This window comes from Tetrao urogallus, assembly GCF_951394365.1.
Source record: "Tetrao urogallus genome assembly, chromosome: 7".
NCBI lineage: Eukaryota > Metazoa > Chordata > Aves > Galliformes > Phasianidae > Tetrao > Tetrao urogallus.
The window spans coordinates 28,817,851-28,962,029 of record NC_136820.1 but is presented as its reverse complement, the minus strand read 5'-3'; the positions used below and the strand labels follow the sequence as shown (position 1 = coordinate 28,962,029).

Below are 144,179 nucleotides of genomic sequence, written 5' to 3'. Positions count from 1 at the left end.
AAGTTACAAAGGAGACCGGTTTTCTGTTTGCTAGCAGCAGCTGCAGATGTTCAGTCAGCTGCTTCTAGAGGAGCATGGCTCACAGAGCACTTCAGAGGGGCTTTTTTCTGATCCAGTTTTCCAGTATGTAGTACTTGAACCAGATTGCTTAAAAGCTTTGTGGTTTTTCCATGGATAGAGAGAGCAAGGAATAAGGTAACATGGAAAGCTGCTCCAAGGACCACCAAGGTTCAGAAAAATGAAATGTTTGAAGTAAGTTCTCAATTAACAAAAATATCATGGGTTTTCGGGCCTCAGTCATCATCCTTCACTCTTTTGGCAAACAACAGTTTTTCCACTAATCTAAACTGAACTGCAGTGTAATTTGTAAGTGGCAAAACACATTTATTATGGTTAATCTGAAAATACAGATAAAAGTTGTCAGAGCTTCATTTCATGTGGTTTTCATTTTCCATCCATTTGTAACAAAAATACAATGGCTGGCTAGACGAAGACTAAGAATTCAGTTTAATGTCAAAGCAATAGCAATACAATTAAGTTAGAATGCACACTTTCACAAATAAGCACATGCAGATTTTCAGTTTCTTAAGATCCATTTGGCGCCCAGAGAAATGTTTTTCTATCTTAAGTGACCATCGATGGGAAGCAGTTGTCACTCTGGGGATCAGCACAGTGAAGGCCTCCTGGTTCGGCTCACAAACTGCTATGCAGAACGGTGCAACACTGACTGAAAGTGATTGCTGTCTAAGGAGCATGTAACAGCCAAATGAAAGATGGGTGTCAGTGTCTACTGGGCAGGTGTCCACATCAAAAAAACCACAGCTACCACACATTCACTGGCAATCTTGTCTGTGTTATAACCTGAAAAACAGGCATGGAAATTTAGCTACGTTTTTACATCTCAAAGATAGCCCAACTTTTCAGGCTTGAGGGACATTAACAACATAATATGGAAAAGTCTACTGACTGGTGTAGTCAGTTTATGTACACACAGACATCAGCAGAGCCTAGTGAATACTGCAAGGATTATTTGTGCACAGCCCTTTACGTTCTGAATACCTCTTTATTCTTGCTGCTACTCGGGCACTTTTGAGGGTTTTATCTATTTGTTTTTCTTCTGGATAGGAGGAATGGTGTCAACACGGCTAATCTTCACAAGATAAAACTGCAAAACATGATGTGAACCTCCTCTCACCAAGCAGCGGCAATGAAATTGAACTTTCATGCATAGGCTGATTAAATTTGATCTAACTTCATCCATTTCAGAGTCCTGTTAAGTCTCAGCAAGGCATCTATAATCTGTGCAAGAACATGGCTAACTCCAGAAGGCAGTTCATCCAACCTACCTTGCAACACTGTCCTAGAGAGCTTTTTTCACTCTACTTACTTTATCAAAAATGCTCAGGATAAACTTAGACAAGATGCATAGCTTTGAGGTGTCAAAATGAAGATGTGGTGAGTCCTATCAACCCAGGCATACATCCCAAAAAATCCCTCTGATTAAAAAAACTGATGCAACCCAAAACGAAACCAATACACTGTGGTCAAGGTGACTATTATTGTACTTAGACATGAATTTTCAGAGAGTTACGATGGAAAATTCAGAAATATTTTTTTTTAATATCCCTTGTACTCTGGGGAGTGACAGCAAGTGTATCTTTTGGCAATCCATGACTACATGTACACACAGAAGAATGATTTCTTTATCCAAGTCAATAATTGCACAAGACAATGCCATCCTCTGTGAGGTTTAATACATAGGATATTCAGGTTATAATCATGCAGTGATTCTCTGCATATATCTCTTAGGAGTGTTGATACTTTACCCTAAAAAGAAGGAGGAATCCTATTATTTGAAGAATGCAGAAATACATTTACAGCCATTTCATTCATGGCCCTATGGAGGTCATTAAATAAAGAGGCCTGCACACTGTGAAGGGTGTAGATCTAGATCAGTGGAAAGAAGGGTGTTTTTTGTATTTCTCAGAAGGTGCAACCAATCCAAGTGGCAGGCACGGAACTGGGATTTTTCAGCATGAATTCAATATAAATAATTACGAAACAGAGTTTAATCCAGTTTCTTTTACAGAGCCAGGATATGTTGGTCAAGCCAGCAAAAGTCTCATGGGAAATGCAAAACTGAATATTGAACTCACTTCCTTACTATTAGGCAAGGAAATGAAAAAACATGTTAGATAAAGCAAGCTTGGCTCTTTTTGTGGCCCTGGCAGATGTATTAATGATGCACTGGACAAACATGAATTGTGCTCTCACTGAGCAAGACAGAGATTACCCTGTGGAAAAGAAAAAGGCTTTGGAAGACCCTGACTCCAAACTGCATAATTTAAGTAACAATAAATCAGCATATGTTGGATTTTACTCGATTACGTTTCATGCTTCCCTCTAATACTAATCATAAAAGACATAACCCCCTGACAGTACTGGAATGGTACACATTACTTGAATTACTACCAACTGTAGACATCCTAGATCACCTTTACGTTGCACTAGTTTAGTACTTTCCCAATTTCACTTCAGTAAATCTGAGAGCCCATAAAGCAGGAATAAAATGTAACAGAATACTAGAGAATCACTTAGAGTCTGACATTCACAAGTTTCTTTGTAAGCAGAAGGCAAGCACGATTTGGATCATAAAAATGTCACACTACCAATAAATGTTGTCTTGCTATCTTCAAAACTCTTAGGATAAATGCAGATTCTCCATTTGTGTGATAACAGTGTAATCATCGCAAATAAGAAAAAAGCAGAGCTAATTAAGTTACGTGGGCAGTTACATGTGGAGGGAAAAAGGGAAGAAAGAGAAAGGATAGGAAATATTAGGATTTTGGGAAGAAAATCTGATTGCTTTGAAGTCTGCATTCAGGATGAGGACAGACATGTGTAATTACAGACAGAAAACTGATAGACGTGTGATTATAGACAGATGGTTTTCTCAGCAGGAGTTTCTGACAGCTGGGCTCCAGCACTTCCTATAAGTCTTTATGACCTGATCTTTCTTCAGCACATAAATATTCATGTACTTACATTTTTATGTATGATGTAGGTGTAAAACAAGAAATGGTTCTGCAAGGTGCTGAACAGACTTACTTTTAAAATTAACCATGAAAACTTATGCCAGATGCTAAAATTTAATCAGTCCTGCTGACTTTGTTGAGTTCCCTGAGCCATCCAAGCACCCTTTGACTCCCTGGAGAATAGCAACCAACTCTGGGAGGAAATTCCTTCTATCTCTGTAAGATGTCTCAAGCATGTGGGAACAGTCAAGTCTGATAACTAGTTTGGATGTACTATTTGTTGGGTTAATATTAACTAAAATGAATATTAGACTAAACTGTATGTTGTAGGACAGTCAGGGGAAAAAAAAAAAAAAAAGAAGGAAAATTTATTGCTACAAACTTCTCCAAATAAAAAATATCACTGTGGTTAAGTTCAGAAAAAGATCTAAAAGTCCTTCTGCATTCTTTGATTTGGGTGCGTGTGATGTAATTGTGCACAAAATCTGCATTAGAACAAGACACAGTGAGGCACCAGCCCTTCCTTTCTAGGCAAAGGACATCAATATGAGGGTAAGAGGGAAGTGACAGTTTGCTCTGCTCAGGTTCCTAAACCACAAAATCTGTGGTGACAGATTCAGGGGTGAGCTAAAATAAATAAATAAATAAATAAATCCTGTGAGACTGAAGACCTTATTTCTTTTAAGCTCTCTTTTCACTATTTCAGTCTTCGTAACAATTTTCTCAGTGCAGGCAGGGAGATAAACTTCTTTGTATCATTCTGTAAGAACTGCAAGAGCTGAGCTAGACCGAGATTCCCTAGACTGATGAGAAACTCGTTGTTTCAGCCTATTGCAAGGAGAGCACTGTCACATTTTTCATCTCATTAGCCCCAGTGCCTTGATGGCTGTGAATGAGTCAGCCTGTAGACAAGGATATGGTGGCTTTGGATCTCGTTTGTTACTAGATCAATTCTGTCTGATTTTGAGCTTAAAAAATCTGCTTTTGAACTTCTGCTTTACCAGTTCTAGGTTACTATTCCTGAAAATGCTTGTTCTAAGGTCATTTCATATTTATTAAAGAAACATAAAGCCATCAAATATTTCAAGTCAAATGCCTGCAGCTGAATGTATTTTTGCATCCTTTATGCATTTAGCAATTAGCCCATTGTGCTCAGCTCCCAGTCAAGTACTGCAGTGTTGCATCATGCTGTGGTTTCCATATGGCAAATGTAATAAAAGTGTAAGTTTTGAAGCACTAGCCATTTTTTTTGCACAATTGTGAAAACCTCATGTAGCCAACAAATATTTCCATACCTTCATTTAAAGTGCATCTCAGTCTTCTTTGCACACATTACATGCACAATCCCTTTTTCAGCACTTGTCCTGCAAGCCCTGCTGAGTGCAGTTATTATGCTTTTAGGATGAGACACATTTTCCACACATAACTAAGACAGGGATGTCTTATACCACCAGATCTCTGCAGTCTGCACATGGCCTTTCATTTGAAACAAAGAGGCGTCCAGCCAGACACAACTGCCATTACTTGCACTCATGCAGTTATGAAGAGATATCTTTGTTGCCATGGATTTTGACAATTCAACATTAAAAGGAATTAATTTTAATGATAAGGCTCAGAAAGATTAGAACGACCACAATCTTCCTAACAGCTAGCGGTATACAAATTTCTCTATTCTAGTGGATAGAGTGAAAACAATGTAAAAAAAGTATTGGTGTTACTTAGATATTCCAGCCATCAGAGCCATATTCCGATTGATGAGATACAAAGTCACACGCACTCACATTCCAGGCCTGGAAGGAAACAGTGTGCAAATGAACTGCCCTATCTGAAACTACCAAAGACTGCAGTTTAAAAAATGTTCACAGTAATGTGCAAAGGGCTCAGCTGGGCAAGCCGGTTGGACTAAAAGTTCCATGGGGAGCAGCTCCCATCTTTATATGCAGGTCAGTTTCTGATGATATAACTGTGTTTGTGGTGGCATTCTAGCAAAGCAAGTTAGGAACGCAGTCGGTACTCCTAATTTGATGCAGTGAGGCTCTATGTTTCAGGAGAGCTGCTTTCTCAGAAGAATGATCTTGGACCTCTTTATATTGACACTCTACTTTTGTGAGTTACCTACAAGTAACTTAATAATTTCTTTAGGAAGTGCAACAGAGGGCTATCAGAAAATAAATGCATTGACTTCGTAAACCTCTCCAAAGCGTTGACTTTAGTTTTGAAAGACAAAGTTTTGTTGCTCTCTATGTATTGGTAGCTTTAGTCATTATCAAAATTGCAAGTACAGCACCGTGTCCATTATTGGTAGCTGCTGACTTGTAGGGCTCTACCTTGGGCCTTGTATTCCTCAAAGCTGAGCCTGGCCTGAGCTTGATGGCCTATTTAGGAGGGGATGGGAAACTGTAGTGCAGGAGATCCAACTGACACCTGGCTCATTTTTGAGGAAAAAAAAAGAAAATAATGCAATTTTAGGAGGAAAAAGAATTAGTAGCAAAAAAGCATCAATCAAAGGATAACTTAAGTATTCTTTCTAGGCTGCAGGAAGGTTTTCAGAAGGTATGACTACTTTCCATGAGATCAGTTCCTAGTAACCTGCATGTAAATGCAAAGTAGCACATACAGTAGGCACTGATTGTACAGAATCATTTTCTAACCATTAATAAGCACAAAATGACTGTGAAATTAGTGTAGGATCATTTTATAGTCACCCTGCATACAGTGGACCTGCCTTATTCAATGCTTCTACCTTTTTTTATTTCATGTAACTGTGCAGAGATTGCAAAGAGGTCTGAAAGGAGATTTGGTTTCAGCTTGGAACAATGTAAATCAGCCTAACACAGAGCTAGTGCAGAATGGAATCCGTCCCATAAAGCCGGGTGTTCACTCCTCTGAGAAGCAGCAGATACCTCTTGATACCTATTGCCTTACACTTCCCATTATTTTTACTGCATTACCATGAAGGCCACTTATGGTAAAAGTTAATAATTTTTGATAAAATAATTTATTATCCAGGACCTTCAAGAAACTGCTTCAAGCTCAGCTGAAATTTGTATCTTTAAGTTCTGGAGACTGCTAAAACATCCAGTGCAGACCAACCGATTTGTGGCCAGCCAGTGAAGCAGGAAACAGTTGTTCTGCTTTGTTAAACATTGTTAGCCAGTGTTCATCCTTTATTTTATTATTCAGTTTTTAGATATATCTGCAAGTGTATTGATTCCTGTAGCCAACATTTATGCATATGTAAAATATGGCTGTATAAAATGAGATAACAAGGAAGTAATATTCTTGGCATGTTCCTCTACATGAAGTAAAGAATTCTGTATTATCCCTCTTGCAGATACACACAATATGCCTGTTATATAGAAGCCCAATCCTATGAAAGAAACTCTTGTAAGAAACTAGTCACAATAAGATGCTGTATCCTCTGTAAAATGCAGAAGACAAACTTTTGGCAGACTCATTCAAATGCCCCTTCAGAATCTAAAGAGACATCAGTTAGAGGTTCATTTTTGAACCTCATTTTTGCCTTGAACAATTATATTTATGTCTGTTTTACAGTATAACAGAACAGAGCCTACTAATTTTCAGTTCTTCTTAGTTCAGATGAATAAAGCTAGAGAGGATCATTTCAAAACTGCCAGAATTTTTGCCAGTAGGTTGAATTCTGTATTTATTAATGGCACTGGATATTTCTTAAGCAAATATCTAACTTATCTGTCCAGTACTTGGAATTACTATAAGAAGAACCGTTCTCATTTCAACATGTAAAGAGGCACCAAACTTCAATTTGTTTGCTTGTCTAAGAGCAGCCATTACACCTTTTTGTACAGCTAGCAATTCTCGGGGATCCCACGGAAGATTTCCTGATTTTCCTGGATTTAATTTCTTGTCTTATTTATTTATCTATTGTTGCTGTGCTCTCTTTCAGGATTTTTTCTTTTTTACATGAAAATTCTGTGAAATTAAAGTAAACACACTATAATCTTCTGTACCATAGCAATATTCTTCTGTATATCTTCACATATCAGGTCTTAATATTTTTTTTATTTTTCTTATCTATATTCAACTCAGTCTTTTTATGTCCACATCTCAATTCCAGCAAGTCACGCAGATTTTCTTTTTGACAAAATCTGATAAGAATTCACGTTTGCTGATATAATTCCAGTGTTTGGTCTTCAGTTGTAAGAGCTGTGTAGATTTTCAAGTATTTTATTGAAGGATTTATATTTTTCAGTTTAGCCTTTGTTTTTTTTTCCTACTAACTGACTTCCCTGTCAGAAAAAGCATTGCTATGAATTTAAACAAGACCTTTGAGTATTTGAATCAATACCCCGATGGCTTTATCTTATTCTGAATAAATAATGTATTAGAATGCCCCCTTGAGGAACACTGCCAATGACCATCATATTTTCAGGGAGAGATCTGAATACTCTCCAATTTTAGTTAATTCCAAAGCTGACTGCATTATTAGTCTGTTAGAACAGGAGACAGTATGTTCAGAATGGGAAAAACAAAGGAAATTGGATTCAGATACTCAAGTCCTTATTTTACAAAGAGAAAATGCTTTGTGTTTTATGTGTTTGGAGCAAATAGGAAAAATATCCTGTATTTATCTACAAGATGAAATCAAATATACTCATTGATTGATCAAACACAGCTTTACACCTCCAATTTCAAGTATTTTAATAGCTCCCCCTCTCACAGATGTTACTAAGATTTCATTGGATTTCACCATTAGTGCACAGTTTAAATAAGAAATTTCTCACATATTTTTTCATAGAAATCATAGAATCATAGAATGGCGTGGGTTGCAAAGGACCTTAAAGATCACCTAGTTTCAACCCCCTGCTCTGTGCAGGGCTGCCAACCACCAGACCGGGCTGCCCAGAGCCACATCCAGCCTGGCCTTGAATGCCTCCAGGGCATCCACAGCCTCCTTGGGCAACCTGTTCCAGTGCCTCACCACCCTCTGTATGAAAAACTTCCTCCTGCAGAGGACAACAATGCAAAAACAGACTCATCTCAGCTCAGTATCTCTTGACTGACCAGAACAGTTTTCTCCTTGGGTGCAAAAGAATTTAATCCCATGCATTGTTCATCAACAGGGACATCATTTTCTCTGGAGGAGGAGCATTTATGGGTCACAGAACACTAAAACTGGAAGTTGTTTGCCCTTTACCATACCTGCAGGTATTAGTCTCTTGTTCCTTGTGAAGCAGCAGTATGGCATTTCAAACTGTAGCCTACATCCACAGCACTCACCATCTGCTGGCAAAGATAACAAAATCCTTGCTTGCCTTCTTCTGATAGCTGGCATAACTGATAATGATGAGCAGGGTGATAGTACTACAGATGAGAGACATTGAATAGATTCTGGTCCATGCTGATTTATACCAGCAGAAGACTCGTACCAGCGCTCCTTACCTAGGTGATACCAGGAGACACTTATCTCCTTGCTGAAAACAAAATAATTCAGTTCCTTGAATATTCTGTTGAGATATGATTCAGGATGAAGTAGGTGGATGAGATAACCAGATTCCTAAAATGGATCCACCTCAATGAGCTGTCTTGCTGAAGGATGATTTAAAGCTAACAGAAAGTGAATATGGTTGCTTTATTTTTGTTTGTTTCTTTTAAATGTAAAGCTAAAATAACAATGAATTCCAGAGACTTGATTAGGCTTTATGAGGCCGCACAGCATTCTTTAGGAACTTGGTTGCATTTGCAGACCTGAAACCATCTGAGCAAGTATTGAGCTCATCTCTGCTGTAACTTTAACTTCTGCTCTCATTCTCTGGCATTACAGCAGCCTGATAACAGCTGAGGGGGCTGAGACAAACTGGTGTCACCCATTTAAAGAGCTTGTGAGTAAAACTGGATGAAATAGACCTCAATTTCTCTCTTAAAAGAATTGACTAAGTAAAAATGATTAAATAACACTAAAGCTAAACGCATGAAATATCACCTATGCTCTCACGGATGTAATCAGTTGTGAGCACTGTAGCATTTCCTTTACTCTGTTTTTAGAAGAGAAATAGCAGAAGATTGAATTCTTCTGAGAGTTCTCAACGTATGCTACATTTACTATTTAAATTCTGAAGAGAGTGAGAAGAAGATGGTCAGCATAGCCTTGAAAACATTTGGGGAAAAAATACTTAAAAACAAAGCACCTGTGTTTTCTGGCTGGACAACAGTCTATCAGCCAAAATAGCTCTTCTAACAATACAGGCTGTAGTGAGCTAGCGCCTCATAATTCATTTCATAATTGGGAAAAAATGTAGCATTTTCTGACATCATCTCAGTGCAGTTTTGGACACACTGTACTACAGAGAATCCAACAATAACCATTTAATTTTCTGCTTCACAATTTAAGAAGAATCCAGTGACCAAGACTGTGCACAGTGTCAAAACATTCTCGTTTGGGCTTTCTGGTTCAAAATCCATACACAAATAACTGATAAGCTTTGGAATATAAATTACATTTTAATTATGTCTGCATATTCTTTCTCTTTCCCTGTTAATAAAAACAAATCAAGGGATGACATCCAGCGGCTTCAGAGGCCAGGGTCTGAAAACTAGGTGTCAGACTCTGTGGCAGAGTAGAAAGGTGCTGTCTATCACTCTGTGCCTGGAAATTATTTTTACATGTTATTACAATGTGTTTTTTTCCTCTCTCGAGTCCCTATCTTAATAGTAATTAACTAACATCCTACTACTTGTTTAATAATAATAATAAGCACTTAGAGGGCTCAGAGTTACTTGGTGTCATGTATGAGTAAGATCTATGAACTTCAGCTGGCAGATTTTCCTCTGCAGCTGAGGTCATTGCAGAAGGAACTGTTTTTGAAAAGGAAATAATCCTCCCAGCAGAAGGTGGCTAAGATTCTACGTCAATAATTTTTACAAAGATGGTAGCAAAATTCTGCTTTGACCTGGGCTGACCTGATAGAGATCCTGAAGGAGACCTGAAGGAGAAATCCTGCATTACACCAAATGCATAGATCTTAGAATATAACTTGTTTCTCTTTTTCTACAGGGAAGCAGAGACTATTCTGAGAATGTTCTGGTATTTTTCATCATGCAAAAGCTTTCTGATGAGAATCCTAGCGGTGGCAGTCAGGCTTCCATTCCTGACTTGCTTTTCTTTACCTGATTTGACTGATGAAAGGTTAGTGAAAGTGATGTGGGTAGAGACAGACCTAGGATGGAAACAGCAAAGAAGACAGGGATGGTGTTGGTTCAGTTCCGCTCATGTGCCTGTCCCCAGGGTGAATGTTACTGACAGGGAACACAGCCAAATCCCATTTTTAATTTAAGTAAAACAAAGCAGCTGTCCTATAGTTTATATATATAAAAAAAAAAACAACAAACAATTAAATAACAACCTCTATCTATGATAGGAACACTAAGACTCTGCAAGATCAGTTGTAGAGAATGGTCCAAGAATTATAAATCTAAACAAAAGCTCAGCTGCCTATTGACAAAAGCCTTTCTGTACTTTTTATGGTCCCTCCATCTAGCACCATTTAGAATTGAGTGGGATGGAAATATGGGGACGGGAATGAAAAGGATGGGAAGTGAAATGAATAAAGAAAAGGAGAAAATAAAAGTAGTGAGCAGCAGAAAGAGGTGGAGAAAATAACCGCAAAATTCTGCTAAAAAGATCTTAAAAATTGCATGTCACATCCAATTCTTCAAACATAACCCATGACAGAGCAGCAGTGTAAACTTTCTCATGATCCAGACTTCAGTTTGTTCTCATATTGCATAAAAGAAAACATTCATAAAGGGATTATAAAGACTAACAAGTGTTTAATGACTATTATAAATATGCTATAGAACCAAATGGTATGTGCTACACCTGGCTCTAGGTATAGAAGTACGAGTGTTATATCTAGTTAGAAGCCATACCATAAACCTCAAATCCTTTAGTAGGAGTTCACTTGATTTGCAATTCAGCTTTAATATAATAAAAGTGAGTTAAAAATTGTCAAATATGAAGAGTAATTATCTGTATAACCAACAAATCGCAGTTGAAAATTTACATTGCTGGGAGAGTATTTTAGTTTTTACTGACACTATATGAGGAACGTGACCTAGTTGGTGCTGAATACAAACAGTACTACAGTGAGATCTCCCTGTCCTTTATTTAAATCTTGAAATTATCTGTCTGATTTGGTCATGCTTACAGCTACAACTATGATAATGGTCAGAAGAATCTTCTGCATGGGTGCTGATAAGACTACAGTTGAAGATACTCCCTCAAGCCAAGCTTTTGCTGCTAGCAAGCAGCCTCCTAATGTGCTGCCCACACAGTAGAAGTAAAAATGAGCATGGGAAAGAAATGAGGTACGTGGCTGTGGGAGCAGCCTCTGAAGGAAATGATAAGAGTGAGACTGTGAGACAAGAATGGTGGTAGCATGAGTTGTAACTAGGACAAGCTGAGTAAATATGGGGCTGACAGTTGGGCCTTGTACCAGAAATAATGGGGAAAGAAGGGATGGCTATCAGGGTAAGGAGAGATAGGCTTGTTAGTGAAACAAGAAACACCAGGCTTGTTTGGCAGGAGAGTTTGGGCAAACTGGGTCGCTGGTATGTGTCTATTCTTGGATCACAAACTTCTTTATTCTCTGTAATTGCGCTGAAGTTGGAAGTCAAAAGCACAGCAACAGGGTACATAATATAGCATGGCTTCTATGGTCCTCTTTGACTATGCGTATCAAGTTCAAATTAATATTTAAACCAACAAACAAAAAAACAAACAGAAACACAAAAAAACCTCCATGAAACCCCAATGCAAACCTGCTCAAAAATGGTTCACAGGGGATGCAATGTCACAGAAAGTAAACGTATTCTCAGAAAACTGCATCAGAAATAAAATTCCAAGTGCTGATAAACTGAATAATCTCAAAGCATGCTGTATGTGTGTTGTATTTCTGCTACGATTTCTGTGCTCTAGAAGGTCTTGTTTTAATCTGTGTTAGCTGAATACTTGTACAGGAACAAGTGTAAATGCTCTGCTTTTAAGAAGCTTAAATTCAACTGCTAAGTGTTATGGTGTAGGAATTTAGAGAGCTTTCTCTGTTTCTGTGCACTGTCAAATCAAGCAACAATTCACACTATAGGAGAGGGGTGGCTACCATTGTATTTCTCAGCTTTGGAAATGAACAAACTTTTTTTTTCTCCCCCAAAAGTATAACTGTAATTTTAAAAATCAAGCATGAAAAACTAGCAATATTCCCTGTGGTCAAAATATTGATTTTGTCGCAGGAAATAAAAACTCTCTGGGGGATAAAGCAAAGACAAAGAATGCACACATTTTCAAATACAATCACATGAAAAATAATCAAATTCACTGCTACAAATTTCAGCAATTGGTAACAACTAGTGTAGGGAGCAAGTAAGCCAGCCACAGATGTGTCTCAAAAAGTGAGACATGTCTTCTTCATCTAATCAACTGATCAGTATAACTGTACCATAATATCTAGGGTAATGATTTTTAAAGTCATCATTTATAGAAGCCAAGAGAATTAACCGTAAAATCCACAAAATCCTTATGCTGCTCACTGTATGTGGAAAGAAGACATGCTAGTGGTTATTGCAATTATCTGGAATTGCAGAGGAATAGCTGCCTTTCGACGTTTTTGAACGTCTCAGACAAATCCAGGAGTGTTAACAGAAATTCTTATGGTGTCTAACTTTTGTTCCCAGCAGGCTGGCTAGCATTGCAGACACAGCCAAATTCTCTCCTGGCCTAACTACAATCACAAAATTTGGCCAAAGACAAATGTAATACACTGATTTCAAGAAAAGTTCAGTTCCTGTGTGGTGCTCAAGGCTCTTCCAGAACAAATTGTAATAGAGGATGACTGTAAAACCACGTTTGGTACTGGAAGCTTTGAATTACTATTATTTCTATCACTTCCATGTAAATGACTGATCTTGCATTTTCATGGGGTTATTACAGTTGATTATTTATTTATTAGAGCTATTTATTAAGACAAATAATTGTTTGTTTCTCTAAATACTATGGAAGCAATAAAGTGCCCTGTTTCAAAGACTGCCTCTGCAGATTAAACGAGAAAATACAGAAACTGCATGAATCCTGATGATGTCTGTTCTGAGAATGCTAGTCTAAAACTGAGAGCAGAGAGATTTCTAAACTGTCCCCCATGCTTGCTATGTTCACTCAGTTAGCTTACTGCAGATGTCATTTTTTTCTAGAGGCCTTGCAGAATGAAAGTGCAGAAAGACACATCTGAGGAACAAAGATTATGATTATGCTTTGGAAACACCAGGGAAGAAAACATGGAAAACAGATTTGAGAGAAGCACATAAATAGAAAACAAAGGCTGGCAACTTTGATACGCCATATGGAGTGATGGGGTGACAGAAGAAGAAGTAAAATAGTCCAAACACTGAAGACCTGGTAGGCATGGCCAACAAATTTGTTTGCAGCAGTTATTTCAGGGATTCAGATTGGAAGGATGATAAATATTTATGAGGAAGTTTTTAAATTGCCATGGTGAAAGAACATGGTCAGTCTGTTAAAGGAATTGCTGTTTGCTGTCAGCACTGAACACAAGATACTCTGATCAGTGGTTATTCCACACCAGATGGCATAAATTTTTCTTTGATTGGATAGGGAATCAGTGATCTCCATACAATCATGAGTGCTCCATTCCTTTTCTTGTCCGAATATGATATTTCCCATACATGACTAAGATCTCAGCAACATAAACAATTTCCAATATTTGCAAATGCCCTTCATTTCTTGTTTCTTAAATTCTTGTGTAATCCCCAAATCAAAATCTCTCTCAACCCCAGCCCAAGAAAAGTACAAGCTGTGGCGACCCACCTCTGCAGTTTGTTACTGCATTTTATGTTTGCTGTGCTGAGAATGTCTCATGTGATGATCTGAATGCTTATTCTGTAAAAATAAACTGGAAGTCACAGCTGAGTTGGATGGAGGTTTTTTTTTGTTTGGTGCTGACCGCAAGGAATGCAAGCATAGCTCTGGGCAAATTCCCTGTCTCTGGGTGATTTCTGAGCCATTTGAGATAGTTGTGGGTGAATTAGCCAAGTTGCATGAGAACAACCTAAGTATTCATTTCTCTTTACAGGTACAATAAGACAAAAAAGTGTGAGAATCCAGGCAGGGTGCTTCAGGATGGACAAGAGGGAAGGTAAGGGAAATGCAAGCTTGTGCAGGGGTACAGCTGCTGCTGGGATATGTACTTTATGATTAAGCACTACTCACAGCTGTGTGAAAGTTCCACACACCAATACAGAGACATCTAGCTGAAAAATGTCAAAAGGACAAGAAAATAGTAAAGGAGAAGTGTCTTAAGTGGCCAGCAGAGTGGAAATATTTTATTCAGCTGGGGGTAATGTCTGAGGGAAGTTTGTGTTGTCTTTCCTGGCTGTCTGTTCAGAATAGACGTGACAAAAATGCATGTGAAAATGCCCATTTCTCACATCCAAGGAAGACCAGAAAATATTTCTTTTCATCAGCAAATAAATACTAGATATTCTTTTACTGTATGCTAGTTATTCAAGTCCTGTCAGACTAAGGACATTTTATTTTGTCAGCTGGATTGCAGAACTACAGCCATTGATATGAGCACATGGATAAACATATGTTTAGTCATTTTACTTTCCGAGGAACACAGCCAACCTGATCTTTGGATCTGGCAAAAATGTGAGCTATTAGTTTTTCCCAAAGCTTTTTCTGATCCTTTAAAACCAAACTTTTGTCATTGAAATAACCTGAACAAATTTTACCAAAAGATATTTCCAACTAGTGTTTCTCCTCCTCTTCATAATATTCTTAAAACGACTGCTGATTAAAAATTAAGTGGATTGATTTCCAAAGCAATCCATTTATGTCATGACTATATGGCTTTGTGTCCCTGCCATTGTGTAAGACTTCAATCCTACTTCTAATTGCTTTGGGTATCATTTCTTTAGGCCTGTTTCTTATTTCTCTGCTGTCTGTTGGTTCTTATTTTAGCATATTGTTTACTTTAGCTTTGTATCAGTATTGATTTGGGCTCTGTTAAATGATTTTTGCCCATGTATTCTTGTGTACCCACTCAATGCATGAAGATGTGTCTTCAGAGTCCAGTGGAATTTTTAAGCTTCTGTCTAATACAATAAGATAAAATTTCCATCTGCTGTAATATCATACCTTTTAAGATCGTTTCCAAGGTTTTCTCATATGCTTGTTGTTAAGTTTATTGATCCATAGCTTCCTGGTTTATCTTTTCAAGTTTTGGAAATATGCAGTGATAAAAACTACTTCAGTTCTCAGGAATTTTTGCCTTATTCCAGTGAATTTGTATACATTTCATTTCACAAGTTCACTTATTTCCATGCCAGTGACCTTTCCGTAATTATCCTGCCAATAGCCAAAAGTTCATTTCTTCCTTAATCACTTAATTTAAAATATTAAGATATATACATTGTTTGCCTTAATTTTTTTATTATTTTTTTTTTTTAATCTTTAGTGCTATAATCTTCTGTTTTGCACATTTTCTCCCATAACGTAGAAGTGTCTCAACAGGTATTGACCAACTTCCACAACATGTGTAATTGAGACATCATATTTATACCATCACCATTTACTGCCATTTATCTGGGATTATTTTTCTATGGACTTTATATAACATATTTTTGATCTCATCTCATCAGGTGAAATGCATTCCATCTCATCTCCTGAGTGCATTCTTCTTTTCCTTTTTTACATTGTCCTTACATCTTTTTCTGCAATTAAGTAACTACTTTGAAATTTCTTTTCCTCCCATTTCTCCCTCTTTGCTCTGATGCGACATGGTGGTTCCTATTGCGAGTTACTGAACTAAACGTTTGCATAATCCTCAGCTGTGCTGAATCAGTCCCCAGGTATGGATTTTCTGTACAGTACCAAGTTTCAACAATTTCTTTTTCCTTCTCATACTATGCCAAAAAGGGTCATTATTTTGTACTAAATACAGCCTATAAAATTCCAAGCAAGTTTTTCAAGCCTAAGAGCTTTTCTCTTAGGTATGATTCTTCTTTACAATTACAGGCTTTGCATTTGTCAGTTCATTGATGTGAGTGGATTTAATCGTGACTTCAGTAGCGTAAAGCAACGCTTTCCTCTGTTTCACAGAATATTACAAAGAATTCAACAAACTGCTCACAGTTTGTTACTTTTGTCTCATTTCCAGTTATTAGATATAAATTTTTTCAGCCCCAGTTGGCTCTTGCATAGCACTTTTAAACTTGTCTTCACTTTGCTGGACTTCTCTTAACTAACAAACGCACTGTATTCAAAACAAAACAAAAAAGACCCCTAATATCAGAGGTGAAAAGAACAATTAAAGATATTTATTTGGCCCAACTCAGATAAGTAATGAGGATACAGACTGCCTTCAGACAGACCTGTTAGCTTAATGTTAGCCTTGTGAATTGTACTTCAGAAATAAATGCATAAACTACATATATCTGCTCAATATAACAGAGAGGCTACTTGAGCAAAAAAAAGGAGCATATTTGTTCAAGCCATATGTACCTGAATCATTTGGCAGCTGAGATTCCAATTTTGCTCTTTTACAAAAGCCTACTCAATAAAAAACAACAACAACAATAATAGTAATACAGTTCTTTTTGCCATGACTGGTGCCCACACAAAGAATGACAGATAACAGAAAAGATAGTATTATTCATACTTTAAATGAGAAGCAAAAATACTTGAGGTCACTAGCAGTCAGCATATTTCACACTTCTGCTGGTTTTCGTCTGAGGATCTCGAGACTATTCAACAAGAGAAGCTGGATTAAGCCCCAGAATGCAGCTCAGTACATGGATTTACTGCTGTGCTTCAAATGTGATGGCAACAAGTAATGATGGCTCTGATTGCCTACTTTTTCTACATCAGGAGTCATCTACAACAACTTTATACTAGAGAAAATATCACTTCTGCTTCTGCTGATAGAAACACAACAGCAAATCCTTTCTACAGACGTGCAGCATGTTGGGTGATCTGATTACAGCACTTATTGGTGAAACCAGTAACACTGCCAAAATCACTTTTGGTTGTATCTGTACTAAAGATAAAAATATTACACCATCCTCCCAAACATCTTTTTTTATAGATAAAAGTGTCTAACGTAGACAAGGCCAAGGTGAATTGCGAGCTCAGATCCACTGTTTAGTTCGGTGCGAGGCCAAAGTCTCAGTGCACTTTTTGCCCTTCCTTTTTCTCTTTGAACAAAGGCAAAGCAGTAAGGGCAATCACTCAAGCACTCAATTCACATACCCTCTTGTACAATAAACCAGAGAAAAGAAAGTTCTGAATAGATCACACACAATCTTAATGGCCATTGAGGATTTCCATAGTTATACTGAAAGATTTTTTTGGCCTGAGGCTGGGATCTTTCAGCATCTTGAAAACACCTTTATCCACCATCACAGTATTGGCTCAGGTAGGACTCAGGTAGGACTCCTCCGTCTTCTGCATCCAGGCCTGGGGCGCCCAGCACAGAAATAATTGGACCTATTGGAACGGGTCCCGAGGAGACTATGAGAATAATCAGAGGGCTGGAGCACCTCTCCTAGGAAGAAACGCTGAGGGAGTGGGCTTGTTCAGCTTGAGAAAGAGAAAGCAAGGAGACCTCCTTTTGGCTTTCCAATACTTAAAGGGAGCTTATAAACAGGACAGAGATTGACTTTTTACATGATGACGATTTTAAAGGAATGTGGAAGTGTGCAGTATTTATGATGAATCTCAAATCTTAGGAGAAGTGCTGTGTGCTGCGCTCTTCCCATAATATTATAAGACGGAAACGTTCCTAGGAACTGTCAAAGTTCCAGCAAGAAAAGGGCTGAACATCTCTGAAATAAACTGCAGCTCAAAAGGCCACATCTTGGAGGAACAGAAAGAGAGCTATTTCATTGCCCACATAAACAGTATCTCCCAGACTTTGAAATGGCAGATGAGATATGCTCAGAATAATGTATTTTTCTCTTCTAATCTCACTTCAGTGCAGCATTAACTTGCTCAATGCTGCTTCAAGATGTCCACCCATTCCAAGCAATAATGCAGCAAGTGAAAATTTATACAACCGAATAGAATGAAAGTCGTCACACCACACTGAGTGTAAAAATGTGAGAACTTTGTGTTACGTGTCCATGCACATGCCATGCAACACATGGCTCATGAACTGTAACAATAAGAGTGGTTATGAGGTTTGTGCAGAAGTCTTAAGGCAGAGACACAAGCAAAAAAGCAGATGTGTTGCTAGAGTCATATGCAAGCAGAAATAAGTATACGGTTTTCACTTCACTTTGAGCAAGACTTACTCTGAACTGCTGCAGAGAAGAGATTCCAAGAACTCAAGCATCTACAAACAGAAGTATGAGAAGCTGAATTCATCAGTGGTGGATCTAGCTAGCTACTTCAGCTCACTAGCATGCACTAGTGGAAGTAACTTTGACAGCAGTGTATCTGTGTAGAGCAGTACCATAAATAATGCCATGCATTTACACCAATCTTTTTCAGATGCTTTTTACTTACAAATCTCAGCTACTGCCCTTTAAACCTCTTATCATAGAAAAAAAAAATGGCTTGAGCTGGAAGGAACCTTAAAGCCCACCCAGTTCTATTCCTTTGCTGAGTGCAGGGTTGCCACCCACTAGATCAGGCTGCTCAGGGCCCCATCCAACCCACCACTGAACACCTTCAGGGATGGGGTGGATGCCTCCAGCAATGAGGATACATAGATAGAAAGACGCCATAACTTGTAACTGCATAACCTCTGCAAAAGGAAGACAATTGTGCCAGAAATACAGAGTGAGTGCAAGCTAGAATTGGTAAGATTTCTACACAGTCTATAACTTAGCTGAAAATCAGGGCTATTTATGGCAGTGCTGCTGCTCTCACCTGGGCAAAGGTAAGGTTTTGTTATTATTATTATTACTATTATTATTATTTTTTTATTTTTATTTTTTACTTTTGGTAACTATTTTTGATCCTCCAATTAAAATAAAATGAACAGCAGATAAGTTGAAATAAAAGTGGTGAGAAAAGGAGTAATGAAAGAAAACAAGGAAAGAATAAGAGAAAATGAAGACAAAACAATAAAAGGAGAAAGAGAAAATATCACTTCACAATAATTGAGTCAGAAAATAGAGGGGGGATACTGAGAAAGGGGAATAAAGGAGGAAAGAACAGAATTAAATGTAAGATAGTATTTAATTTAAACTTACATTTAATTTTATCTCCAAAGTCTCTCTTTAAAACCCAAATCTATTTAAATTTCAGCTGTGCTATCACTGTGTACAAGCAAGCCCACAGCCTTTAGATCCCAAATGTAAATCTAGCAACAGAAACTTATGTTAACCCATTCCACACTTACTGGAGCAAAAAGGGCTTATTAATGAAGGCAGTTTAACTAATGAGAGAAGAGTAGAACATAGGATTTTCTTCTACTGAAAATACTCTCTTAGAAGCAAAAATGTAGCATTTGCAATATGAACAATGGTGTCACTTAAAAAGTCAATGGACATTATAAATAAGTTAGCTGCTCATCACTATTCCTTGAGCACAAATCCATTGTATCACAAATTCTCCTAAGGCAACCAAAATCTTGTAGAAATTAGCATACTTGCAAAAATCTTAAAGAAAGCTTACCAATTAAACATCAGATTGAGAAGTATAATGGAGAAAAATGTGTTTTAAAAAAAAATCTGAATCCTGATTTTTTTTCTGAACAACCTGAAGAAGAATTTGTGAACTGAAAACAGAAAGCAGAGGTAAGTAATAGACATTGCAAAGACCTCTTTTTTTCCCCAGATTAAAATTGTCAAAGAAGTGCCTAAGTCTTCATAAGAAAAGATCTGTTTTGTTTTGTCTTTGTATTTTTGCACTGCAATTTTTAAAAATTATAATGGGGAAATAAAGATGTTTGATGCAAACAGTCCAGAATTTAGTAATACTGGGAAAAGGATGCATTCAACTGAGCTAAAACCAAAGTAGTAGTGTGACTGGAGAGTTCCAAGTGTTTCGAATATCAATATTTAGTCTTAGTATTATCTCAGATATTTCTCATCTGGTTTTGACCTTCACTTGTTCACACACAACAAAAACTAGCTGCAGTGTTTTTTGTACATCTGAAAGGCACCAAGAAATGTAGCTGTGGTGGGGACATTTTACAGAGGGCACAAAGAATGCCAGACAGCTGGAGAAATTCCTATGCACCACAATGATTGCAGCTGTGGTCAGGCTGCCTCCTGGAGTTTCCTGTGCCCAAGGTCAGATTTTGCAAGGTGCTTAGGTCAGTTTTTCCTGAAGTCAGCACCTATCACAGATGCACATCTCAGAAAGTTGCATCTTGTCACGTCATACAGTTAACCTGAACAGATATTGCTGAACACATCCACAGCGTGCTTGGAAAAATGGATGGTGATGGTACTTTGGAAATATGACTGAAATGGATTTATTTACATACATCAAAGCAATATCTGGGAGCACGAGGGTGGAAAAGGACTCCCTGCACTGTTCTGTAGTTACAGTGCCAAATGATGGATACTGGTTGAGGAAGCTTAAAATTTGGATGACATTTCTGTGAGTTATTTGTAAACTTAATTTTTAACTGGTAGTTGCACAGTGCAGTGAATTCATTGGCTGTTCAGGTAAGAGCAGATAACCAGGTAGTTGTTCTAGGTCAACCAGACCTAGCAGCGCTGATCCTGAAATAATTACTACAGTGCTGAGATCCCATTAAATGAGCTCCAATTCATAGCTAGAGAAACGTGATTAAAAGGCTTCTTTTTCACAGCTGGCTTGCCCTTGGGCACAGGAGAAGTGGCATGCAGTTATCTGTATTTGTCTGCACAGACATCCTGCAGACATTTCTTTCAAGTTGCAGAAGTTCTTTACTTTCTTTGGAAAGAAGGTTAGGAAAACATTAAAATCCCCAGGGCCAGGAAAAATGTGTAGGCATGAAAAAATTTTAAGTAACTTCATGTTGATTAAAAATTGATTAAGTCAAAGTAAGTAAAGAAAAGAACCTATAAGGAAACAAAAGCTTGAGATTGATTTCATGCTGTCCAGAACCTGCTATTTGAAAATGGGTGTAGTGTCCATGGTGTGCAGCTGGCATTGGTCTGTACATACATTGTGGGACAGTATCCTTACTGTCTGTGTAATGTAATGACTTGATCCTGTTCCTTGCACTATCAAGGGTAAGATTTCCAATAACTTTTGTAGTTTAGGATCCAGATGCTGGAATGGCATGGAGAAAAATATACTGACTGGATGAACCTAGGTTCCCAAAGTGATTCTTCACCACTTCCTGAGGCATATCATTCTCTTAACACTATGCTACAGAACGCATTATCCCCAGTCAGCTTGGATGTATGCTTCATGTTATCCAAAAACCATTAGTTAAAAACATTACTGCAAAAACATACATTTCTTCTATGCATATTATTTTTTGTGCAATCAAACTGCTACATAAAGAAAAGGAACCACTCAAAACATGGTTTTGACACAGAGCTGATCAGCACTCCAGGATTTATTATTCCTCACCTAAAAATGAACTGAAAGGCAAAAATCTTGCAAACATGAACTGATAAGCACTGTGCAAGTAGAATTCTCTTTGACAAACAGTTCATTCTATATGGAGAAAAATGTCTAAGAAATCAGAAGAATAAAGCTACTGAATAAAATATGCATATGACTGATAATGAATGTATGCGTAGTTGGTGTGATGGGGTGGGTGGTGAATTTTACACAGCAACATAGAAAAACAGATAAAACACATCTTGTCTGGTTTCAGTCTGTCACTTCACCTACCACTAATGGTATGCAGGACTTCCATCCACCTCCTTTGCACATTAACTGATGAAACATGCCAAAGGTTGTGATGTTCAACTAGAAATGAGTTACAAGAAACCTAAGATTTAAACTCATTTGAATTTGTCTTAATGTGAAAAGAATGGCCTTATTTCTACAAACATCTATTGTAACGTTGTATCAAATGATCCATACAATCATAGAATCCTTAGAGTTGAAAGGGTCCTTTAAAGATTATTTAGTCCATCATCCCTGCAATGACCAGGGATATCCACAGCTAGATCAGGTTGTTCAGAGCCCCAACCAGCCTGACTGTGAATGTCTCCAGAGACATGTCTCCAGGGACAGAGTGACTGAAGACTGTTTGATAGAGCAAATTCTCAGCAATAAAATAATATTTTTTCAGCATAGTCACCATCATTAGCTATGCACTTTCACCAGTGATGAGCAAGAGCAGTCATACCTCACTTGTTAAAATATTCATGGCTGTCCAGAATGTGGCTTATCTTTCATGTTGCTGTCATGACTGTGAAATGCACCACCCACCACCTCACTGACCTCACATCCACTGTTTGGTCTCTACAAATGTTCAACAAACATCAATGAACATCAAAAGATGCCATTTTTTCCACATGGAGGAACTCAATTTCACACCTTTGCCTCATCTGCACTTCCACATCAGACACCATTCTGTCAGACTGTCCCTCTGCTGCCATCTGTTGCACAGTAAAAAGATGTAAAGGAAAGTTCGTGGGAGGGTTTAACCTCTACTGCCATCAAACTGACATCTGCCTCTGATGTCACAGGCCAACATAATAAAATAGAAGGCATTACTTTTGGAGCAGCCTTCACATAAAAGAGATCCTAAAATACCTTAAAGGTGGCTGTAACATGCCTAAGGGTGCCTTTAGGTGAAATTAATCCCATCTGTGGCATGAGATACTTTAAAAGATTGAGCATACAGGAGAGCGTGAACACAAAGTTGCTCCAGGCTGGGAGGCAGGTCTGAGAATCAAAAGAAGAATCCACATTTGTTTATGTTACCAGAAGACTGAAAAATAACTTGCTTAGAACAATGAAGAAAGAAAACAACAAAGGTAAAATCTGGTGGTAGATAAACAGGGATCAAACTACCATGGGAAAATGGGGAAATCTCTCATCTGAAGAACAACAGGATACCTTCTTATCTGGATAGAAGACAGAGCACAGCAGTGAACGAAAGTAAAGTGACGGTCTGTGATGTACTGTTTAAACTGGATGACCCAGTGATTCCCTGTGACCTTATCCTTGATGAGACAATGAGCTGATCAGTTTAACTATGGGGGAGATAACTTCTTCAGGTAGAAATGCTCCCAGGGGAGAAATGCCTCCCTCCCATGGGAGGCATGCTTACTGGCAAATAAAGTTAGTTAAAACAAATTGCAAAAAGGTATCATTTAACACATGATGTAGTGTTTAATACACCTTAGTTAATATCAGCTGGGTTTTTGTTTGTTTGTTTGTTTTCCTATAAATTTAACAGTTTTTTGCAGGTCTGCTTTCTGGCACAAACTGGGCTTTAGTACAAGCCTTATAAAAGATGAAAGAAAAAAAGATTATGAGCGTTTTATAGAATGCAAGCATAAGGCAAGTAACAACAAAAGGCAGATGACTTCAGCATTGGTTGTCTTGACAAAATAGTTATGGCTAGTGACACCATGACTACAGTTTTGTGTGTTGTTAATGCATGAAATAATGTAGTAGCAAGGCACAGCTTAGCCAAGTGTGTCTAGAGAACTGCATCTGCACCTCCTCAGGATTGTTTTGTTACAAAGGAAGTTATGTGCATGTCCATACAGACTTCCACACTGGGTTGAAGCCTATGCCTGCTTGTTTTCCACCCTTGAAATAGGGCAGTTCAATTGAACTGCTTTACTGTTAAGATGAATCTCCAGAAATCAGCTCTCACTAAGAAAGTGCAGCAAGCCATATTAACAACCACTCTTCTCAATAAAACATTAAGAACATTTAGGTAGAAAAACAACAACAAAAAAAACAGAAAAGATCTGCAGCAGTATGTTTGATTGTATGTACACAGGGTCCTCTGAAATATGAAATAGATCAGGAACTGCATGCCTAAAATATCATCAGCACAGAGTGAGCCACTTACCACCGTCACTGCCTCAAAACTTGAGCAAAGTTCTGGTAACAGGGAACTAAAATTTCAGCAGTGAGAACAACAACTAGAAGAAAACACATCTGAATGTGACATGTATATCAATTTACTTTTAATAGATTGCAGCTCCTAACACATATCTTTTTTAGAACTCACAGATCAGTTTAGGAAATTTTAAAAACACTGATGAGGTGGAATCACAATGGTAACAGTAACTGTTTGACACTTTATTTAGTGCAGCAAAGTATCCTACAAGCACTGGCACACTTGCTTTTTAAATGGGTTTGCAAATGATGAAAAATAAACTAACTGAAGGACAACTGCAGATTTTTTTTTAATTAATCAATCTTGTTCTAAAATACACAGGTGAATGTTAATGAAAGAGCTAGTCAGAAAATAAAATTCTCCATACCAAGTTACATTAACCTACAGCTTTCACATTTTTTTCTCAGCCCGCAGAGTTCAGTCCTCAATGCTTTGCTAGCCTGAGCAAGCTGACCTCTCGCTTCATTCTGGTCCGTGCTAGTTCTCCTGTGCATCTATGCCATTTAGAGTTTTTCTGTATGTGGATGAGCACAGCTGTACTCAGCTTTCCCAGTGCTGAATGGCTGCTAAACAGAGAACTGACCATGGATGACAGAGCTCACTAGCTAGGGTGGTTGCAGGACACTGCGTAAATACCGCAAGCAAGAGAAGCTCTTCTTCAAAGGGCTCGTGTAGCTGAGATGGATAAAAAGTGCAATGTCATACGGAAGATCTTCACCAGGGTGAGGTAAAAGCTGAGGAATAATACTGAAAAACATTTCAGGGTCTCAAGTAGATTTGTTGTAAGGGTTTCAAATGTTGAAGCTGATTAGGCACATATATCTTGTCTATTGTAGGAGCTGGGTTTCTCTTCTGCCAATTGCAAATCCACAGATTTTGATTAATAGCAACCCAGGCAGTCTCTGAGGTGGCAGACAAGGAGATGAGTTCCTCAGCCTTCATACCATTTTCACCTGCTTCCTTGTCACACTACTCTGGGATAGCAGAGCACAACAGCCACACATTGTCAATATTACAGAGACAAGTGCAATGCCAACTGATTTGACTCCTTAAAACATGAGTTCTTCTGTCAGGGAAAGCCTCTCCTGAAAGTTAACATGACCTGCTGTGATGCTGTAAATGGCTGACAAAGAGCTAGGCTCCAAGCTGGTTAGTTAACCTCCTAGGCACAAACACACCCTATTTCTCTAGAGAGAGATACTGATGCTCCCTCTCATGACAGGGCCAGCATCTGTTAGCTCTAGCAATGTGAGTTTTAAAAAACCTGTGCAAACCATCACTAGCTCTCCAGAGTTTCCTGAATTTTCAGGAGAATTCTCTGCGATATCTATCATTTCCAGGCTTGTGTTCATCTGGATACATATCAGGAGTAGCTAAAGTGACTTGAAATTCACGGGGGGAGGAAACTGTACCTTAATAATACAGTGCTAACAGTATTAAAACGAGTAAGCTGCCAACAGTTAATGCAACATTTACAAAAGTCTTTGCTGGTATTATCCAAGTTGTACCCTCATCCAGCTAGTGAAAATGCTGTAACCTCCCATTCAAACCTTCCCCTCCAGCCCTTACTAATTCCTACATTTTTCTCATTCCTCTGCTGCAATGTTAGTGCGCTTACTGAAGTGTGGGTACCTAACTCGAGGTCCAGCTGCTACTGTTTGTGAGCCAATAGGACTGTGCATATTTTTGAAACACTGAGGCTGCTGTTATTGCAGAAAGTAAATGTGTTACCCCGATAATGAACAGCCAGCTGGCTGACCAGTTTTTGCTTATGTACAGTCAACATCTATTGTTCTTCCCTTTACACTGTTCTGAGAAATTCATCACAGATCAGTGTCCTGACAGAAAACTTCTCTCAGCCCAGAACTCACAGGAACCCTTAGATTCTTCTTTCTCATTGGATCTTACAAGAAAACAATAGTAAAGGATGTAATACTGTCTGACCTAAAGAAATTTATTAGAGATACTCTGTATAGGATTTAAATAGATATTTATAAAACAAGACAAACTTCAAAAACAGAAACATTTTATTTTAATCTATATAACTACAGATCAGCACATAAGCCAAAACAAATGTGGTGAGCTGTAGATGAAATACTCCAGCTTTTGTTTAAGCTGTCTTTTAACGTCTTAAAAAGACATTTATGTTGTGGTACGTTTCCTGGACTGAATATCTACGTTATATAAAGGCCACTGAAGTTCTCCCTTCCCCCTTCTGCTTACAGTCTTTAAGTTTACATCAGTCATCATCCACCCAAACATGAAAAGCCATTTCTAAATGTTTTTCACTCAGTGTTTTCTCTATCTGTAGAAGTCAACAAAAGAAAAAAAAAGTATAAAAGAATTCAATGAAATTTTATCAAGCATGAAATGGTGTTTTAACAAAACAGGGGGATTTGCTGAAGTAATGTTTCAGTAAGGAAGGAAATACCATTGACTTTATTACAGCTGCCTAATGTTTTCCACGAACTGCAGAAAATAATTCATTGTATCTTAGTGACCTACAATAACAGCTGACTGCTTGCACTTGATGGAAATGTGATTTGCGTCTACTGAAAATTAACTATTTAACTTCTCCATGTTGTTCTCTTTGGATACACGTTGATTTCCATTGCATTCTGTTTTGAACTATTTCTTGAGATGCAAACTCCAGTAAACACAAACATCAATGGCTATGCAGTGTCCTACCACGAAGGAAGAAAAACATGGGCAAACAGCGTGTCGGCTGCAAGAGACTGCACTTAGATGAGGCCCCTTCTTTCTAAGACATTTTACCTAGAAGATTCAGTAACATGGCAAAGGAACACTTCAGACTGCTGTATGTGGGCACACTCATGCATGTTCAGCAAAAAGTTCCACGGTGAGAGAGATAGAGGAGATGCTGAGCCGGTGCAGATTTGGGGCTGGATTGGATGAAGTGACAATGTCAAGGGAAAAGTAATATCTTGCCTATGTAGTCTGAAGAAAAATGAGTGGAGCTGAGGCAGGGAAAAATGGGAACAAAATCTTTGTCTTTTGAGACTTGTCAGAAAATTTACTCCCACTGTAATCACTGCCTCTGAGAAACAGGAGACGGATGCAAGCTGTTCTGCTGCAAATGCTGTGCTGACAGTCCAACATATCTCATATTCTCTATGCAATACCCTCCCTTCTTTACATAATTTATAGAATATATTTTATCCTTGCTTAATAAGAGCATCTAGATTTTGTACGCACATCTGTGCAGGTACGTGTGTATATACTGTACCGACCCACATCTTGAAAAACTATGTATGTAGGCACATCATATATTCAATATCTGTGAACGTATGCATCTACGTTGCACATCTATACAATCGCTAACAGATAGCAGTGCTGTTCAGTAGGGAAGAAGAATATGACCTGGGATCTCATGCAAATTTTACTTCAATAGAAGGTGACCTGGGATCCTTTATGCTCATTCAGAGTAAAAAAGAATGAACATTTCACCTTCAAATTTGACTGGCAGTGAACGCCTCCTTAATTTGTATGAAAAATAGGTATGCATCTACTATGAGCTTAGCTGTATTCAGAACATGAAGAGGACTCTTTTCTCACACTTGAAAAACAGCTGTACACACTTGAACCACGCTGTCTGTTTTTTTTCTAGTCTTACTTATTCAAATTAACATAACTGTCATGAATTCAGAATGACTTCCACTGAAGTAATGAAACCACACAGAGGTAAAACTAGTGCAAGGAGACTCTGGAGTCTCAATTCTGCAATTCCCCACTGCTATGATTATTTCAAGTGTGTAAATCGAAGGACTAACTTCACACAACTGAAATGAAACAAAACAGTAAGCAGCAAAACGTTAAAAGGGTACTGAAAATGGACAATAGCCTTTTTAAATGGGTTGAAATACTCTGTTGTTAAAATGGCTTTAGAAGTCGACACCTCCACTTTGTGTGATTGTCAGAAACTCACATAGCGAGCAATGAAATTACTCTGCAGCAAAGAAGCAGGCTTCCCACTCACAGAAAGCACGATGGCATGGATGCCTAGATACCACTTGTTGAAACATGAAAATTGGTTGCATTTATGCACATAAAGATGAAATTAGACTCAACAAACGACTGAACTATCAAAGTGAGAAGGAACCTGTAGCTGACAAACCATGACAAGTTCATACAATGAAAAGTTTGACTCTTCTGACATTGGGAGGGCATTCAACAAAGTTCCTTGAGACTGTAATGTGCTTTGTTGGGCTTTTTGTTTATTTTATCCTTGCTTTCTGTCAGAAGAAAACGATTAGCATGGACTGCAAGCGGTCTTAATGCCTCCAAGAGTCAATTATATTAATTTCTATTCTATGAAAAAAAGCTTATATCTGTATAGACCTCCATTTTACCTTTTTAGGCATTTAAAAGAACGAGAAGAAGTTATGTAAATTTTGATAAACAGGTTGAGAACACTGGCGGTATATTTATAGTGAAAATCAAACTCTATAGAAGAACAGTCATTGTTCAGAGTTGTGTCACAACTGGCCATTCAGATGAGTGCATCCCATGGAGAGCTTATATGGTTCTTAAAACATGAGGGTGGGAATCTCTGACAGACAGTCTCTTGCTCAAGTTCATAGGAAGCTTTCATATGATGCAAACCACTTCATTAAAAAAAAGAAAAACACTGCAAAGATTTCTGTCTCAGTGGGCATTCCAATAGCATGCTTCAGACATTCACTGCATAGCTGACATCACTTCCACTGATACTCATTCTCTAATATTAATTTCACTGGATATACTCTTTGGGATATAAGAAGTAAAATATAACTAATAAATGGCTTTTCCTACACCGTCATCTTCTCTATGCCACCTTTGTTTCCCCTTCTCACTAACTAAGCCACCCTTGAAATTTTTAGTCCCTCTCTGCACTGGAATTTTTCTTTGCCCTAGTAAGGATTAGTTAGAAAGCAATAGTAAAATTATATTTGCCATGTTCTTTTTGTCCTCATGTGACCCTAACAGTGAGGTTAAGGAAATGTAATTGGCCCTACGGGGCATCCAAATGTTTACAGTATAGTTCTCAATGCTTTTCTTAGAGTGACATAATGTACTGCAGAATTTCATATTTTAATATTATTCAAAAAAAGCCTTACTGAAAAAGTGCACTGAAAAACCTGCACAAAGATTAGGAATGGTCAAACATTATAACATCAGGAGATAATTAATTCAAATTTTAGTACATGGGAACACATGTACAGAGAAAGTTAATTGTATTTCTCAGTCTTTTTTTTAGTGTGTGCATCTCCTATTTTGAGTCTGCCCTGATTCATAATGAGAGCCAACAATGCCAAACGACAGTGAGTGAAGCTATGAACAAAACAAACCTCTGGATGGGCAACCTCATGCCCACTGACACCTATCTGAGGACACACAAGGGTCCAGCTACACAGCGAGTGCTGGGAGACAGAGGTAGGGATCCACAGATCTACACAGTGCTTCAGCTAAACCTTTGAGTCTCCATGAGTAGTTCAAGTTGGAAGAGCCAGTTCATCTAAAGAGTGACATTTCTTCAACTTGTAGAGAAACCGACACATCCTGTTTACTCATACATAGACACAGAGTTGCTACTGGAGGAATTTGGAGGCAGGGAGGCACTACAGTCCTCATTCTTTTATATATCATTTACATCCGATTGTGATCACAACATGATGTAATTCTGTTCATGAGGGCACCAACACAGAACTGAAGTAAATACTGTCACGGGACATAGCCTTATCACTGCTCAGGACCAAAGGAATAAGGAATCAGTCCCACAACCTTTTGTAGTTGTATGTTTGCAAAGTATTATTTAAATCATATAACATAAATTTCTTTCTCTTTCTTTTCTTCTTTCTTCCTTTTTCTTTTCCCTAAAAGGAGACAAGAGCACCTTCCAATCACACAAGTAGCAATATCTTGCATACTTTTTCATTTGATTGTGTATACACTGTCCAAAAGCGCCTGTAGTAGATGTATTCTCTTTTACTTATCAAGATAATAGTTCTTAAATATGATTCAGAAAACAAGATAGTTAACTTAGTGTGTATTCTTCCAAATTACAGCCATTCTTAAATACAACCTTGCAAGCTGAGAGATTATCTTTGAATTAATTTACCCTTGAGTGCACCAAAGTAAGAGCAAGTGTATGGGAACTGCTAAATCACGGCCTGAACCTCTGATTGACCACCTGAGGCAAGCACTGAGTCAGCCATGGGAGCACAGGTGAAGGCAATTCTCCTGTGCTACCAGAAGGGATGGAGCCTGGCTGCACCTCTCCTAGATCCCATTTAAGTGCTGACGGCCATCGAGGAAGGATCTCTTCCTAGAGGATGAAGGATATTGTGAGCCTTCAACATTGGAAGGCATTTTCCATTTACTATTTTCCTGCTGTGATAATCTTAGCCTCAAACTCTGTACGTCAACTGATTTTGCTCCTCTGTACACTTATTGATTGTACAGCAAGCAAGGGATGTAAAATCAGCCCCTGGAGTGTTCTGGATGCTTAAAATGAATTTAATCAATTGTTGCAATACAATCTCATTTTAGTGTGCTTTTCAGTATCTGATACATCAATATTTTCTTATCATGGCTTCTTAATAGTTTCTAGATATGCCTCTTCAGCAGATTTAGATGTATGTAACTTCAGCTATGTCAATTACTATTACTGTATTGTGGGTGTGTAGCAAAATGCACCTCTAGTGTTTTGTGTGGTAAGTCTTTAGTAAGGTGCCAGCTATTCTGTCCAGTGCAGAAATCTAAAGGGGACTGGTGAAGGGAAACCACGTGGAACACTCTAATGAAAGAGTTAAGATTGGAAACCCTCCAAAATATAAAAGCATTACTACAATACTACTGTATTACAAAAAAGAATTCCGTAAATAGCATGTGGTAATATGCCGAACTAACTGATCATCAATTAAAAAGTGCACTTGTACTTGTTAAATGTACACATACAATGAGGCAGCTTGCTTGCCAGGTGCTTTTGCTTTCTTCTTTTCTAAAAATCTTTGTGAAACAGCAGAGATAAATCCACGCCTTGATCACCACACTAACTGCCGAATGACACAAGCTGTTGCAACTGCAATATTTGGTGCTGAGCTCATATCATATTCTTCAAGCCTTAGCGAAAAGGAATTTGCAGTAGATGCCTGATAGGGAAGCTGGAGTCTCTCAGAAGTTTACCTGTACTGTAGCTTTCATGTCTGACCTCAAGAAATACTTTTCTGTAGTGTCTGTCAGGTTACGAAGGATGTGCTGCCATTTCAACCCCTGTCAGCCCATGGAATGGATACAGGCAAGAAGGACATCTCTTTCACAGGCTAAAAGAGCTCAGTGTATATATCTTGCTAGAAGCTGATGCAAGCAGTTCCTGGAATGGTGAGACAGCTCATCTGTAATTTGCTTTTTCTTTAGTCCCACAGCTGCAACAGCAGTGGGCACTGGAGCCAGATGAGTGTAAAGAGACTTTGCTAAAGGCTGGCCAGGAAGCTAAGCCACAGGCAGAGACACTGGTACATAAAATACATTCCAGTGGTTGGCATCTGGGCCCTGCAGCTGCCAAGCACACCCAGTGTGTGGCCATGGGTGTTGGCTTCAAAACTAGAACATTTTGAGGAGGAGGCCGACAACCAGTAACCAGAGAAGGCAGTGCCAAGTTACCACAGAAATTACATTCAAGTGCCAATTTGCTTGCTATTTCAAAAGGCAAAATTTTATCTCCTAAGTATTGTTTTGAACATACCCCTGTGACAGTTAACAGGAATACGCTGATATTTGCTAGCGAGAGGAGGGTAAAAGCCTTATATAAGTGAAATTATGTTTCTTAGGGCACTGGTTAACAAAACAAAACCATACCCATTATACTTCTTCTTAATTAATGTACATGTTTCCTTAGAGACCACAGCTCTGTTGGGGGACACAAGTCTGATGTATTTCTTTCCAAGAAACAGCATAGGGAGAGTTTTATAAAACAAAGATAGAGGTAAAATGAAAGATATGCAACAAGGCTGAGTAAGTTTCAGCTCCAAAGGCAGGCTTTATATGCTACTAATACATGAGCAGGTCAGAGCATCATGTAAAAAAAGAAAGGCTATATTTAATCTTCAGAACATACCAACAGGGATCACACGGCTTAGAGTATTTTATATCTAAAGAGATGCATGCTACAGAGTCACAAACTGTCTTCAACTGTGTATCCATCCCTTTTTGCTGGTGATCATGTCACAAGAGGTGACTGCACTTCTGTTATGAGTAAGTAGGGTCAATGTATATGCAGAATCTTTGCCTTCCTTCTGGGATAGTTACCTTTGAAAAACAGAAGGACAGAGGTATATGGAAAACACTTGAGTCACGTATGAGAAAAACATCAGCTAATTTATCCACTGGAGCACATGTAAATCAGCCAAAGGGATTATTGGTTTAAACACAGCATTCATTTCCTTTGAACAGTTCTTGAGTGCACTGCTCCTGCACAGCTCTGCAGTCTCTTTTTCCCCGAGTCCCAAAGCAGTACTGGAGTGCAGTGCTTCTCTGAAGTGGAGCTTTCTAAAAACGTTATAGCAAGATCTCATCTCAAAGTCTCTCACAGACCTCCCACCAAATCTTCTCACTTCCTAGCATCTGCAAATTCAGTCAAGAATCTGAACATGAATCAATGGTTTTCTCTGGCTCAGTAATCATTCTCAATAATGATTTTTGTCATTGAAACTTCAGCACCAGTTCTGCTGAAGATTTACGGGCCAGAATGGAATCCAGCATTCTGGCCATTAATTATCTTAGCTTTAGTGCTAAAACAAAAACAAAAACAAAAACAAACAAACAAAAAAAAAACCCAAGCAAACAAAACCAGAAAAACAACACAAGCCACTGAATTAAGCAGATGTAACTTTACAACCTCTTGGGATTTAATTGAGAAAGACAACACAGACACAACCATTTGAAGTACATATATATGTATAGCTCATATATCCTGCTTGCACTGCACATGAACTTGACTAAATAAAAACAAAACAATCAATCTCGTATTGCACCAGAAATTTGCCAACACCTCTCAGAAATCTACTCATAATTTTATTTTGAGATCCTATTTTTAAATGCCTATCTCATTCAAGATTATAAATTAGTGGTGAATTCCTCAGCAGTTGAAATTGAAAGATGTACTAGTCATCTTAGATAACAGAAATGTTTCCTTAACCCAGTAGCAAATGAAAAGCAACTACCTTAAATCTTAGCTTAACTCGGTAAATATTTTTTTGAGTCTGAACATGGTCATTGCATACTAAGCGTTTCATCTTAATTTGTTTGTTATAAACAAGTTCACGTCAGTATAAAAAAGACACCGTTTATCACAGAAAACCTGTGAATTGCAATGGTAATGAGATGTTTTTCCTTTCCTTTCACTTTCCCTTCCCCGATCTCCTCCCTCAACTTGTCTTATTAGCTCACTATACATCTTAAGTTCTTGACATTTCATTTCATTCTCAAGAAAGGTGATTTCTCTTTCTATTGTGCTCAATTTGGTTCCCGTGATACTTACCTTTTCATGACGGCTGCAGGCTGAAGAAATTTAACCATAAATATCAGCTGTATTTTCTTGATCTGATGTAGAAACTACGCTTGCGAGGTTTGTTACAAATAGCTTAAACAGGCCTGACTTTAAAACTTCATTTTGTTTCTGCTTTTAACAACATTCTCACTCCTGCCCTTTCTTGACCTTTTGGGAGAACACATCCATGTATCAACACGTAGCTCCCAAATGATCCCTGTGGCCACTCTGATCATCATTATCCTGAAGATTCCCACAGGCTGATCCCTATGGAAGTTTTACCAAGTATCTCAGCTGCTGGGGTCTCATGTTCCACTGAATCAGTTCTCAGGAGGTGGTAATTCATTCGCGGTATTGATGATGTCTGAGGTATTCTCCTGTAACTCTTTGCATGTTTTGTCTCCTTGCAGGACACACTTCTCATCACATACAAAGTGAATCCACCTTGATTGAATTTATAAAGTCAGCATGTGCTCTTATTCTCATTTCCCTAAGCTAAAAAACTTAAAACACAGGTATTACCACCGAAGGGGGTTGGAAACTATAAAGAGGATAGGTCTTCCTTTTTCCCTTCTTTCTCATTCCTTCTCATTATTACCACTATTAATTCATAACTCTTATTGCATTTCTTGCTGCTGTAGCTTGCTAGCCTTCTCTTCCACCCCTGCTGAAAGCCAGGCCCCACCTGAGGCAGCCATAGCTGCACAGAAGGTAGTGCTACAGCCTAGCTCAGTCTCTGTTCAGACACAGCATCCAAAGTGCAGGCTCTGCAAGAACTGGTAGAGCCCTATAGGAAACAGCAAGTTTTTCATCTGGTGCTTTCAAGCAAAAGCAAAGAACACGCAAATGCGTATGAAGAGGAAGTCAGAAGTTGTCTTGTGACATGTTACACAAACTGAAGGCTTGTAGTTCCAGTAGGCAAAAGGAAACTAAAAAAGCTTTCTGCAGTGCGGAGCCCCCAGAATTCTTGCAGCAAGGCCTTGTCGTGGCCAACGCTCCCCTCACTGTATGATGGCCGTGCTTCCAGATCAACCCCAAGTGACAAACTCCTGGTGCTGCAGGCACCCCTCAGCACGGGCAAGGCCCCTAGCAGAGCCCAGCGCTGCTCCTGCCATGCCTGGGACCCCAGGAGAGGAAGCACAACTCTTTTCACTCTGGATGCACTAACATTTCCCTCGTTCCCTTCCGGACCAGGCTCTGCAGAAAGCACCCCGGCGTGGCTCTGTGCTGGGTACAGCGGTTTGCAGCTGAAGGCCGCTCCCTGCGGCCGCTCCCCAGACCTCTCTCGGCGGCAGCTTCCCGCTGCCCTCACGCGGAGGAGAGCTCTCTGCCTGTGGACCAGCTGCGGCAACACAACGGCCCGGCTCCCCTCGCCCTACCGGCGGGAGCCGCGCTTCCCGTCGCTCTCGGGCGGTCCCACGGGCTGCGCAGAGCCACAGCACCGCCTGCTGCCCAGCGGCAGCCCCGAGCCTGCCATTTCGTGTCCTGTTCCCAAATGTGGTGTCCTGTTCCTGTTTTGTTTTTTGTAAACGAGTCATCGCACACACCCAAAGCCCCCAGCCCGTCTCTCCTCGAGGACCAGCAGTGATTGCACGTGCCGAGATTGCTGGCAGGATGCCGCTCAGCCCTACAGCTCAGGCCTTCTTGCACAGCAGTGCTGTAGGTAAGTTCAGCTTTCATTTATAATAGGATTTGTTCTCCCTTTATTTCTTGTCCCACAGATATTTTAGTTTATTCAACCGTAAGCTTTTAGGTCTCACACATTTTTATGTTATTTTTTTCCTGTAGAAGGCCTTGTGCTAAACAGGCCTTGTGTTGAAATAAAACCTTTGATTGTTCAGTGATGGGACTGTGGCATCAGCAGGAGCTGGCTGAACTGAGAGGACAGAATCATTTGTGCTTCCTCTCCTGCGTTCCCAGCCATGGCAGGAATGAGGATGGGTTCCTCCAGAAATGCATAGTCCACCAAGGCAGCTTGGGTGCAGTGGGGCCTTGGCTCCTCTGACAGCTGGACCACACAATGGAGATTGTTGCTGAGGTAGCATTGCCATGCCTTGTGAAAGTCAAACAGCGTCTTGGGCCTCCCTCCGTCTCTTTACATGCCTTGCCTCGGCTTCTGTACAGCCATGCTGTGTTGGGCTCTTCCCTCCAGGTTTGTAGTCTCAGCACTGATATATTAGACTTGGCCTGTGATAGTCCAGACCTGCAGCTTCTGGAACTGCCGTCTGTGTAGTCATGGATATAAAAATCCATATATAAATGACAGTCTTTTCAGGCTTTGCAACCAAATTCATGCATTTGTATTTCCCTTCACCTCCACCTTTTCTCTCCTACCAGAGTAAAAAAATTCTTAAACTTCTCCAAAGAATCCTGAGCATGCTGGAAAAACCCGGAAGAGTTATCTAGCATGGGCACTACAGCATATTTTTTTCTTAACCTCACTCTTGGAAGCTACTGAGCTCTTAGAGTTTAATTAATACAAAATAAATCTGAGGCAGATATTTGGCATGGGAAAGTTTAGTTTTCAAATGCAGTGATTAACAAAGTTATAAACCATCTTACAAAGTAATGGGAAATAGGAAATACTTGTAAAGAGCAATTCTGTTGATCTTTGCACATGATATATATAATCAAATATAGTTCCACGCTGCACAGTTAAGGATGTTATCAAATACCTGTGTTTATTAATGAGCTACTACTGAATAAAAATATGATTTTATAACAAACAGAATGGTGTATAAAAATAATAAAATCTACTTTCGTACACTCACATATGCATGTAGTGTGCCTAGCATGTAATCCACTATGCCAGAACACAAGGGTTATTAGTAAATGGGCACATTACAGGCAAGACAGTCTCAAACTAGGCAATTTAACTTAATTTATTGCCAACTTAAAAATAACTTTTAATTTCCAATTGGACTGTTGTCAAACCAAAAAGACAGCTAAGCAAACAGAATCATAGAACAGTTTGTGTTGGAAGGGAGCTTAAAGATCATCATTGGGGAAATGCACTTTTTCCCCTTTCTTCAGGCTGAGCTTCAGTCCAGCATCTCTTTGTGCATCCAGCTTTGTCTTCACCAGGTGTCATACTCAGTCCTTCCCAGTACTTCAGTAATGTGAATGGCAGCAAAGAAAGTTGGTATCTGCGTGTGCTGTTTTCTTTTTGCTACTTGTCCTTCTTATCATTTTCCTCATCTTTTCCACTGCTCCTTCTTCCTGATTTGTTACCTATATGTCAGAGTTATGCTTCAGCCCCTCAGAGGTGTCCCAGCCTCAGCCTGCATCGCACATTTCCAGCAATGCATCTCCAACCATGTCTCCAGTGATTTTCCTTTTCATGTGTTACCTCTTCCATGTCTCCTCCATTTAACCTGCCCCTCAGCTACCGCTCTTTTCAAACATTACTTAAACTTGCAATTCTTATGAAACATGACTGAGGTGAAGACCGAAGTCTCCAGTTGCTCTGAAGAAGACAAGGCAAATTATTTGCTGCAAATCTTTATTTGGAAGAGAAAATAGACAATGTTAAATTGTACAGTGACCTCCTAAGAACTAATTAGAACAAATTATGAATTACTATTCAATTTGATCCTATAGCATCCTACTTGAAACAAAAGTATACCATTAGGAACAAAATGCATACATGATAAAACAGAGTGTGTAGTCAGAGGGAAATGGTTACTGCAATAGGAAGTTGCCAAAAGTAATATATTTTGACTAAGGAGCAGTCTACATTATATAGTAAACCTACTTTTCCACATTTGCAACTGAAAGAGTTGCACTACAGCAGAATGGCATGCTGCTTTATTCTTTTTCTTTTTGTCAGTAATTTTTACTAGCCTTCTTCTGAGAAGTGATTTATTTTTGCTTGCCTCCTTGCCTGACACAAGGAGCAAAGAGGACTTGCAGGCTGATAAAATCTATCCTGCAGACCTTTCTCAAGAAGTTAATTGCATCGAACTCCTCCAGCTTTCATGAACTGCATATAGTGAAAAATGCTACATTTTGCACACTGCCTCCTCCCTGCTGAGTAGCAGTAACTTCATGTTTCTGGTGTTTCACATCAGTATACTTTATTGTTTTTGGAACATGGATTGTGTCCAAACAAAGCAGGTAGGTATATACACATGAGGAAGCCAATGCAGTCAATGATAATTCAAAGTATTTAAATAACTTATTTTTTGCAATAAGTGAACTTGGAGGAACTCATGAAATTTATAATGAAAAGAAAGTCCAAAATGTATCTGTTTGTTTTTTAAAAAGCAGTAGTAGATCCACCACAAAAGAATAAAATATATTTGAATTGGCTTCAAACAGGTTTGTTTTTACTATGGAGCAGGAAATAGCTGCATCTTTAACAATCATAGATTTTGTAATGCCCTGAGGATGTAAAAGTGCTTTTGTCATCTCACAGGGCGCACATCTTGATTATTAATAAAGGCTTATAAACAAATGCATGACATTATTCAAATGTGTATAATGAGAAAAGCAAAAAAAACTACCCACAGTGCTTTGAAACTAAACTAGCTATTTATATTCCTCGTGTTGAGATTTCACCAGGTATAAAGGAGCATAAGGAAATGTTACATGATGTATGTTTTATAATATATATTCCTTCCTCTTACATTATACAAAAGTATGAGGATAGTGGTGAAGCATCCTCCCCTAGAAGTAATGGCAAAAAAGCTAACAAAGCAGGGTTGTTAAGAGTCATGGCATTTAAATTCCATCACATTTTCTAAATATTATGGTTTTGTTTTCTAAATATTATATTTTGTAATTTGTTTATTCATATATATAATTCATATGAAAATGCCGCTCTTATTGTTTAAATTATAGGCTTTGTATGTTGTATGCCAGGAGACCAGCAATAGAAAAACCAAGGTAAAAAGACACTCTTCGTATATTTGGGCCATTATTCAGTAGGCATGAAAGAGCAGGCTGTACTGGTATCCTAAAGGTTTCATCGCTGCCATAGTTTACATAGATAACTGTACCCTCAGCTCTCCCATCTAAAGGAAGCAAAAGATCATGAACAGCCTTTTCCTTCCAGATATTTCCTTTCTGCCATAGGGAATTCAGTTTTTGTTCTGGAAGTGAGCTAAAAAGCTGGTCTATCTTTCTTTTGTGAACAAATCTATTCAGACCACTGCCTTTTGCAAGATAGAAATGAGCCAAAGGTTGCTTGGAATGATGCACAGCTCCATAGAGCTTGTGGAAAGATTCACTTAGGCGCATAAGATAGTATTCCATCTTCCTGGAATCTTCATTTAGTTGTTTTCTATTTTCAGGCCAAAACAACAAGGAGGCAAGAAAGAAAGGCTCCACGCAGTATGAATTTGGTTCCACTCTGTCCAGAATACTTAGAAGTTGAATTCTCAGCTCCATAAAATGATGTAACTCAGTGGATTTAGGGTTAATGCAGTTCAGAACAACATTTGCCAAAATAAAATTCTGTTTTTCTTTTAGTGTTGCTTGTGAATTCTCATCACACAAAAATGCATATGCATTTACTATGTTTTCTATTTCTCTGTCATAATTTCTGTCATTTTTGTGAAGGTATGCCAAAAGTCCAGAAAACGAGTCTGCTTTGGAAGCCTCCACCATCTTTCTGAATGATTCTATTTTCTGAGTTAAGGGCCACCTTAAGAACTGCTGATTTCTCAGTTGATCAATGCTCCAATCACAAAATATTTTTGTGTATTTGGTGAAGCATTCTTGAACCTTTTTGTATATGTTTGCTTCAGTAATTTCTTTTTCATTCATCTGTGTTTTGAAAAACACAAAGTAGTCTTCAAAAAAATCAAATGCCCTTTTCAAATGTGATTGCAAATTATTTATAAAGCTGGAGTGACGTTTAAGTGCTGCAAAGATTTCACTCTCTATGTTTAAACCACTAATTTCTGATAGATGCTTTATCATGTTTTCTCTACACTGCAAGACTTCCTTGCTGATAAAAGGAACAAGCATAAGGACATCAATAATATAAAGACCAGTTTCTATCTCTCCCAGATAACCAGAAGTATTGTAACTTGGAAACTTTCTTTTAAGCTTTTGCCGCTGCGAACATTCATTGTGTTCATTTTCAGCTTGCTGCTGAGATAGTCTGAAAGCTTGTGAAGCACTGTGAGCAAGATCTAGCAGATGTTCCAGTTTCTCAGCTGTTAAACTTGCACTCTTTACATTGTGGTCTACCCAGTATCTTAGCTGGCTTTTAAAGATTCGACCTAGCGTATCTGATATGTATGAATTGTGTGGTGCTCGCTGCTTGGCTTCTTTGGCCCAGAATAAAGCTAAGTCAAAATTTTTTTCTTTGATGTAAAAGTATCTTGCTAAGACTTGGCAAATGAGAGCATTTTTCTTAAATCTAGTGGAAGCTTGTCTTAACACACATTCCACATTAACAGACTTCTCTTCTCTTTGAATGGCTTCAATTAAAGGGGAAAACAACGTATCTGACTCATCACCATGTTCTTTGCGCTGTCTAGTAATCAGCAACGTTTGTATGTCACAGATAAGTTTGTCTTTCTTTAATGAAGTCTCATAAAATAAATAAAATAAATCCTCATTCAATAACTGCAATATAATTTCACTTTTAGACAAGTCATAGATTAGCTTAAATTCTGTTAGGCAGGCACATGCTATCAATTTGTGAACAATACGTAGACCTCGGTATCTTGTGTGTTCCTGTATCTGAACATACATTAGAATATTAGAACAAATTCCCATTTTTTCTATCAGTCTGTCTTTGTTGCCAGTCTCTCGAGAATTAATTCCTAAGAATTCTTCACACAGTGATATTGGAAGTGTAGATGTTCCAACATAAGAGTTTAACAGTGTTAGATAGTAAACAAGTTGTGCTGGTTTAGAGGCTATATTCAAGTTATGCAAGGTTTTCTTTACTACTTTTTCTATGTACTTTGGATCAAAGTTTTTCTTCATAATCATAAATGAATAGAAACTGTCAGGATTTTTATGCACCTTTTCAATATCCTTTAGTTTCTGGTCAAAAGCTCTCTGCTCTTTTTCAGAAAGAATCTGTTTCAAAGAAATGCTATTCAAGGGGTTGATTGTGGAACTTTCATCAGGATTCTGAGATCTCATACAGTTTAGAATGATCACTAAAGGATTTACATACAGAATGCATTTTTCTGTTATAGCTTCCTCAATTTCTTTTTGCAGAAGATAGATGTTTTCTTGATCTTCAAAATCATCCACAAGAAGTAACACTGGCAAATAGCCACTGTTGTTGTTTGCTCCATAAGTGACTAAAGTTGTCAGCTGTGTTCCAAAGTTACCAGTTTTGTTTTTCAGAATGGCACATCTGAATTGCTTTCGGAGGTTCCAGAGGATATGCATAGCTAATGTTGTCCCGCCACAGCCAGGATGGTGGTAAAGGTTGACAGTTTCTACAGGTGACTGATTAGCACTGTTTGATAAAGACACAATCAGATTTTGAAGGTCTTCGTAACGATCCCTTGTGATAAAAACTGATGTATAATTTTCAGAAGAAAAATAAAAATTCCACCATGACACTTTACCTCCTCGATAAAAATCTTTTTCCTTCTCTTTCATGAATTTTTTAAATTGTTCTTTATCCTTCTCTATCTCTGTGTCCTTACATTCATTTTCACATAGGATTTCCAATGCTTCTACAAAATCTTCTTCCTTGTTTAGAACAGTGGTAGAACCACCAACAGATGGCAGAAGTCTTTTGGAAGACCTTGTCATTGATTTTGCTCTTGTGATAGTACCATTTACCATCTCCAGGGTTAAATTAGAAACACATTTGTTTGAAAGTTCTTCCTCTTTAATACCTCTAGCAAGAAGAAGATCTTTCCACCGCTGGTATGTACCTGTACCAATGCAAATGCAGACCATGTCTTCTAGTCCCTTTAGTTCTTGGTAAAATGTAATAAATGTCTCAGTAAAGGGATCCAATGGATTTTCCACTCGGGAAAGCAAAAGAAACACTACTAAAAATTTTCCGTTCTGCTTTACATCCTTGTGTGAAAGAAATGAAATCATTTTTCTGACTTCAGCAGCCCTATCTCGTTGCCACAGGGTGGGATCTAATGGTAGTTCTTTATTGCCTTTTAAGTCTGATCCACCATTGCAGAAAATCCAGTTGGTCTCCTGATGCAGTTTCAGCTTTTCAGCTTGTTCAGCAACTGAACCCGCCTTGTTTTCATAATGATATGGGAAGTGAATTTTGGCATTTAGATTTTTTTGATAAGTCTTAAATGCACCATTCATTTCTGATTCAAAATCAAAGTCAAGGACGGCAAACCATTTTATTTCCTGTAAAAAGTCTAAGTGTGACGTTTGACTTGGAAGGCATTTGTTTGTTACCAAAATGTGGTACTCATAATAAGAATCATCTAGCATGTGTCTGTTGCCAGTGAGCAGACTAACTAACTTTAGTCCTTCAAGTGTTGTCTTTTTTTGTTTTAAGTTGTATTCTTCTTCTGCTCTTTTACGGGAGTCTGCTAATGATGTCAAAGTACATGTAAATGTTTTAAATTCTTTTGTACCTTCAATATTTTTAGAACTAGCTCCATCCCGGATGAAGACAGCTTTTTTCCAACGCTTGCTTTTAAAATCATATATGTTAGTAGAGAAGTATTTTGTACCACATATAGAGTTTTGGGGAACCACATCTATTTCAATGACGAACAAATCTGATGGAGTTCCATTTGATAATAACACTTCCACAAATCTAGGCTCTCTAATGCAAGCTTTTGCAGTTCTGATGTATTCCCCAACAAAGTACTTTTCAATATATTTATTAAAATGGTCAATGTAGCCTTCTTTCTTGATAATTTTTATTCCTTCAATTTCCCCTTGTGGATTGTCACGCACTCCAAAATGAATAGTGCCATTTGTGCGAGAGTTCATGCAGGCTGAAGCAAACCTAAAGACTTCGTTGCTGAATTTCATCTTAATATCCTCTTCTAGGGCGTTCTCTGTGTTGGTAAGTAATTTGAATTCATGTGCTGGATCAATGAGATTGAGCGGCCCTGTTTCAGGAACATTAAGAATATTATGCTGCGTATATCGAGTACCATCACTGAAATTATCAAAAGGATGCGGCATACACATGTTTCTGGTTGGGTGCTGACTGCTTGACTGTGATTGCTCTGCTACATTCTCATCAGCTGTCTTTACCTCTCTGTTCTCTGTAGGCTCCATTTCAGAATCTTGCAATATACTGGAGTTCAATGACCCGTACTTCTTGCACTCTTTCTTTGCAATTTTACCATCCTCTTTACCATCAGCACCCTGTTCACTGCCTTCTTGTCCCATAGCCTGGTCTGAACTTTCATTGAGAATGCCATGCTTTTTCAGGAAATGGATGATTTGAACAGCAGGCCCATGAGGTATGTTCATATCCACAAGATCTGCTTTAGTCAACAGTTTCAAAGTAGAACCAGTTACCTCTTGACTATACAAGATTTCTGCATATTTCTGGTCAATATTAACATCTTCAATTAAGAATTGTTTGACTTCTTCTTTTGTCCACTTTTCAATATGTTGATATAAATGTAACATCTCTTTTTTCTCAGTGTTTGCATTTTCCATTCTTTAAGGAAAAAAAATCACAGTGTTACTAATACTGATTTATAATAGTCTATTTACTGAACAACTCATATTTCCTTGCTGCTGTCCACCATTAGTTCCTTCGTTCGTGTAATATGCCACATGGAATATAACAGTTCAATTAGAGGACATCAGGGGAACGTGAAGTCAGATCACATACAGGGCATTAATGGCTTCTAAGAGACATACTACTTTTTCTTATGGAATAATTTTATTTGAATCCTCTTTTCAAACTACTTCCATAGCTGACACTACATAAAAAATCGTGACTGATGTCTATTTGTCATCATCGGACACCAATTTGCAGTCATTCAGTTCATCCAATATAAAACACACAACTGGCTATCATAAAGCTTGCAATTTGATGGAGAAGCAAAATCAAATGCACAGAGGACTCTTTTCATTCTTAGATGTGGTTAGGTACTTGATTTGTCTAAATAACACTGCAAAGAGACAGTAAGGTAGAAATAAACTGCTGTGATTATTCAACTCTTGCTATTGCAAATGAAAAGAAGATCTTTTCCATGTTACCTTTTCAGTATGTTATGCATTCAAATACGGTTTCTCAAACAAAAACAAGGAGGTGAGCAGCATTTGTAGATGTGGGTGACAAGTAGGAGAGCATCTTACAATTCTCTTGGACTTAGTAAAAGTGGACTTTTTGCATAAACTTTGTGGAAGGGAAAGGAGGGAAAGGGAAGGGAAGGGAAGGGAAGGGAAGGGAAGGGAAGGGAAGGGAAGGGAAGGGAAGGGAAGGGAAGGGAAGGGAAGGGAAGGGAAGGGAAGGGAAGGGAAGGGAAGGGAAGGGAAGGGAAGGGAAGGGAAGGGAAGGGAAGGGAAGGGAAAGGAACATTTTTACTGAAAAGTGACCGATTTTACTTTATACTTTCCGTTATAATTTTTTTTTTTCTGAAATATTTAGTTTTTTATGGAATTACAGTCAGGTACAGTCATGGCACTGGTGGTAATATTCCACTCCATGTACTTTTCTTGTTGGTAGTGGATTGTTCTTAAGAAAAATAACTTCCTAAATACTTTTCTAGTAAAGAAATTTTATTTTCTACCATCCTAGCAAAATTTGTTCTTCAATCTATTATATGATTTCCTAAATTGTATACTTTAATAAGAAGTTTTATGTTACGGTTTATTACAGCTTGTGCTGGAATATTGTTGTTTTCATAGCTTTGGTCTCCTGATTTAACTAATGAACTGTCAGGGCAGAAGGAAAAGTGGGGAGCAGGCTGGGGAAACCTGCAGTTGTCTTTGCTCTTAAGGGACTCTTCCCTTTGTTCTCAGGAAAAGAAGGAAAACTAGTTTCTAGTTCTTCAAAATGACATTGAATTTAGGAGTGCAGATGAAGATGAACTCAGTTTCTATGTCAAAATGAAACTTGCTATCATATATAGTAGGAACTCCACCCAGAGTGTCTGAAAGCTGAGAAATGAAACTGAAACCAAAGTACTTCTCCAACTCGGAGACTGTATTCAGCCCAGCAGTATTGTTGTGTCCAGCCATTAGTCCTTTACAATTATAAAAGTATGATTTTGAATTCCACCAAACTTAAACTTGGTAATGGAGGCATGGTGCATGCCTAACATTGAAACAAATAGGTTTATGTCCTTTTTAACAGTCACTCTATGTTTTAGAGTTTGGAATAACCCCTAATGAAAGAAAGCTCTAGAATGGGATACCTTCATTTCCCGGTTTTGATGCATTGTTTCTAGATTTCATGTTACTGGTTAGTCAATGATTCTGACCCACTAAAATATTTTAAAGACACCTTTTTCCAGCACAGTGTCACTCTACAATATTATTGCTGCAGAATACTTTCTTTGAGGACATTTTCCCTGGGTTTAATTCAGCGTAATCTCCTAAAGCTAGTTTTCATGTGCAAAAATTTAACAGAAGATCTGGAAGAGTTTATTTTAGTAGATTATGGATCACTTAATGTATAAAACAAATGCCTTAGAAACATGAAATGGTATCAGACTAAGCCATCAGTTCTTCATAAGATATTCCAATATGCATGTACTTACTGTCACTTCTCTTCTGCAGTTTTCTTTCTACAGTTGTCCAGTAAGTGTATTTTGCTCAAGCAGGAAACCACAACATCTAAAATTCGTCTGAATTACTCTTCTAAATTAAAGAACAAAAACAAAACAAACAAAAAATTTAAAATCAGTTCATAAACTTCTAACAGAAGTCTGAGGTCAGAAATAGTAGGAAGGAAAGAAAGAGCATAGATCAGTTGGTTCAGTGGCAAAACCACATCTCTGGAGAAGAGGGATATCAGTGCTTTCTACAGAATATTTTATTATTCCTTACCTTTTCCTTACATGCTTCTGGTTTACCCTTCCATGGGTATGTCTGACATGCTGCAGACTGGGCAAGTCAGAAGCTGGGTGTTGCAGAGAAGCAGAAGGAAATAGGTGCAGGGTGTCTGGGAGGTTCAACTTATCTCCTCCCCTTTTGCTTTCTCTTTTACAAAGCAGGATTGCTTCTGTGTTTCTTCTGTTTTGGGAAAACACTGTAGTTCCTTTTGGAAATAAGAATTCTAATCTAGGATGCCTTTATTAAAACACTTATACTGTACTATCTTGAGCTATTATCCAGAAAACTGTGAAATTGCAAAACATGGAGTAATTTAATGAATATATTCATATTCTCAAGCAAGTAGAAAACTGGGATGAGGAGAAAAGAAGGGAAATAATATACAAAATGATTTTTGGGAATGTGAATATTCTACATTATAGGCACTTCTGAAGAATCAGTCATGGAATCAACAGAATCACAGAATGGCCAGGGTTGGAAGGGACCTCAAGGATCATGAATCTCCAACCCCACTGTGACATGCAGGACCACCAACCTCCCATCTAATACTAGACCAGGCTGCCCAGGGCCCCATCCAATCTGGCCTTGAACACCTCCAGGGACGGGGCATCCACAAGCTCTCTGGGCAGCCTGTTCCAGCACCTCACCACTCTCTCTGTGAAGAATTTCCACCTGACATCCAACCTAAATCTCCCCTCCCTCAACTTAAAACCATTTTCCCCTTGTCCTGCAGTTATCTACCATTTCAAAGAGTTGATTCTCCTCATGTCTGTAGTCTCCCTTTAGGTATTGAAAGGCTGCAATGAGGTCACCCCACAGCCTTCTTTTCTCCAGGCTGAACAAGCCCAGCTCCCTCAGCCGTCAAATTATCTCATTAATTATCTGTAATTGGTATTCCTATTATGGTCTTGAAGTGTCCTGGGGTTTTTAGCATGCAGAAGTGAATCTGGACACCTGCACTTTCTGTTGTGGTTACCTGAGTTGGGAGCATGGTGCTTATGAATCTCCTTCAGTGCCCCTTTTTTAGCAAATCTCCTTCAGTGCCCCTTTTTTAGCAAAGATTTTAGCAAAGAATGGGTTCAGGGGAAGCAAATTTAAGAGAGCAAATAAAACATAAATCTAGTAGGATATTTAACCTTGTGAAACCAATGCATCAGTCTGGCTTGATGGAAGTGGTTGAATTTTTGATGACTTCCCAAAGTGTTTGTCAGAGATTTTTGATGATATTTTGCTCTTCCTCTACTTCATCATTGATAACAGTTGCTCTCAAATGCAAAGAAGTGATGATATGAATCATGCATGATCATGAAATGGTTATTTCTCTCTAGTAAGAGAGGACTTATAAAAGTCTGGTAAAGAGATATGATTAAATTTTTTAGGTGAATGTCTGCAACTCTATACATTGCATTTGAAAATTTGCAGGTAATATATTTATGTCAGTTGAAAATGGAGATGCAAATATAACAAAAAAAATTTTTTTTTTGTGATCTTGAAACTTATTCTCAAATTCCTTCATCAAGACAGAAGGCTAAGCTGCGTATGTTTTGCTTTTCATGGGATTGTGTTCAGCCAATAATCAAAATGCATAAAATTGTTTGCCATAACTTGAGCTTGCCATAATTTGTTTCATTTTGAGTACTGATATGGTTTGAAAGATAATACAGATAAGTTGATTTTCACCTTGCAGTCACATGTTTATCTCATTTAAATCCACCAAATATATGTGAGCCATTTTTAATCTTCATGCTCTAGCAGGGATTTTCCTTTTGATTCCATAAATGCATTAATTTCATTTTGAAAATTATAAATCATTTTAGCATTTTACTCTGACTTATCCACCTCACTTCAGAAAAGTACATGATGCCCTCACTAATCAGCATCCATACTTTTAAGGAACTCCTGGAATCAGCACTGAATAATTCACCTGGGCTTTATGAAATTCACAGCTTTGATGATGATTTGCACAACGTTATCCATTTTTGAAGCTTTCACACAAAACTTTTGCTTTCACCAAAAACTTTTGGTGATAGTTCATGAAACATGAGCTGCTGGTGGCAGTTGCCTTGTCTTCCATTTGTTTTATGTCTTTTTACCAACCGTTGCTGAGGTGCCATGTGTAGTTATACCACACAGTGACAGAGGTTAAAGAAAATTGCTTTAATGTACTTTTTACTGCTTTGTTCAAATCAAGAGATTTGGTTGTGTCTTTTAATAGCACCAAAGAAGAGATTTCTTCAGTGACATTATGTTTGTTATTATTATGTATTTCTAATGAAAATGGCAAGTTGAGACTGATCTGTAGCATTGGTACTTTCATCTATCAGCAAAGCATAAAATTTGAAATTAGCATCTTTGCTCCCCAAAGTTCCTTTGATAGTTTCCTGTTTCCTCAAGTTGCCTGTCTATAGTCTGGTGAGACAAACTGATTTTAGAAAAATCCATTTTTTAAATTGGTATTCTTCTGCCACACTTTCCATGCATTGCTTAATGAACTCACCGTCAGAATATTGCTTTGATTTTTTTGCAGTCAGATTTGCTATCACACAACTAACTTTTATAACAGTGCATTTAAGTTTTACCTTCTTTTAAAAAATTGTTAAGACGACACTGTTTTTCAGTTCTACTATTTTGTCCTTACAAAACATTCCTTGATACACATCACATTTGGCAGCATGTTTCAGCTCTTATAGTACCTTTTCAAATTGCAGTCTTTGAAAGCTGACATAATTTCCTCGTACATTAAGCATAGTGTCATATTATTGGTCTTGACAAAAAGGTCCTCTGACCATTTTTTGTTGAACACTCTTCTTTCACCCACAATTTTTCTTTTTCAGGGTTCTGTTTTCTTTTGAGAAGCCAGTAGATGAGTTGAAATATTATTATGGTAATCACTTTGTTTTATTCACCGTAACACACACTTGGGGCAGGTGCAGGAGGTGAAGCTAGCACTGCCCTACACCTTCCCCACGTCTTTGTTTCAGCTGAGACAGCAGGTGGTTTGGTTGTTGCTGTGAGATGGGTGTGTTCCCAGGGCTGCCATGAAGGCCGTGGATGGCCGCAGGATGGGCTGCTTGTGACCCATGGGCTGCGGGTTCAATGTGCCTGGTATCAACCATCAACCATAGTTCTTGGTTTATCAGCCAGCAGAACTGATGTTTGGAATGCCATTCACCCCACACTTACTTAGCTGTATGCTCTACCTATGCTGGCAGGCAGACGGAGAGCAGTGATGATCTGTGTGATTGAGCTCTGTAGTATTTTTATGTAGATACACACTGCTATGCCTTCAACTTGTGCAAATGTGGCCTAATTAGCCAGCTTCAGTGCTGGCAGCAGTACAGACAGGCAGCAAGGACCCTTGAGGGCTGGACTCCAGCATGTGTTCTCAGGCTGCCCTGAGGTGTGTGGCCAGCAATGAACAGCAGGGCCTACCTTGTGTGCCTAGGGATCAGAGGGCTGGAGGAAGCCAAGCTATCAGGTGTGTTGAGAACAAACCTACCAAACTCTGACCGCTAGGATCCAAGCTATTCAATCTATTAGAAGTAGACATCTTCCTCCACTCCTTCTGTATAGTGCCCATTTTCCTAGATCCTATTTATTATTATCTAACTTGAGTTTTCTGAGTAGGTCCCTCCTTTTCCTCCTTTTACTGAAGAGAAAAAAATAATCAGTCTCTATTTCTGTTGAACATTTCCTACATACTAAAAGACTTACTTTTATTGGTATCTGTTTCAACTGAAGATGAAACAGTTCTTAGTCTTCCCTTTCTGATCAAATTTTCTAAACCAAATGATTTAGAATTATTATTTATATTGTTTCTCAAAGTCTTACTTCATTTGGCTGTATATTTCAGGCACACCTGAAAAGAATGTTAAATGTAATGTAGTTTTCTAACTGTCCCGGCTTGATGTTTAGAATAGTGACCTACAATAAGTGAGTATACTTGTAATATTGGATATTTCTATATAAAACATGGATGGGAACAAGCATAACAGACTTAATGGACTTGGAAAGTGCTTCAAAGACAGATTCAGAATTGAATATGACTTGAAAAATATCAAAAGTCAGCAAGGTGAAGTCAAAGAGGAGAGTGGAGTTGTAAGGAAGATACACAGATGACTCTCAACACAGTTCTGTTGTCTTCTCAGGTGAGCTTTTGTGTCGCCTTAGCGGAACAACTTTATTCATTTCTTATGAAGAAGAAAAAAAGCAATACAGAAAGTAATTTTTAGAGCTGCATATATCATGATGAAAATCTGTGTTGACATTACAAAATACATTTCTAAACGTGATTTTATTTTTGGTCAGTGTGCTGTTGCACGAGGTGTGCTAGTTTAGAAGGCCTGCCCTAATATCTCTGCATGAAGGTCTGTATGAATTTTCAGGCCCACTGTGACCAACAGCTTTGTCCTTTGCCCTGGAAAGCAGAGCATAGCCTGGAGAGATGTATGTGTGTTATCTTTTTAGGTGGAGCAGGATTTCCATCAACACGCTGGTGTTTGCATTGCATGTGTAACTGAACCCTGATGTAAACTTTGTCTTGCATGGGATCCTTAGATGTTTAATCTTTTGTTTGTCTTCTAGGCTCCTTGTCTATTGTTTATATACCACAGATTCTAATGAAAGAATGATCTTTTTTAATTATTATTATTTGGGTTTTCTTCCTAATTGTCTTATAACAAGCACAGGAAAAATTCCCCTTTCCATTCCAAGGGTGCATCAGTTGTGTTCCTTATGATGTGATCCTTTTGTATCAATTGGCAAAGTGTTCAGAAACATTTGCTGCAGTTCTTTTCTCTCTAGAAAAGCTTTGCAGCCCCACAGAAACGAAGTGAGGGAGGAGGGCTTCTACTCTGCAGGAACGTACTCACAGCAGACTTATTGAGAACAACCTGTTGAAGAAACATTTTTGCATAGCCTGTCATGGATTTAAAATTTTCAGCCTACAATAAAAATTGCAACCTGCACTTGGATGTTTTTAATCATTGTGTATGAACAGCATTCTGCATTTTTTTTTTCATTTTTGAATAGAGAATTCAATGACATTCTATTATAGTGGCATTATAAAAAGAAGTTTGGTTTGCTGCAAAAATATTCTCATCACAGCCATTTACTTACATAGGAAGTAGCTGTTTTAAGTTAGGAAACCTCTTGTAGGAGGCAGAAGAATGAGTGCCCAGTTACACACTGTATTACCTCAAATGCAGAAGTCACCTGGGACGTGTCCAATTTCCACATCTGTCAGAACAAGTTAGTGTTTACTGGTATCATTTCCCTTTCCTTTCTCCTGCTCTCTGTCCCCAAGCACTTACACAGAACCTCCTGCCATCTCCTGTGGGGAACCATTGCCATCCAGCTCCCAGAAAGCTGTATGATACAGATGTGTCTATAGCAGTGTGGTGACAGATTTCCAAAAAAATTATGCTGAAGAAAGGCCAGAGGAAATATGATAGCCTTTCATTGCATTAAGGCAAAAAAGAAGAAAGAAAAGCTACAGAAAATAAATGTTAAAAAGTGCCTTTTAACTCACTCTTACAAAGCAATAGCCTCTTCCTATTCATGGTTCAGGTGATAATTACTTACCTTGCCTTGGTTAAGGAATTGTAAGCACATACACAGTACTGTGCTTGTATTTTGTCTTCGTATTAGTGTAGCTGAAGAAATGAGTCCTCTGTTTTTGTCAAGGGAGTGGTTAATGAAAGTATGCAGACTATTAACATTAACATGAAGTCATTTTGTTATAACTGCTTGTGTCATTTTTGCTGAGAGCTATCTTTGCTCCCCACCATCTTCCTGTCCGTGCTCACAGAGTCACCGCACAGTTGAGGCTGGAGGGTACCTCTGCTCAGAGCCTGATAGAAACTGTATCCAGTTGAGTTTCAAATATCTCCAAGGATGGAGAAGTATCGATGGAATTTAAAACATCTCCATAGCCTCCCTGGGCAGCTGGTTCATGTGTGTCTACCTCGTCCTGTCACTGGGCACCATGGACAAGTGCCCGACTGTTGTCTTTGTGCTCCCACTGGATACTTATAAGCACTGATAATATCCTCTCTAGCTTTCTCTTCTCCAGAATGAACAGTCCCAGTTCTCTCCTCATCAGATGCTTCTTCTTAATCTTGTGGCCTCTGCTGAATAAGCTCCAGGATGTCCATATTACACTTGTACTGGGGAGCTCAGAACTGGTCCCAGCACTCCAGGTGTGAATCAACAGTGCTGGCTAGAAGGGAGGTGTCACCTCCTTTGATCTGCTGGCAACACACTAGATAAGCAGCCCAGGATACCTTTAGCCTGCTAAATGGCTTGTGGAATATTAGCTTGTTGCCCTTTAAGAGAAGATTAATGCTTCAAAGCCAAAACAATATGTCAGATCTGAGCATTCTTGTATTAGTAGTTGTGAAAACCCAAAGTAACATTCTATAATATTCTTATGAATCATCTTGAAGCTATGTAATACCTGAGTAAGAAAAGACAAAGTGCTACACACCACTTTGTGATTAGGTACAAAAGGCTAGAGCTGCTTTGGTTGCTGTTGCTGCTCCTGGAGTCTCCTTCTACCCCTCTGAGCTCAGACCCATCACTCTACTTCTGCAAAGAAAGCCCTTCTTCATGCTCATCAGTGGACAAATGAATGTATGGTAAACATGGATTAGGGAAGTGCTTATAAAAATGCAGATTATTTTCTAAAATGTGGATCCTTTAGATAACCCCTTGCAGCTTCTCTTAAAGGGTGAGCATACTGTATGCTTCTCATTACTAATCCTAATGATTTGCTTCCAAATTAGTTGTTACTAAATTACTTTTTTTTAATTATCATTTTTATGTCTGAAGACTGTTCTAATTCATAATTCCCCTTTTGCACAGCTGATGCTAACTGAAGCTTCGTAATAGCTGACCCTATGTAAATAATATGGAATTTTCCTGTAGGACTCAGACACCTGCTAAAAAGATCTTTGGGAGAAAGATTGCTGGATTTGGAAAGGGGCTTGTGGCACCTTGTCTGTATAAAGAGTAAGATGTATTTCGTTTGCCCTGGAGAAGTAGAATTGTAATGTATATATAGCCTATATGAGACAATACACTCTGTAGCTTTCAGAAATTATCTGAATATTGCTTGCTCTTCCAGTCAACGAAAAACAGACTTTTTGGCAGCAAATAGAGAACCACTTCAAGTGCAAAGGAAATAAAATTTAATAAGAACACATTACTTCGAATAATATACATATGTACATTTTTGTACTATAACTGCCTTGCAGATCAGTTTCTAAGATGGTAGATTAAAAGATACTGTTGCATTGAAAGAGTTAAAAGAATGAATTTATTTTAAACTTCAAATGTCTATTGCAATCTGACATATTGCATCTATTACTTCTCATGGAGACCTTCTCTTGTAAAAATCTACTCCAATGAATAACCCATACACGGTTGCTTTTGTTGTTGTTGTTGTTGTTGCATTTTTTCTTTTCATTTAAAAAAAAAAAAAAATGTATGGGAGGCATTGTGGTCTTGATTCCTCGGTGTCCTTCCCTCCCATCATTATAGTGAAATGCACAGGCTTGCATACCGCAATTTTTAAGCTGTCCATTTGCTTTCTTGTAGCCATGAACAATGGAAAAAAAGTAAAAGTGAAAAACAAGACATATGCTTCAAGAAAATACCAATTAAAAAGCACCCAAAGTCTGAAGATAAGCTGGCGTAAGCCTTTGCCATTTTTAGAGTGGTTACATTTCCTTTCAGTAAGGAAGGTCAGTTTTGTATTTTCAGATGCTTTGGTTTCCTGTTCTGTGCCTTCATATACATCTAGGAAAGAACAGACATGATAATGGTTGTCCACAATGCCTTCTTTATTTATTTTTATTAAAAAACACTGTTGCAAACATATACCGAAAGCAGCAGTTCTAAGCACAAAAGGAGAACAGTTCTTTAGCATGAATGAGGGTATATTTGGCTGAATTTTTACTGTGAACATTAAACAATCTCTAGTTTTGAAAGGTAAGACCAGTGGCAAAACATGTCTGAGCTACAAATAAATTATGCCATCAGTGCTAATACAGCACAGCACATTGCTGCTTTCTTGGTACAAATATTTTGAGTTCTTCATGTATTTTCAGCAGTAATGCACTCAGCACCTGCTAAGGAGTCACAGGAATGCGAACTGTCAGTGCTTACATACAAGAACTGGTTAAACTTGCTCGATGGCTTTTGCAGCCATTTTATGATCTCTTTCATATGTGTCATGGGTTGGCAATATGTGGAATGTTTGTTGTCCAGTTTGTCACTACTGATATCTAGTTTAGAATATGTGCAGGAGTGCATTTAATGCAATCACTGAATATGCTGCTGCCACATAACTTCCTGTGACTCTCTCTCCCAGAAATAGAGCTCGGCAGTTTCCTCACAAACATATCTCATGTTTCCACTTCAATTCTTGGGAGAAGGGGGCAAACCTGCAAAATAATGTTGCATGTAGCAACTAATATCACTATAAAACCCAAAAATGCCAATCCAGCTATTGGTCCAGGTCAGTTTTTTTTTTTAACAGTAATTAGATATTGAATCCCTTAGTTCAAACCAAGGGAGTTTAAGTATTTAATTACTTTTCAGCAGCACTCTTGTATTTTAAGACCTGCGGCACAGTTAAACATCTTACAGTTAATTAGTGCTTAGAGGCATAGATGCATGTGTGTGTCTGAATGAAAAAGATGACAAAAGTGTAAGCAAAACTATTAGGAAAAAGTGATTCCCAGAGCGTTCTGCCAACACTGTCACTGGGATTTCTATAGCAAGAGACAGAACATCAGCTGACAGTGCAGACATCAGGTTCATAGAGAGGATTTGGACCATTTTCAGGCTGAAAATCTAGGCATTAAATTATGAAATCACATTTTTTATCTATTTTTCCATGATTTTAATTCTAGTAAAATTATGAAATGACAGTGGTCCCCGTTAAGACTACTGAGAATATGAGCAAAAAATCATCACTTGCACAGGAGGAGACCTGTTCAGCTACCTTAACATCCATTATTTTGTTTTTTAAAAAGAGAAACTCCCGTTGTCAGCAGAATGAAGGAAAATCCTCTGTCATTCTCCATGAATGTAGCTGGCTACTGTACAGATGCCTGCATATCAAGTCCAAGGAGCCCTTCCATAGGCAATCACTGCTTAGCACTACAGGAGTTTGGAATTACTTTCCCAATTCCATTCTCTGTTTTGTGATGTTTTACTTTTTCCTAATACTCAGTGCTGAGGCATCCTGCTGCAAAACCAAGTATCGACTTTATTATCCTGATTTATTCACTAGTCAGAGTGCTTCTTTGCTGTAGATCAGGAATTGGAAAATTCACAAGAGCAGTTTTTCTAAGCGGAGTCATTTACCCTTTATCATGTTCAGCTGCCCCCCCCTGGTTTTGTTAGTGGAAATTTTGCTCCCATGCTTCTTTTACAAAGTCTGGTTAAATGAAGAGAGTGAAACGTGGCTATGCAAATGAATTATCTACAACTACAGAATACTGAGTTGAAATCTGAACTGTCACAAAATTCAATTTGCCTTCACTTTGAATCCATTTAGAAGAGTGATATATCAGTGAAAAAAGTTGAGATGGGAGACGTAAAATTAAGAAAAAAATGCACTTTATGATTGCTATTTTTACACCTGATTTAAAAAATCTGATTGATACAAAAATGTCATCAGTAATTCATTATTTGCTTGTCACCAGTCAGCTTTCTTTTATAATCATGGTTACAAATACATAATTTAGATGCACAGTTGCAATTGTAACCTGCACATTTCTAGTAATGTAAATACTGAACACTAATGTTGTCACATACTCAGCCAACTGCTTAGTATATTTGAAGAATATGTGCTTTTCTTTTCAACCATTAAGAAACTGAACAGATAGTAAAAACATGGAAAATGTGATAAAATAGGGTTGTTAACAAATAAAGTCTTGTGAGCTATTGTTACTTCGCAAGGAAGACAGCCAAAATTCAGAGTAAATTTACGGCAGCTATACAGCCATGACAAAAACTTCACAGTGCGTTCGCTATTCTTATGCCAAGAGGTACTACAAAGAAGGTGAACAAAACCAGGAGTACCAGCCAGAGTACTGCAGAACATTACTTCTTTCGCTCTAAATTATTAATTAAGACCCAAATTAAGACATCAGCTATTCAGATAACGAAGCACTGCCTGTTAGTATTTCTGTGACCATTGCAAGCAATCTTTGGTCATCAGTCAATTCAGCAGTTTCAACACTGAAGAAAACCCCCAACTTTTTTTTGGAACATGGCTGACAGGTCTTTGTCTGAAGATTTAACCTGCTGACTGGGAATTGCTCAGAACTCAGTGCTGTCAAACCTCTTACAGCACTTGGGAATTTTCCTTTGAAATGGTGTTTGAAGATCTTAACTCTCTCTCTTCACACTTAGACAAAGGTGGCATGATAAAATTTCAGGCTAGAGTCGTGAAGGTGGGGGATTGTACACAGACCAGTGAAGGAATGATGTATCTTGCATTTTTTTGCTGCTTTCACCCTCTCACTGGAATCAACACCAGCCATCAATGTGTGAATTGTTCAGTCTCAGTCGCACACGGAAGTCCTTGTCTTTGAGCTACCACATGTGTGCATACAGGTTATAACTTACTGTTGATGGTCCTGCTGCTGCGGATTGGGAATATGCTGAATGACTTCATAAACTGTACTAAGTACGTCCTGGCCTGGCACAATGTCAGAGCTTTGAACAGGCTGACTTGAAACCTAAAAGTAGCAAAGAGTGTTTCTGCTGTAAGTACAAATTGATAAAAGTTCCACAGAAATAAAATTGATAATGTAACTTATCATTTTTTTTTTTTTAACAATGCTCTTCTCCATCAACACTTTGGGCACAGATGCAGAAGTTCATCCCTATTTGTTCACATTTTGTTCTGCAAGTTTTTGTCACATTATAGTAATACAAGTAATAATTTAAAATCAGTTTGAATCTAAGAAGATTTAGGATGTAGCTTTTGCATTTAATACAGCAACTACTTTATATTACTGTACCACATGTCAAGGAAGGAACAGTCAATAATCAAAGAGATAAGTAAGTGAATAAAGATTGAAAAAGGAGAAAATAGTCAGGGAAAGAGCTCAGGACAAAACTCCCATCAGAGTGAGAGAACTGTGAGAAATTCCCATTAAAGTAGTAATAATGAATTTCTTTAATATGTTACATATATGAATCAGTTCTTATGTCAACAGAGCATCTAGACTCCAAATCCATCAGGACTTTCCATTGTTTTTCTGCCTATGCCCAAATTCCAGTTTTTTTTATCATTTCTGGTTTTTTACTTTTCCATTTTCTGCGAATTAAAATGAATGTAAAATCAAATGCTGACTCTATCGGCGTGCCACAGTTCTGAACAGCTGTTTCTTGAAATGGTGCTGGAGATTAGAATGAATTTCATTGCATATCCACTCTTTTCTGGTCACCCCTTCTCCCTGACCAATGCCCTAATTCTGCAGGATACCTAATAATGATGTGAATTTGTGGTATGGTCAGCCCTAGGGATAACAGGATGCTTGTGACTGGGATGATTTAGGGTCTGATCTTCTGTGGGCCAATTTCTTGTTTGTATTCATCATCTGACATCACATGTTATAGCTGACATTTATTTTTACAAACAATACTTTAAATACCCCCTGTAGCTTTTCTGAACTGCCAAAGTTGTATGTTGTATGAACAGCAATAAAGAAGAAAATGTAATTGCAACAATTAATTTGCTTGTAGGGCAGTGAGTGGTTTGGTGTTACCCATCTACCTAACACTACTCTTATTTTTTTAATGTGGGGTATCTGGATTGAGATTGTTCCCTTTAGAGTTTGATAAGTTCCCTACTGCACTGTGCCAGTACTGAACTAGTAGCACAGTAAAGAAAGAACAAATACTACATAAACAACAGTGATGAATATGGCGTGATGAAACATCTGTGAAAAGCAAGAGCAAGCAGACAAAACGACTAGAGTGCAGGTATTCACAGAAACAGAAAGGAAACCATCACTGTGATGTAAAATCACATACCCTGGAACTGCTGCCATGATCAGGAATAGCCACAAATTCATATATCCCAAAATCATCCAAAGCACTTTCATGCCCTAAAGTTAAAACAAAGAAAAATGAAAAACATATCAAGATGTGATATTGAAAAAGTTTAAGTACGGATGGGAAACCGAATTTCTCTAATAAAGGAAAATAAATGTGAATATTGGTTGTTTGATCTACTTTAAATCACTTTAAATCACTGAGCTGGCCTGGAGTGAGGCAGAGAAGCTGCCTCTCTACTGACTGGGGATGTACACTGCCTGGAACCAAGCGCAGAGCTTCTGGTTAACCTCAGCAGCAACTCTACAAGAGCCATTGGAACTGACTTTACTGGAAGTCTAAACAGACCCATCTGTTTTCATTTCCCACAGACAAGAAGCCCAGCACAAGCTCAGCATATCTTCACTGTAGTGTGAGACAGTTCCACCTGAATCTTGTATAATCTTGCTGATTAAAAAAAGAGAACATGATAAGTGAACATGATTGTTAAGCCACTTGACAAGTTGCATGTGGGACTTCAGCTGCAATTTGTAGTAGTTGGGGTGGGTCTCTATCCACCCTCATTAACTCGCCCCTCTCTAGCAGATCTTTTGACTCTGGTCTCTTGGGCCATTACTCATAACACACATTACATACTGGAGAGAAAAGTGGGAACACAAGTGGTTCTAACCTAGTTTAACAGCTTGAGCTCAAGATAGCAGGATACAAAGTATATCATAAACTCTAAACAGGAGTCAAACCTACACTGACATGTAGTCCTTCAGGTTTTATCTTAAGAGAGATGGCATAGAAGTCTCTAACTCCAGTTAAAACCACTTGCTATCCTTTTACTTTGCATTTAGAGATGCCAGTTTTTTGCAAGAATGAAATTGGACCTTATGCTCGCATTTCTTCCATTAGCATTACCTGAAAATGTCTGTGCCTTTCTGTAATCAGCCTCTGGCCTAGAAAACATAAACACATTTTTCAGTTTGGTATCAAAAGATAAGGGAAGAAAGTTAGTATGATAAAATTCAATTCTCATAGTGGAAAGGACTTCAAAATGTAAGAATGCTTTATTTTTGTACCTTCTCTGCAGCTTCTGTTGTATCACTGAAAAGAGCAGAAAAAAGGAAAATCATTCTTTATCTTCTAATGTTCCAAAAGAATAGCTGGAGTGTGCTTAACTTTTACATACCTTTAAGTGGCTTATATCTTTTCCATATGAATAGAAAGCTCATAACTAGAATCAAAAATAATGAAATTCCAGTTATTACTGCAAGAGATGACAAAGATTTTCCTTTCTGAGCCAATTTTTCCAGTCCTGTGTCAAAAAAGATGAGTACTGTATTTAGTCTCCTGTACTGGATAAAGTGCTATTATCACACTGATATATGCATTTCTATAAATCACCCTAAAGCAAACTCTTTAAAATTGTTCCAAGACAGCAACTTGAGCAAATGCTTTCATTGTCTAGATGGTATTGGTGGGTTAAATTAAGGTTGAATACATCACTTGCATATTTACAGTCAAAGGTCAGTTGACAATCGTGGTTTCCCCATTATTTCATTTATTTCCCTTATTGATGTGTTGGTGCTGGAGGAACTACATTAATTGATTCTTGAGGCAGATGAATTAGGTTTTATTTAGAAACTGTTTTTTCTTTTCCCAGGCACAAAATATTTCTCAAGAAGCTATGAGCACCAGAAGACTCACTGCTCAAACAGAAGAGGTGCCCTTCTTGTTCCAGCCATGGCACTGGGCCCACAGCCACTCATGAGCCCAGCGTGGTTTCCAGTAGAGCTTTGCTCCTGCATGCCAGTGTGAGATGGCCCTCAGGTTGGTTGGCTCTGCAATTTTTTTCTCAACAGAAAGCTTGGGAGTTCCCATGTTTGCAGCTTGAGTCTAGATGGGAAGGAGTTGCTGAGAAAACGTGACCTAAGAAAGCTCATGGTGTATTTGTTTTCAGCGTGGCTGTGGAGATCTCACATACACACTCCCATACACATGGCTCCCTGCTGCGTTATCAGTTAATTCTTCATACGGTAGCCCACAGTTAGCTAGATGGCAGGGTAGATTTTCTCTTCTGGCATGGCAGCAAACAGAAGGCAACAAGCTTCCTCATCTCTAGGATCCATCTCTAATGCGGATTAGCACAATTCCTGTTCATAGCATACTGCCCACAGAACAAGTTCTTCTTCCTCTACCTGCAGGCTGTTAGGCCTTCCCAAATGGCTGGAGCCAGCCCTTTCTATCTAACTTGCGGTCCTAGTATTGTGTGTATTTCCTATTCCATGCATGAAAGGACAATTCGCTGGTCACCAGCACAACTCTGTTTGTCTCTTGGGTTGTGCTCTTACTTAATAACTAAAATGAAATATCTCACAAAGTGCAAATATCACAAAGGTGGTCGTATACAAGCAGTAACATTGTGGAAACCACATTGGACAGTCTCTTGTATTACAAACATATACCCAAGCTTTTCAAGTTTTTTGGTTTGTTTTTGTTTTTGTTTTGTTTTGTTGTTTTGTTTTTTCTTTTCTGGATTGCTGCTAAGGAATTACAATTACAGAGAGCAAGCAATTCCTAGATTGAAAATCATCACATGAAAACTGAGAATGCCTTTTTGGGGAAAAGAAAAAACCAGTGCAGACCGAATGCTTTATGACAACCGATAACTTTCCACTCTTCAGGTTGTTCAATGTGCAAGAGACATCGCCAGTGTTCTGAAAGGCACAAGTTGGTCCCTTATCCAGGATTATCAGGAGAGATAGAAGGGATGTGCAAGAATATTTATAGTCTTTGTTTATTATGTTTAATTCTATACAAATTGTGTTAATTTCTAAGCAGAATGTAGCCTGGGCAGTATCACTGAGGTTTAGTCTGGTGGGTGAATTCACACCACTTAGGTTCAACTAGTGCTGCCTTGCAGTGTGTTGGCTCAACGTCTGGATTTAGTGCTATCTGAATGAATATCAAGAAGAAATGGCTGTAGAGGAGGGAAACTGATTTTTTGGAAAAGTTTTATTTAGGTAAAATATTTGTAATTAGGAAGTATGTGTTTTGAAAAGGGACTAAACACGAAGCTCTGGATTTTCTTCTTTTTGGACTTTGAAAGGAGAACTTAGATGAAGTTCTTAATTCTTACTGATGAATATACTCATTCATATTGTAGCTGACATGAACTTCCTGGAGAAGTGTCAGTCTTATTTCTAATGACACATAGCGCTGTTTGCGTTTTCTTTCTCCTCTAACTCAATCTTTAAAGTGCAGAATTATCATTGCAAAATTGCAACCTGACTTCCTTTCAGCATATTGAACTCCATAGGTTTGTGATGATTATATATCAGCCAGAACAATGGACAATCTGCCTCCCTTGTTTACCTTACTAACAAATGGCTGAGCAATTTGTTCTGCACAAGTTAAGTTGCTTTGTTAAATTTTCTAACAGGCAATTGATTGCATCTCTTTGAACATTAACTTTATACAGTCCTTATCTGAAAAAAAGATCCGTATTAATAAGGGATATCAGAGTTTCTCAGTGTATTGTTTATAGCTGTGTGCTTCTAGACGTTTCCTGGAACAGTGCCTTATTGCTGTTTAATGCAATCTGATGCAGGAACAGAGGTTATAAAGTATAGGAAATACAGGAGATGTTTAGTAAAACCTGGTAGCTAATTCACAGATTCTTAAATATGAAAGCAAAATAATTTTTACAAGCAGATTGTAATAAAATTATTCATTCATCATCACAGCTTGCATTATCATCCTACAGTAAACTAGGACTCTTATAATACCTAATCACATAGGGAGTCTGTGGCTGCTTACTCCAGTCAGTGGTGTATGCTTGAGATTCTCCCATCAACTGATCCCTCTTAGCTCCTGAATGGCAGAGAATGAGACAGTGAGCTTTGGACCAAATCTGCCTTTGGGAGGAAGGGCTTGTCCTGGCATCGAAAAGGATTCTACATTTTCTCATTCCATAAAGCTCCGAATGGCTGAATATATTTTACTGTCAAACTCCTACAAAACACTGATATCTTGGTGGGTCCTCATTTAAAGCTGTGACACACTGCAAGTAATACCTCAGTCTTCACAATGGCCAAAATCCCACTTAGTACATTATTAGCAAGACTTCATATGTATGTTCTCTCTCTAAGAATAATTTCCTTTTCCTGGGCTGACAATCAGCTCAGAAGCTATAGTTACAGCCAGGAATCAATGTTCTTACCTGCAGAGGTAATGATCACTGTGAAGTGAGTCTCATCTCGTTTTCCAGTCATGTTGTTGAAAGCGCGGCACATGTAATCTCTTGTCTTCTGAGCCACCGTATCAGACATAACTTCCAGGTGGGGTCCATATTGGATTACATGAGTGGTATTGTCAGCCCTTTGAATCCACGAGTAAGTGTTTGGTGGGTTTGAATCAGCTGAGCAGTCGAACAGTACGGCTTCCCCTACGCTGACGGTAAACACCGCTCCTACCTTCAGACCTTTGTCTGATTTGACTCGGAGTCCATAAGGTCCATCTGCATTGAAAAATATAAAACCAAAACATAATGGAAAAATTAAAATCAGAGTACATATTTAAATTTTACATAAAAGCACTTAGATTCCTTGAACTGGACTAGCCTTTAGAACGGCTGCCATTAGATTCAATTATTTCAATTAAAAGGCTTTCAGTTCAATCATTTGATCTTTGATCTCAGACTAGACTACACCTGCTTAATACTGATCTAATCGCTGCTTAGGGAAACAGCATGGGTCTATGTAGTGCTCAGTACTGTAAAAACAGTGGAGATTGAACACACTTGGAAAAGTTGTGAAGTAAAGAAGCAGGTCTTCTGGGGTATATTTGACCTTTTCTACTAAAATGCCAAACGTATTGGTGTAAGTCATTTATCTTCATATTCATAAAGCTCTGAAATACATAAATAGTCAGTGTAATACTTAGCAGTACAATAGTAATTGGCACAACTATTCTAGAGGTATACTTTAGAATGGGGTGTGCCTTAGATAACTTCAATAAGTGACTGCTAAAATAAACTTCAACCTTCCCCTCTTTTAGTACATTTCAAAACTTCAACATCCAGGTTTCTATCAAGAAGAAGTCCTTGTGCCAGGTTTCTGAACATAATTAGAAGAGAAACATATTGTCCAGTAGTCGTGTTCATTACTGAGAAAATTGGGCTGCAATTTCTAGAGCAACCTTCATATGAAAATGGGAAGGGAAATAATATATTTAAATATGATGAGTATTTCCTATGTTATGTTTAGTTGATCATTTCAGATCCTGTTTTTTTTTTTTTCTCCTGTCTTTCCACGTTAAAACCTATTTTTACAAGGATCTGATTGTAAAAAAATGATGTAAAGAATAATTTTTTTTTTCCAATTAGAGAACTCATTATTTTAATATTAATAATTCCCTGGGATTTACATGCACAGTCAAAAATGTACAGATCTATTACTGACAGATGCTGAAAGAAACCAAAAGAAATGATGGATGAACAGGTGACTTCTCTTTGGTGAGATCCTTAAAGCTCAGTAAATCTGCTGTCAAGTGACTCCAAAATGGCACTACAAGAAGACAGATAAGTCAATATTATGCCAATTTTAATGTGATCGAGTAATATTTCCATCTTCCTACGGTTGTCTGTAAGCATTAAAACCACGTAGCTGGTTTTGAACTTGCAATGTGCTGCTGTACAAAGAGGAACACTGGCTTGTTAATGACTATTTCTTATCAGGAAATTCAGGCTGACATTAGTTTTCCTTGTAATATGTATGCTTCGATTGATTGTCCACCTTGCTTTATGAGGCTTGAAGAGCTCTTAAACAAGCTGCATGCAAGCTGTTTCCTGTGTGCTTCATTGTTTTTCTTTCTCTATTTGTGAAAGTTTAGGAAAATGGAGACTGCCACACTCAGTTGAGTCCATTTTTAGCCAAATGTGCATATTTCACAACTTATAGTTGTCACGCTTCCTATTTTCTATGTTTCTGTTTTAGTGATATGCTTTTCTCAGTCTCATTTTAAGACTCAGCATCATGTCTAACGTTTTGTTGTGGATTCATGTCACAGGTGCCATGGGGAAGAATCAAGATGTTTCTAGAAATCTGCAGTCTTAGATGCAGAGCTTCTTGCTCATGGGTTCCTTAACATAAGTTGTAAATATGATAAATGCTTCTGGAAACTGCAAAGCTGTCACCACTGCATCAGCTTAACTATCTGCACCCCACATGAATAATTCTGTATGTGCAGAGCCTATACAACACCAGGTGCTATGAAAGGCCATTCCTCTTACCCAACTCTTCTTTCTGATACTAGCTTTTATTTTCACTGATAATATAATCTTTGGCAGATGTAAACCAGCTGACAGATCTCTTCGCTCCCTCACTATAACAGGAGATTTGCCAAAAAAGGATCAGAATTGAGTTCTGTTTTTGTATCAGTGCCCTAACTGTGCAGTGTGCATAGTCAGCACTGACAGTGTGACCGCACTTCAGTACGAAAGCTACAAATCAAAAGAAACAATGATAAAATCACCACACACTGGCTGTTGGAAAACAAAAAACCAAGAAAAACATAAAACAAAGAAAGGTTTTCTTATAAAATAGCCAAATCTTGGCTATGTCTGAAAAGCAACATTCCTTGGTGAAGTCCATCCCTGATGAAGGTACCATCAGATAACCCTTCTGCACGGTCTGGCTCAGCCTGTTGTCTCCCCTGGACTGTGCATACATCACTGATCCCCACGCACCAGGTAGCAAAGGAGTACCCACAGCTTCAAGTGTGATTCCAAAAAGCAGATAATCAGCACCTTCCTCTCTGAAATTAAATATTTTCTGGCTACTGGAAATCTGAAGGAAGGAAATCCCACAATCTATTACATTCAACTCCACCACTGCACTGTGATGCACTGTTGCAGCCTCCATGACAGCAGTTTCTCCCACTCCCGAAATAATTTATTTCTGCTTCATGCTTCTGCAATAGCAATGTTCTATGCTGCATTATCGTCACAGCTAGTGGAGAAGGGGGACAATATTAGTGAGAAATGATGAAGAACAAAAAGCACTTTTGATTCTCAGTAAAAAAGTGGAGCACCTTCCTTCATGGATCACCCAGTTCTACTCCCTCCCCATATTGTTCTCAGCAGTAATAAGCCTCTTGTCTCAGTGAGGCCAGTTAACTAAATGACTTGTAAAATAATAAATCACCTGTTCTTGGTAACAATTTACAGCTCTGTGGGAATATTTCCAATTGCTCCTATCTCCATGAGACTGCTGTAGTTTCTAAGCAGATGGCAGGTATTTACTGTGAGTGACCTTTCTTTTATCACCTACAGGAGCTCCCCCGCAGCAATGACATATGGCAGATGGGGATCCTGGGGCCTGTGGTATTGACAACTGCTTGCTGGAAGACCTGACACCTCAGTAAGCAGAGGCTGGACTGAGTTATGGGACTGGTATAGCTCAGGAGGTAAGAATCCCAACTCCCATCACAAATTTGAATATGGAATATGGATAGTAATGTAAGCACTGTAGTCCTTCAGTACTGAATTGTTTTCTATTAATATTTTTCCCATATTTTAAGTTATACATAATGTAAACGACCAATTCTGATGAAATAAAAAGTCCATTCTAAAATGCATGTAATAATATTTCCATACGTGAGAAAAAATTGAATCGGAGATATTTTAGGGTATCAAAATCATAAGGCAACAAAACATTTCAGAAATTGAACACTGGAGTAACTAATGTTTTCAAGTTCTGCTCAGCAATGGATTGAAAATAAGTTTTCATTTTGGAGCTTGGAATGATTTTTCAAATTTATAGGAAAATACATATGGTTGAGTGAGGGAGAAGGGAGAACAGTGCAAGAAATAAGGCTAAGGGGAACACATCTTGTCAGTGCAAGTGTTCCAGGCACCCATCAGTGCAGTAAATGCTCCAGAGCCAATTTTGCAAGCAGCAAGTCAGAAATCCCAATACCAAACATAGCAGTCAGAATGGTAGCAACAATGAAAGGTATTTTTCTAATCTGGTTTGACTTTGTTGCATCATAAGAGAGCTGTCAAGCTGTGCTGGCTGCAGCTTCCCCATGTTTTAAGGTAGGTATTCTTTGTAGAGAAATGTGTGTAAGGCCCTCTCCTAGCTCATGAAAGTGAGAAAAACAGACATTAAAGCAGATATTAAAAATGTGCTACCTTGAGAGAAGAATGAGATTAATGTCATTATAATGATGATGATAAAACTCCAACAGTGCTGGTTATTTCCTTGTAGAATGTTTTATCATGATTTCTCTGTCCACAATGAGTAGAAACAGTTCATATCTACACCATTAAGGACTCTCTGGGGCAGCTCCTTCATCTTTGTGTCTGCAGTACTGTCAGTTCTCCTAAGAAAGACTGACAGGTGCTCCTAAGAGATGAGTTGTCTCCTAACAACATCCTTGCTAGCCTTCACCATTCTGGGCAATGTAGGGACACCCCCTCACACATACTTTAGATACAAGACAACTTCCATCTGATTCTTCTAAGTTATAATTATAAATAAGTAAGTGGCGGAATGCATAACCTTAGAAGAAAGATGGAGAAGGCCGAGTGAAAGATGTGGCTGGTAGTGTGGTGAGGCTGGGCAGAGGGCATGGGCTGTCTGCCCCACTACCAGGTTACGTGGTGGGAGAAGCAGGAGCGTGCAGCAGGAATCCAGCTCCACTCCTTGCACCATGCCATCCACGCTGTGCCAGTGAGGAACAGGTTATACCTGAACAGGGCTGATGATGGTGGGTCCTGACCTGATCTTCAGATCCCTGAGAAAGGCACTTTGACTCTGAAGGATGCAAGGACTGAAGCCTGGCAAGGTCACACAGCTGTTGGAGGCTATGGGAGCTGACATTGCAGGAGGGGTAAGGAAAAAATGAAAGTGTCTTTTCTAAGATTTGCTGAATGTTGATTAAGCCAAGCCTTTTGTGTCCTCTAACTCAGTTTACATTCATGAACTGAGTTTACATTTTCACTAAGTTCCTCAGGTGCTTTTGCACATCCTTTTACCGCTTCAAAAATCAGTAATGGTCTTTACTTCTAGCTAAATATAAAGTTACCAACTTGCTTAGAGATCATTAAGCAAACCTTAAAAGAGCACCGGCACAAACCCTTACATATATTTCATAGCAGTGTCCTGCAGGCAATGATAATGAGCCAAACCTGAGGCCATCATAACCTGCTCATCATGGCCTATTACAGCCTATCTGTGATATTACTGGTCTAACCTAGATCCTGATGTTACTCATAGACACAGACACTTCAATGGCAACTTTTGACTGAAAGCATTATTCATATCCCTAAATTAAGCAGTTGAGTATTGACAGGATCATGACTTTGAGTTATTAGATCTTCAGAACAGGAATCCCCAGCTTGACAGTTTTCTCATCCTCACACCTCTAGTCTAAATTAGCTTGTTGAAAAGCTATTTTTCACAGAGATTAGGTATATTGAAGAAAAAAGGTATATTTGCAGAGAAACAATTTCTTTTATTAAGCCAATACAGCTAAAAAAAGGGTTTGAGGCACACAAATCACTCATTATCTGAAACAGAAAGTTTCAAACTAGATAGAGGATGGGCACTCTTTCTTGGCTTCTGCATTATCTTACTTACTGAAAAATCTAATTTCACTTACATTAAACCATTACAGTTTTCTCAGCCCTACTTACTGGAGGACCCGTGTAAATCAGCAGTAAACAACAACAAAATAATAAATGAACCCAAACCTAAGTTGTCTCTGTATTTTGTAAGCGTATGATCTTAAAGTGACATGAATGAATCCTTGGGAACATAGGCCTGGAAGGAGCATTTGATACCACTGAATTCAGGCTTCTGCTACAGTAATCCAACACTGCATGAATCCCATTCATACAGTTGTCAACCCTTAGCAATAGCAATGCGCACAGCTCTTGCAAAATCTCATTACTCCAACAACTGGAAAACATCTAATTTCCAGTCAAAATATATGGTTCTCTTACAGTTTATTCTTCAGTCAACATAAATCTTTACATAAATCTTGCTCCCTCGTGTTTCCCACTTTATATGAAAAGCAAACACCTCTTTCAGAGTCTGTTTTCTGCAACCAAACTGAGTTCCCCTGGCCTGTTCTCATGAATAGGATCCCCATTCCATTTTGTTTTGTTTCTGTACAGTTCAAGATCATTCCTCTGGGTTGTGTAGGTACTGAATATAGTATTCAACTTGTGATCTCATCTTTTTTATGCCTGAATGACACTGCCTGTTAGATGTCTTTTGATGAGCTCAATCAGGCAGATACACTGCCTCGGTTATTGCCATACAAATCTCCATCAGCAGAAGTTCATGATTTTTTTATTCTCCAAGTGCGTGTCCTTTTAGTTTTTAACAGATTTCATACCAATTCTATGACTCTGTTGTTCAGACCTCTCAGGTTATTGTCACAGGTAAACTTCATTGACATACTCCCAGTCTTTTGATATCAGTAATGAAAGTATTAGACAGGATTGGACTCAAAATGATCTTGAGGAATACCATGAGTAGCACTCCATCAGCCTGATGCTTCCTCCACTCAGCTTCTGGATACCTTTTTCTGTCTCTATTTTAATCAAATTTTTCTGTATATAATTCTGATTGCTTTCCTCTGACACACACCTCCTCCATATTTGAAGACGCCCATGTGGAACACCTGAAATTCATATGTGGATTCTGCAGTTCAGACTGATCTTCACAACAGTGTAACGCTGAGAGAACTTTTTATTACACTATCATAAGTTATAGCTGCTACAAACTTATTTTGAATGCAAGCTCACATATAATGTTAACTCAACTGTCTTCTGTCTCCTTACCTTAGTCAGAGGCACTCTTTTCAAACAGATCATTTACACAAAGGTAATTATGAATATTTCATATACTCACAATATATCGTTGGTGCAATTCTCTCACTTTCCATTGCACTGACAGGGTTGGACACCAAACAGCTGTAGTTCCCAATGTCTTCTTTTGCAACAGGAACAATTAGAAGCGTAGCATTGTTTGATGAAAAAGTATAATTAGGGCCAGCATGGAGAGGCTTTCCATTTTTCATCCACTGGTAAACTACCCTTGTGCCTTTTCCCACGGTACATTTTAACGTAATATTCCCCACGTACTCCACTACCCCTGAAGATGGCTCAGTGTGCACAATTGGCTGTGTGACAGGTACTATAAAAAAAAGAGATATGAAGAGTTATAAAATTGACTGCTAGTACATTACAGTCTTCACTGCCAAAATGACACAAATAGTAGCCATCCTCCTCTCTGGAAAGTATCCATATTTCAAAGTGTGTTTATTAAATATGGTTAAAGAATAAAAAAAAGAAGGCTGTATTCTCATCTGGTAAGAATTTTCCCAGTACTTAAATAAAGCTAGACTGTTTATATTACTGGTTATATGACAGAGGCTGAGATTGGGTATATCATTGTTTCCAACTCTGGTCTAATAAACAAAACCCTGCAGCCACAGCAGTGAAGAGAGTAGAATGGGTGATGTTGCCCACAGTGAGGGATTTCCCCAGTAGTGCTGCGAGGCTGACAGTGTGACTGAAACTCACTGCTGGCCAAGTCATGGGGATGGCTACTGCCTGGCATAGACATGGGAGTGAAATGGCAGCCACAACTGTATCACATTAATGTCTCATTCATTTAATTAATTCAGTCTAACCAGGGTCAGGGCTCCCTCCATATAATCCATAAATTGCAGTACATTGAAAATTGATACATCCTGTCTGATAACATAGCAGAGCCTTATGAAACATTATTTCCTACATTTCTCATATTAGTCAATGGTTTTGAAACTCCTTAGGTGGTTTTTTTTTTTTTTTTTTTGATTTGATGATTTTCTAACATCAAAAAATGTTAGTTAACAACTTAAATTTGTTCAAAGGTGACATACTGTAGCATTTCCTCCAGCAGTAGAAAATAACATAACTCAATTGTTGGCACTTATTTGTGCATGGTTCGATTAAATAGTGCACTACTATAATTGGATTCCAAGAACCATTACTTCAGAGCTATGTAAATTTTATTTTCAAACTGAAGATGCTACATTTTAGTAACTTACCATCAACAGCTACATGAATTTTTTCACTGGCAGCTACTGTCCCATTCCCACGAACATTGACTTTTACAATATAATTGCCCTCGTCACTGATACGTAATGGATTGATCATCAAAGATGCATTAGGCGGTATGAGGGTAAACTTGTGCTGATATTCCAAGTCTGGTACTACTGTTTGGTTTACAGAGCCAAGCAGGTATTTTGGATTACTCCGAGGCTTCTCAAACAGCCAAATTATCTGGATTTCACAAGCTGTAGTGTTGAAATTGTAGTCAACAGTGAGCTGGAGTGGTTGCCCCTCGATACCATGGATAGTATGAGATGGTACTGTCAGCTTCAAGGCAGAACAAATACCTGCATAAAAATGAAGGAACAAACAAATACACCCAAAGCACTAATGGGAACATTCAGAAATGAGGAACTCTCACAAAGAAAAAACTCTCGGAGTTAAAGCTTAAACTTTTTTATGATTATGTTTCAGATTTCAAGTAAGAAATGGGGAAATGCTCGTTGATTTTATTGGAATAGGATTTAGCTATAGATACCCAGCTTCAAAGTACATAAAAAGCCAAACGTGAAAGGATATTTCTGATTCCTGGTTATAAAAAACTGTTGAAAGTTTGACAAAAATGAGGACAGGTGAATTTACCTTTAATGTTTAAAATATTTTCATTTTAAAATATTCTCAGGTTGCAGAGCTCATATTGTCTATACAGTCTTGGACTACAAGCTCAAATTTAGGACTTCTTTTCTTGTGTTTATCCAGAGAGAATTTTCTTAATGTTGCTTTTCCAGCTATGCTGAGAAACCATCTGAAAAATCTAACAAGGCTCACTTTCACAAATTTCCCTCTTTGAAATGATATAGTTATTATTACACGCACCTTATGCTTCAGACAAAATTCAAGAAACATAACTTAATACTTAATACTTCAAGAAACATAATAATCTTGCAAAAAATATGGATCATAGGAAAAAGAATTGAGGTTTTCTGTTGATACATACAAAAGCAGATCTCCAGTCCCATGATGAATCCTGTCTTCTAGGAATCCTGCACCTTCAGGGTGCAAAATGGCTCCCTTTAACTAGTCTGGCTTTCCCTTCCTTTAGAATTGTTTTTTCTTTTGTCACCCTTAGGCAGATTTATAGAACATTACACGAGTTTGCTAAGGAATCTCTGGTCATATTCTGTTCATTTAGCAACTAGTAAGGTTTATGAAAATGACAAACTCCAAAAATATGAATAATTTTGCCTCACTCTTCATACAACTGAACAACACAAGTCAACTAGGAGGGCTTGCAGCATTGCCGAGAGTGAGGAGTTAAAAAGGGAAGCAGCTTGGTGCAGTCCCATGGTAGAATGCTATAGGGGTGATGTGTGCAAAGACGTTTAACCTCCTGACAGAAATACCCGACTTCTTGGGAACTGAAAAAGAAGCAGGCAGAGAACTTCAGGTTGCATGGACACTGGTGTGGGGAGAACAGCAAGGAGTCAGCTGACATGGGAGGAGAATGGGATAAAAAGGAAGGAAAAAGGTAGAAAAGATACAGAGATACTTAACTGGAGGATGCACAGGAGCATGGTGAGTGCATGCGTAACTTTTTTAGATAAAAAACCTGAAGCAATTGAAGCACATCAAACGGAAACCTCTTCCCCTACTTCTTAAAGTATTTGTGGCCTGTTGTTCTTGTGCAGTTTTTGAAATGCTGTTTGATTCTTAGGGACGAGCTGACTTGTTAATGGAAGATGAGTTGTTCTAATATTTAAGAGAAGTGAGTTTTCTTCCTGCAAACCTTACAATGCAAATCAAACTTCCACTTGAGAGAATAATTCCTCAGTAAAGCCCTTCACAAAATATTTAATGGTGAAAGTAAATTTTATATAAGCTACCTAACACGTTCCAATTTTTAAATTTCCTTAAACAAAGTAAAAGAAATGTCTACAAATACTGGGAAATCTGTAAATGATTGATTAAAAGATCTGGCCATATTGTTCCTCATTCCTTGCACATGACAGTGCTCAATTTTGGAGTTTCTCTATCTGTCAGTAAATGATCGCGTCGTACGACAAGAAGCCAATAAAAGCAGCAGTGGTAAATGCAAAATATGTATAACAATTGATATTTCTTACAGATCTGTGCAGAAAAGTATCAAAATCCAAGCAGGTCTAGTGAGTAGAAGGATAACAGTGACTATCAGAACAAATGCTGTCGCCATCACAGAAGAAGAAAAAGAAACTGGTGGCTAAATAACTTAATTTCTTCTGAGTTGAAAAAAAAAAAAAAAAAGGGTGTAGGAGAGAGAAACTGTAAATAAACTTGTGGGAGAAAGTGGCTCCATTCAACAACATGGAAAGACATTGGGAGGTCAGTTAGGAATTTCTTTCAGCAAAGATGAGGGAAAGTGAGGGAAGAAGCCCCATTTTTTTCCCAGCCAGAGGACTCCTGCCCATTGGGGAGCAGCTCTGGGTGATGGCGGGTGCTGCTGTCTCCTGAGGCGGCTTCACAGAGAGCCACTGAGGCTCCAAGCTGACACTAGAGAAAGGCACTCTGACAAAGGGCTCATGGCAGCCGTGCTGGATGACTGTTGCTTTAACAGTGATCAAATCTTCTATGCTCTGGAATAGTAGACTTATTTTATGGATATAAGAAGCCAGTGCGACAAAATGTACTTCTTTCTCATCAGGCACAAATTCCATACAACTCAAACTTATCCCTTAGCATTCTAAATAGAACAACAGATATTTTTCAAAGAGTACAGAATTCCGAAAACTATTTTTGTACATTGCCCATAAACCAAGAGGTGGTACAGAAATGACCTCCACTTGGAGCTCAGTGATCTGTGTTTTCTTCCATCTCACTTTGCTGCCACCAGTATTAGCAAGCACAACTGGATTACTGTTGACATAAAACAAGGGCTGCAGCTTTAGTTTAAATAAAAACTATGACATAACTTTTGAGTTTACTGCATAAACTGAAACCTTCTTACTGAGGTTTTATCATTCCCCGAATTTAAGATGCACATCTCCTTATCGAAGTGAAATCAGACCCTCTGTCACATTTTACTCGAGTGATCACTTAGCTCCTTAGCACTCCAAAACCCCTGAACTTGTATACAATGTCACTGGCAATAGTTTCCAAACTTTCTGCAATTCGGAAAAAAAAAAAAAAAAAAAAGATAAAATGGACTAAAGAATCTGCTATTCCTCTACCACCATTTGCAGCAGAAGGGATTAAGGCATATTCTTTCCAAGTTCAGATTTTTTGTCCAAGAACAAACTCTACCAAGCTTCATTATTTGACTTAACTCTGCCCTTGGAGGTCAATTCCTCTGGTGTTCTTTGTGTCATGCTCCAAACACCTGATTTTTGTCATGATAAAAATGCAGGCTATGCATTTTTCACACTAGGAAAGGTTTCTATCTGAGTAAGACTGTAAGATGCGATTTTCTAGTGAACAATGATGGCCTTCCGTGTGCATGCCAATATCTCTTTTAGAATCTTAATCAGAAATGTTCAACAATCTTGTAATGGAGATAAAGAACTGAATATTCATCATGTTCTTATCAGACAGGTATTTCATTTTTAAAGTCTGATGATCTTCATTAAAAACTGCTATGGCTAAGAAGCCAAAGCTGCTGACAAAGTACTTAGCTCAAAATCAAGGAAACTAAGTGACTGTATATGAAGTTCGTGAAAAAGATAAAAGAAAAATTGTCAGAAAAGTATGTAGCATATTTGCAATGTCATATATTCCCTCTGTTGATATCTTTGAAAACAATAAAGTATATGAGAAACAAATTACAAGACTTTGTAGAAATACAGCTTTATCTAACCTTTGATCAGAGAATATTCCAGTAAAAGAGCACAGAAATCTGCTTTTTGTCAAGCGTACCGATAAACGTATACTTATGCTGAATCTACAACCGAATGCTGAATAATTCTACTGTTAATGTAATACTTCTTCAGTCAACTTCAGTTGACTGAAAGATTAATTTAATTTTAATACAAAATTCATCAAAATATAAACAAATTTTAGGTGTTAAATACAAGGCATGATAGTGAACTGAAAAACCTATAAACACTGTAATAACATAATGCATTTTTAAAGAGATGTGTAACATCTTCTATAGAAACTTTGTCTCAGAATCTGTCAAGTCTTACTTGTTAAAAACAATGCAGTATGCATATACTGCTTAACAAAACAGGAAAAAAGATATGTAATAATGCCAATGCTTTATTTACAGATTACGTGCAGCTTTAATTTTTGTCAGTTTCTAAAATTTTCAGTTCCATCCATAAAACATTTTATCTGATTAAAACTTATAGGCTACTTTCCTAAAATAAAGTATCTGACAATACAAGAGAAATATCTTAAAATTTAGGAGTATAAAAACAAGTCAAATTTCCACAATGACATTCAAACATAACACATGCAATTCCTTACCTACAAGCAGAAAATACACTTGGCACTTTAAGTCACAAAATAAGCTGGCTAGAGGGCTCCATGAAAGCATCCTGTCCCATACAAACACCACCTTCTTTTCAGTGCTAAGTCGGAGCTGGGACCAGCACCTGCTGGTTTATTTGCTAGGAAAATCAGCAACGAGTTAACAGGCCCTATCCTGTCCCCAGCCCTGTCTGATTTGAATATGTGTATACACAGAACAAAGGGAGTGGAGCACCTGTTAGATGAGCACCCATCTTCATTGCCTCTGACTTCACCATAACCCTTCCCTAGCAGCCGCAGTAAATATGACAGAGAATATAATAAATGAGCCACAGAATAATACAGAGTACCTTGAATTATCAAAAATAAGTGAACACACCCAACAGATAGGTTATATAGGTACTAACATCCTTTAGTTACACTGTTTTATAAAAAAGACTGTGCTGCTAGATGGTTCTGCTCATTCCAAATTAGTATGTAGTATTTAGTACATTAGTATTTAGATTTTCTTTTTTTTTTCTTTTTTTTTTTTCAGGTGAGAACTTTTCCATTGGTCTATTCTTTCCTTCTATTTTTTAAAGAAAAATATTTAAAAAACACAAAGCTGTGACTAAATTATTATCATTTTCTTCCTTAACATACGTGTAACAGGGAAACAATTTCATTCCCCTCCTCTGAGCAACTAGTAATGTGAAGTGTCCATCAGGAATCATCTAACAAAGAGTCCTGTAGTAGCGTGCACAACCCACTAGAGCTGTTAAGTTAGCTGCTGATTACTGTTTATTCTGAGCGAACTTACATCGGTTTAATATTAATATTAATGTATGATTTGGATTTTGTCCAAGGCTGCCACTCACTGTACAAACCTAATCAGCAGCACACCAGACAGCCCTCCTGCAACTTGTATGTGCAGAAACAGTGTGCAACAGCAAATATTTGCATCAACAGAGATGGTTTATCCAGAGAAAAACACACGTTAAGTTTTTGTTACGCAGCACTTACACGTTATGGATGAACAAATTCCTGCTTTGTGCAGGACGGATGGCAGCAGGGAAGTGATCCCCCTCACTGTGTGCCTGTGCTGGTGCTCGGGGTCCTGCAGAGTGCTAAGCCACTGCCGCAAGGAATGCACGTTTGATTTCTGCTTCACTTAAAAGGAGGTGAAAACGCCCAGACCTTTCCAGAATTTTTACCAGCTCTGTATGATCAAATGTAATGCATGTTATTTCAGCAGTCCCAGCAGAAATAATGTCATTGCCTGACACAAGAGTGCAGACGAAGAGAGCACTGTGCACATCCACAAGGGCTCTGGGTACCCCCACCCTGCCTTCCCCAGGGCTGTTGTTTGTAACCTGTTTAATCCACTTCGCTGCAGTCTACATGTATCAAATGGCAACCTTTTATAAAACGAGTTAGAAATTATTATCTACTCAGTTTCATTATGTAATAAAATATTTGTCATAAATTCCAATTAATTTCTAACTGAAATGAATGGGAGCCTTCTCACTGGTATGAAGTCAATGCTGGTGTTCTAAACGTCTGATGTGGGTGAAGAAAATAATAAACAAACAAACTCTAGAAGAACAACAGATTAGCAGAGATACATATTTCAAGTCAGTACCTCCCCTTATTTCCAGGATATGTCCTCGATGTTGTTAATACACTGGCATTTATTACACCAAATAGCTCACACAAAGCTACCACAGACTCACTGAGTGGCTTAGGTTGGAAGGAACCTCTAAGCCCATCCATCTCCCACCCATGCCATGGACAGGGCTGCCCCCACTAGCTCAGGCTGCCCAGGGCCCATCCGACCCAACTTGGAGCACCTCCAGGGATGGGGAACCACAGCTCTCGGCCAGGTACCGACACAAGCCCGTTTTGGCCATGCAGAACTGCATTCTCATTTTGTCTTCTAGCAACTGATTTCAAAGCCTAAATACGCCGTGCTAAAACCCCGAGGGACACACGTGGCGTGAGAGAAAATTCACCCCATCCCCGAAAGGACACGGTGTGACGACGGGCTGACGGCAAGCCGCACTTTCGGTGACCCGCTTTAACGGCACCCTTAAGCGGCACCCGCAGCTCCCACCCAATTCCCCATCTGCGGAATGAACTGACGCTGCACCCCGCCCTGCTCGCTGCGGCCCGCCTTCCTCCGCATCCTCCGTCCTTCCCCCGCCGGGCCGACGGGGTTTGTAGTTTGAGGGCGCCCGGGCGCCCCAGGACTACGGCTCCCAGGGATCCGCGGGCGGACGGGCGGGCGCGGTCAGGTGGCGTCCAACATGGCTTCCCCGTGCCGGCCCCGGCCGTAGCGCTGCCGCGGGGGCTGCGGGGCGCCTCGGGGCCGCCATGCAGAAGATCAAGTCGCTGATGACCCGGCAGGTGAGCGGTGCGAGGCCGGGCGCGGCGGAGAGCCGCGTTGGTGCGGCTGTCCCTTTCTCGAAGCGTGATTTTGGGGGCGCCGGGCCGCGGCGCTGCGACGTGGCTTTGTCTGTCGGTCGCGGCGTGTCCGGTGGGAAGGGAGGCGAGAGCTTGGAGCTGCTGGGGGAGCTGTGCGGCGGCACGGGGCGGCTAGGCTGTCCGTCGTGCTCCTGTCAGCCCGCTCGGTGCGTAGCCGTGCGTCCGCGTTGCTCTGGGCCTGGGGGCTCCGCCTGAGCTCGCTCTGGGCCCTGTGCCTGCCGAGGGAACTCACTGTGACGCTGCTCCGGGAGTGATGCACTCACCTCAGCTTTTCTTGGCAGATCTCTGTCCCGAGGGCTTTGTTTGGTTCTGGTTTGATTGGCTTGTTTTCATTCAGGAGCCATTTAGATCCCTTTTCTATGTCCCGGTCCTGTCTTGTCTGCATTCCGCACAGGATGCGGTGCTGTGTCCGTGGGAGCACTTGTGGGAAGGCTGACCAGCGTGGGAATGTTGTAGGCTGAAAATGGTACAGCTTCAGCAATTCTCAGCCTTTGGGAAAGGGTGAAATCCTGTGCAACATTCAGCAAGGGCAGGTTTTAACTGGTGGTGGAGATGAGCTTCCTTTACTGCCAGTTTTTGGGGTGTTTGTGGGAGGTTTTGATTGAAGTACAAGAAGCTGCAACAGGTGCTTTGTGCTACCTGCTACCTGCCTCGAGCTCCAGCTCCGTGGTGATCAGTTGCCCTTGCTGGTAGTAACTGGCAAGGGAGGATGTTGTCAAATGAAGCCCAAGAAAATCTGAAACTCAAAACCAGAATGAGGAGGTTTTGCTTAGTAGGGGGATGAAATTGTGAAGTGTGGTGGCTACCACTAGTGATGAACTTGTAAAATACACTCTCAGTTTTGGAGAATAAGTGAAGACTTTTCTACTGCAAGCTTGTGTAGTAATGTCATAGCTCCTTTGCCTTCAGAGAAAGCATTGGTACCCCAGGTGTGAAAGGGACTTACGAGCAATATGCTTAGTATCATAGGGGGAGGTTATAGGGAAGCCTGCCTGAATCTCAGAGCTCTTGTGAACTGCCTGGGGTCTCAAAGGAAGGCTGGAGTCAGAAACATATCTGGAACTTGAATGTTCAAGTTCACTTCTGCCTCGAAAACTAGCAAAAAGCGTGCTAAGAAACTTTCTCTTTGTTATTGCCTCATAAAGTTGTAAATGTATTGGACATTCAGCAAACACATACTTGGCTGGTTACAGATGCTTCCTGTAGCTTCTGTCTACTAGCGCATATTCTATTCATGTGATTATGTGCTTTTGAAAGAATAATGATTATTTAAAAGAGCTAATGTGAATTATGCAACTTTTTCAGTTTAGTTATACACATGTAAAATGTGTCCTAATAGTTTTACATGGTAAATTGAGAAATATGCCATCATACAAAAATAATATGCCACAGAGTAGGTAGAACTTACCTTAAATTTGATTATTTGATTCCATTAAATCATTAAGCTAGGGGAACAAATTACATTATGCTTTTTGAACGTTTGCATTTTTTAAACATCTAGAAGTTGTCAGGAGTAAGTGGACTTAGCTACGTGGATGTTACTGAAGAGAACTGTTGCAGCATAAAACTGGAAATGCCTAATTGTTTGAGGAATGTAATTTATACACCAGTGGTCTTATTTAAGTTTTTATAGAATAAGCCTCTTGCAATTTATTAAAGGACTTCCAGGTTTATAATCATCAGCAGCAGGCAAGAGTTGTGCAGTTTGATTGCAAGATATGTAAAGTAAACAACATTAACTGACGATTAAAATTCTTTTAAAGGGTCTGAGAAGTCCTCAGGAGAGTGTTCATGACCTCAGTCCTATTGAAAACCTCCGGTTTCCTACTAAGGTATGATCCCATCCACTTCATTTTTCATTTTTCATTTTATATTTAAATAATATATGTTTTGGTTTGGTTTAGTTTGTTTTTTTTTTTGGCCCAGCATCTGCTTTGCTGCTGTCCTTTTTGACATCTTTATGTCATCCTGAATATCTTTTGAAATATTTGTATGAAAGAATTTAATTGCAAAGTAAAGCAGTGCACCAAATCAAAATGAAGATGCTTTACAATTTCTTTCTTGGAACTTCAGAGTTGTCACTCATTGATTTTCAGTCTCTTCATGGGTTTGCTGCCATTAAGTTTGTTTCAGAATTTTGTGATTTTCATCTTCAGTATACATCACTAACTTTATATTCTACTGTATTTGTTATAACTTTATAATAATAATGACTTTGTTTTCATTTGTCTCGCTGCTTAAAAGATATGAGCTCTCTGTTTCCCACATTTTGGCTGCTTCTTATACTCTGTTGGTCTGACCAGATGATTCACAAGACTTGCTGTGGATGATGCTTATTGTTTTCCTCTAATATGGACTTTGCCTTTAACCACAGAGTTAACTAAGTTACTCAGTTGATGTCTTATTAAAATCCCGTGTTTCTGTGTAGGTACTTTGTAATACGATGCTTGTGCTGAGGCAGACCAGAAAATCAGTGTTATTCTATGTTTAAAAAATCTAATAACTATCTCTAAATTGGTACATAATATTCTATTAAACAGTGGTCAATGTATTGATTTCAAAGACTGGAGGTATTCAATTGCAGTGGTGTTGAAAGAACTGCCTTGTCTCTGTGGCTCAGATTTCAAAACTCCAGATTCCTGCCAACTAGTGAGCGTCGAATTTCAGACTGTCTTTCTAGCCAAGTTGATTCTGCAGGTAAAAATAGACGTAGGGTATCTTGGCTGGGTTTCTGTTCTGTGATGGTTCAATGTTTTGTGTCTGGTAAGCCTACACTTTGTATTCCTAACAATGGGAAAACACGTCTCAATAATTTGCAAGTTTTTTCATTAATTTCTGTCAGATTTCTGGCAGTTGTATGCCGTCAACCCTTTGTAACATGACAACACTGTCTTGTTGTTTTGCAAACAATCTCATGAAAATTAGGGATTTTGTGCCTGAGAAGACAGTATTGCAGCAACATTAGAACTTGGAACTTTTAAAAAGTTATCTTGTGTGCTGTAGATAAAACTTACATTTTTAGTCTTCTATTGTCTCTGTTTTTTTTCCTTCCAAAATGTTTTAGGTGAGAAGTAACTACTATACTCAAAATTTTTTCTGAATATTCAGATTCTGACTATTCTGAGAGATTTAAGTTAACTTTCTTTTTCTCAAAAAGCTGTATTCAGTGGAACACCTTCACAGGTCACTGTTGATCTGATAAAAAGAAAACATAGGGTCAGCTGAATGTTGAGTAAAAATACTGAGTTTTGATCACTTTCATTCCTGGTTTTGGTCCCAAGCTGTTTGTCAGCTTCAGTTCCAGGCCTCGCCTTTTGAGAGGAATTATGGAAGGATTTATATTGGCATGCCTCTTTCACTTTGCTACAACCTTCATTGTATGATTTTACTTTTCAAATGATAAGACATCAGACGAGACACTGTAAGATGTCTTCTACCCTGTGGACATAAGTTCTGATACCTGTTCTTGAAAGCAGGAATTTGTGATTTGTTTGTGTTTGGTGTGTGCATAACATTACATCAAGGAGATTAGGCTTCAGTACTGCACAGAAGTTGAAAGTCATTGAGACCTTGGATGTGGGTATTTCTTCTGAACTGAACTTGTGTTTGATGCCATAGCAACATACTGATGTCACAAATCAGAATTACATAATAACTACAGGATAAAGCAGCTTTGCTGGATTAAGCTAATCCCTCTCAGTAACTCTTTTATAGCAGTCAACAAGTTTGGTAAAGGGAATTGAAAGATAAAGACAAATTTAAATTCAAAATAAAAAAAAAAAAGCACAGATACAACTCATGTGAAGGTTAGATGGAAAATGCAGAGGATAGGCAAAGGGATACACTCATGTTGCGTTCCCTCAGGGGAAAGCTAGCAAAATTCTTTTCGGTCTTAATATATGAAAGCTGCTTCCTAATAAGCACGTGAAAGTGGTGAGGGTATTCCTCTATTTTGTGGGTTGTGTGTGGTGGGGTTTTTTTTCTTTTTCTTTTTTTTTTCCCCCCCTTCTTTTCCTAACCAATGAAGTGGTTTGCTACCTGGACCTTTTATTGAATACCCCTTATTGAATGAGTGTATGAGATCACATTAACCACTATCCCAATGGGTTCTGCAACTATGCGGAAAGAATTTTGGTCTGCTTGCATCATATGAAGGTGAATCACCAGCTGACTTATTCAAGTTTCTCTTGTCAAATAGAATCACGCTGCCAGCTTGTCACACAGAGCAATGCATCCAAAATAGTGTAAGTCAGTGATATGATCTGTAGATCAGAAAAATATGAGCTGAAAAGCAAGTTTTCTCTAAGAAAGAGGAGGTATATTGTTGGTTTTTTTTTTGTTTTTTTTTGGTTGAGGTACCGTACTTCATCTATGATTGCTCAGGGGAACTGTGGTTATTCTTTTGTTTGTTGAAAATGGTGCGTGTTAAGAATGATACAGAACTGCACTACTGACTTTTGAACCCCCCTGCTGTTCTCATTTTGTTATTCTCCTATTTTGTTATTCCCTATTATTAAGCTGCTAACAGGTTTATTTAGTAGATTCTGTTAGAGGGTGTTGAGAGGTACATTTGAATTCAAGTGTATTAATAACAAGGTGACTTTGAATTCCATGATTTCTATATTGACAATAATCAGCTCATATGCGGTATGTAAAAAGTAGTTGACTTTGTCTTATGGTTGTAAATAACACTTGAAGTTTTTTTTGTAATGCTTTTTCTGTAGTGATATGAGTATAATCCCCACTGTGGCCTTCTGTTTATATGTGTAAAAATAACTTTCACATATTGCTTATTTGATGGATGCTGGCCCACTGGTGAGCTCATCCTGGAGTTTGGGAAGAGCTTTTCTCTTAATAAAGGTGTTATCTGAGTTCAGAAGGGTGGGATATAATTGACAGCACATTCTGTATTCTTTCACTCATGAGGAGAGTAGGAAGGCTGTGTCCAAATGAGTACTGAGCAGATTTGGCCCCTGGCTCTATTGGTAGGGCTGCGTCAGCTATCACTCACCTTCAGCTTCTAATTAGGTTAGAAGCTTTTTAGATTTTTTTTGGTTGTCTAAATGGTATCTATTAACACTCCTGATCACAAACTTTTCTCAATGTCTGCTTCCCAAGTCTTTTGGTTGATTGTGACAAGAATGCAGAAGGCATTTGCTTCAGCTCTGTACCGGTGAGGCTTTGTTAGCAATGTTTCATGTTTCATGTTGCAGGCAGTGTAGAACAAAAGACTGGGAGTGTGACACAGGGAAATAGCTAGGCAAGTGATCTGAAACTTCCTGACCTGCCATACGGATGAGTCTGCAACGGAATGATTCTTCTGAAATACAGGTCAGGCAATTGCTGTGGGCTCCTAGAACCATGAACTTCCATAGACCAGGAAGGCAAAACGCTGTAGGAAGTTTGAGGACATAAACGCTCTTTTTGAAGAAGCAGTGGCTTCTTCAAATTTGCAAGGTGCCAGACACGCAGTTCTTTGTTTCCACACCCACACCCTGTCCAAAAACGATCTTTCCCTGTTGTGTATAGGTGTCACTGTATGACTCAGAAGGCAATCCTCCAGAGAAGTGTGTTTGACAGGTTAAGCTGTCGTTCTGTGAAAGCGTGGTCCAAAGCACTGGCAAAAAAAAAAAAAGAAAAGAAAAAGGAAATAATAAATCCTATTTGCACATCACCACAAGTGGAGGGTGTTTTGAGTAGGTAAAGTGTATCCCTGAGCAGAACTTCAGAAAAATGAGTCGCCCTTGTAATAGCATCTTAGCTGGCTGTTTAGAAAGCTCCCACTGCTGGATGTGTGGATGTGTGTATTAATCTGGGCAGCTGGACTGTAGTGCTTGGTTCCACTGTGCTGATGTGCTACTCTTCCTGATGTCCAGTGTATGTGATTCAGTTTAGCAGTGAAGTTCTGAGCGTGATAATCGTGACAGGGTTGCTTCCATCCCAAATATATGTATGTGTGTATTATATGTGTGTGTGTGTATATATATATATATATGTGTGTGTGTGTGTATATATAGATATATATATATATTTTTCTATTCAGATAACTTCTTGGAACTTCTGAATGCACATCAAACGTAAAGAATTTTGTACTGTTGATTTTTTTTTTTTTAAAGTATTTTTAGAAGGCAGATCTTTCAATAACGGTAATAAAAAAAAAAATGTTCTGAGGTAGAAAACTGCCTTGAGGGATTTAACTGAGCTTTTCTCTGTGCCTCTGCACAATGTGCAAATACTCGTTCCACAGTGCGAAATCTGTCCTTCAATGGGGCCCTGAGATTGTGGGTTTCATATGTAGATTGGAAACTTTTTTGTGTATCTGGTTGAAGGAATAAGGAGAAATGAATATCACCAAACAAACAAGCCGAGGATGTTTGCTTCCTTCAGTGGTGAGAGAAAGGTTTGGCCTTGAGCCTTCAGTTGTCTGAAACTAGTGGAGCATGATGGACTGGAGGCAGCAATTTATCACAGCCTAATGTCTGCTGGCAAATATTGTAATGGATATGGGAGCTTAAGCTTATCCTGGGGAGTAGTTTTCTGTACTGTTCCTCTAGAAAGAGTGAATAAGAAAAAATCTGTCTATTTAACAGATGTTTTCCTAGTTAGTGTTTTGGGAAGAAATTAAGGAAAAAAAAGACCTTTCTGAGAAAGGATAAAGTGAATTTTTGGTAACTTTTCTAGCCACGTAAACCTTAACTTTATTTTCATAATGACAAATGTGGTATTCTGCAATGATGAAAGGGTCGCTGGCTAGATTTCATTGAAATGTTTGTCTTAATAACAGCCTTCCCAACTGATTGTCAAATCAAATGGCTCTAAATCCAGAAGAACATGCATCCCTCATATCTTAATGTATGGGAGGGACTGTCAGGACTGTCAGTCACCACTGACCTACCTACGGCATTGATATACCCTGTCACCAATGTGACAGGGTGCCCATGCTCTGGAAATCCAAATGGTTTTAAACACTTCTTGGATTTTGTTTTTACTTCCTTTTCCTTTTAACAAACCACCGTTCTGAAACTTGCAGCCACTCGCCCAGGTGATAAATTAGGTGATTCCATTTGCAAGGCATTAGTGAACAAATTAAGCCAACCCTGCTGCCCATCTTAATTTCAGTTGTTATAGATTAAACTCAATGTACTGTAAAATGTTAAGGCAGTTTGTAAGGGAGCTGTTGGTACAGCATAAAGCTGCCATCTGTTAGGAAGCCCAGAAGGAAAAAATATTTTATTTTTTTATTTTATTTCCCTGTGAGAAGTACTTCAGAGGAGCAGTGGCTAGTTGTGATGCTTTAGGAAACTCTTTGCTGCTCACCCTGTGCCTGCCTCTGTGCAGAAAAGCATCATCTTGCTCTGTGTTTGAAACTGCACTTTTCCTTGTAACGTGTATGCATTAATGTTAGTGAGTGATGTGCAAAATAAGGATGGTTGTGACTGTTCAGTAAATTAGTCTCAAATCTGCTGTCTCTAGATAGTGAAGTCAGCCCTCCAGTTGTTGGTGATGGAAATACAGGCACCTTGTCCCACTCTAACAGCTCGTATGTTTGGATCTTAATAGGAAACTTCAGTCTGTTGGATCACTTAATCAGGATTAAATTCCCTTGTCAAGCAATGTGATCAGTGTTCTGTCTTGAATTTTATATTTTTTCCCCTTGTGAGTCTCTCGTAAAGGTTTTTCAATCCTTCAGTGGGAACAGTCCCTGGAAGAGTACAAGTATTATTTAAAACATCCAGTGTCACAAAATTATTTGAGTTGGAACAGACCTTTAATGGCCATCTGGTCTAACTCCCCTGCAATGAGCAGGAACACCTACAGCTTGACCAGAGCCCTTTCCAGCCTTACCTTAACTGTCTCCAGGGTCAGATGGGGCATCCACCACCTCTCTGGGCAACCTGTGTCAGTGCCTCACCACCCTTACTGTAAAAACTTCTTCCTTATATCAGATCTGAATCTCCCGTCTTTTAGTCTGAAATCATTTCCCCTCATCCTGTCACCACAGACCCTGCTAAAGAGTCTGTCCCCTTCTTTCTTGCAGCCTCCCCTAGAACGGAAGGATGAGAGGTTCAGACTCAGTCCTCAGTTTGTGATGACTGATGGATGCAGCTGGATTCTTGGGAAAACCTTCCACATGAGATTGTGACGGGAGGGAAGAGAATGCTCATCTTGAATGTTAGCTGTCAAAAAGCCCTCAGTGCATGTCTGTTTAAACTACCCCACTAGCTAGCAAAAAATCTGAGATGTGTTAAGAAGAAGCCATTGACACAAGCTATCCTTGTATTGAAGGTGTTAGTAACTTTCAAAAAAGTCTTGTTTTGGTAAGCATTGCTCTTTCTAGGATGTGATGTTACATCATGGAAGTCATCTTTTTTTGTTTTATGAAGGAGGAACTCAGAGAATCATGGGAAGAACCAACTGATCCTCAAGCTCAGCAAGAAATAATTAATAGCATTGAAGAAGTTTATTTTTCCAATGATGCCTTTGATATTGTGAAGTATGAATTAGAGGTGAGTTATTTTTGTAAAAGAAAAGGCAATAATATAACTAAAAATGAGGGTCAAAAGTCAGCTTCTGTCAGTGATGCACTTCCATCCAAAACTGTTGGTTTTGGTTGGTTTTGTTTCCCCTCCCTGCCCCTGAATCTTCTTGCGGTTGTATGGAGAATATGATATTGGTATGGAGTTTCTTCTTTTAATGTGATAGAATTAATATCAAGCCTGTTGTTCTGACCTTTACACTACTTCAAACTACTTTGAAAAAGGCCAGATAGTTGGAGGAAAAACCATCTGTTCTATTTTTTTTTAAGCAGCCTGAATTAATAGACACAAGTCATTTCAATGACTTGAGGCTTCTGTATGTATATATATGGCTTAAAAGAGGGTAACTATTATATTCTTTAGACCTGATTTCAGTATTCTTAATTTGAATACAAATTAGATTGCAGAAGCAGTAAGAAAGTTTCCTAAATAAAATTGTTTGGTTAGTTAATGCTGCATGTGTATTTTGTGTACTTTAATTTCTCACTGAATTTTATTGGTTGTTTGTGCACAGAGGCTTCCTCCTGTACTTAGTCTTCAAGAACTGGAAGAATATAGAGACAAATTAAAACAACAGCAAGCTGCTGTAAGTAAAGCTGTTTGGTGTACTGCCAGGCAGATTTTTACATTGTTTATGACTGCAGCTAGAGGTGTAACTGAACGTGTTTTGATTTCTTAAACCTGCTAGATAATGAGCTTGTTGTTGTTGTTGTTGTTTGAATGTTGTTGTGTTCTTTTATAAAGGAGAATCATACCAGTAAATCATAGTCATAGAAAATAATGTAAGTAAATCATGGTGATGAGTACTGTAATTAGGATCAGACTGTAAAATGATTTCTTTAGAAACTATTTTCAGGGTGTTCAGTTTTGCAATGTATTAGAAGAAATAGCATAGCATTTAATATGTTGTACTGTCTCTTTTTGAGGGATATTTAGCAACATAAAATATTGAAAAACATCTATTTTCTTAGAGTTTGTATTCTCTCTAAGTTTTTATTTGCTTTTTTTTTTTTTTTTTTTTTTTTTTTTTTTTTTTTTTTTTTTTAATTGCCTGTGAGGGTGTCTAGTGAATGCTGTATATACTTACCATGAAATAATGAACGTATGTGGAAATGAGAGCTGCAGCTTCTGACAGATACTTGTTATATTTCAGGCTTTTATAATTTTATTTTTATTTATCTATTAATAATTGAGTAATTGTTCTGAAAGATTAATAATATCACATAGGAAATGAATGTACTAACTATGGCGTTTGGTAAGTAAAATAACAGTATTAATCCTGATTTGTGTCTTTAAATGAATGAAATGTACAGAACAAAAATACTGAACCATTAACAACACAGAATAGAAAAATTATTTTGTCACAGAATCACAGAATTGTAGGGGTTGGAAGGGACCTCCAGAGATCATCGAGTCCAACCCCCCTGCCAAAGCAGGTTCCCTACAGCAGGTCGCACAGGTAGGCATCCAGGCAGGTCTTGAACATCTCCAGAGAAGGAGACTCCACCACCTCCCTGGGCAGCCTGTTCCAGTGCTCCGTCACCTCACTGTAAAGAAGTTCTTGCGCACATTTGTGCGGAACTTCCTATGCTGCAGTTTCCCGCCGTTTCCCCTTGTCCTGTCTCCACTCACCACTGAAAACAGTCTGGCCTCGCCATTCAGCCCCCCACACCTTAGATATTTATAGACCTGGATCAGGTCCCCTCTCAGTCTTCTTTTCTCAAGGCTGAACAGACCCAGTTCACTACAACTCTGTACCAGGGAGGCTTTTCCTAGAAAAAAAGGTATGAAATTTTGTGAAGTATTAGAGAGAAGTGGGCAAATGAATATTCCATGATCATCTTCACCAAGAGATGTACTTATTTATTTTAGTCTGCTTGAGAGTGAAAGTCTAAGAGGACATCTGCTGGTTGACCTAGTTTTGCAAGGAGATAACACTCAAGGCTGAGAGGCAACTGCAAAGGAATATGCTGAATAGTCTCAATACTTGATATCAATGTCTTACCATTCTTCTTGTACAGTGAGAAGCAGCTAAAAGTATTTTCAGTGCATGTCCATATCTGAGATGCAAACTGGAATATACATGTAGCTGACAAATAATATAGAAGAGAACTGAGCGTAAGTTTGGCTCATGTGGCTCATATGTGTTTTTCTAGATTATTAGTTACAGGACTCAGTAAGTCTGCTGACATATCACACAGTAACTCTGCTTTTGAAAATTAATAAATGGTATCTTTTTCATTTCAGTGGCTGAATCTGTAGCTGGCTTAGGAATTTACTATAGTGATTTAGATTCAAACTTCTACATTTCTAGAACACAAAATATTCAAGTGACTGTGAATTACTTGTGGTAGAACCCTGGTCTTCCACTTCTTGCTGGCTGTTACTTTCTGCTTTTGCACTGTTTATCTTGATCATGCCTTTGTTTTAGGGGTCACTATAGGCTCTCTTTCTGCTGTTTCTCCTTTTCATTACAATTTTCCATTCCACTGAGAAGATACCAAGCCACACGATTCTTCTTTAATGTGTGCGCTGTGACAGCTTTCATTTGAGCAGGCATCTGGGTACAGATGATTTGAATTAGAAGGCTTTTTTTCAGCTGTGTTTGACTTCATTTTAATTAAGTCTGATATCCATAATTTATTTATTTATTTATTTATTTATTTTACTTTAGGAGACAAAATATTTAAGCCTGATGAAATCTTTTCCTGCAGTCCTACTCCACAAAGAGCAGTTCTTTTGCTGTTCTGCAAAACAAAGCTGTATTTCTTCTATTGAGCAACTGAGTTGAAAACCATTTGGTGATCCTGACCACATTTTAATGTGGAAGAGGGAAAGCATCCTCTTGTCCAGATTGCCAGCTGATAGTATCAGTGTCCTTTGAAAAACGTTTGTGTACAGATGTTCTTCCAAAGGATGGGAACTTGCATGGTGGAGCTACTCTAAGCTTGTTACAGAAATACTATACTGTGAAGATCCCAATCTCACTCTGTGTTGGTAAAACGAATTTATAATCTCTGCTGCATATGTATATATTCAAAACAGAAGAACCTCCTAATCTCTTTTTCCCACAAGTTCACTGGGGCTGATAGTCAGAGTTGGTTTAATTTTATTTTTGTTTCTGGAAGCATTGGTCCCTAGGAAGAATATAGAGAAATACAGATGATTTATTTTTATGTTTGAAGCTGTTTAATACTATGTCTGCCAGAAACAAAAGCATGTTTGTGGCTTTCTTAGATCTCCCTGGTAGAAGTTTAATTTATTTTATGCTCTAGAAATAGCATAAACAGAATGTAAGCAGCTGTAGTGTTCTGTATAATTTCTGTTTTTTATTCTAGCATGTTAAGAAAGCAGAGACCATTTGTTCCTATTACTTTACTGTGGCTACTTTGTTGAGATTGTTGTTTATCACTGGTAATATTCTTGTTTTTAAGGTATCTAAGAAAGTTGCAGACTTGATTCTTGAAAAACAACCTGCATACGTTCAGGTAAGGCAACAGCCACTTTTTAACAGTAAACCACACAATTTAGTACTGTTAGAATACTGCCCTTGTTTCAGTGCAGCTTAAATATAGTACTGGGTTAGAAGAGACTGGGTTAGCTAGTGAAGGGATCAGTCTGGATGCCTCTTCTGCAGTAGCTGGAGGAAAAATAAGAAAAATTGTAAGGGTAATGTTATTTCACTTTTAGGTAAACAGGTGTGGTGGGATTTTATTGCAGAAAGAAGCTGGGTAGTGCTTTAATGACTGAGTGTTCAGAAAGTAGTGTAGAGTTGAGCAGAAAAAGATGGTTTTGATTTCAAACTTTGCTGATACATTTCTGTTGTTGCACGCTTCTGGAATTGATAATGTTGTTGAGCCATTGCTAGTACTCCTGTAGTTAGCAGCTACTTTTTAACAGCTTTTAAGCATAACAGCATTGTGGAGAATGTGCTGCTTACTTTTTACTGTGTAATATTTAAATTCTTGTATCAACAACAGCTGAGTGAGATGCACAAAGGGATGATTGTAAAACCATTGTGCCAATAAAACTCTTTTAAAAACATTTCTCAAATATTTACCTAATTAAGTTAATAATCCTATTTTGTGTGGTTTCCACAGAGTTTTTCTTGTCAGTATTTCTGGTGGGCATTATGAGACTCTCTCTCACCTTCCCACTGATTCATGAAGTGATGCAGCGGGCACTTGGTAATGGCAACACCAATTCCCTCTCAAGTGACAGTAATGAATTATTAGATGAAGCAAAGGTGTAATTATCAGCCCCGTAGACACATTGATTCAGCTGTGCAAAGGAAAGTGTGGGGAAGTCATGGTTTGCACCCATCTTTTCATAGATGTCCTGATCTAGCAGCCACATCTATGGAGTGTGAGGCATGGCACAGGCACAAGGCATAATAGTTTTGTTGCTGTCTCGAAAGGAGAAGCTTACTTTAGGAAACACCAGTGTCTCTGAGATAAGGGAAAAAGGTGTTGAGCCCTAGCTGCTCAACTGAAGGCTCCTTTTCCATGGACCATTAGGCTGCATTGGTTCCTTGTACCTCTCCAGCTATGTTCAGGTGAAAAATTTTACAGAACCTTGTAGAAGGGAAGATTGGACTTCTGGCATCTTAATGCAAATGAATTCATGTGCTTATTTCCCTGATTGCTTTGGTGTGGTGCATTCTATTCATTTTATATAAAGTCTCCTATGCTGAATGTAAAGTATGTAACTGTAGAAGTTCTCACTGCAATGAAAGTATATTTCAAGTGTATTTCTTCAAAGAATTACATTTTTAAAGAATTTGCTTTAATGTTTGTTTGTTTAATGTTACATTCTCGCTCTAAGCAAATATAACATGATGAAATAAGTAATATATAAATTAAATCTAAATTGCTATTATAATATCTCAAGATAGAATCATGGCATCACCAAGATTGGAAAAGACCTCCAAGGCCATCCAGTCCAACTGTCCCCCTGCCACAAATATTTCCCCACTAAACTCCTCAGCACAACATGTAAATGTTTCTTGAACACCTTCAGGGATGATGACTCCACCACCTCTCTGGGCAGCCCATTCCAGTGCCTCACCATTCTTTTGAAGAAGGAATTTTTCCAAATATCTAACCTGAACCTCTGCTGGTGCAGCTTAAGGCCTTTCCCTCTAGTCCTGTCAAATAGATAAAGATACTAGTTGCTAGTTGTTGCTGGTTTGTAGCACAACTTGTATGCTTGTTTCACCTGTTGTCTCTTTGTAGGAACTGGAACGTGTTACATCGTTGCAGAATGGCCTTCAGTTAGCAGCTGTTATTTGTGCAGATGGAAGAAGGTATCTTGCTTAATAGCAGAAACTGAGAGGGAAAAGGGGATTTAAGAAGACACTTATAAATCCAGGAGGTTGCTTACTATTAATGTTTCTAGTGCATGTGCTGAATGGAATTGGCAATAGTAGTTCAAAATACTAAAACAAATACCAGTTGCTTTCTGTCTTGCATCTTTTGCTGTAAGGGGGGTTCTGTTTAAGCAGATACCTTTGGAGATGCACCACTGATCCACAGGCAAATTCTGCTGAAGGGATAACATGTCTTCTTACTAATCTGTTGATATTACCTCAATTTCAGCATTTCCCTAACAGTGCCGACTGTTACTTCGTACATATTTTGTTGCACTTATGGTGATGTATGTGGTAGCATTTATTTAAAATAAGCCTTGCTTTATGTATCACTGGAATTTATTGTTTTTTTGTTGTTACAACAATATTTTGTTGTTAATTTACACAGACACCTGAATATTGCAAAGGAAGGCTTCACACAAACCAGTTTGGGACTTCTTGCAAACCAAAGGAAAAGACAGTTGCTTATTGGACTATTGAAGTCTCTGAGGACAATAAAAACACTGGTATATGCAGGGTTTTTTTTTTTTTTTTTGCCAATTAATAGCAGAATATTTTTTGTACATTCCTTTGTAGTTATCAGTATTTTCTTTTTTCTTTTCAGCAAAGAACTGATGTGCGTTTAAGTGAGATGCTGGAGGTAGGTCTCTGCAGACTACTATATCTTGTAGCTATTCTAAATCATCTCTTAGTCCTCTTAATTTTATCCCTTCTTCCTTTATCTTATGAACAGTATATGATGGGGCTTTGTGGTGGAATAGTGTATTTCTTTTTATTTAGTGGCTTAACGTTTTAATAGTGAGTTATATAAATCGTTTAGTCCATAGGCTGTGGCACTAAAGATTCTACTGATAAAATGTATGTATGCTATCCAAAATGTAAGAGATAATGTGCAGGGTGAAAATAAGATCTTGTCTTTAGGTTTTTAAGTTGTATGAGAGCTTAACAAGTTTACTGATGGCTGTATTTTAATAATATCATGTAAGAATTTTGACTTGTAGATTGCTGAATATTTATATCTGATGTCAGATCAGATGGAACATCACTGTGATAATCCCTAGTTACGCAATTTAGAGATGGAATCTTATTCATTTTTAGTCTTGAGATTCTTAAATCCCATCTTGGGTAACATACGTTGTCTCTCACTTTGTTACTCTTTACCAAGCAAGATATATTAATTCTTAGCTTTTTTTTTTTTTTTTTTTTTTTTTTTTTTTAAATAGCAAAACTTGATCTACATTATAATGCTGCTGCTAAAGTAGTTTCATTTCAGAAATTCCTTTATGGTAATAGCTGAATATAAATTGCCCTTGTGCTTTTGATCTTCAATCACTGAATCTGAATACTCAGTAACAGGTTTGCATTTGAATTCTCTGAAGCACATAACGATATGGATATAATTGGGAAAAAAACGGGAAAGCTTTAGAAATTGAAGGGGATTTTACTTCCTCCAAGACTCTAATAGAATACAAAACCAGTATTTACAGCCAAGACACTGTTGGCAAGAACTTGCGGTTGTACATTCTTGTGTGTGTAGCTTTGTTTTGTATTATCATATTCTTCTTGCTTGATTTGATTGGATATTCTTCTTATAAATTAGGGGAACATTTTTTTCCCTTCCCTCAAAGTATGCTTTGTTTGTCCTAGGGTCTTCTGTTGTGAACCAGTTGGCTACAATTCATTTTTCATTACTTATTGAATGTATCAAATTAAATAGAAAATGTTTGTTTTGCATAATACTGGAGTGTCTCCCATAAGTCTTCGTTGGTTTTGTAGGCTGCAGCCTAACAGTGCTTGAATTTACTTCTTCCCCTGCTCATAAATGGATTGTGTTGTATTAACTAAGGTTCGAAAATTAAATGGAAAATTGTTGTTTTTAGTGAGATCTTTCTCATACATTTTCTTGAATCTGTAGGTAAAAAGCAAGTCATTTGCATAAGAACACGAGATGTGCAGTATTTTTAAATGTTGCTAACACCTGATATTGCCTGCTTATAATTCTGAATGGCTTGCATGTTAATTTCTACAGTAGACCCTCAATAATTTCTTATAACTTCATACTATACAAATGTAAGAGGTGAAATATTTTGGTCTTTATGTTTATACGTGAGCTTTTAAGGAAGAATGAGTGTTGTGATATTTGCTTCCGAAGCCAAATTAGCTTTCTGTTCCATTTTATCCCAAGGAAGAGGACTATCCAGGAGCTATTCAACTGTGTTTGGAATGCCAGAAAGCTGCCAGCACTTTCAAACACTACAGTTGTATAAGGTGAGGTGACACTGCTGATCTCACCTTCTGGATAATATGTGTAAATGATACAAGGCAGTGATGATTATTTCTCATTCTTTAAAGCAATTTTGACTTAAACTTAATTTTCTTCTTAGAAAAGTAAAGTTGGAGGATTTATAAAAGTATGAAGACACTCAGTGGGTGCTGTTCCCCCATACCACTACTAACAAACCCCTACTAACACTATATAACCTCTGCCTGGTCTGTGTCACTGTTTTCTAACTGTTTCAGAATGTTGGCAAGTAAAGTTTTGGCTAAGACTGAGTTATGACTGTGCTGCAGTTTGCAGGATAATTTTTAATTAGGAAGTTTATAATCTGGAATTAATTAACCTTCAGTAAGATGATTTTGGATGGGCAACTTACAGTGAGTCTTGGTGATGAAATTAGCTAATGTACAGCTTTGTGCCATAGAGGAGGAATTGCTTTCAGAACTGAAACTAATCAGTATGTCTACAGTTTCTAGTTTATAAATACTTCCTTTTTGTTTTTAATGAAACAGAAAAAATAATTGGCTGTTCTATAAATTTATGATTTGTTGCAACTTCAGAGTAATTACCCATAATGATTGATTTTAGTTTAGGTCTGCTTTTGAGCTGTGATGTTTTTTGAGGTGTGGTTGTTCAAAGCCAGCCTGAATTGGGCTTTGAGCAACCTGCTCAAAGGGAGGTAGGGAGGTGTCCCTACCTACAGCTCAGAGTTGGGACTAGATGATCTTAAAGGTCCTTTCCAACTCAAACCATTCTGTGATTCTACGGTTCCAAGAATTTAGAGATGAAAAAATTGTATGAGGTTGGAAATTCTGCCCAGAAATAAGCCTCTCCATGTTCTTTATTTTTAAAAAACTCCTTCCTGTTTACAAAGCTTGTGGATATAAGTTGACTATTCAGTCAACATTTGCTAACATTACTAGATGCAATTTTTATTTAAAAATATAAGTCAAAGTCTTCTGTTTTCTGCTTGTTGATGAGTTTCAGTGGGAGTAGACTCCCTTGAAAAACACTTAGAAAAATTGACTGTCAGATAATAGGGCCACTCTACCTATTGCTTTTGTATCTAAACATTCCATTATGTCCCAGTAGATGATAATGTGCTAGAAATGCGCTGAATCTGATTTGTGTGAATGAGGATGCAAAAAACACTGTTAATGCAAGTTCTAATTCAGGATTCATTTCATTCAGAAAGTCTTTATTATCATAGTAGGGCTTTCATAGTAATCATGTAGCCATTGTATCTGAGGTTAATAATTGTGGCATAGAAAATATGTAAGCTTTTAGCTTGGACTCTGCATTTGTGTACTTTCCGTTCAGTACTTGATCAAAGTTAGATTTCTACTGGAATCTTGGAATTGCAACTGCTTTTCTGAAATTGCCAACATAGATGTAGGATGTATTCTTGCAAACACTTGTGTCTATATTTAGTTGAATAAATAAACTATGAATGTGTGTATTTAAAGTTAGTGATTGAGCTTGAATGGAAAGACAGCGCTGTTACAGTTTGCACTAAGTGGTATTGGTAAGAAACAGGAGGTGGTTTTGCCTTGATTGCATTTCATTTAGAACTGGATCTTTAGCATTCCTACCCGTATTTCTTTCCAAAAAGAAAGGAGACATACATCATTCCAAAGTGGTTCAGATCTTTGGATGTTTGCTGAGATTTGTGACATTTAGGCTTCTCATGTGCCCAAACGTCCTGCTTTGGCAGATGTTTGCAAATGGTGTCTTACCTCACATTAGGATTGTGGTATAGTGGAAATAAGGAATGAGTTTTTATGAAGATCTGTGCTGGTATACAGCTGAAATTAGTCAGATGTGGACAACTGCAACAAGTGGCAATTGGTTTCAAGAGTCCAAGAAGTTTTTCGACCCTATAATGCACTAGTGGAACAAGTTCTCTGTGTATGAGCATGTAAGTTGCCTCATCAAAGATACAGATAGATAAGTGCTGGGGATTAGCAGCAACATGCTCAGGACATTTATTTGAAAGGGATCAGTCTTGTGTTTATGTGATGCCTTCTACTGTTAGGGGCTTTGTGAATTTTTCGTAGGACTAAACCAGAACAGCTGCTTAATTTGTTCTGACTACCTGTGCTTTAAACTGCATTTATTGACATCAGCACTTTCTGCTGTCAGCATGTAAAACAACTAGATTTTTGTACACTGGGGGTCTGTCCTGTACCTAGTTCTAAAGCAGGAGTCTTTCTGTGCAAAAAGCAGGGTTCTTACACTTGTTCTAATCTCTTTTTGCTAGGTAAAAGAGCTAGAGTGTAGTAAGTGTTCCTAAACTCCAGCAGAATATAATGTAAAATTGTTGTGAAGGCTTTTCTTTTTGGAAGCTTGTTACTTAAGGATAAACAACAAGGAATGATTGGCTACTTGATTTTTAGTGTTTAATGCTGACCTTTTCGTGTATTTCATTTATTTATTTATTCTTATTTAAACCTTTCTTTGGAAGGTGTTCTTTCCAGGTTATCTAACAAGTAAAAATGGAGGCATATCATGTAAGGGGAGAGAACTAGGTAAGGAAGCTAGAATCTTTTGATAGTTAATGTGGCCATTAGGAAAAGATACAGAGCATAGAAGTGAGTTGCCTTAAGTTAGGTAAGGTGATTATCCCATCAAAACTCTGTGCTTTCTGTGCTGGAGAGGATATCCTGCCTATTTCTTGAAGCTCCCAAACAAAAACATGTTCACTGCTTTTTGTGTCTTATTTTTTTCAGCTGGCATTCCAAAAATTTAGAAGTGAATTTTTGGATGGGAACAGTTTTGCCTTGTCCAAAATGGATTGTCTTATGGTAGCTGTTTTAGTTAATCTTTCTGTACCACATTCAGCTCAGACAGGTGAACTGATGGTCTTAAAGAGATTTGCTGACAGTTACATAAGCTCAGGTTCTGACTTTTTCTTTGAAATTTAAATAAACACTTTTGCTTTAGTGTCTGTATAAAGGATTCCTGACAGTGAGAGAAATTTATTATACCACAGATTGCGAAGATTTGACAGCCTTGATCTTTTTGGTTATCTTGCTAGATACCGGAGGGCTGAATTGAAACGTGTAGAGCACAAGTTTCTGTGGGTTTGGAAATATCTTTGAATACTCTGATAAATCCCAGCAGACAAACAGACACTGTTGTGTTATAAAGCAAGGAAAATGTGTCTCTGTAACAGATAATTTTATTTGAAGTGTTAAAAGTACTGCACTGTTGGTATGATCAGGAGTTTGATTTCAAACAGTATTTTTTCTTTCATTAATAGCGAGTTGAATTCAAAACTGCAAGATACTTTGGAACAAATAGAGGTAAGAATGAATATGTTGGTTTAGTACATATTAGTAGCTAACCTCTAGATATTAGCTTATTTAGCATTAGATATTTCTAATGCACTGCCTTTAGCGATTGCTGAATGTGCATGTTTTTTCAAGTGTGGTGATTGGATTGCTATAGTCATTGCTATTCCTGTAGCCTTTTATGCTGAAATATGCATATATGTGCATATATGCATATGCATATTTGTGCTGAAATATGCATATGCTGTATAATATGGTATCACGTTTATGAGCCTAGCTTGCTAATTGTGCCTACATTAAGTGATAAAGCAATCCAATAAAATATGTGAGGTACTAGAGCAAAGATATGCTCCGTGTGTGATAAAGATGCACGGTAATTTACTGCTGTGAATTTAGTCCTAAAAAGTTGTGAAAAGTAACCATGAGCAGCATACCAATAGTAGGTTTGGATAAGCTACTTGAGAAATGAGTTCCACTGGAAACTTTTGAGGTCAGTGAACTGGAAGCTGATGTGTAGGGCCAGTATTAAGCCATAGCAAATAAGACCTGAATAGCTGGGGCAGATATGACTAAGAAGATGAGTTGAATGTATAAAAGTATATAGGAAGTAAAGAATCCTGTGGTTTCTCTTTGCAAGAGTAAACTACATTGTAGTACCCTTAATTGATAAGAACTTTGAAGTCAGAAGATATTAAATCTGTGTAATAGGTTGCAATTCAAGAATAAGAAGTCTATAATTGTATTGTCTGAGCTGAAATGCTTATGAAACTTTTTTTTTTTCTTTTTTTTTTTTCAGTACTAGGTGTTTCTTAGAAGGGGTAGCAGACCAAGTTAGAAATCCCAACTCCCCCATATTGGGTTCCTAAATCTTTACAAAGTAATGTACTTCTTGTTTGTAACTGGTTTTGGAAACGGTGGAGCCATTTGCCTGGCAGAAATTTCAGATTGAAGCGATGCATTTGGCATTCTAGCACCTGAAAGTAGTCCAGTGTTGTCTGTTTTACATGCATAGTTATCACCAGTTAAATACACTTATTTTCCTCATTTGTTGTTGTTCGACTCAGCTTGATGTTTAACATGTTGTTTTGCCTTCCTTTACATAGGAACAATTGGATGTAGCACTCTCGAAGATATGTAAGAACTTTGATATCAATCATTATACAAAGGTTCAGCAGGCTTACAGGCTGCTTGGGAAAACACAGGTTGGTATTTGTGTTCTGAGTAAGTTGTAAAGACTGGTGCTGTAAGAGTGTGAAGATTTGAGTACTGTGATGGAAATTTCTTCTGATGCCGATCAGACTTGCTATATATATTTACAAAGGCTCAGATATATTAATGGTAAATGCTAAAAGTAAATCAAGCAACACTAGCACATAAGATTTGGGACATGGTATAATTGTAATAAATCAATATTTCACCTACTTATGTGATGCTTTATGCATTCTTAATTATACCTGGACATGTGAGTGCTATTTTTTTTTTTTAAATAAACTGAGCTATGTACAACCTGCACCTTGTTGCATATACATTCCTGCTGAGGAGGTTGCTGGTTTTTTTTTTGTTGTTTTTTTTGTTTTGTTTTTTTTTGCAACAAGAAATGAAATAAGGTATGAAAGGAGGAAGCTCTGCAGGCAGTTTTCGTCAGTGATCAGTTTTCTTAACACAGTGACGTTAAACGTGGTGGTGCCAGTGTAGCAGTGACATGCTAGCTTAGAGAAGAGATTCCCTCAGGAAGCATTAGCTTCTGACAGTCACATCAGAGTGTCTGTCTCCTGCTAAAGGCAGAACAAGAACTCCATTCTGTTATGAGTTGGTTTTTTTCTTTTTTCTTTTTTCCTTTTTTAAAGCTTATTCCAAATATTCAGGACAAGGGCTGGCATTTTTTAAATGGTTTTTTAAAAGTAAACTTCGTTCTTTGCTTATATTGCAAGGAAGGGTTTGGTAAGGAAAAATGTTTTGATATGACTTACAGGCTTTCTGCCTATAACTTGTTCTCTACATTGTACTCTATTCTAAAAGGAAGAACTCAGTGTACCAAGCAGATAAATGCAGCACTTTAGTTGTGATTTTAGTTTTATTAATTGCAAAGGCATTATTATTCTTTTAGTTGGAAGTGTTTCCAATGGGGGGAAAAAAAAGCTAATAATCTCAGCCCATTGTTTTTAGACAAATAGGTCAATGATTTTTTTTTTTGCTTTTCCTTTTCTTTCAGACAGCAATGGACCAATTGCACATGCACTTCACTCAAGCTATTCACAACACTGTGTTTCAAGTAGTGCTTGGATATGTGGAGCTTTGTGCAGGAAACACAGACACCAAGTTTCAGAAGTTACAATACAAAGACCTCTGTACAGTATGTAATTCTGTAATTCTTGCACGAATATGTACTTTTTAATCTAAAATTTTCCTCCGTTGTAAGTATACCATGTCTAAGTACTCAGTTACAGTAGCTGTGGGATTGTTTTGATAATTTCTTAATACAAATCATAGCCTAATTGAGAGATTGCTTGTTTTAAACCTAATATTGATTTTGATGGAATTGAATCTTGTTAGTACTTTGTTATTAATGTATACATCACCTGAATAAATGCAGAGAAGTAAACAATAGGGTACGAACAGGAGGCTAACACTTCAAAACTCTTGTGTTTTCTTCACAGCAAGCGAGACAAGTGTGACTTTGCATTTCCCACTCAGATGAGCAGTTTTACTCTTCTGTTTATGTAGAGCCATTCTTAAATAAATCCCTTTACCTGAAAATCTCATCTTAGAAATTTCTACTGCATACTTAACACTTGCACAGATTTCACTCTTCACATGCTCTTCACTTTAATGAGTATCTTAAATCACAACTGCGTCTTTGAAGCAAAGTGGCTCAGCGATGTAGGTCAGCTGTCACCTGTGCTATCTGTTTTTACCTGCTTGAGTTATATAGCACTGGATCCAATGGACCATCAGCCAGGATGGCTACTATCTGTCTAATGCTGACATCTAAATACACTGTTGAAGTGAAGCAGTGCCCCTATATTGCAGGGATGGCTGCAGCTGTTTTTCATGATGAGGCATCCTCATCATTAGACTGTACAGCTTCACTTCTGTATTTGCTGTTCTATGAATATGAGAAGGGTGATTATCTCAGTCAATTAAAAAAAAAAAAAAGGCAATAAGAGATAAACTTTGCACTTTTAGACAATGTTTAATCAACTGACTAACATCAGACATTTGTCAACTCTCCAATACTTTGATATACATCAAGGACTGTGTCTGTATGGTTTATTTTGCTTTTGCAAATGATGAATGTTACTGGTAACAGTTTCACAATATTATTTTTCATAGCATATTACATCAGACAGCTACATCCCATGCCTTGCTGATCTCTGCAAAGCCCTTTGGGAAGTCATGCTCAGCTATTACCGAACGATGCAGTGGCATGAGAATCATGATCAAGATGAGGCAGCAACTGCGTCTTCTGGTAAAAAATAATTCTGGAAACAACTTCTGATACTTGGAAATAACTTTTCTTGTGCTCAATTAATTAATTGTTATTTAGGTACCTTTGTGATCTTGGCTTACTGCCCCTCAAGGTTATAATTCATAGTGAATTATTCAAAAATTCACTGAATTTTGTAGTCTTCAGCATAACCTGTTTTAAAATAAATATATGTATGTGCCATTACCACAGTTATAACAGTTTTATTTCAAATAGTATTTGTTGTTTGCTCAGAAATCTGCTATGGTAGATGAATATAAAATCTGAGGAGTTTTTCCTTTAATATGAGATGGGCGTGTAATTTCAGATTTTTTGATCAGTGTTGAAATCTTCTCTGCATATTAAACTTAGTAGATTGGGATACTGCACTATGTACTAGGAAAGGGGACTGAATGAATCTGTTGAAAGCAGCAGTTGTAATTTTCAGGAAAAGTAATTTTTTAAATGTTGCTTGTCATCTCTGCTGTTGAAACTTATTGTAAGGTATAGACACAACTGACACTCTTGACACCCTCACAGGAAAAGGCCATAATTTTATCATACAGTATTATTCTGTGTTTGTTTTATTGTTGTTCGAGTTTGTGTTTTTAGGATAGAAACACAAAACCTTAATCTGTCTTTTCGTTTCAGTCTTTCTGGGTATATTTGGCTGGACATATGTTAATAAAAAATATCTAAGAACAGACTTTTTCTATTTCTCCACCAACTCAAGATGCTTCTTTTTGGCAGAGTGTGACATTTACAGTATTGAGATTTATGCAAAACTCTTATTTATCTGAATCAGGTGGGATTAGTCTTGTCTTTCTGGTCTGCACATAGAAGAAAACGCTTCTGTCAAAGGGCAACGAATGTAGACTGCTTCTGCAATTACTCTGTCTTGCCTGATTTACATAGAACATGTATTGTTTGCATTAGACTGTAAGTGAAAAGAAAAAAATAAATTAGAATTGGAAGTGAAGAATAAGTGCTGGAAGACTGTGCTTCCTAAAGTACATTTGTAATTCAGTTTTTCTTTCAAAAATTGGATTTATTACAGATTTTAAGCCTTAAAAAAAAAAATTAACTAATATTGTCTTCTTATTTTAAATGTAGAAACAACATTATGTAAATATTTGTAATGTAAATTGTAAGAAGTGTGTGATACAATGTAAATACAAGACAGTATTGTTCTTGTATGGAATCTGATGTGTATTTTTAAAAACTTTTTTCAAGTGAAACTTTTCTGCATATTTCAGAATTAAAGTTCAGAGTTGACATGTTTCATTTTGAGATGCTGTTGTGAGGGAAGATTCTGAACTTCTGACTGACACCTTCTCAATAATCTTTACTTTAAAATAAGTTTTGAAAGGCTCATCTCCTTTTGTTTTGATTTTGTCACCTTTGAAGTGTTAAATAAAGCAGATGTTAAGAAGAGCTTATTACAAAGAAATGCTGTAATAGACTACTTTCTCAGCTCCTTGTGTTACTTTAAAAACAGATCCTCTTAGTGTGATTGCTTTTGGTACTCCAAAAGAAAGTAAGTTATACTACAAAACATTTTGAAAGCACCGCTAAGCATAATAAAGTTCTGTATTCAATCACGACTCATTTTAAACGCATTGGTTTAAAAAGGCACTGTGGTGGATTCTGGTATGTTTACTACTGATTCACTAAATCTTCTGTCACTCAATTTTTGAGTTGCTGGAGACTCTGTGATTTAGCTGTAACTTACTGCACAGGTGGAATATATTTGAGCTACTGAATCACTTTTTCAAGAGCCCCAGCAATGAGAAAGCATACAAAAGGAAATTTGATAAGTATCATTTAATTTCAGAGGGATTATAAATATCTACCAAATGTCTGTTTTTTTTTTTGTTTTTTTTTTCCCTCCTAAAGCTGTTGCTCATGGTGATTATTTATTGATTTAATAACTGTAATATGTGCTCAAGCCAGAGAGTTAAATTTCTTTAGGATGTGATGGTGTATCAGAAGGAGCCAAGGAGGCAGTTCACTAAAATTTTGCTGAATATGTACTTCAGTTAAACCATATAGTAGAAACAGTAAAGAAAACAGAAAAACAGTAGAAGAAGCAGTCTAACTGATGCATATGTATTGGGCATTTTTTCATTTTTTTTTAAATTAACTTTTAACTCAAAACTGTCCCAACGTATTTCTCGTGTTGTGCTCATGTCAGCAGTCTTGCATAATATTTTAAATGGATCAAGGTGCTCTTGATAGACTTGAGGCACAAACCGAGCTGTAGAACTTAGAAGTTGGACTTGAGGCATTAATTTCAGAGGTCTTTCTACTTTAATCGTGGAGCTCAATCAAAAGAAGTCCCTCATGGATTAGGGAAAGGAGGCTGCACTTCATATAGATAACATCACTTGTTTGTGATAAGTGGTGCCTGTTATAGATGCTAAAATGTGCTTTGTTTTCATAACTTGTAAATGCTTGCCTTCCTGCATTTCTGAGGAAAGAAGTGCATCTGCTTTGTGTTAGTAAATATTCTGCTTATTTCTGTTGTGAAGACTGATGTGAGAACTGAAGAGCAAGGTAGAATAGAAAATTCTTTCACCATGTTTTTTTCTATTTGTTTGTTTGGAGCACTTATAGAAGATTCTTGGAAACTGAGGATTCTATTTTTTATGAAGTCATACGGAATGGTTTGGATTGGAATGGATCTTAAAGACCACCTAGTTCAAATCCCCCTGATGTGGGCCAAATTGCCACCCACTAGATTCTTTGCTCCAATCCCCATACCAGCCTGGCCTTGAATGCTTCCTGGGATGGAGCACCCACAACATGGGGCAACACGTTCCAGTTCCTTACCACCCTTGTAGTAACAAGGTATTAAAGACCAGATCAGTTGAGCCAGAAACAAGGGAGTGAATAGTTTTCCCAGGTACTGAAAACTAGCTGGAGGTTGTAGGAGAGATGGAAAGACAGGTCTGATCTGCTTGGGAATGCTGAAATATTGCAGGTGATCTTAATTCTTCTGTTTTCAACCTCCTGGATAATGGAGTGGAAGGAACACTGTATGCTTAGTAATATTCCAGTGAAGTATTGTATATGGATTACATTTTATTTTTCATATCAAATCACTGAATGGTTTGTGCATCATTTTTCCACCTGTTGGGAACAGCAGATGAGGTTTTTTTTGTTTCTTGGTTCTATCATAGAAAAAAGTTGTGTAGTCTCACAGAGTCAGAGATTTTGCATGAAACAGGCAGTGACACTGTACCATCACAGGCTGCAAGATAACCACAACTATATGATAAAAAATTATAATTACTTAAATTTAAAAAAGGAGAGGGTAAAAATGTATCCTTTCTATTGGAGCAGAGAAGATCACACACAGGAGGAAAGCGGTCTGGAGCTGTGGAAATGAACGTTTTAGAATTAAATACAATAATTTTAAAGAATGAAAGACATCTAATGAGCTGTTTATGAAATTGTTTCATGCATAAGCATGGATTAGTGTGAGAGTGGGGGAAAAAAAAGGGCATGCTATCTTGTTTGCATAGTTCACAGAAAAAGTTCTGGCGATTTCCCCCAGAATTACAGCCAGAATTTACTGAGATAGGAAGTTAGAGATCTTGTTCCTGATACGTTTAATTTTATGGTTCTCATCTGCAAAGCTGGAATAGCTTAGAGAATCTCAAGGATAAGCAGCTGTTAATTTGTCAATTTTGTATTTGAAAGATCAGTTACTCTCTTATCTTATTTTGATTTTATTGAATGGGTATCTTGCTTACATAAAAGTAGTCAGAAGCTCTTTTTGTCTGTATTAACATACAGTATTTTTATGTGCTTTATTTATTTCTTTTCAGCAATGGAGCTCTCCTGGAGTTTGCATACTTGGGGTGACATAATAATGGCTAAGGCAGAAGTTCTGTTATGGCTGGTACATTTCAAGGCATTTGAAAATGTCTTTAATACCTTCTATCTTCAGTTTCAGATGGCAGCAGTGTGGTTGGAGCTGAGGAGAACAGTTTTGACCGCAGCTATGTGAAAAAGAAATTGGAACATGGGCTTTCACGAATATGGCAGGTATGTTTTTTAATCGTCTTAATGTTTGTTGCCCCCAGTAAAAATTAGTTATATTTATACATATATTTTTTTAAGGAGAATTTTTAAAATAATCTGCTTGGATAAGGCATCTTGAAATTAGTTTGTGACTCCCTCAGTTTTAAACTGGGCATAGCTGATGGTGAAGGGAGTGCTACAAACCATTTAGTAAGTAGGAGCAGTGGGGAATTACAGTTTCCAAGATGTACAAGGAGCCTTATTGGTCTCTTTTTCAATGCATACTGTAGCATTCCTGAACTAATGGTTTGGGATATGTTGTGAGAGGTATGGAAATGGAAGAGTTAAAAAAAAAAAAAAAAAAAAAAAAAGGGGGATGAACATGAAATTGAACATGGAAAAACTGGACCTCAGAACTGAAAAATGGTTTTTGATGTCCATTCTGGTGCAAGCAGAACTATGGAGAATGTGAAATCTTGTAAACCTGCCTGGTTTCATAATATTCTTAGCTGGATCATTTTAATACATCACAAGACCCTGAACATGTGATTAAAAAGAATCCTTTTATGTTGCAGAACAGTAATACAAAGCTTGGCTTTTTCAAGTGCTATGAAGTGTATAGCATTATTATTGTATTGTTGCACTGATTATGTTATTATTTAAGAAAGTCAACAGGAAGTAATTAATGTTTCAGAAAATCGAGTTGTACACTATACCTCAAAAAGAAGCTATAAGTGGAAACAAACCAAAAAGTGCATTAATGTGGCATCCAAGCATTCGTCTTTTTGTCTTTAGTGTACTTAGTAAATAGAACCTCTTATTTTGCTTATAAATTTACTGAGGATTCATTAAATGGTTCTGAAATATTTGTGTTTTTGTAGGATGTTCAGCTGAAAGTGAAAACGTACCTTCTGGGAACAGATCTGTCTAACTTCAAATATGATGACTTCATATTTGTACTTGATGTTATCAGCAGGTATACTGACGTGGTCGTAAGGCCACTTATTACATGCAGACAAACTTCATCTCTGATACAAAGACAGCACATGGTTAACTAAGGCTGATATTTACATTCTGATGTTAACTTTGATCCTATCTACTAATGCTGAGTTTAAAGAGTGCTCCTCTTTATGTAAGAATCTGCGTGCCAGTTTTGTTGCCTGCACCAAGGTTGTATTTGGGAGAGGTAGCATGAATTGCTTTGCTGCTCAAGTACCCTCTAAGTGTGATAACATTTGAATGTTGGCCAGTTTTAAAATTTCAGGAACATAGACCTGACAGTTCTGATTTTTCTAAAACCTTTTAGTGGGCTTCTTGATATAGAGCAGCAAAATATTGCAGTACCATACTTAGTCTGTACATCACTGTACATTGCATTACTTTCTGTTTTGGCAATAAAACAATAGATTCAGGTTGTGAGCTGTATAGTGGATGTTTTATTTTGCTAATGGCTTGTTATCACTAGTATGGGATGTAAAGATAGGATTTGGAGGGAAATGAGACATGGAGTTTTGTGAAATGAGTGAAGGGTTTACCAGTGTAACTTATCTTGAGAAAATGAGTGAGGCTAGAAATTTGGATAGGAACAGCAGTACTAATAAATCAATAAATATTTCTAAACTTTGCTTTATTATTACAGGCTGATGCAAGTTGGAGAAGAGTTTTGTGGCAGTAAGTCTGAAGTTTTGCAAGAATCTATCAGAAAACAAAGTGTTAACTATTTCAAAACATACCACAGGTAAGACTACTCTATGCACTGTGAATGAATGTAATGATATTTATTATCACTGGTTTTAGTTTTAAATGAATTCCAGAGGAATTCCATTGAATAATGCTCGTGCATTGAGATTGATAGGTTTCACTGATAGTGGAATATGTTTTGTGATGAGAATAGGGCTCTGAATCAAGGAGAAGGAAAGAAGATGGAAAAGCCAGAAGTTTCTGCTATCTGAATAAAGATGAAAAACTGCGTAATGTTTCAGTAGTTTTAAAAGCTGTCTCCTAATCTTCCTTGGGGGATTCTGAGGATGAATTAATCTAATGTCCATACATCCTGACAAAGTTGTTGTTTCTTTTTCTGGCATTACGTTAAAAGATCTTTCATGTGTGGCTATGAATTTTTTTTTTTTTTTTTTTTTTTTTAAATAAGCAATTTTATCTTATCAAGGTACTTAGATCTGTATCCATTCTTTAGTGTCAATTTCCATGTTCTGTCATTGACAGTATCTATTTGTTTTTCAAACAGAGCTGCTTTGGCCTCAGTCTCTGCCCTCGTATATTCAAGACTTGTCTATTTGTTTAAGTTGTCTTGATTTCCCAAATGCTTTGATTTGGGGACTGGCAGATCTTTCATTTTAGTTACCAAGCATTCATCTTTCTGACTTTAAGTAACTAGAAGATATAAGAAGAAATACAGCATTGTTCTTTGCTCTAAGAAGTTCTTAGTTCCTCAGTCTTGATCTGTTCTTCTCCATGACCCATTTTAGGTAACCTACTTTAATAGGGGACTTAGACTCAATGAGCTCTTGAGGTCTCTTCCAACCCCTGCAATTCTGTGATTTTCTGGGATCTGTATTACTAGCATATAGCTAAAGCATCAATTTGGTCTGAGACTTTCTGCCTAAAATTCATTAAGTATGGGAAATACTGATATGTTGTATGTAAAACACTGTCTAAATTCAGGAGGTGAGAACATGCTTTGGATTTTCTTCTGAATTGTTAGTTTATAGCTATGATTTCATTTCAGATATTAAATGAAGACCTCTGTTTCAACTGAAACAGTTGAAAAACTGAACTGAAAAGCTAGAACCTTAACCACATGCCCATTGTCTTGCTAGGAGATTAGTTATAATGTCATAATCAGGAGTCCAACTCTGGCCTCCACACAGCACCTCTGAAAATTCAAACTCTATGTCTGTTAGCATTGTCCAAACCCTTCTTGAACTTCAGAAGCTTGGGGACCTGACCGTTTCCCAGGGGAGCCTCTTCCAGTCCCTGACCACTTATGGTGAAGAACCTTTCCCTAATACCCAACTGGACTCTTCCTTCAGAGCTCCATCCGTTCCCGTAGTCCTGTTTCAGTGACCAGATGACCTCAGCTGCTCCTCATACGTGTTTGCTCTCTAGATCCTTCATCATCTTCACAGTTGATTAAGATGCAATGCAACTTTTTCTATTTCCTAGAAGCATTTCTGAACTTTGAGCTGAGTTTACTGTACTGCTTTAGAAACTGACTTTGCGGCTGTTGATTCTTATGATCAAAACTGTTTGAGAAGAACTCATGGCAACTCTGAGTGAAGCACCCTGAATCTTTTCACCTAGCCTGCTGTATGCTTTATTTTTCAGCATCTCTCTTCTACTCAGAAAAGCTGTTTTGGTCTATCTAAACCTCTTTTATTCATCAGATGTAGCACAATACCCTGCCTAATTAAATAATTATTGTTTGATTGTTGTGGTTTTGATTTTGATGATCTTACAGCTTAGGGAGTAAGAGACTAATTGCTGAATTATCTTCAGACAAAATAAAGATTAAGGAATGAAATATTTAATTAAATGAAATTGAAACTATTTAATGAATGAAATTATTTAATGAAATATTTCAAAAAGTGATTACTTCTACATATAACTTGTGTTTTCTTATTAAGGTAGTTCTTTCTGTCATTCTTGTGAAAATAAAAGCAGTATGTGCTGCTGAGATGCATGTTACATTAACTTTTTAATACCTGTTCTTTGCTGTATGGGTATTGTGAAGACTATTGGTTTATGTTTTCATCCTCAAAAGGCAAGGAAGGAAAATTAGCACAAAACAGAAAAAAAGCACCTCTATTCCACTCTCTATTCATACTCTATAGCACAGCTATGTCCTTCAGACTGGCTTATATAAAAGCTTTAAATGTCTCAACTTTTCAGATCAAGCTGATGTGGCTTGCAGTCCCTTTATATACTTCAGTGAGGAGAAAAAAAGATAGTGCTTAAACTAAGAATTCATTAATACATAAAAGCTACACAGAACTGAAATGCTCTGAGTCCAGGAGTAATCAGTTCTTTGATTTTGTCATTTAGCATATGTGGCCTCCTACGTGTGGTGGTGTTTTAGAGAACTGGCAACATAGAGAAAATGCTAAAGGAACTGATCATGTAGTTCATCAAGAGCAGAAAAACAGTGTAATACTAGAGTGCATGAAGCCTTTTATTGGGTAAAAGTTGATTATTCGGAAAAAATTAGAATGGGCTTTTGGCAGCGAATATTAGAAAGGGGATTTTAAATGCAATTTGACTTTTCTTTCTGATGCATTTGTTAAAAGGTGCATCCACCAAAGATTTTCAGAGAAAGAATTCATGATGCTTTCTACCTGTACCACTTTCTAGGCTTATTTGCTGGTGAAAAAGCATCTGTTGAAATGCTTTGCCAGTGGCTTCATTCCATCTTTGAAATGATATGAAATATCATGCCATGTGCCTTTTAAATGTTTGCTTTTCTGTGAATCTCCTTAGCCTTCCTCAGAGAATTTTAATCTGAAACTGATTCTGAGAATGTCCATCTGTTGCTTCTGTTGGCTGCGGGAAGGTCTGCAAGCTATGACCACTCAACACCTCTAAAATCAGAGTTGAAATCTGTTTGCATTTAACTGATAAATTTAAATAGACACGGGAAAATGCAATCATAATTCAACTGATTTCTCATCTTGTCAAGCAAGAAAATTTTAATTGTAGCAGTGATTACAGTTTGTTATTCAAACAATTATACTCCTAGAATATTTTGCTGCCTAATTAGAAACCTAGTGTATAATTTACCAACTGCTGTTCATTAAGCAAAACACTATTCTTTATATTAGGAAGAAGAGAGATAGCAGTATGAGCTCGATAAGCACTCGCTGGTATCTTCCTGCTTATGTGGCAAGAAAGGTTTTCCTTGTTAAAAGAATTTCTGCTTATTGTTGAATGGAGGCTCTTAGGATGTTCAGAAGTGTAATAGAAACAATGCAGAGACATAATGGCCTGATTGTATTTTCTTAATACTTTTTCTGTGTTATTACTGACATTAAGATGTGAAACAAACTATAGCCTAGATAGTTCATTTAATTTTTATTTGATGTCTGTAGATAGTCTAGTTCTTTTCACTTCCATTTGTTACATGTTGGCTTCTGTTTGCTCATTGAAAGAAATTACCTGTTTTATGATGGCTCACAAGCAGTTGTGCTGGTGGAGTGTTTGTATGCATTGTGCTGCTTTCTATAAAGAGAGAAGAAAGGTTCTGGGTGACTGTACAATCAGTTCCTCTATACTTTATAATGGTCATACTGAGTAATGTCAAAGAAAAATTGCTTCCAAACTTTGGAGTTTGGCATTCTTTGATTATCTCTTTAAAGGTGCCATGAGGCAAACATTGTGTTAGTAGTCACAGTTTTTATGTGATTTGTCACTTGAACGAATGAGTAAGTACTGCCAAGTATGTGTTTTCAAGTGTGACTTCTTGTATGCTTTTTGGGCATCTTTCACTGCATAAATTGTCTGTTTTCTGATTTGCTCCTGCTGCCAATTAAAACTAGTCATTTGTTATATTTCAGAACCCGTCTTGAAGAATTAAGAATGTTTTTGGAGAATGAGACCTGGGAACTTTGCCCTGTTAAATCAAACTTCAGCATTTTACAGCTTCACGTACGTTCTTTGAATAACACTTATGAAAGTGTTGATACTGCAGTATCTAAGAGTGAGAAGTAACATATCTCTGAACTGCCATGAAAATGCTAAGTGACTGTTTTTTAAAAAACATAAATTCATTTCAGGATTTTGGAAACTATAGAATCCAAGGCTTTTAAGGCAGTGACATTTCTGTTTTAGACAGGTAGAGTACTACATAACATGCTGGAATTGTAAGCATAATGTTAGTCTTTGTTATTTCTTGTGTTTTAATGTGTCATTTATTTGTCAATTTTCCATTTCAAAATCATTATTCTGAGAAGATGATGCTGAAAAAGAATGCCTAAAAATAGCTACCCTCCTTAGTGCTCACTAGTTTGGACCTGTTTTGGGAAAAGTAGGTCATACTGCCTGATTTGAGGAAAAGTATTTTTTCTATGGGGAAGTACCAGCAAAAACATGTCATGGGTGTGCTCACCTGCTGTACTGAAGGGGTTTTGTGTAGTTTAGCATATGTTGGATGAATTTCACCTGTTTGGCCAAACAAATGTGGATGTCTATGATTGAAGCTATTATTAAAGTGCGAAAGGGATATAGCTGAGTGATGCAAAGGAAAAGGTAATCATTAGAAACTTCTTGTGAAATGGCTTTGAAGATTATAAAAAATTTGAAAATAACTTATTGTTAAAGATAAAATATTAAAAAAAAAAATAAATCTGCAATAGTAAATTGCTAGGTAATGTGTGTAAAACAAAACAAACAAAACCAAAACTGCATATTTGGATAAAATTATAGGTTGTTTTTATTTCCTTTTTTTTTTTTTTTTTTTTAAATCAGGTGATTTTTTTTCCAAAATCAGGTGAAAACTACTTTCAGAATGCAGAAGATGTATCACATATCATAACCAGCAACTGTTAAAATTAGAAATATGAGCACTGTAAGATTGCCAGTGTCAAGGTTAACTTGAGCCAGTATAAAAGTATGTTATTATGCTCTCTATTTTCATTAATCTGTAGTCATTATAATAATATTGAAACCGCCCTGTTGTGAATTAAAACTGTACTTTCTTTCTATTAATAGGAATTTAAATTCATGGTTCAGTCACGTTCCCCATCTGTGTCACCTAGTAAGCAGCCTGCTTCAGCAATTTCAGCGACGGTAACTTTATTTGAGCAGTACTGTAATGGAGGAAACCCATTTGAAATTCAGGCTGACAGCAAAGATGATGAGACAGAGGATGTGTTAGCTTCCAATGGGGTACGAAAAAAATTAAATCTAGATCTCATTGAATGCTGTTGTTTTCATGTCAGTAATGGCAAAAATCTTAGTGAATGAATTAATAAGCTATAGTACTATTTAAGTTCTCAAGGCACTTTACCCCTATTAGACGAGTTACTTAGTTTTTTTTAACAGTGCCAGAAAGCTGGGCAATCCTTTTTTAATCCTTTTGGGTTATTTTTCAGCTGGTCAGTATTTTTCCATTGAAGTCAAATGTTCTGAAAAGCTAGTAAGATGCATTCCACTTCAAATTAGTACTTTTGCAGGTTTTTTTACAAAGCAATTAGATACAATGATTTACCTTCCTTGTGGAAGTAGTGTTTATTATTTTAGAAAGACTGGCTTTCTGGCTTCATAGGAAAGAATCATTATGAATTGCTCCTTCTGTTCTTTTTGTTAATGCATGCATGCTTTCCAAGGGTTATCTGATGTTTGTTAAAAGCACAATTTTTTATTGCCATTTGAATACTCAGGACACTCACTTTACTTTGTGATCCACTGCTGTGAAATTGGACAATGACTTCTAGCATATATTTTTTTTCTAGTCGACATCTAGTAATTGTCAAATATATTATAGTTTAAAATGTATTAGCATGTATTAGTTCTTCTGATAAATAACTTATTTATTTATTTTTGTGATAAGGCTGGATAGAGCTTAGTTTATTCAGTGTGCCATTCTAATGGCTGCCTGGTTTGCATCTTTGCCTTTTGTGTTTTCTCTGTGGGATTTGATGTGTATCTCCCATGCCTGGGCATGATGCTATCACCTCTTTCCTGCTCTGTCACTTGCAAACAACATGCAGTTGATTGTTATGAAATATTGTTGCTTTATGCTTAAAAAACATGACAGAGAGACAGCTACCTGGTTATAGTTATTATAGTATATAGTATAGTGTATGGATGGTTATTCTCCTGTCAAGGAGTGGAGCAGAACGTACATCCTGCCTTTTCATTTCAGTATACTGAGAAGAAGTGTATGGTTATCAATGTTAGATTTAAGTATAGATTCCACATGAGCATGAACAGTAGGGAAAATGGCTGTTTACAAGGGTGGATAGTAACAGGACAAGGCGGAATGGTTTTAAACTGAGACAGGGGTGGTTTAGGTCAGATATTAGGAGGAAGTTTTTCACTCAGAGGGTGGTGACGCACTGGAACAGGTTGCCCAAGGAGGCTGTGGATGCCCCATCCCTGGAGGCATTCAAGGCCAGGCTGGATGTGGCTCTGGGCAGCCTGGTCTGGTGGTTGGCGGCCCTGCACATAGCAGGGGGTTGGAACTGGATGATCGTTGTGGTCCTTTTCAACCCAGGCCATTCTATGATTCTATGCTGAGCAAAGATGTGCTTCAGAGAATGCTAAGAACCATAGAATTCCGCAGTGCTGTATAGAAACCAGCTCCAAAACAAAGCTTTTGTGGAATCTGAACAGCCGTTTGGTAGGTATTTGTGAAAGGTCATAGTGAAATAATTGTTAATGATAATACAGTACTTTTGAGGTTTGCAAAAATTCAAGCTGCTGCTACTGGGGAGTTGTTTTCTGACTTCAACACATTTGTGAGTAGTTGTGCTTTTTAAAAGATTTTTTTTCCTGAAGGAAACCTAATACAATTTATTATTATTAGAAACTAGTGACAGCTTTAAGACAGCTTTCTTGTGAAGGTTCACTTTTAACAAGAAAAGCTATCATGACCTGCATTGTGAGTGCCAGTGAGAAAATACTCAAATGTTTCAGGATAGGCTTTTTTAGGGAGGGGGCTTGTTTTGGTTTTTGGCTACCACTTGCAGGTAGGTAGTTGGAAATATGTGAAATTGTTTTCAAAAATGATAGTAACTTAGCTTCTGAGGTTGGTTAACTTCTCCAGAACAGCAACAACAAAATAATTGTTGGTTAGAAATTTCTGGAACCTCTGATTCCATGCAATTCAGTGCTAGCAAATGAGTGTGAATGCTGTGTCCAGACAGTCCCTGTAATTAATGCATTGCCTTTTTAGTAGGACACTGCAGTTCTAGAAGGCTGGGGTTGTCTTCATTTCTTAACTTGTAGGTATATTAAGGGATTTTTTTCTTTCTGTGGACGTGTGAGAAATCTGTAAGCTTTGCACTAAGTTAGAACTGATCTGCTCTATTTTTTTCAGTTGCGACATTTTTTTGGTCCGGAATCTTTCATCTAACTTCAGTAAAATTTAAATGATGTGAATTTCCCCCATCCTATAGGCTTATGGTTCTATGATTGTGAAATCACCTGAGGAAAACATTAGATAGCAAATACAGATGAATTCTACATGCAGTTATTGTTAGCTGTGCAGGGACTGCCATGTTCTGTGAAACCAGCAGCTCTTTCCCCTCAGAATCCTGCTTGTCATAGTGGAGGCTTATGAGCTGATTTTTTCTTGGGGAAGAAAAAGAAAAAGAAGCAGACCACCCCCCACCCCCAAACCATTGTTATTAATTTACAATGTAATGTAATTGTCCATGAAATTTTCTGTTATCTGTTGTGTTATTACAACAGGGAGTTGATGAATTCTGCTGTCCAGTCATCCTGAGTGGAAAATTTATTTTTTTATTCTGAACTTGTCTCTATCTGTTGAACAAATCTCAGTATTTAAAGGCTGCTATGTACTGATTGTTTACTGCTGTCTATTTTTTGAAGGTGCACGAGGCTTAGTCCTAGCCAGAGCTAAAGATCCTTAAATCAGTGATTGTTAGCTTATCAACAACAGCATCTTCTTTGCTTTGCGTGCAGATGCTGCTGCAAACATGTCCTATCAGGACAATCCATGCAGGGACAGGCCTGGGGTAATCCAGGGCCAGGGAGATGCACCCTGTGCTGCCAGGACTGGCTGCTTCAGTGGCTCAGTGCAGCAGGCTGTGCTTGTAGTGAATCAGGCTAGAGGGAGTCGTCAGTCCAGGAATCAGCAGTAGGTTAATGTGTCACAAGCACTGCAGAATCTGTTCTGTGGTTTCCCTGCCTTGAATTTGACCCGTGTCCCATTTAGTAGGCTTGAGCACTACTGGGGACTTTCAGAGCTGACTGCAGCGGTGTCTTTTTCGAAGCTGTGTGCCAGTTTAGTGTTCTTTGCTTGTGAAACATTAATGTATTTTAAATTGATAAAATCTGAATTTGTGTCTGGTGAAGAACTGTAATGAATTTTGGCTCTCCTTTAACACCAGAGGGACAGAATGTTCTGCATGGAAAAAGTAAAATACCAATTACATGATTTCTTATTTATTTTTCTTGTGAGGTCTAGGTTATATTAACAGCCATTCATACAATAATTTTGCTAACCTGAGTGTGATGTTATTGGGAGAACTCTGGAATAGTTTAGGGCTAACATATATTTTTGAAGTAAAATTTAAAATTATATGCTGTTTGCCTAATGTAATTTATAAGAGATTAGGGACAGTGATGCTTCTGATTTTTCTTCACTTGTTGTGGAAATCTTTTGGGGTGAGTGTATCCTTTATTTAACTAACTTCTTTCAGTATAGAGAAATGTTAAGTAATGCTGAAGAACTGTACTGAGAGCGCAAATGACAGTGTTTAACGGTACTAAAAAGACACACAATTTCAATCATTGTATTTTACCTCACAGTCATTGAAGGATGAAATCTTTACTAAAATCTTTGCAAAGGAAGTGTTATTCACATTTAGATAGACAAATGAGGTGTAGAATAGGTTAGCTGGTACTAGAACCAAGGCTTCTGGTCACCCTGCTAGTGTACTCTTCTGGTGACTATCCTCTGTTTCTATTTCATTAGCAGTTAAACTAGAAATTATTCCAGGTGGAGACTGCAGAATTTTGTTTCCGAAGAATGCAGATATGTTTCTAGATCTAGATAATGGCATCTAGAGAAATGGCATGACAAGGCTGTGAACAACTGACTTCTCAGTGATCTGCAGGATGTTAAGAATTGTCAGTGTCTCATTTGAGAATGCTTATATTTTTTTCTTATTTCAGTTCTGGACAACTGAATGGGCCTTAGGGTCCAGTCACCTCTTTTTTTGTTTTCTCATCCTGAGCTTCAGTGAGACATTTTATGCCTATTTTCTGTAGCTCCCTAACACATTTTTCTTGTGATACAGGTAACTTTAGTTTTATAACACTCTTCAGTTTCAGTTAATTTTATTACAGTCCTATGTGTTAGTTTGCATTGACTACCTAAACACTTGATAATTGCAGTGGTAATTGCTAGTAGCCACAATAAATTATTTAGCACTTTGAGATGTTATTGCAGACTGTATTTATTGAAAATATGTTCTAGAAGGTCTCTAGTTTGTGATTTTGAGTTAATTATCTGCATTTTAAATCATGCAGGATTTTTACCTTGTAAATACATTTTCCAACTTATTAATAGGTTTAGACTGAGGAGATTAGAGAAGTATTTTCCATGTTTAAAAAAAATCATTTTTTCAAAACGTTCTTATTCAATTAAGAGAGTTAACAATTTATAGTCAGCATATAATTTCACTATCACTGGATTTTAATTGGGGTGGAGCACATTATTTATTAATGCATAGTAAGTGACTGTAATTTTCCAGGTTAATTTTTCAGTCAATTTAGTTAAAATATGACTTTGTCAAGCCTGAAGTCAGTGCCTTTAATTATACTTTCATTTATCTGCAATGTTCATGAGGCAGAAACTTAGTGTATGAATACTACTGATCAGTCTGCTCCTCACATGTATGTTTTGGTTTTTTTTGTCTCAACAATTTTTGCTTTGAATTTGTTTGTCCTGTGGGCTTTCTGCTTTTTTAATATACTGCTTGCGTTGTGCTGTGCTTTAAAAACATTCATACCTTGGGGCTGTGGCAAAATTGCCAACCATAACTGAAAAATACATTTTCTAGTGTATTTTAGATGGTTGAAAGACTGACATTCCCTAAATGTACCTTCATCAGTTTTCCTTTCTGGAAAGAACCATTTCTTAAAGATCCCAGAACCAGACTGACTTTGCCATGTGGGTGGGTTGTTTTTTTTTTTACTTCCTGGACAAAATGGCTTCAGAGCACAGCCTACATTAAGAAAAAGTTGAAAGTAAAAGTATTGTCTGTCTTCAGCTGAAAATGCATTTCTGGAGCCTGGTACGTAGCTTTAATGCCATGTAAGAGTTCAGGAAAATGGGTTACATCTGTAGGGCATCAAGTGTAATTTTTCCTTTAATGTTTTGTGGATAAAGAAATTAACGTAAAAAGAGGTACATAGATAACTTTACCTCGTTATTATGAAGTGTTTGAAGCAGCTCTACTGCAGAGCAACCAGGAATACTTGAAAAAAAAAATCTACCTTTAAATATTACTCTGAGTGAAAAAAAAGATTGCAAATGTCAGATGTTTTTACCAAAAGTAATCCTAACTGTATAATACATTTTAATGTATGTGTGGTTTCATAACTATAAAAAGCACTTTTTGTATATTTCAATTTCTGGGTAGCATTTGTCCATATAACTTGTAATCAAGCAATAACAGTATATGTGCAATGTGGAAACCCTATACTGCAGTGTGCTGCAGCTTGCGTTGGTCCTGTTGGTCCTCATCAGTTCTGAGGCCCAAACCGTCTATCCTTACATCGAACAAAAGTTTCTTGTAAGCTTTAAAATGCGATGGAACAACTGAACAGAAGAAAACAATTTCAAACAATTAAAAATGTCTTGAGTTTTTGGAGGCAACAGTTGTAGCTACTTATGGTTATTTTTCAGATGTTGCAACTTAACATTGGTCTTCTGTGAGAGGGCAGTTAGAGCAGGCTTCCTGGTGAGGTGGTTGGTGCTCCAGGTTTGTCAGTGCTCAAGAGGTATTTGGATAATGTCCTCAATAACATGCTGTAATTTTGGTTAGCCCTATTGTTGTCAGGATTGGACTCAATGTTGTTGGACTCAATGATCTTTGAAGGTCCCTTCCAACGGAACTAGTCTTGTTCTGTTCTTTCTTCTTGCTTTCTTTCTCTTCTTCTCTTTCTCTTATCTCTCAAGGCAGTATACAGGGATAATTTAGTTATATATTCATGTTTTTCATAAGGTTTTTCTGGTCTGTGTTGTGGGATCTGTGTGAAATGATGCGTATGGTGCGTGAGGCTCAAAACAACCACTAATCAAGTCCTATAATAGGGAGAACAGACCCTTTTTCTCTATTCCCTATTGATTTGTTCCAGTAATACAGCCAAGTTATATCACCACAGTGTTACTTAGAATATTATACTGTATTGTGGGGTGGTTCTGTTTGTTTAATTTGTTTGTTTTGTGCATAAGGTAAGACTTAACAAGAGGGGCTGCAGAAGTCTGTTTTCCTGCATGCTCTGCAGTTTTTTTGCTTGCTTCATGTACACTGTGAACTTTATGTGTAGAAAAAGATACTCCTATATACAAAGTTACTGTTCTGGCTGTTGGTGTAGATAGAACAGCATGCAGGTGGAGGGAGTAGATACAGAAAACAAACAAACAGAAAAATACAGAAGAAAAAAAGCCAAACAAAAATAACTGTTACTGTTATTAGAGCAGCCATGAGAAATACTTGCATTTATGTTTGTTTGTTTACAGTATGAATCTGATGAACAAGAAAAAAGTGCCTATCAAGAGTATGATAGTGACAGCGACGTTCCTGAAGAGTTGAAAAGAGACTATGTAGATGAGCAGACAGGAGATGCCCCGATGAAGAGGTCAGTATGCTCAGTCTTATTTACATGTGTTTAATCTCAGTACTGCAATTTATTCTTGATTCAGTCTCTACAGTAATTGAATGATAATCAAATAATCTTTACCTGCACAGTGTGAAAGGCTCTGCATTTAGAATTCCAGGATGGGGAGGAACTTTAAACTGTTCACTGTTATTGCAAAAAGAAACTTTGGGAAGCAAGATTTTGAAGGAAGATAAAGGCTGTCTGAAGAGGTTGTGAAAAAGCAAGCATTAGGCATTTTTCTACAACTGCTGTTATATATGTGTAATTTTTGTTGCATCAATGGGATCTTTTTTGCAAACAAATGACTTGAGAGTTGTGTTTTTACAAAATAGTAATCTTTTAGAAATTTCAGACAAACAAACCAAAAACCAAACAAAAGCACTGTACCGAGTAGATTTCTATTCAGCCTTTATGAAGCAAGCTCACCTTATTTGTATGGAAAGGGTTTCAGAAGTACTAGAAGGGCACTGCTTGGGTCAAAAGAGAGGAATTTTTTTTAATTACAAAGTCATTCTAGAATAAAATATTATCATGGTTTCATCAGACATCGCAAACTACATCATTTCAATGAAACTCTAGAGATATTGATAAAGAATAATGTGTGGGGAAAAAATGCAGTCAGTGAAATTGTATTACGTTGCATTACGGCTGTGTACTGTGGTATTGTAATATGATGAACTTTTGGATGAATATTATTTTGAGGTGTTTTTTCTTTCTTTTTTTTTTTTTTTTTTTTTTCTCCTTAGTGTTTCTCGAGAAACTCTGAGGAGCAAAAAGAAATCGGATTATAGCCTCAATAAAGGGAATGCACCTATCCTGACAAACACTACACTCAATGTAGTAAGGCTTGTTGGTACGTTGAACAATTGTTGGAATGTGTGTTTTTTATTTTAATACAAACCTATGGATTCTAGCAAATATATTCAATGAATTCTAAAACACTTTAAAAACACGAAGTTGGACACAGTTTCCACTTTTCAATGTGTGGTAGTTTGGAAGAGGTCTCAGTGGGTTGTCTCACGGTGTATTGCAGTTTCCTGCTCTCCAGTGGCATTGCCTCCCTTTGGATTTCTCACATCTTCCTTTTACTGGCAGTTCAGTCATTCTGTAATGTACCTTATGCAGCCAGCAGGTCCTGCACTTTACAGTTTTTTTCCAAGGGATGAGCCTCTAGTTTATTACAGAAAGATACATGTTTTAAATTAATTGATCCTTAAATGCATGGCTTTACATTTTGTACTACTGAATTTCATTAGATTCTTTCTACAGCAGTCATCGAAGTTCTCTGGTTCCTCCTGTACATTATGCCAGTCCCTTTCTGTTTTGATGGTACCTCCTTATTTTTTTCCATTATCATACTCTTTATTTTTGTGCCAGAGTCATTCATGAGGATTTGTAAGAAGAGTTGTTGGAAACTCCACTAGTAGCTTTTCCAGATACTTCCCTTTTCATCACACTCTGTTCTGCCTTCTCTTTTACTAAACAGTTGACTAAATCCCAGATGGGTAAAATGTACTGTGTTCTTTGTCTAGAAAATCAAATAACATTTGTATCAAGAATATTTGTCTTAATTTGATGTAGTTCACATCTGGTAGATCCATGAGTTGTTTTATGATTTTTGCCCCATATGAAACATAAAGGCAAGCATGGTATTGTTCGCCTGATTTAGCTGAGCATTTTATGTCTGTTAGTATGAGATCTAGCTTCGATCCAGTCCCTTGGATTCTCCTCTGCCGGGCGGGGATGCCATGGAATGTGCCCGTCTTTTAACAAATGTCTCTGCTAATGCCATTGAAGGTTTCAGTTCATCTCGTGCTGTCTTTGGATTTTGGCTAGGAAAATGCCATGGTACATGACACTGTTCAGTTTCAAGGAGTGTAACTGATGGGTATTTAGGATTCTTTCATTATCAGTTGAGTAGAGTAGACAGTTCCAGAAGGTATAGGTATGTCATATGCATCAGAAAGCCTGTACTTAAAGTTTTGGCCCTTAAAAACAAGGCTATAATTTCAGAGATATTTGTTTCGGTGGCAGTAAATGCAAGTAGCTTTTGTCCCTGCTACGTATTGTCAATGACATGCCTGCTTCCCATATATTTTCATTAGTATGGCTTTTAGTATATCTGTCTAGATCAGCTTCTCCCTCTTAGTTAAAAATAAATCATAAGGGAAAGCAAGTTAATACAGGAGATTTGCAGTGAGATTATGATGGAATTTTAAATTGCCCACTCAAGTAGAAGAAATTGTTGTTTGTGTTATGCAAGTAGTAGTACTCGCTGAAAGAGTATGATGCTGCTCATAATAATTTTGAGCTATTTCTGGGGGCTATGTTGTAAGGAGGCTAGATGAATAAAAGTGTGATTTACTATATATTTAATAAAAATAGTTTATATGAGTTACTATGTATAGCTGAAGTGGGAGGTCATATAATTGTTGAATTTGAATTTCAAGTTTACAGTTCAGTTTATTTGTTTTTCCATTAGGTTAATAAATGAGGTAGTTATTTCTCAGTTTGTTTCTAGTATAACGCGATAATTAGATTAATTTGATAGGAAAAAAATAACCCTATAAACTCTTGCCTGTTGACTTAAAACTTGAAGGGAGAATGAACTCATGATAAATTGTTATGGAATATTGAGACCTAGGGTCAGTGCATCAACAAGAATATTTGCCATTGTGAGCACTGATTTTTTTTTTTTTTTTTTTTTTTTAATTAATGTCATCCATACTTAAGAAATGGGTTGGGTTTGTCTGATGCCTTCTTTTTTGCGTCATTGTTACTTCTCCCATGGGTAGTTTTTTATGAAGTAACTCTTAGATTTGGCTTGCTTTAAAGCTCGTTATCTTTGGAGAAAATAATAGTGGTGGTGACAAATCTCACAGCTGAAAACTTTTTGCTGAAGAAGTGAATGGACATGTAGCATAGGACTTCATGAGCCTTCAAAATAAGAAGAAAAAAAAAAACCAGGAAAAAACCAAAAACATAAAAAAAACCCCAATGATAGTCTTTCAAAATGATGTAACTACAACGTGCTTTTTGTGGTTCCCTTCAAAATGGCATTTTAGCCTCTTATGTATGTCATAGCAAGCTGCATGTTTGGAATTCAGACACTCACTAGAATTTATAATAACCATAGATATACTGAAACTCTCATAAATATATGGAGGTAGTGTATTTTGTTCACTTTTTTTGGTTTTAATGATCAGATATATGTAGATCAGTCCAATAGAAAAAACTGCTGTCTCGAAGGACAGAATAATTGCTGGAAATACTGAACGCTTCCAGAAAAACCCCAAGCAAACAACAAACTAACATACAACAACAATAACAAAAAAAACCCACCCTGGCAAATGTTCAGGAGATTTGGCCACTATGAATTTTTTGTAGAAAGTAGAGCTACTTTGACTTACATAAACTCAAAGTGGTGTTTACAAGTATTTCTGGAAATTTCTGGTGTGGCTGTTAGTGCTGTTTGGGAATTTTCTTGTACATGTTTTTCACCCAAACCATGAACTTTACTGCAAGTAGGTAACAATGTATAGAGGTTAAAATTTGGCATCCTCTTAGAGAAACTAGGGAGGAAATGTTCTTGGAACGCTTTTGTGTAAAGATGCTGAGTGATGTAGTAACAGAGAAATGTTCTTGGCTACAGAAGATTTTTATAGGGACAGTGCTTGGGCAGTGCATAGCCCTTTGGAAAAGTGAAGGACACTGCCCAAGAGACTACCTTGCATGTTTATGCCAGCCACACAGATATTTGGAAATCTAACTGTCCTGAAAGTGACACATCACCCATTATTATGCATAGGTTGCAGGCAAGTTTGAAAACTGTGTTTACCTCAAAATCAGTGGAAAAAATCAGCCCGTAGCAATAAAGATATTCAGACACACATGAAGATGGCAGCTACTTTGATAGCGTATCATCCTTTCCAAACATTCATAAATTTCCATGTAGACTCTGCTGAAATTAACTGCATTTGTTGTTCCCTTTTGGAAAACAGATGGAACATTTTAGGTCTGCATTTCAGTTTATTCTTAATGCTGTAGGTCAAAACATTGATAACTAAGAGTGGAATTAACACCTGGGTTAACCTGCCAAATTGTTAGATACTTTAACTCTTGTCAAATCTCCAAAAATAATGAAATATATTCTTGAGTGTGTTGGCAAACTGGGGCACAGTTGTATAATATTCAGGCAGGTTGTTTAGGCTAGATAGGGATGTGAAAAGCAGCAAAATCAGGTTTTGCTCAATTCTTGCCATAGTGCTGTATCATCCCACGATAGTTGTGTCACATATTTGTCAAATTAATGTGGTCTTTTATGATCACAAGTAATTGTTTAAAAAATCAAGTTACTATCCCTGATACTAACAGCTAAATTTGATACTTGATTTCTCTGTGTAAAACAATATTTTCTCTACTAATTAGTAAGTTAGTTTGCTGTGCACAGTGTTAACTTTAAAAATGTTGCTGACTACAGGAGAAGTAAATTATTTTGGCACCCTCACGCAGAATTTTATCAACCTGTCACATCAAAACATGTCTGAAATATGATATTTTGTTAACTGATCTGCTATATCTGACATGCTGGATGAACTGAATTTACATCTTCGTTCAAAAGTTGCTGTCCGTAATAACCCAAAGTTTATTATATATTTTTGTATTATTATATGTATTCTATATATATTATACTTCAATCATCTATATAGTATCTATATTAAAATACAGATACACTGTTGAGATGCAAATGGGGCAAGTAGTATGTCATTTCTGAACTCGCCAGCAGTAAGTCTAGGGTCTCAGAAAAAGAAGTTTTTCTTTAAGTACACTTTTCTTATGACCCTATGGAAAAACATCTCCATGCCCTATGCTAGAAAACAAAATAACTATAATTAAACCTGCAGGGAAAAATTGCTTTCTGAATTCAAATGCTATAATCAGTTTGATTCAACTAAAGCATAAAGGCAGGTCCTGATATTCTTAATTTTTTTTTTTTTCCCCTGAAGTCAGATGCACAACAGCAGAGAGCAGGATGGAAGAGAAAGAATTAATTTTTTCCCTGGATGTCTGTATTTTAGTACATTCAGTAATACGTGCTAAAGTAGAAAATTAATCCGGTGAAATGAAGTAAACAAATAGTGGTTTAGTTTTTCTTCAAGTTCTGCTTGGATTTGCCGTACAAAATTTCCATTCCTTTTGATTTGCTTTTGCCAGCAATTGTTGTATTCTGTCATCCTACTCCTTTAGAAACATTTCCAATGTACAGCTGAAAACAATTTGGTTTTCTTGCCTTGTCTTTTTCTGACCTGATCTGATTCCACTGCACTACAGAAATGTCAGTGCTCTTTTGTACAACACAGTCCAAAGTTGCAGAGGTAGGGTATTTTTTATTTTTTTTTTTTTTGCTTGTTTACTTGCCTTTGTTTCTATTTTTAAGTGTGTGTCTTTTTGGTGGTTTTTTGAAGGGGAGGGATCCTCTTAGGAGCAGCTCCTCTTAGGAGTCTGGAGCTTATATATTCTTCATCTTCAGAGCTGATAGAGCAGTCATTTAGCAGATTCTTGAAGTGCCTGCGGTGGAAATCTCTCTCCTTGATCAGAAAAAAAAATAAATTAGGTAGTCCTTTATGGTATATTGTTTCCTTCCCTTTTCACAAGAGATAAAAAGGAGGGTTAGCAGGAAATGATAACACGCAGATTTGAAACACATCATTCCTAAACTCCCAGTTTTGAGTATGTCATTTTTATAATGTACTTTCCTATTGCTTGTAATATGTCTGTATGTGCATATGTAAACACTCACTAGTGTAAACATCTTGAGTGGCTCTGTGTATCATTTGCTACAGAGTACTGCAGGGATCATTAATCTGGGGCTGAATTAATCTGAATGTTGTGGAGGAATGGGAAGGTCTTATGTTTTGAACTTGATACCAAAAGGCTAAAAGAATTGTTCAAGACATTTTGATACAGACTGACAACCTCTTTTGGAGAAGTCTTGTGTCATTTTATGTGTCTTAGTCATGATATTTATTTTTAAACCTCCTTATCTCTAAAACATTGCTAAATTGCATTTGATCAATATTCAAGGCTAATTAATACGGTTTGTAAAAGCATTTTTGAGTCTCTGAAGCTCACCACTGTTCTTGTTACACTTGTGCTGAAGAGTCTGATCTTCTGTCTTCATTTTCTAGGGAAGTATATGCAGATGATGAACATTCTCAAGCCTATTGCATTTGATGTCATCCACTTCATGTCCCAGCTCTTCGACTACTATCTGTATGCAGTCTATACATTTTTTGGCCGAAATGATACGGTAGGTAGAAAAGATATTTATTTTGGTGTATCAGAGTATACACAGAATGAGAATACTGAGGAGCAGTCTTTACTTAAAACAGTACCAAATATATGATTCCCCAAAAAATGAGTGTTACCAGAATGGATCTGAATGCAGGAGTAAGCTAAGGCTGATTATCTAATTATCTAAATGGCTGTCTGATTATCCAATGCGGTGAGGAGAGTAAGCATAGGAAGCATCATTGTCACTGGGACATGAAACCAATTGCATTTGAATAGGTACTCAGTATTCAAATATTTTGAATGGAGAAGAAAGACAAGTACCTGGAAGTAGTGGCAGAAAGTGGGGAATAAAGGAGCAGTCTGCAGTGGCTTGGAGCCCAGAGAGGTTTAGGTGATTTGTTTGTTCTGTATTTATTTCTCAGACATAGACATGAATAGCTGAAGAGGAGAAGGGTGCCCTGAAGGTTGAGTAGTAACTCGGATTTAAGAGGTTTGAAATAGTATTTCAGATCTATTATCTCTCTGTCAACCTAATTGGATTAATAAAAATATTTTTGGGCTTTGAGTATTCTTGTAGTTGAAATAAATGCTTGTTGGCAATGTCTGTACGTAACGTGGATCTTTCAGCAGAATTGTCTTAAAGCATTTAAAAGCTGCACGTAAAAACAATTTTATCCTCTTTTGGCCCCTGGATTATTTCACAGCATTAATGTAACGGGGTTCCAAATTCATCATCATCTTTTGGCAAATCACAGTGGATTTTTGGACTGTCAACATATGGTTCTAAATGGTTTTGAGCTGTTTGGCAGGACAAATGCATTTGCAATTTGTATTTAGAAGATGAGTGGGTTTTTTTTTTGTTGTTTTGTTTTGTTTTTTGTTGGTGATGGTGAGTTTTGTTAAACTAGTTGATTTCCATTGGCTTAATCAGCTACTTTGCTATTCACATTGTGTTACATTTGGGTTTTTTGCACCTCCTGTTTTGTGTTTTTAAAGCCTATGCCGAGTTCCTCACTTTCAACTTCTAACAGAGAACAGCCCAGTGCTAGGCAGGTAAATACTATAGCAGATGAATGGTAAAATTGTATTGCTTTCCTAGTGTGCCTAATTTTTATTTTGACAAATGGTTTTCTGTGGGAAACATAACCCTTACCAAGGTTCTACGAATAAGATAAACCCTCTTGTAATGCTCCTTGAATGTTCTCAGTTCTCACTGTGTTTTAAACCTTTAAAAAAACATAGAGATGGTTGGTGGTATGTGATTTCGACCTAGACCACTGTCAATGTTCCTGTTGTAATTATTTTTATATATATATATATATATATGTATATATATATATATATATAATATATAATATAATATAATTATTTATATATATATATATAAAAATAATTACTTATATACATATATATATAATTATTTATATATATTATTATATATAATGATATATATTATATATTATATATTATATATATATTATATACATACATACATACATACATACATATATATATATATATATATATATATATATATATATAAATAATGGGATTCTTAGAAATATGTTGGTATTATAACCTCCTTAAGTAATTAAAACACTGTGCCCATGTTATTTGTGTAAGTTAGCACAAGAGTGATCAATTGTATGTAGTTAATTGCCCATTCAGTGAAAATCAAGGATTGTGTTGACTGCTGTCTGGTCTTGTGTCATTGTCCTTTCCAGAACTCTTTAGAACAATTATCCTATGTAGACAGTATTTGGCATTCTTCACTGACAAAATTTGCACGCTATTGTAATCAGAATTGTTCTTTTCAAATTCTTTTTAATTCCTGGGGTACATGTTAAGTCTTTCTTTTTTTTATCTCAAATTTTGGAAAAACCTAATACAAAATTAAAAGAAAGAACCTTTATTTAATACCTATTCACTAAAGTCGTGATATTGATGAACGTATCACAGAATAGTCTTCCTTAGAGAAAAAATTTTAAGGCGAGTTTTAATTTTTTTGACAACACATGCAAATATATAAATCTTAATGACCATTTTTACAGAAAACACTTGGATTTTTTTTTTCTGTAAGATAAGTCACATAGAACTGGTGATGAGTATAAATTCTCAAATGCTAAACTTACAAACTCATCAGTTTGTGACATTTAAATATCTGCTGTTTTGCATGTATAAATAGCAAAAACTAGTAGTAAAAAACTTTAGCTGTGTAGCAAAACAATTATACTGCTGAGTGGTGTATTCTGTTTGAAGCTGTGAGGTTTTGGCCTTGGGGGGAAAAAAAGTGCAGTAGAACAAGTGTTTTTCTGGTTTTTGTTTTACTTTGTTTTGTTTTCCTTATAAATATAAATGCACTGCTTTGGGCAGTGCCTGATGAATCTGGAGCTCTTGAGTTGTAATGTTTTATGGAAATCTAAATGTGTTTATTCGTTCCTTATTATTCATGAATGTTTCAAGGGTGAAATGTCCAGTTTTTAAAAAAGAAATGTATTATTAAGAAATATTTTATTAAAATATTATTAAAAAATAAAAATTTTTAAAAATTGATAGCTGTGAAAAGTTGGTATCTGAAAGGCAAGAAGAGAAAGGGTTAGTGGCAGACTGTGATGTGTATTTTGATGGTGCAGAAGAGAATTGCTTAAAGTGAAATATAATGACTTAAACTTGCAAACATATTTTAAATAGATATATAATTCTTTTCCTTGCAGTTTTTGTTTTCCTGCTCTGTTTTACTTTGATAGGGAAAATAGCTAGTCCTGAGTTTGCAATCATTGTGGCCATAACTTGAAAAACTGTTACATGATGTTAAGGATGAAATAAAAGATGATTTGGGAAATGAAAAAGTGTGTTCTTAAAGAGTAAGGGGAAAAAAAGCAGATTTTCTTTTTTACCCATGTACCTGCAAAACTGAAGGCAGCTCAAAACTGCTATTTCTACAGTAAAAATGTGAATAAAAATGCACACCAAAAATACCCCACATTTTTATCTGGAACATTTTATCAGACAGGGACATTAGGATACTGATCTGTGTCTCCTGGATCAAATTCTAGATTTCAGCAGAGAATACTTCCAGTGGTAATTCTGCTGCAAGGTAATTTTCACTGAGTGTATGGGGAGATTAAGATGTGTGGACATCTTAAATGAGAAAGTTTAGATGCAGTAAAAAGGGACCTCAATTATTCCCTTTTGTATGTAAAATGAGGGATTGGACTTGACCTTCTTCCCTGATTCTGTGCACTGAAAGGGAGTCTAATACCATAGACATAATTGCTCTAAATATTGTTTAGTAAATTGCTTTTTTGGTATGAATCGCACACCAGATCTGTATTCAGATACTTCTGGTTTCTTAAACAGTATTTCTTACTTATCCCATTTCCACTGTCTTTGGTTTGTGTGTTTGTTCTTGTTTCTTTGTAACCGGAAATAGAAGACAAGTAGCTATATTAATTACACATCAGATCAGCCCCTCAGCTGGTATAATTCATTGCATCTATCAGGCAATGAATGTTAATTTATCCCAGTTGAACACCTTCCCTGTAATGCTGCTGAGCCATGAACGTGAAGATGGCATGTTCATTAGATAAATCTTTATAGACATTAACTAATAACAGCTGTTTTATAAAGATCAATGGCTATAATTATACAGTTGCAAGTTAGATATTCAGTAAGGGATTACAAGAAACTTTATAGTCAAGGCTATTTGGCCTGGGTATGGTATTCATGCAAGTCTCACTGGGGACACTGTGATGTGCCTTTTGGGGCTGGTCTCCCAGATGAGGTCATCTTGGGTCCTGTGCCCATATACGGTGTGTTATAAAGCATGCTGAGTGCTCATTGACAGAAATGGTAAGCTGTCATCTTCATGAAATGTGCTCAGGCCATCCTTTACATAAATGTCATGCTAAATGCAGTGACCTTGTTGATCTTCATTTTGTAGAGTTACAGTTATGTATTAAAACTTCAATGTGAATAAATTGTATCCAGTGCTTACAAACTGAAGTTTTGTTGTATTGCCGTAAACCTTAAACCAAGGATTTTTACTTTTCAAACTTAAGTAGAATATATTTCTTCCAGTTTGAATCGACAGGATTGGGCCTCAGTAGTAGCAGATTACGCACCACACTGAACAGAATCCAGGAGAGCCTCATTGATCTAGTAAGTATCTGGATTTGGAGTGTGAAACAGGGGGCTGTGTCAGCAATTCATCAATTGTATTTCATCATAACTTACTGATTTTTCTATTTTTTTCCCCCTATCTTCTCATATTTGATGTAAAGACAAAAACTGTTTCTTGGTATATAGTAATGTAGATATCATTACTGTGTGAAATCATTTGTTCTTGATGCGCACTAGAATTAGTTTAATAGCTTCTACTAGATGTAACAACACAATTACGCATTTAAATCTTAAAATGTTTTATGGTTTATGTAATAAAAGCACAGTGATGTTCCAATATCGTCCTTATTAAATTAAACCTACTAAAAATACACCCAACAGCAGCACAAGAGACAACTCATTTTTTTCAGTGAAAGAACAGCAGAGCAGTAAGCCATTGATAAACAAATTCAGTGTATAAAATCATTAATATGTTAAGTGCTTTGTTATGTCACGTCTGAATATTGTGGAATGTTACCTGTTGTATTTAATAATTATATCACATCAGTCATTTCATGACTTATTTTCAGAAAGTGAAAAGTAAATATGGTGCTTATGTCACAGTGGTAGTAGATTACTGTTCCTTCACATCACATTACAGGTTTTTTTTAACCTAAATATAAAACACTCGAAACATTATGAAGAAATGTATTGAGTATTGTAGATAGGATGTAATGTAATTAATACTGCAGATAATAGAGGAAGGATTCATTTTTGAAGGCAGAAGTGGGATGCAAATGCTGTACTTTGACTTTCATAGGGATTTGGCACTCCACAGAATTGTACTAAGGTGCTTTTTTGAATTCCTTTGAACATTCAGAACAGTCAAATTCTAAATTGTTCTTTTAGAGAAGTATTTTAAGGGAGTTTGAGTCATTTCTTACAAGGTCAGTAGAGGGAGCATAACATAACTAATAACCTCCATAATGCAGAAAAAGGCTAAAGTCATTTTGATATTTATCTCAAATGCAATGTGTTCAGAAAAGGAAAAAAATAAAATAAAATTAGGAAGATATTGCAGACAAATCAGTTAAGGATTTGTCATTATTGTGGAAAAATGTCAAGAATAATTGAGAATAATAACTGGATTTCTTTTTCGTCATCATTTAACAGTACTGTTACAGATAATGCTAGTGTCCTTTGGGATTAGTAGCTGTGTCTATTAACTTTAAGCCGTTTAATTAAATGTATTAATCTTACGAATTTATGAATTTTATGGACTTACACTGGTCTTACGCTGTCAATGGGAATTTATTTTCTGGGTATTTCTGTTACTATAATCACTAAGAACTTAGAAAATCAAGGTTAATCTTCATCATGTCATTAAAATGCGTATTTCTCATAGCTTAAAACTGCTTTCTGTACATGTTCTTCATGTTTATATTGTGAAGTTCAGTCTCGTGGCTTGTCAGGAATTTACTTTATTATTTACTTATTTATTTTTGCATTGTCTTCTATTCATGGTAACTTTATTCAGGGCCCTCATTTCTGCTAAATTTTGTTTCCTGCTAGCAGCATCTTTTTATGTTTTATTTGAATAAGTATATTCTCAACAAGTTTTTATTCTCATTCTATGCCTGAGACTTTGTCAGAACTTAATAGAGCTCAAACAAGTTCTCATTAATTTCTCAGTACCAGTGAAGGTAGAACTCTACTGTCTGTCTTAAGACTATTCAGAAGTTTAGACTGGGTCGTTCCGTGAGGAAAGAGGATGATACAACTTTCAGAAGTTTGTTTGATATGTTCTGAATTTCGTACGTACATTTGAACTCCTCAGTCAGCCCTTTCTTCAGCAAGTGAAAGGTAGCTTCAGTACATTTCTTCTACACAACAACTTCAGAGATAATAAGTCTGATTCTCCAGAAATAGAAGTCTACAGGTAGCAGGATGTATTAAAAGAAAGAGAGAAGAGTGATTCACAGTGTTAAGGTGCAGCTTTCATTTGTCCAAACACATTGAAATAAACGTTTCAAACAGCTTATGTCTCCTCACTGCCAGTTCCCCAAGTGGGAGGCGTGAGGAGATCTACACACATTCCATCCTTGTGTTTGTCATTCCTACCAGGACTGTGTTTTTGCAATAGTAATGGTGCTTATTAATCATATCAATTCATGGCGACCAGTAAGCACCCAAGTAGATATTTGGCATCGATCAGGCAGTGATCTGCAGTAATTGGTGATTTGGAAGGGAAACTTCTGTTTACTATGCCTTGCTTTATCTATCTCTAAGCAACTTCTTTGCTTAGTCACGGTACTGCCATTACCTAGACACTGTTTATTAATGTCCTGTTCATGCAAATAGCTGCCTTAGATGATACTGCTGCATTCGACAGTGAGGTATTTGGAGCAGATGAACAGAATATCCGTGAATATTTCATTGCAAACTGGTTTCCTCATTTAAAACTGAGATTTAGAATGAAGTTTGTTAGTTAACGTGCCTTACAGAAGTAGAAAAATAAATCACTCCAGTAAAGTGTATAAGCATTTAAATGCAATATGTAGAACAGCAGATGGAAAAAATTGCTTGTATAGAGAAGTATTGTTTAATGTATTTTAGATTTTGTCTTTGCTTTTGGGGTCTTTTCCCATAAAGTGTATCTTCTGGTGATGACAGTAGGTTAGAGACTGATGGTGCAGAGATGAAAAATTTAGGTTCTCAGCTGCACAAATACGATAAGGAATATTGCAGGGAATGTTTTTCTTTCTGCACACCTGACTTTCCAACCCATCTTGCAAAGATATTTTGTGCTTTTTTTTTCTTTAAATAGATTTATACAACATATGTAATGACAGTTTATGGTGTTGTGTGAAGTGCTTGTCAAGAGAAGAAAATTCTATCTGTAAAAAAGAAAGTCTTGACGTGACAGACACTTTAAAAATATGATAGGACGTTGCAGCTGCTTTGCTTCCTCACATTATTCATTCAGAGCTCTCCACACTTGTTTGTTTGTTCAGCAGAATTACCCAACTTGACTGGAATAATCTACTGAAAATGAAAGTTTTCTGGCTTATTTGTTCTTATTTGTTTGAATAAATTTTCTGGTTCTTGGCAACTGTTGTGCCCCTCTCTTTGAGCAGTCACTGTGCCATCTCACATCAGTCACTGGTAGACTTTTTTGCTGGACAGCAAAAGCTTGGGCTGATTTCTAGTCCCAGAGGAATGCCAGTCACAGCTGAGCACCTCGGAACCAGCAGCAGCTCTTAATGAAACTGTCTTTGGATTAAAAAAAATGTTGCAATAAGAAAGTGTGTGATCAAATCAGCTTGACTTACTTTGTTTAGATAGATGCTGAGATTCCCAAGGATGTGGCAGTGGAAGTGCCTTCTTGTGGAGGCTAACCTGTAGTGTGTTTTTTTTAAGCATTTTACCATTCATTTTCTCAGCACACAGTGATTCCTGACACAAAAGTTTTTGCATTAAGCTAAACAAAGCACTAAGCTTGATGATTTCTGGTAGTTTTTTATGCAAAAAGTCTGCCATTTATTTTGGAACACTAAGAAATAATTGAAATGCAAAGGTCCTGTAAGTTTCTACCCAAAGTTTTTTGAAGTCTGTTACTGAAATCAGTGAGACTGGCTCAGCTGAGGTGTGGGAAATCTTTGTTTTGTGACAAGGATGGTGAAGGAGCAGTACTGTGGGACTAGGTTAGTGCTGCCAGTGCAATTGGAAACTTCAGGCATACCGTGAGGCAACGCTGGTGAACTCAACTCTGGGGCCAGTGAAAAGTACTTGCATTGTAAGGTTGCTTGCATGGCACTTCATAATGCTGTAAATTGCCTGCAGAGGATTATAAATAAATAGAAAATTAATAGAATAGATTCCCAAGAGAGTATGTTTCATTTTTAATGGTCTTCTCTTTCAAGGCATACTGAATGGTGTTTACCATGGCAGCTACGCCTTTTTCATTTGCTTTAGTTTCCCTATGGCTGAGACAAGATTACCAACTTTGTAAGCTTTATGCCCCTGAGCAAGAAAATAACAATCTTTTAACATGAAAAGTAGTTGGAGTATTAAAAAGTATCATGGAATGGTTTCAAGCTACAGCAGGGGAGATTCAAGCTGGACATTAGGAAGTATTACTTTTCAGAAAGGTTGGTCAGGCACTGGAATGGACTGCCCAGGGAGGTGGTGGAGTCACCGACCCTGGGGGTGTTCAAGGAAAGGCTGGATGTTGTGTTGAGGGACATGGTTTAGTGGGAGCTATTGGGAATAGGTGAATGGTTGGACTGGATGATCTTTTAGGTCTTTTCCAACCTTGGTGATTCTGTGATTCTATGATTTTTAAACCTTACCATATTAAGACATATTCAAATAGCACTGTTATCTTTGAATGCAATGTGCTTTTACAATTGGCTCTGCCAGTCATTTTCATCATCAGGTTTCAAGAACTATTAGAATTAAGATTAGCAGGGTGTGTGTCTGTGTGTGTGTGTGTGTGTGTGTGTGTGTGTAAACTACGTGTTGATTTCTGTACATCTGCTCTAATCAGAAATCTTTTTATATTAAGTGTTTACTTTGAGGTGAGCTATTTTTAAACAGCTTTTGCATGCAGTAAGGACTTATGTTTGGTAAATATTTATTGGGTTGTATTATATGATCATAATGTTACTGAAACTATCAATTACAATTCTCTAAATGCGGAGCTAGTGGAGTAATCCTGCAAGGTTAATGGTGTTTTAGGAAAATGTTTGAGATCACTCTGCTTTTTCTTTGCTAACGGTGCACATCCAGTTTAAGTGTGTCCATGTGTCAGAGGCACATGATGTACCTGTAGACTATTTGACTATTAGAATGTTTTCTAATATTCTAATTTTTGCCATGCCTTTCAAATTCCACTTAATACTTATTACTAACTTCAGGATTTCTTCCGTAAGGTTTAAAAATATTGCCATTTTCTCGTAGCAGAATCAAAACTAAAATTGTTCCTATTGTGTGTGTATATGAATTTAAAACATAATTGTAAAGCTAAAGTTCTATACTAGAAGTATGAGGTAAAGAGAATTTCAGTTTTGAAAGATTATCAATTACTAATTTTTCCTGCTGTTATCAACCCTTTCAAAGAGCTGATTCCCTTCCTGTTTGTAGGCTCCCTTTAGGTACTGAAAGGCTGCAATGAGGTCATCCCGCAGCCTTCTTTTCTCCAGGCTGAACAAGCCCAGCTCCCTCAGCCTGTCTTAGTAGGGGAGGTGCTCCAGTCCCCTGATCATCTTCGTGGCCCTCCTCTGGACCCTCTCCAACAGCTCTCTGTCTTGTACTGGGGGCTCCAGACCTGGACACAGTACTCCAGATGGGGCCTCACAAGAGCAGAGTAGAGAGGGACAATCACCTCCCTGTCCCTGCTGCCACCCCTCTTCTGGTGGAGCCCAGGATACCATTTGCTTTCCGAGCCTCATGGGCACACTGCTGGCTCATGTTAAGTTTTTCATCTGTCAAGACCCCTGGGTCCTTCTCTGCAGGGCTGCTCTCAAAGACTGCTCCTTCCAGTCTGTGTGGATGCCTGGGATTCCTCTGGCCCAAGTGCAAAACTCTACACTTTGCCATGTTGAACTTCATGAGGTTCACCCGGGCCCACCTTTCCACCTGTTGAGGTCCCTCTGCATGGCATCCCTTCTTTCCACTGTGTCAACCACACCACTCAGCTTGGTGCCGTCAGCAAACTTGCTGAGGGTGCACTCGATTCCATCACTGGTAAAGATGTTAAAGAGCACCAGTCCCAAGACAGACTCCTGGGGGATGCTGCTCGTTACCGGCCTCCACTTGGATGTAGAGCCACTGATGACCACCCTCTGTCTGCGGCCTTTCAACCAGTTTCATATCCATTGAGTGGTCCACCCACAAAATCCACATTCCTCCAATTTGGAGATAATGATGTGGTGAGGGACCATGTCAAAGGCCTTGCTCCAGATAAATGACATCAGTCCTCAATTGGTTGGTGCAGCTTTTCCCCTTTCCAGTTTTACTGGAGTTTCCTATTTTCTATAAGTAGTCAAAAGTAACTCTGAGAATAGAAGTGTGCCTTGCAGATTTTCTTACATTACTAGAAGGATTAACTGTAACAAGTCCAGTCTATTGCAAAACAACTGGTTTCTTTAAGTAGTTTGTAGTATTTTTTTCTTGTTCCAGCCTGAATGTATGCCTCTGTTGCTGCTCTCAGTCATGTCATCATTGCTTTTTACTGTTAGCACGCTTCTGCATCTATTTTAGAACAAGGAGAAAGAAATACTGATAGTTTGTCTGGCCAGTATATCTGAAGCAGAGTTTGACTCCATGGTTAAGCACAGACATGCCTGTCTTGTATGCATTTTGTGTCTTCAGATGCTTTCTGTGTTAAATAAATAACGTAAGATGTTTATGGGATTGGGCAGATAAAGGAAAAAATTGGTTAATATGTGATATATGTGATACTAACAATACTGAAGTTATGGGTAACTTTGAATTGAGATAAATACAAAATGGAGTCTCTAATATTTAATATTAATATATTTTTTAGTTAGTCTTTGAAAAAAAAAAAAAAACCACAAAACTACAAAGATGTAATTGACAGGCCTGTGTTGTCAAAATGGTTTTGTTTTTCTTGTTTAAACAGTAAAGTAATCATTTTATTATTCATAATGATATTCAAAGTGCTACAAGGGCAATCTTCCAGAGTTTCTTCAAATCTTTACCACTGCTATTCTTTCTCTAACCCTGTCCCTCAGGGTCTCTCCTAAGATTAGAGAATTGATTGGTGGGCTCTGTTTTTGGTTTTTTTTTTTTTTATCATATGGAAATACTTCAAAGCTTTTCTTTGTTGTGTTTTTGAGGATGATATGAAAGGAAAAGTTAGAAGACAGATAAAGAGTGGATTTTGTTAGTTAATTAATTGTGGCTTTGGCTCAGTTAATATGAAAAATTAACTGTTATGCCTAGATCATTAAATAGTATTGCCAGTTTTCACTGTGGGTGTACTAGGCAGGTATCTTCAGAGCTTTAACATGAACTTTAGCAAATATCCAGACTTCTCAACTTGTTTATTCATTCTGATAGACTTAGCATAATGGTAGTTTCACTGTGTTATGAAATGTCTGGCAAGTATAATTGCAAAGTTATCTGGTTGAATGTGAACACAGAACAGAGTAATAAGAATTCATTTTCAAAGAGCTCAGTGATGTAGCTAGGCTTTTTAATCATTGCTGTGCTGGCGCATCTGTATCTGGTAACATCTCATCTTTTTGAAGTTTTGCCTTCTGCTCGTTGACCTTCTTCAGCTAGATCTTCTAGTGCTACAAATGACTCAATGATGGTATTGCTCAGTCCGTAGTGTGGTCTTGTTCAGGATTTCTGTGGGGGATTACTCATGGCTCCCTGCTTTGCCCACTTTCCACTTCTGTTGTTTATTGCATTATTTTACCAGTTTCTAGATACTTTCTTCATACTTAACAGCCAGAATTCTGCTGTCCAAATCTGTCTATATTTGGTTTCATCTGCTGTAGTGTTGCATGTGGTACCTTCTCTTTTTTCTTTTCAAGATCTACTGTGCATATTCTTCCTTGTCTAAATCCTGATATTTAAAGTGTTAGATCATGACTTAGTTTAGTCAGTATTTCTGATGCTTGCTCTTACCCCTTTCTTCTTAGGAAAAAAAGAATGCCACTCCTCTCAATTGTTCTCTTCTGTGAACCTAAAAGAATCCCCTCTTGGTTGCTATAGTCAGCTTGAATCAGTTTTTCCTCCCATTACTCTTGTTCCTTTAGTTATTTCAGTGCAGCTTTTTCACTGTTTATTTCCATCTCCAGCCAAAAAAAAACCTGCACAGCTGCTTTATGTATTACCATGTTTTTGGCATCATTCTTGTAAGTTCTACAGCAGTGTAAGAATTATGCTATTATGTTTTTGGAGTCTAGCCATAAATGTAATTGTTTAAGCAGTTTTGTTGTCATATTGATTGTGTTCTTACCATTCTTTGCAACAGATATGTTTCACACCTAATCTTGCTTCTGGACAAACTATTTTTACTGCTACTTTGGCACTGTTTTATTGCCCAAATTTATTTTTGTTCTGTATGTCCAGGCTGATGGCTGCTTGTAGTACCTATTTGGCAACAAAATTACTATGCTAGAATCACAGGATAAGAAATGAGTTGAGAAATTAGTATTGTATCTTCTATCTTCTTTGCCTGATTTGAGTTCTGGCTACTTTTATTTTGTAGCGTTTCTCATATGTTATAGCATGTGTGTAAGCAATAAGCATGATATGAATAATTAATGTAGAGCTAGAACTACTTTGGTTTTCATCTTCTGGTCTGGTTTTGACAAATAGTTAAACATCAGGGAGTGACCATCTGTGTGTCCATTTCTGCAGTGGCTTAGATGACTATGATAGCTCTGAAAAACTCTTCATCCTGTGTTCTCTCTTCTACCTATCTGCTACGTAAACACCTGAATCTAGAGGTGTGGGGTTTTTTATCCTGTGCTGTGAATATTTCCAAGCTCTCTACAACGGAGCTGTATATAGGATAGAAGTTGTCCTGGAATGATAACTTAATGTTTAAAAAACATTTTGTTTTGTATTTTTTGGTTTGTATTTTATCTAAGCTATTCCCAGCTCACAGAAGCAGAAAAGCTCACACATGAATAACATTATTTTGATTTATCTCCTTATTTGGTTGTTGTCAGGTTAAAGAAACTATATCTAAGAGTGAAAAGTTGGTCTTTCAGTAGGCAGTTGGTCTAAAGGCTCTATGGGTGTTAAGGTGCAATAAGAAATTTGCTCTGTTTCTTTTTTTCTGAGGCAGATAATGATCTACACAATGCGAACTTACATGTTTGTCAATTGTGTTTAGGAGGTCTCCGCTGATCCCACAGGAACTCTCACAGCTGCTGAAGAGAGAAAGGAGAAGGTGCCAAGCCCACATCTCAGTCATCTAGTTGTTTTGACTTCTGGCAATTCACTCTATGGTTTGGCAGAGAGAGTGGTAGCCACGGAATCCTTGTAGGTTATTTAATGTACACCATTTTTTGAGATCAATGGAATTTTTAAGGAGTTGTGATTACAATCCAAAACCTTTTTAAAGAGGTCAAAAAATTTCTAGCCTATAATGTGATTTTAAAAATGAGAAAGAGAGGTAATTTTTAATTAACAGTAGTAGGACATGACTGTTTGGTTTAACCACTTGCAAGCATAAACAATAAAACTTTCCTGCAGCTCCATCAGTAATTTGTGACAGCACAAAGCCAAATCTAACAGAAAAAAAGAGTTTAGTTTAAAGAGCTCAATGGGAGTTTTTAATCTGTATGTGTGTGTATGTCTACATATACACACATATATATAATATTTTATTTTTTACATATCTATTTATATATTTCTATTAAAATACATATATATTATTTTACATATTTAAATCAGTATTCGGATGCTGATAGCTGAGACCCAGAACTGCTTAGTATGTATTGACTTGGCTGCATTCATGATGTTTTTGGCAACAGGTGGAAGTTTACCTGTGAAGAAGAGATGATAACAAGAGAGTAATGGAAAACTCTTATAAATTTTTTTTTCAGTTGGTCATCAGAATAGTAGTAGAGTCATATGGGATTTCATTTTGTTTTCCACACAAGAGGACATTATTAAAGATTAATAATTCATTTTAAAATGTGTTTACAGAAGAGAATTAAAAGATTATTAAGTGATTATTAAAAAAAAAAATCATACCTGTAACAAAGAATTTGATCTCATGTTGTGTTTTTAAAAGTTTACTAGCAAACGTGTAATCAGTAGTGTTGCTTTTGAATTCTGACGCGATTTCTTTTAGTGTACTGGCTTGCCACGAAGAAATTGTGGGACAGTTGTCCACTGGCTTTACTAGGCTTTGGATCAGAATTTTGCAGTATATCGTGATTAAAACAGAAAATTGAGTTCTGGCTATTCAAACCTTTTTATTCATTTTGTTCACAATCACATTTTCAAATCTTCATAATTTAGTATGCATGTTGATATGCTGGCCAAAAAATAATGCAGTTCTTATCAGTATTAAATTTGCCAAGGTTACATACCATTGTTGCCCAATAAATGTAGATAAAGAGAAGGATAGAGGCATTCCAAATGTTTAATTTAGTTCATGGAGAATTTTCTTTATTTTCAAAGGGTATTTCTGGCCGAGCAGTTTGAGTGTCTTCAGCCCCACCTTGATGCAGTGATGCCAGCTGCAAAGAAGCCTTTTCTTCAGCAGTTCTATTCTCAGGTCTGAATTGTGTAATTCAGAGCTAATTTTTTTATACAGTATTTGAAACTTGTACTATATGATGGAAATATTTTAAACCATAGTTTGTATTGCTCTTACTAGCCTGAAATTTACTGAATTGAATTTTCTTTTTATTCTATTTCAGACTGTGTCAACTGCCAATGAGCTACGCAAACCAGTTTATTGGATTGTTGCTGCTAAAGCTATTGATTATGAACAGATGCTGCTTCTCATGGCTAATGTAAAATGGGATGTAAAGGAAATCATGTCACAACACAATGTATACGTAGACTCTCTTTTAAAGGTGAATACTTTAGGAGAAACAGCGTGTTAGAGTACATATAAGCATTAAACTACTGCATACATCGCTAAAACTGTTAAGGCAGCATGATTAGAACAATATAACATCCTGAAAAATATTAAGTTGTTGTAAGGAGATCTGTCCAAAATTTTCATTGTTCTTGCTACTAGCGGAAATAAGTACAGAGTCTTGTCTTTACTGGAGTGACTATGTGCTGGTTAAAGCACAGCACTGTGGTACTCTGCTTCCTCTTGCTCAATTCCTCTTTCAGAAAATTTGTGTTAAATACCAGTTATTTGGTCAGAAACTAGTTAAAATGGTCACTGAAATCACCAACTTAGTGGTTATTCTCTTGTTTGTTTGCTAGGAAAAACAAACAACAACAAAACTATGAGATTCTAGCATTGGAATGAAAGCACTTGGTTGGACAAGTGTGGCCTTCATAGTCTGCAGTACAAACTCTGATGGTTACACAGAGTTCATTGTCAAGGTCTCCTTTATGTTTGAGTTATTTGATATCTTTTTAAAAGTGATAGAGGCATTAGTTCCTGGCAGCCGACTTCAATTTGCATTGCAGTATACTGCTGAACTGTTTGATTTGGTTTGTTTTTTTAGAGGGTGCTTTCAGCTCTTACTGAAGCACCTGGGAACTTTTGGTGCAAAAGGCTGAAGAATGAAAACCAATTGCAATATTTTTGAGGTTCTCCCTGAAGGCTGATGAGGCAGTTTTTTAGATGGATAAAAGCTTATCGCGGATTTTCTTCAGTGTCTGTATATTGGCTTTCCAAAAGTTAAAGATGAGTTTAGAGAGTGAGGCAATGAGAACATTTTTTTCTTATTTTAGTGTGTGTATGTGGTTCATTTTTTCCTTATTTATTTATTGCTATGCATTTGTAGAGTATGATGCTTTAAATGCTAATGGAATTATGATCTTACATGTTTCATCAGGAATTTGAAGAATTTAACAGAAGGTTGAACGAGGTATCTAAGAGAGTCCGTATTCCACTAATAGTCTCAAATATACTTTGGGAGCACTGCATGCGCTTGGCCAATAGAACTCTTGTGGAAGGGTAAGTAGCTCATGAAAGTCTTGGTCTTGAGTAAGTATGTCTGTAATGATAATGCTTATGTCATGGTATTAAAGTTTCTAATTTTTGTAGTGCATTGGTAAGCTGTTGAGTTTTTGAGGATAAAGTGTAATTGTCAACATCTCAATGAGATGTTTATCTTTTCCAGGAAGTAAGAAAATTGCTAGGAACAGAAGTTGTTAACTTTAGCAGTTACTTTAGGGTAGCCATGGGGCAGAAGTTTTCTAACTTCATTGGGAGCAAAGAGGAGTCCTAGTTGACTTGGCTAAATACAAACTGAAATACTTAGCCAGCAGCTTAGCTTAGCTTAGCTTATTCCTAACTTGCCACCAGTTTCCCAGTCTTTTTAGAGTTGGTGTTGTAGTCTTTTCGTTCACTACTTGTCTGTGCTGTCATCTTCTGCATCATAGAGTATGCTCTGTATTTCCACTCTTTTTACTCAATGTTTCCATATTTTTTCATGTGTACGTGGGGTCCTTAATTACAGGAGAGTATGGAAGAATGAGATGGGGAAAAAGTGCAACAGGTAGACACAGGGTGAACAATTATATTGCTCCTTGGGGTTTGAAGATAAATTAAACAACTTTGAGAAGTAAGATTCATTTTTATTTATTTATTTATATTTATTGTTAGTTTCTACTGTGTTTCTTTTTTCAGTTATGCTAATGTGAAGAAATGCAGCAATGAAGGACGTGCCTTGATGCAACTGGACTTTCAACAATTCTTAATGAAACTAGAAAAGCTAACAGACATTAGGCCTATTCCAGATAAAGAATTTGTGGAGACCTACATTAAAGCCTACTACTTAACAGAAAATGACATGGAGCGCTGGATAAAGGAACACAGGGTAAGAGTTAAATTTAAAATTTTTTGCTGTCTTTTAGGAGGGTTCCCAAGAATGGTGGAATTATGCTAACAACTCTTAATGATTAATTCTGTGTGCTAAAAATGATCATACTCATATGTGTATATTCATTTGTTATAATCAAATCGTATGGCGTGCAGTATAAACATATATATGTGTGTAGATATATGTTTATTATCATATGAAAGTACCTTGATTTAGAAGGAATAATTTTGACAAAAGGAAAACCTAGATTTATTTACCTTTTCTACCAATTGCCATTCCATCTCTCTTAAGATGATAGAATTCATCTCAGGAAGATGTGCTATGAATGGTAGTTTCTGGCTTTAGCAAAAGTAGGCCATCCGATACTCCTTACACAAGAAATTCCATGTAGGAATTACTGCTGATCTACCTGGTATTCTGAGATGGGTTGAAGCCAAAGAAAACTTTTTTCTACTCCTTAAGCAGCACCTCTGGTTCAATACAGGCAAAAGAAGCAGATGGATCCCAGGCATCTGAGTCCTATACACTCTGTAAAATCTGTTTCATAGTCTCAGCAATGACCCAGACTTTTGTGTAAATCAATTCTGAGATTAGAACAGCAGTGAGGGAAAAGAAATGCCTGTGTTGGTATGTACATCTGATAAAAATATTGATTTGATAGTCTTTGTTGTCAGGAAAATTATGTGCTGAAAATAAATTTTAGATCTGACAGATCATAGCTATGCAGTGCTGTAGGGAGCATCTGCCCAATCTACTAATAGTACTGCATTACAGGCCAGTGTTGCACTGGAGGGGGGGTGGAGAGGCTCAGTAGCCCAATAAATGTTCTGGTTTTTTACTGTGGTTTTTTTTTGTTTTTTTTTTTTTTTTTGGTTGCTTTTTTTAACTATGAGAACGTAAGATTTCTTCAGAATGCACCTATCTGTTATTTTCAGACATTTGTTTTGATTCTGAAGATACTTTTGTTATAGGTAGTTGATCATTTACAATTTTGAGAGTTAATTGAAGTCATTTATCAACCTGTTCTTCAGACACTATCCCTGTAAAAGTTGCTCTTTTATGCAATTGAATTAACAAGGCAAAATCACCAGGGAGTAAGCATAATCCCTTTTTGGTTTGAACTCTATGTAAGTGTATGTATTATGGTTGGAAGTCATTGGTGCATTATAGATGAAGATAGTACGATGTGAGTTGAGTAGGAAGTTTTCATAAGATAATCAAGAATCTTACCATAACTGCACCCTACTGTATCAAGAAGTTTGCCACTTGGGCTGGGCTGTTCTGGTTGATTACTGTAGTTCTGATACCAGGACATTTTTGTATGTGTATGAGTGGGATGAGCATAGGTACACCAAATGCTTCTAGGAATGGGTCTAAGAAAATGATCTGATGTATTTGGGCCAAATTTCCTCTGGTTAACTTCCATCCTTTAGTAAAGCTGAGAATACTTGTTTACTGTCCAGAATATACCAAAGTGCATAAAGTCATCATCAAGAAGTACAATTTGAAATTAGGCCTTTAGAAGTGGGCAACTTAAACAAAGTTGTAAGGCAGAATGCATAATAGTCATTGCTTTTTCTTTCTTTGACAAATAAAACTGAATCAGGATCAACTTTGCTATCTGAGATAAGACTTCATTTGTGTTTGTCAAAGCATTTGGCATGCTTTCAGAGCAGCATAACCTAATAATTATAAGACTATAAGCAATTGTCATGCTGTTAGAGCTGGTCCACTGTCAAAATAAGAAGTCTTTTAAAATGGAGCATTGGGAAATCTGTATTTTGGAATTATTTTAAACCCAGCTAGAAAGGGATGAAAAACATTTTTCTGAAATACAGTTTTCCCTGTTATACCTGGAGCTGTGAGAGAGACTGTGAGCTGTGTTTGGTGATCTACATGGGAAAACTAGTTTAAATCTTTGAAAATGCTAAGGGTGAAGGTAGTACTGGTGAATGTGGGTTTTGACAGGTGTTAAGAATTCTTGTAATATTTTGTGTCATTCTTTCCTCCTTTGTCATGTACTGAAGTTAATGTTGCTTGAAGGCCCTGTAGACAGAACTATTTAAAAGCTTATCAGAAATATGATGCCAAAATAAAAAAAAGATCAAGTTTTGTCACAGTTGTTAGGAAAATGTGGTGCTTAAAACTTATTTCATTTGCATGTGTATCTCTCACCACACCTCCAAAAGAATGGAAAATGCATTATAAATTGATTCAGATATGTAACTATTACTTTGTGAACTCAATCCAATACTACTAAAACTGTAGGCATTTTCCATTATATTCTGCCAGGCAGCAAAATACAGTTTTGTACTTCTCTCTCTCCAGACCTTACTTAACTAATGCTTTGAGTCTCTCTTGTTTTCTGATTGCTGCTATCATTTGAAAAGCCCACAGAGTGTGCATATCTGGTTTTTAGTTTTCAGTCTTTGTCCACTGTTCTTATTCTGCTTGCCATAACATAATCTGCTTTTATTTGCCAGGAATATTCCACTAAGCACCTGACAAATCTGGTGAATGTTTGTCTGGGGTCTCACATCAACAAGAAGGCAAGACAGAAGCTGCTAGCTGCTATTGATGACATAGATAGGCCTAAAAGATAACTGGAGAGAGTTACTTTCCGTTTACTCTTGTACCTTTTTCTGTTCACGTGAAGCATGCAGACGAATGACAAATGGACTAACGACAACATTGTCTTAAAAACCATTGTGCATGACTTTTCTTATCAGCATTGGAGACACTCTGAATTTGGCATAATGTTCTAAAATATTACTTTTTTAACCTGTAAGAATCCTTTTCTTATGTATTTTTCTGTTTTTTGTTATTTGCCCTTAGTAAAGGGCCGCTCTTTGTGTATCATTGGTGAAGTGTATATTTTGAAAAACTGTATACTGTAAGTAAAACCAAAATCAGAGAGAAACACATTGGCTTAATATATAGTTGATGCTCTTTTCTAAAAGGGCTATTTGAAAATATGACGTTTTCCTCACTGCTTTTCCCCTCAGAACTTGTGCTTTATTATGGACCAGTGTAAAATGAAAGAAAATGTACATCTTTGAACAACATATCTTGCATGTGGATTAAGAATATAGATCAATTAAAAATTCTCATGTTGATGTATTTCATCTTTATATGTATTTAAAAATGTTTATTTCAGAATTAATATAGTCATATCAAAATTATTGACTTCAGATCAGTCGAGGTAATAAATACTGTACACTAAAACGAGTTATTTGTGGGACTTTTTTTTACCTCATTTAGCAATGCAAAACGATGCGTGTTATAAAAAGGAGTGTTGTTACTCTCATGTCACTTCTCTTTTGTACCCCTGCCACTCTTTCCTGTTTCCAAAGCAGTAATGCCAGAGAATAATGGAATTTTTTTTGGCTGAATTTTTGGATGGATAATCTTAGTATTTTCTGCTCTGCTATAGACTCCTAGAATGATCCTGAGCATGTCAAAATCCCCTGGCTGGGTATTTGTCCTAGAAATTGATCTGTCAGAGCATCATTGACCGCTGAGGCTTTCAAATTTGCCTTCAGCAGAAGAACCTGTGTTCTGAATACATTTCTACTTTCCTTGCAATGTTCTTCCTTGTAGATGAGATGCTTGGGGACTGCTCAAACTGTCATAGCAAAACAGGAAAATTCTCAAGGTGATCTGAATTAACTTAAATAAAGGCTTTAATATTCATTAAGATTTTTCTTATACTCTCAAGCTCTGTTCCAAGTCTTTGCTTTTCAGTATATAATGTTTTAAATATTAAAAAATTATTTTGTAATAAACATTTTTCTAATCTGAGGCCCTTTAAAAGGCAATATGCTAGCAATGAGCTAACAGATAAAATAATTTACGTAGGATACAATCCACTAATGTAAATGACCTGATAAAACTCTCATTTTCAATACTTCCCATTGCACTGTTTAATTAAAACACAAGAGAATCGGCACTTACTGAAAGTCAGCAGTACCAATGGACTGGAAATTGCCTCATGGAATCAGATAATTGTTCTTTTCTGTAGGTTAGTTTCATCTTCAGAAGTGATGAATTCTGAGCATCATTGTGCAGTT

General features: G+C 37.3%; 3 protein-coding genes across 7 annotated transcripts; 1 reads left to right on the top strand and 2 right to left on the bottom strand.

Annotated features, from left to right (window-relative positions):
- Nucleotides 1–38,456: 38,456 nt before the first annotated feature.
- LOC306948464 (sterile alpha motif domain-containing protein 9-like) lies at nt 38,457–43,205 on the bottom strand (the record flags this gene model as incomplete). Its single annotated transcript, XM_079538102.1, has 1 exon — nt 38,457–43,205. The coding sequence occupies one exon, from the start codon at nt 43,203–43,205 to the stop codon at nt 38,457–38,459; it is 4,749 nt and encodes a 1,582-aa protein (XP_079394228.1).
- A 12,989-nt stretch (nt 43,206–56,194) lies between these two features.
- Nucleotides 56,195–74,242, bottom strand: HEPACAM2 (HEPACAM family member 2; the record flags this gene model as incomplete). The annotated part of the gene is made up of 9 exons (XM_079538017.1): nt 56,195–56,311; nt 57,615–57,688; nt 58,542–58,579; nt 58,703–58,727; nt 58,813–58,938; nt 61,846–62,142; nt 68,549–68,833; nt 69,732–70,082; nt 74,173–74,242. 9 exons carry the CDS (start codon nt 74,240–74,242, stop codon nt 56,195–56,197), a joined length of 1,383 nt encoding a protein of 460 aa, XP_079394143.1.
- Nucleotides 74,243–76,527: 2,285 nt separating this feature from the next.
- On the top strand, nt 76,528–142,712 carry VPS50 (VPS50 subunit of EARP/GARPII complex; the record flags this gene model as incomplete). Of its 5 annotated transcripts, XM_079538408.1 has the most annotated exons (29): nt 76,528–76,560; nt 78,402–78,470; nt 85,023–85,145; nt 85,690–85,761; nt 88,610–88,663; nt 90,410–90,480; nt 90,932–91,049; nt 91,148–91,183; nt 92,729–92,811; nt 96,084–96,126; nt 97,218–97,316; nt 98,327–98,467; nt 99,448–99,583; nt 103,536–103,633; nt 104,491–104,585; nt 105,249–105,347; nt 109,177–109,267; nt 110,330–110,506; nt 117,060–117,178; nt 117,946–118,052; nt 123,388–123,509; nt 124,490–124,546; nt 127,574–127,654; nt 136,476–136,624; nt 137,774–137,870; nt 138,016–138,174; nt 139,120–139,241; nt 139,917–140,106; nt 142,593–142,712. In XM_079538408.1, 29 exons carry the CDS (start codon nt 76,528–76,530, stop codon nt 142,710–142,712), a joined length of 2,961 nt encoding a protein of 986 aa, XP_079394534.1. The 5 variants fall into 5 exon arrangements, with proteins under 5 accessions (XP_079394534.1, XP_079394537.1, XP_079394536.1 ...); XM_079538411.1 differs by lacking the exon at nt 124,490–124,546 and having other exon boundaries at nt 103,542–103,633; XM_079538410.1 differs by lacking the exon at nt 124,490–124,546.
- Between the last annotated feature and the right edge of the window lie 1,467 nt (nt 142,713–144,179).